At 43.7% G+C, this 111,877-nt stretch overlaps 1 protein-coding gene and 1 long non-coding RNA gene across 2 annotated transcripts; both read right to left on the bottom strand.

Moving 5' to 3' along the window:
- Positions 1 to 8,793: 8,793 nt before the first annotated feature.
- Positions 8,794 to 60,699, bottom strand: LANCL2 (LanC like 2). The gene is made up of 9 exons (XM_045006719.1): positions 60,192 to 60,699; positions 35,360 to 35,477; positions 31,967 to 32,174; positions 29,536 to 29,683; positions 26,850 to 26,996; positions 22,136 to 22,318; positions 18,141 to 18,317; positions 13,421 to 13,493; positions 8,794 to 9,062 (listed from the first exon to the last, which is right to left on the bottom strand). The coding sequence occupies exons 1-9, from the start codon at positions 60,408 to 60,410 to the stop codon at positions 8,947 to 8,949; spliced, it is 1,389 nt and encodes a 462-aa protein (XP_044862654.1). The 5' UTR covers positions 60,411 to 60,699; the 3' UTR covers positions 8,794 to 8,946.
- Positions 60,700 to 62,435: 1,736 nt separating this feature from the next.
- Positions 62,436 to 69,453, bottom strand: LOC123364459. The gene is made up of 3 exons (XR_006577114.1): positions 67,341 to 69,453; positions 66,566 to 66,664; positions 62,436 to 64,140 (listed from the first exon to the last, which is right to left on the bottom strand). It is a non-coding gene; the product is annotated as an uncharacterized LOC123364459 (long non-coding RNA).
- Between the last annotated feature and the right edge of the window lie 42,424 nt (positions 69,454 to 111,877).

Raw genomic sequence — 111,877 nt, 5'->3', positions numbered from 1 at the left:
GGAAAATGACATATGTAAGCATCTCCAGGGAACCAGTAATGAACAGCTTGTCGAAGGCACTGTCTGCTCTGAACTACATAAAAACTCATGCTCCTGTTTTGCACAGAACCTCCATTTCAGCCCCTTCGCTATCTCCCATGTTCCGTGATTGGAAGGAAAGAGGTTTTGGGCCCACTGAAGATGAGGCACAAAAACAATCACAATAAGGCATGCTCATTGTTAAGGGTCCTGACGTCTCATTATAAGCAGGAACATATGATGCGTTGGCTTTGTTTAATTTCTTGGGGTATCACAGTTTGGCAGGCGAATGCAGTTCACCAATATAAGTGACCTTGCTTCTAGCACCAAAGGAATAAAATTGTGTAACCCTAAAGTTCCCCACCGTGATCAGAGAGAGTAGGCAAAGCTCTACGTGGGTGGCTGAGGGTAAAGTGGTATTTAAGTGTGCTATTCTGCTTTGGCCTACACTCACTGTTTGCCAAACTGGATTGGTACGTAGTCTGTAAAGCCAGGTCATCCCCCAAACTCGAGAAGAGAAAGTACTTTAATCACAATACCTATCTGGGACAAACTTTCTTGGGCCTGTGCTGGATTCCTACTCCACCTTTGTCCTCAGCCCTTCTCATCCCCAACTGGACCCTGTGGCTCTCTACCCCACCCCACGTTCTGTTGCTCTTTGGCCCACACCCAACTTTCACCACCTGGAGCAGGGCCATTAATGGTCCTGTTGAAGCACACGCCCTGCACTAACATCCCCAACACTACAGCCAGGCCTTATGCAGCAGAGGAGTGGAGTAGGCTTTGGACCGCATTGCGTGAGCTTGCCCTATATGCTGTGTGCACATTAGGCCCACCGTCTTCAGGGCCCCGTAATAGGAGAAATAATTTTAGTCCTTGTTGCAATGACCTTCTTCCCCTTTCCCTCTCACAGGTAGACTGCAACTTAGGAGGTCAGCAAAAACGTACTGTGTGCGTGAGTGTGGAAGGCGGGGGAAATGGGTGCAAAAGCCTAGGCCAATTTTTCTATTTATCTGCCTGTTACCTAGAGCTGCATGGGGCCCAAACCTGAGACTGTGGAAAGGCACCTGTGGAAAGGCCTGCTCTGGTTGCCGGAGTGGAAATCGCATCCTCACTGTTGGTGTGGAAGAAAGAGGACTTGTACAGCTGCTGTGGAGATTCCTCCTTAGTGTTGCTCAAAGTTAGGGGGAAATCTTTGGGCCAACAGGCCCTCCCTCCCATCTTACTCACCAGAGCTCAGAGCTGTCAGCCAAGGGGACTTTACATTTTACTCCCTGATTCAGTCTTTAATACATGCACGCACACATAGTGAGACAGTACTAAAAAATAAAAATAAAATAGGCTTCCTCTTTTTTTTAACCTCTGCTAATTGGACTGAACTTTCTATGGTGGCTTTGGGAGGGGGAAGTTTAAGGATTAGCACTGAAACAATTGCTATTTGAAATTATTCTGCGGTGTACATAAATTATAGGCACTCTTCCAGCTCGAAGCAAAAATAAAAATGGTGCTTCTGTCACACCTTCTATCCAAAGTTCTCAAAGCACCTTGCATGTTAATTAGGGAAGGGCTATAGAGAGGGCAAGCAAGTTCATCAGAGGCAGGAGCTTCATAATGTTTTGCTTTTTCTGCTTGTGCCAACCAGCATCTTCACCCTTGGATGAGCAGTTAACATATTTTTGCCAAAGAAGAGAAGAGGAAAGCCCTTCAGGGCCCTGATGCTAATGGAATTATGAGCACTAACAGGCAGGAAAGCTCCTATGCCTACTAATGAGACTTGCCTAAGCTCAGCCTTCCCTCTTTCTCACTCACTTGCCTTCCTCTGATCTATTTCGATTGAATTATTGCTAATTTACATCAGTGCAAGTGAAAGAAAAATCAGAACAGGTGTTACTCTGGTCACTGCTTAGGATGGGGTGGCAGGAGCTCCTTAACGTAAGTTCTTGCCTGGGTCAAAAGGAAAAGAACCGTATGCTCAACTGCTTTGTAAAGTCAGTTTACCGCCTACCACAGGGACATATTACATACACACTCCATTCAACTGACCTGCACAGTACCCTGAGCCCTTGAAGACACGATTTTCTTATGTGGCAGGATGATACTGAGTTTACACACACTCGCCTTTTCACTCTCCCACCCGCTCTACCCCAAAGTCTAGAACAGGCATGACCAAATTTAATCGTAGTGTAATTCCACTGACTTCAGTCATCTTTTATTTGGGCTCCATTTGTCTTGTTAAGTAGTAGAGCTAATTTAATTTAATTAGAATAACTAATTAAATTCCTATTTAAGTTCATGTCAGGGAAAAGACAGCAATAGCAGAGCTGCAATTCCACCAGTAGCAGTCTAACCCACTCTACCATTTCATATCAGTTGGGGATCAGACAATGCAGTGAAAGGTGAATTTTCAAGCCCCACTACTTGTTATGCTATTGTGGAAAACAAACTTGGGAGGTGGAGCCATATCTTGTTCAGGAAGCAAATATGAAACACATAAGACCTGGTGGTGCTGTTTTAACTAGAACTGCCTTTACAGCGCATGGACTGCTGCGGTGGGGGCTGGCAAAAAGATCTTTAAAGTGTGTAGTGAGGCGGCCTGGCTCCCGACGGCCCCAGAGAGAGAGGAACCGGAACAGCCACCTCAGTGGGCGGAGCCACCACCACCTCCTGTTCCCGCCCCCCGGAAGTTAAGGGGCGGGACAGGAAGTATAAAAGCCCGGCCCCAGTGCTCAGTTGGAGCCCGGCGGCCGGAGAGGACAGACGCTCCTGACCGGGCTCCTCCTGGACCGAGCCTGGTACCCTGACGTGGACGGACCGAGCCTCCCTCAAGCCAGGTATCCTGACGTGGACCGACCAAGCCTCCCTTGAGCCAGGTACCCCGAGGTGGACTGGCCGAGCCTGCCCCGAGCCCGGTACCCCGAGGAGCTGCCCGAGCATCCCCCTGACCCGAGTCCGGAGGAGCAGCCCGACCTAGAGCGCCCTCAGCATGCCGAGGAGCCCATGGTGTGGGACCCCGCTGCCGAGCCCAGCGATGAGCAGGTACCCATGGAGGGGGAGATGGAGTGTAGCCCGGGGATAGCCGATCCCTGTCCGGCTGAGGGCACTGACGCACCCATGTCAGTGTGTTGCGGCCAGGATCCCCACTGACTGCAGCGGATCCATGCCGCTGCTAGGGCCCCGGGCTGGGACACAGTGGAGTGGGCGGGCCTGTGTCCCCCCCCTGCCACCCCACTCACGGGTGGCAGACTCCCCCTCCTACCAGCATTCAGGCAGAGAAGCCTGCACTTACCTGGGCTTCCTGAACTGTTGCTACAGCTCAGCTCCTGCTACAAGGACCTGAGCCTTGAACTATTGTTGGTTGCCCCGCCCTGACTAAGGGCCTGGGCTTCCTGAACTGCTGCTGTAGCTCAGCCCCTGCAACAAGGGCCTGAGCTCTGAGACTGTTGCTACTGCTCAGCTCCTGAGGCAAGGACCTGAACTCTGAAACTGTTACTACTGCTCAGCTTCCGAGGCAAGGACCGGAGCCCTAAACCTCGTACTAAGTTTGGTGCCCCGCCCTGAGCTAGGACTTGGGCTTACTGACTCTGTGATTGCTCAGTTCCGGCTGCAAGGACCGGAGCTTAGAACTGGTTTGCTGCCCCGCCCTGACTGAGGCCGGGGCTTATTGACTTTCTTGGTGCTCAGCCTGCAGGAAGGATCTGAGCCTAGAACTAGTGTTTGCTGCCCCGCCCTGACTGAGGGCTGGGGGCTCATTGCAGTAACCGTGTGCCTTCTGTTCAGCCCCTGCCTGAGGGGCCGAACCCCGAGACCTTCCGAACCCGGAGACTGATTTGGGCCGTGTAGTGAGGCGGCCTGGCTCCCGACGGCCCCTGAGAGGGCACCGCCCCAACACTGGACTATTACAAAGTGGTTTACTAATCTTGTTCTTGCAAACAGTCTATAAACTAAGGGCTGCGAACTTACACTGGCATAGCTACTGCTCTTAGGGATGTGAAGAATCCATAGCCCAAAAGACATAGCTATACTGATGGAACTGCTGGTGTAGACTGTGCTGACCTACCTCCTGCCTCTCAGGGAGGTTGATTTCTTACGTTGACAGGAGAGGTCCTCCTGCTGTAGCATTTCAAGTGTAGACGAGCCCAAATGGGTACATTTTCAAAACACTATATATGGATTTAACTGTGTGATTCCAATTATAAACAGTGGAATTTGTGCAGCTGAACCACCACATAATACACTGAAAAACCATCAATAGGCCTAGTGGTTATTTCTAGTCAGGGCTTCAGCTACAGTGGAAAAAAGACAACGCGTAGTCAACCGGCGGCTCTTCACACAACACAGCCAACCTGTGGAACTCTTTGCCACAGGATGTTGTGAAGGCCAAGACTACAACAGGGTTCAAAAAAGAAATAGATACATTCATGGAGGATAGGTCCATCACTGGCTATTAGCCAGGATGGGCAGCGATGGTGTCCCTAGTCTCTATTTGCCAGAGGCTGGGAGTGGGTGACAGGGGATGGATCATTTGATGATTACCTGTTCTGTTCATTCCCTCTGAAGCACCTGGCATTGGCCACTGTCAGAAGACAGGACACTGCGCTAGATGGACCTTTGGTCTGAGTCAGTATGGCCATTCTTATTTTGCGAGGCTTACATTAGATTATTTGCATACTGGCAAGGGACATATACTGCCCTTGATCCAAGCATGCAACTCTTATTGATGCCAACAAGAGTTGTTCTCAGCACCTGAGGCAGTATATGGAATATATTAATACCTGGCTCTTACATAGAGAGCACTGTTCATCAGTAAGCCTCAAAGCATTTTCTAAGGGAAATAAGTATCATCAGGGCCCTTGAGAACAATTATGGCAATTATTGCTCCACGCACATAAGCATGATTTTATACACTATTCTCAGATCAGGCGAGGATAAAAGGCATTTTGGATTAGACAGTTTTGTTAAAAAACAACAACAAGATTTTACAATTAATTGTTCCTTGAAGAACCTATCGACTTAACATATAGAACAAGGGGAGATGGAAAGTAGGTTAAGGCAAAACTGCTCTGGGATGATTTACAGTAGATAAAGTTTTATATTGCTTAGGACTCTAAACAGGCTCAGCAATGCTGAGACCTCCAATGTCATTATGGGGCAGGTTATGAAAGTAAGTCACAGCCTTGGGGATTTCCTATTCCATTCAAATTACAATTACAAACCCCTGGAGCAGATCATCTAACTGATTAGCTGGTATGGATAGTAAATCATTCCCATATACTGAACAGACTGTGCATGCAGGAGAGAGGCTTTTACAAGTTATCACCAGACAAATGGGCTTTTACTAATAACACTAATGAACAAAACCATCAGTACTTTTTTTCCCCCCCTCTCTACACAATGGCCTTCTCTGATTTTAACATCGCTGCTGTTTCTTTGCCACAAATGGATCATTAAACATGGACAAAGCAAACTAAAAAATGTAAAGACATTTTAAAGTGTTAGCTCTATGTGGTTTCTGGAAACCGAAGTCTAGAATTTGCTGTTTTAAAAAAATAAGCACCCCTACGCACTAGATGCCCATTCCTATTGGCCCACTGCATTCCATGGAGCTTGCATGAATGATGACAAGGGCCCATGATAAAAGATATGGGGGAGAAGAGGCAAGCCCAACATTCAGGAGTGTGTTTCCTACTTTCCCCAGCATGCTGCCAGTTTAGCTGGTGTGTGAGAAGATGAGGCCGCACAACATGCTGTCAACTTCACTCAGCAGCAGCAGGCCAACCACGCCACAGGCTGGCTACTCTCCTGTTTTTGAATGGGAGGTTCGACAATCAGCGGTTATTAAACAGCTCTAATGTGTATTTTTTATACTATCCAGTGATTATTTTGTTATAATGCACATTAGGCTCCATCCAGCCAAAGTTACCTCCCAAAACTGCCAGACCGTACGTTGTAGCCAATGAGGCTTGCAATCACAGAGTGAAAATCCCTTGTGGAACTCCTCATTATCTGTTCCACGCCACCCTCTTCGGAGGACGACGTTTGCTCCGCCGTCATAATGGGCGAGAGATGAAAGAACTAAGCAGCATGACCCACAAGAGGTGCAGGACTCATCAGGCAGCTTTGCATCCTGCATCCGCAGACCCATGATTCTGATGGGCTTCCACAGCAGGCTCCCTCCCTCCCTGGACATGGCCTCCCACGGTACATTTTGCAGACACTGTATCCCTTCCTCTGCTCTCCTATTTCCTCACTGCCCCCTGTTCCCCGTCTCTTCTCTACGCTCACTCTCATGCCCTTCTGCCCCTTCCCTTCCCTTCCCTTCCTTCTTCTCTCTGGAGCCTGCCTGGACCCCTCTTGTGCTCAAAACCTTTCCTCACGTTCCTCTCTACCCATACAGCCAGTCACATGAGCCTCCTGACACTTACAAAAGAACTGAATCAGGGGCAGAATCCCCCCAATGATTTGGCAACTGATGGCGTAATGGGCCCTACTGGTCGCTGTTCTGACATTTGCACAGGATGGAAAGCCAGTGTTTTTTAATTGTGAAGACAGTCCTAGGATCTTCTTGTGGGGTGCACAGATCGTTCGTATTTATGTCAGCATATGTCTGCAAGGCGTGTTGAGTCTCGACAAGATCACAGTCACACCACACTGATATGAAAGGTGAATTAAATTGTTACCGGGAAAGGTGGAGGTTGGGGAGAAGCTGGAGGAAAGAGAGAAAAAAAAATAATGACATATCTACAGCACCTTCTCTTTTGAAGGATTTCAATGCTCTCTAGAAACTAGGGGCCCAATTTTTTCCTCAGTGCTATGAGTTACCCCTGGGCTCACGAGGCCAGAACTGGGCTACATGTTAGCCCTAGGGTAGGCTGCACACATTGCATAGCAACGCTGCATGATAGCTTAGGGAGAGAAGTAGAGAATACGCCTTGTATCCAAATGAAACCGCGGGGGTGTGGGGAGGTACTGTTTAACGCAGGCAAACTGGGGTTATGCAAGTTGGGATTTGGTTGATCTACTTTAACTGCAGAAATCTTAATAAAACATAAAGGAACCTTCACTTCCAATACGGCCCTTTTTGCAGATGACGGCTCTTACATAATAAACATTTTAAAACACTAGAGTGTAGAACATCAGGTTTAGTTCTATTCCTCGGGAATCCTGATGCAACACCACTTCCTTCTGACCGAAACAGAAAAATATTATTAGATCCTCAACGGTACATGCAGTGGGGCTATGCTGATTTATACCTGCTGAAGAGCTGGTCCTATAAGACCGTTTGTCCTTTTATTGAAACTACTGGAGAGGGAGGTTGCACAACACAAATCTGCATTTTATTTTATTTTTTGCATGTATTTTAATTTTTTGCATAACAAGTTTCAACCGCAGGTCACTGTGATAGTTTAAGTTTTGTTTATTAATGCTTTTGTACCTCCCCAACTGGCTAACATTTACAGCTCCTATCATACCGGATGGGCTATTAGGCTCATTGAAATTCAGAACAAAGAGGAAATGAGTTGCTCTCCTCTCGTTTCAGAAGTGGTGCGCCTTCCTGAATTACCAATAACTAGACACTTCTATTCTTCCAGCCCTGGTCTCCCCACGTTTACTTATATGTTGTAAACTGTATGCTGTACAGATTCCTTCAGAGGATGTGCTTGTTATAACCAAAGAGCACTACCAGGAAATGTGTAACTGCTGTCACAGTTTCACACTTTGCTATTGCATGAAACTTTGAGAAATGCTGGTATGAGTAACACACTCATGGCATCTACTGGTATGTGTTTAAGGAACTAAGAAATACTTTGCTTTTGTTACTGCTGTAGGAAGGGGACTCCCAGCAGCTCTGTAGGGCAGGAAGACCTATAGTCTCAAAAATTATTAATGATTTTGAATGCCTCAAAATCTTAAAGGGGCTTCTCTTTCTGAAAGTGCTGAGCCCCTATGTCTGACAAATCAGGTCCCTTTAAGCCTTCCCAAACTGAAAACTGAGCCACCAAAAATCACTTAAAATTCAATTTCTTTAAACATAACTTCTAGAGCAGTGGTGGGCAACCTGTGGCCCACCAGGATAATCTGATTGCGGGCCACAACACATTTTGCAGATGTTGACCATCCGCAGGCACGGCCCTCCACAGCTCCCAGTGGCCGCAGTTCACCATTCTCGGTCAATGGGAGCTGCGGGAAGTGGAAGGGACGTTCTGGCTGCTGCTTCCCGCAGATCCCATTGGCTGGGAATGCTAAAACCCAGCCACTGGGAGCTCCGGGGGCCCGTGCCTGTGGACGGTCAACGTCAGCAAAATGTCCTGCAGCCCGCAATCAGATTACCCTGATGAGCCACAGGTTGCTCACCCCTGTTCTAGAGGATGGGGAGAAACATGTTTCTTATGAAGAAACAGAGAAGTACAGCATAGAAAAGCTTAATGTTTTGTTTGAAAATTATCAGCTCATTTAAGATATAACTATGTATTAACCTGGTCACTATACTACACTGGCCTCTCTCATTTGTCAGGTCAAGTGGAACCTTATCCACAGTCACACTGCAGAAATAGCGATCCTGCTGCTGTTACTCATGCACAAGAGGGACAAGAGTGGGATTCACACAAGAAAACAGCTTTTGGCTTACAACAAAAGACTCACATCTATGGACAACACCAAGAAACATGCAAACACTTGAAAGACCTGAAGAGAACAACTGCAAAAAAGACTTCAAAACTTAATCTCTCTTTTCCCACCACCGAAGGCATCACTTAAATAAAACCTGGGCATGGCTTGTGATTCATGCTTTAATGACTTGTGGTCCTTTGGAAAAAGAGGTGTGAAGAGGGATTTCCTTGTCCCTTGTTTAGGCTTTAAAGTTGGTTCAGTATCAGAGGCACTAGACAGTCTTGTCACTCTTGACATTGAGTTTCCATTGCAACAGATCTCTTAGCTGTCCTGTTCCACTTTGTTTTCTCTCCTTTGAGGTCCAAGTTCAAATGCTGGAAACTGGGAAGTCTCTGGTACCAATATGTCCGATAGGAAATGAATAGCTCCCGCCATGCCTGAAACATACAAACCGATTTCTTATTACAATAGCTTAAGAATTTAAAAACAAACAATCAGTCAGAATTCAAACCAGATATATCAGAACCCATTTTAAAACCTCCATCCAGCAATCTGCTCTGAGCAGGGGGGATCCTAATGTCCACATGGAGCCCCAAAGCCACTGGGAATTTGCAAGGGTGCAGGTTTTCACCTGTATGGATCCAATTGCAGGACTGAGGCCTTAAATTGTGCACGCTATGGGGCACTCTGGATCTGCAAAGAGTCTGGCACATTTTTGACACTACCTTAACCTATATCAATTATCCTAATTTAGATTGTGTCTATGATACCACACCTCACATGCTTCATGGTGCTATTCTATGACTATCATAATGATGTATTTTATGTAAGATGGGTCGTGTAAGGTGTCATTGGAAAAGTTATGATTTGCTGAATATGATTATCCTATTTGTATGCATGTATCGTTTTTGCATCTGAAGTTATAAATACTGACTATGTATATGTGCTTCAAATGTAGTTACACCTGGATAATGCCCACTAAACAAGATGCTTTCAGTCCAGATAGCTGGTTGGGAGGCCTATTCAGTAGGATGACCAGATGTCCCGATTTTATAGGGATAGTCCTGATTTTTGGGTCTTCTTTTTATATAGGCGCCTATTACCCCTCCCCCCCATCCCGATTTTTCACATTTGCTGTCTGGTCACCCTACTATTCAGGGCAATGAGGCATTAGGGAAAACAAAAGGCATTAGAAGAAACTTATCTCTCACCTGGTAAGCCTTCCTGAGAACACTCCAGACAGCCTGTAAGTAATGGCTGCTATGACTCTGCAAGAACATGTGACCAGGCCACATGATTCTGGACTCCATCTTGGGATGTCAGTATTTCTCCACAAACTGGTCTGGGAACCAAGTTTTAAAACAAAGGGTTCCTGCCATATGCAAAAGCTATATATGGCAGGGAGTGACCTCATCTGTGGTTCTTCCCTCCCCACACAAGAAGATTCCTGGAAACACCCAAGGAAAAAGACTGAACTCAGGGAAGTGCTGGACCCAGGCTAAAGGGATTTCTAGCCTGTGTATGAAGACCTGAGAAACCCAAGCTGTAAAGCTAATGCAGCTTGTGCCTTAAGAATCTACAAGTCTGCCTGTACCATCAGCTAAGGTGAGAATCTGCTATTCAGATCCAATCTATCTAGTATATTAAGCTTAAATTGCATTTTTGTTTATTTGCTAGGTAATCTGCTTTGATCGGTTTGCTATCACTTACAATCTATCTTTTGTAGTTAATACGTTTATTTGCTGTTTTAATCTAAACAGTGAGTTTGGAGTGAAGTGTGTGGGAACCTTAACTCAGAGGGGCTCTTGCATATTCCTCTCCACGTTGCGTGTGGGGGGGGTGGGGGGAACACTATGAGCTTATGCTGTACAGTTCCCTGTGCAGCGCGAGACGGTATCATTTTGGGATTATGCTCCAGAGGGGGTATGTGCCTGGGGAGCTGAGAGTTACCTTGTGGGTAGCCTTTCTACTGCTGGTACATGCAGTGGCTAGTCAGAGAGCCTGCATGCAACTGCAGTTGGTTGTGTCTCTACCTATGTGTATGCTGGTGGAAGTGTAAGACCGGGAGTGTGTCTGCAGTTTGTCGCAGCAGCACAGTGTGACAGGGAGCTCAGGCTGGTAGGTCAGAGGGCTCAGTGGTATCCCAGTTCCAGGTGGCACCCCAGGGGTAACCTGTCACAGTGTCTCCAGAGGAGCAATTTTGAATTGGGGGGGAAAAAAAAGGTCACCATTCTTTTCTGAACCCTGGTTTATCATAGTAAATGTCACCACTTCCATGCCACTGGATAAACAAGGTATTAATATATTTATTGTTATCAGGAAGATAGTGCCCAGAGGCCCTAATCAACCTCAAGGCCCAATTGTGCAAGGTCTCATACAAACACATGGTATTAATGCAAGTAACATTTGGATTCCATGAATGATGAAAGAATCTTAGCATTTTAGAGCTACTACTGCTACTCTACGAAGACATCGGTAATGTTTTCTAAATGGAGTTCTGCCATTATTGATGTATAGTATGTAATCTTGTTAAAGTTGCAGTTTAGCCACTTCTTAAAACAATTTTTAAATGACCACCTTAAAAACAAAAACTAAAAATTCTGACTTCAAACCCATTGTATTTGGATTTTTAAAAACTTGAAACTATTTCTTTACCTTTTCCAGAAATGAATTATATGGGTGAGGCTGCTGCAGAGTTCTAACAAGGAAGGACCTCAAAGAATGTAAGAGATGAGTCACTCGAAGTGTGCTACCGTGGATCAGAAAGCCTATGGCTGTCAGAGGAGTTTATACATAGGGAGTATATGCTTATTTATTGGCATAGCATCACCCTGTATCATCTTCACTTACTGTACAGTAGTTCTTTATTGAAGTATCTCCTAATGTGGAAGACACTCTATTATTGAATCTGAATGCCCAACGGGAAACAATATGGGCATGTACGTATTAAACAATTTTTAAAAAACACCCCCAAAAAGTCTATAGCTTTTCCCTCCCCCCCCCCTCCCCCCAAGAAAGAATCTGTCAGCATCTCCACGCAGGGTTCCAGCATCTACCACTAACAACCCAGTTACAGGCCCTGATTCATGACAGCACTTAAGTATGTGCTTAACTTTAAGTAATGGAACTTTAGCATATGCTTAAAGACATGCTTAAACGTTCCCCTGAATAGCAAAGTTTTCCTGATTCATAGTCTCGGATGCTCAATAAAAACGGATATAGTAAAAAATCTTCTCTTCCTACTAGGCCCAAGTATCACCCTACAACGTGCAAATGCAGCTCCTAGTGACTTTAGCAGAAAGAGAGCACACACGAGAGAGTGTGTGCGCACAAGAGAGGGGCAATTTGACTCAGACTTGAAAAAATTTGGACAGAGAGAGGAAAAAAAAGAAAAAGAAAAAAAGAAAGAAAACTTGGCAAAGTTCCTCCAAATTGTAACTTCCATTTTTTGTAGCTGCGGGTCACATTAACCCCTAGACAGCCCTGAGTGGCTTTCTTTCTGCATCACGCTCTCAGTGAGTTTCTAAGCTTTTATTCTACAAATAACTCCAAGGGTGACTTTGCTGCCACTACATATAAAGATACAGTCACGATTGCTGCAGAAAGCAGCAGTTAATTCAGGGCACCATATCAGAAATATGAACACTATAATCATATTCTTTACCCCAACTGCATTTGGAAGAGGTGCACATAACAGCTGCTGACACAAAAGCCCTTAGCTTGCATTGCTATTCTAAAAAACACCCCTATAAAATCCTCTGTAATTCCCCAAACTTGTGATAGGTGGTGCATTAGGTTCACTTTCAAAGAACAGCAAAGCTATTTTAAAGCCTTTTAAGGGCGAAGATCATTGTTCTGTTTTGAGTTTACAAAAGATAAGGATTTACAAGACAGCGTTAGAAAAATATAATCTCTACTTTTCTACTTGTTCATTGTAGAACAGTGGTTCTCAAACTAGGGACACCGCTTGTTTAGGGAAAGCCCCTGGCGGGCCAGGCCGGTTTGTTTATCTGCCGCGTCCGCAGGTTCAGCCAATCGCGGCTTCCACTGGTCGTGGTTCGCCGCTCCAGGCCAATGGGGGCTGCAGGAAGGGTGGCCAGCACATCCTTCAGCCCGTGCCGCTTCCCGGAGCCCCTTTGGCCTGGAGCGGTGAACCACGGCTAGTAGGAGCCGCGATTGGCTGAACCTGCAGACGTGGCAGCTAAACAAACTGGCCAGGCCCGCGAGGGGCTTTCCCTGAACAAGTGGCGGCCCTAGTTTGAGAACCACTGGTGTAGAATATTTAAGTGACACAGGAAGGCCTTTAATCAAAACACGGCGTTTCTTTTCTTTAGCTGTGTGGATGAATTTGGTTAATATTGGTGCTCAAGAAAGGACTAATAGACCTACGTCTGGTCCTAGGCAGACCTAATAGACAAATTTTCTTACAGGCCTTTGTCAAAGAAACAAACTACTAATCTGCAATGCTGTTGCAATTCCAGTCTGATGCTCACTCAGTAATTATGATTTATAGGATAGTTCTGTGATGCACAACTATCCAACTGCCCAGATTCATGCTTGCTTATGACCCAAGAAAATTCCAAAACACAGGAGAGATTATTGAATAAATCAGTGCCTTGCCCCCATCATATACCCAGTGGCACCAGTTTTATATTGAAAATTTGCAGAATGCAGCTTTTAAAAGGTTTTCCCCATAAAGGAAAACATAACAGCTTTTCTGACTTCCAGTCATGTGCCTTACCACAAGATTGTCCTTTTTCCTAATACAACCCAGCCTGCAGCAACAATACTTTACCTTCAAATAGAGAGTAGGGTCGGTCAGGAATACGACATCCATGTGCACCATACTCTAAACACCACTCTGCAAACTGTGGGAGAGAGGGAAAAAGAAGAAGGAAAACAGAGTGGCTTAAACATGTACGAATACAGATGCAAGCTTGGACAGCAGCACATAAAGACACCTTTTAATATATAGAAAATGCAATGAGGCTCAAGCAGAGAAACAAACTGGAATCATTATCCAAGATTAAATTGTCCTGCCTCAACTAGGCTAAGACTTCAGTTAGTTTTCAGGAAACTGGAAATGCAGATTAACTGAAATCCACTACATGGTGATACAGTTTAATTAGTGGGGCAGATTTTACTTACACTTTTCACTTAACATTTTTTTTGGGGGGGCGAGGGGGAGAAGAAAGAAGAGGAAAGAAAAATGCTGCAAGAATATATTTGTATGTCAATTTGAAGGGCAAGCAGAGAATGCACCATAATAGCAACAATTTCTCCCTCTCCCTGCTAATGTATCCTTGCGGTCATGAGTAATGCCCATTAATCACATTTCTGTGTCCTTACATTGCTCACACTTCAATTTAGAATATTTAATATTCAACAGCCATTACATTACTAACCTTATTTTGTCCACCCTGAGCATTATGGTAAATCGTTATAAATACAGTTGGATCATTCAGGTTGTCAATCTTTTGTTTTCAAGAACTTTCCATTTTCTGCCTCAACTGGGCAGAGGGCGCCATTGAAAACTGTATCCCATATGCCTGATTAACCATAGTTGGTACACTTTGTATAGGGAATGCTACAAGTATTGGGCTAACATTAATTGCATTTGGAAAGATTTTAGCAGCAACGACAGTTTAAAAGCTCCTTTATGGGCCTCTCAGAAGCAACATATGTGGATCTCACCTACTCCCCCTGGTCTCTCCATGTGCTTTGCTTTTCTAACATGTTTCAACTCTGAGTCCTCTATTACTGGAACAGTCCTGCAAAGCACCTATTTAAACAAAATTTCCCCTGTAATTTGAACAGGCTTATAGAGAATAGCATTTCCTTCTCAGCAGAGGTCACCATTGCTCCATTTGTACTAGAGTCTAGCTATAGCATATTTTTTTTGTCATTTGGTTCTGCTGCACCCAACGACAACGAGACCAGACCAAGAATCAATTAATCAGAAGCAAAAGGAAAGTCTCGCACCCCCCGCTTCCTCCCACATACTCCTGAAAAATACCTCCTTCATTTAGTGAGAAGAGGGTGATGCTTTTCAAAAAGAGACAAAGTACTAGTACTCATCTCAAATAATTGTTAGGCCCAATTCTGCCCTCAATTATGCACATGTGACTCCCACTAAAGTCTACAACTTACTTCCCCTGTAATGGAGAGCAGAACTGGACTTTTGTCTGCAAAAAGTGTTTCTAACCTTAATGACTTCTCGTGGCATCCATGAAAGGTAAAGTCTCATTATTATTCTGGGAACGGAAGCAGAGGTTAAGTGACTTGCTGAAAGCCTCTGAGGGGAATCGGTATCAGAGCTGGATTATAAGTCAAAAGTTCCTAGCTTCAAGTCAGGGGGCCGGGGGAAGAAGAGAGCAGGAAGAGAGAAAGCCAGGCAGGCATGTTCATCAAGAAAGCAGCTTAAGGTGCCATCTAGTTCCCACCCAGATGGACTTTCTGACTTCAAAAATTCCGTTTGTGTTAAAAATGCTTTTACCCTCACTGAGATTCTGTTTCAGGCTGCTAATTAGGTGACTGAAGGGGTGAAGGCACCATCTACCTCTGATCACTACTTAGTCTTTCCATTTTATATTGTTACAATTTTATTCAGCAGAAAAAAAATGTCAACAATCCCCAATACACAAGGCCCAGAAGATCAGAGGTACCTACAGCCACTGGCAGACAAGTTTATTCAACTAATGGGACAATCTGTTGCAAGCCCAACAAAAAACACATTAAATAGGTGTGTTATTTGAAAAGCCAGAAGATTGAAGCATTCAGGCAAGTGATCTCCCTCTGACTCAATAACTCTCAACCCCTGCTCTCTTCCAAGTCCCTCTTAACGGTGCATGAAAAAGCCAACAAGCAGCTGTGCCGTTACCAAAGATTCTTGGATGGATTCTCTATCTTCAGCCTCATGCTTTCAGCGTGATCAGATACTGTGGTGACAGGAGCCATACAATTATCTAGATCGATAGGTGTAAGTACCCAGTGTGACTGGACATCTTGTTGCATACTGCTGCATACAAGAGAGATTTTACAAACTGCCTTAGCACTTTTGAAAGTCTCTCCCTTAAATGTTAAAGACATTTAAAATGGTTAAAGATGTTAAATGCTTCAGAACCTTGGAGACTCCAGGACGCAAAGTGGCTGTAATATATTACCAGATATTACAATCCTTCTGTCCTCCCACAAAGGGCATATGACAAAACTTAAACCTGATTAGAAAAGGAGGAGGATGGTCCAGGGGTAAGGGCACGAGCCTGGGAGTGGAAGAACTTGGATTTGACATCTTATATGTACTTGGGCAAGTCATAGTCTCCCTGTGCCTCAGTTCCCCATCTGTAACATGGGATTAATAGCACTTCCTTAACTCACAGGGGTGTTGTGAGGATAAAGATAAATTAGAATTCAAAACGGTACAGAAAAGGGCAACAAAAATGATTAAGGGTATGGAACAATTTGCATATGAGGAGAGATTACAAAGACCGGGACTGTTCATCTTAAATCTATAAAATCATGAATGGTGAAGAGCAGTGGTTCTCAGCCAGGGCTACGTGTACCCCTGGGGATACTCGGAGGTCTTCCCAGGGGTACATCAATTCATCTAGATATTTTCCTAGTTTTATAACAGGCTACATAAAAAGCACTAGCAAAGTCAGTACAAACTAACATTTCATACAGACAATGACTTGTTTATACTGCTCTATATCCTATACACTGAAATGCAAGTACAATATTTATATTCAATTATATGGTAAAAATGAGAAAGTAAACAATTGTTCAGTAATCGTGTGCTGTGATACTTTTGTGTTTTTATGTCTGATTTTGTAAACAAGTAGATTTTAAGTGAGGTGAAGCTTGGGGGTAAGTAAGACAAATCAGATCCCTGAAAGAGGTACAGTAGTAGTAATCTGGAAAGGCTGAGGGCCACTGGTGTAGAGAAAGTGAATAAGGAAATGTTATTTACCCCTTTACATAAAACAAGAACCAGGGGTCACCCAATGAAATCAACAGGCAGCAGGTTTAAAACAAACATAAGGAAGTTCTTTACATAATGCACAATCAACCTGTGAAGCTCGTTGCCAGGGGATGTTGTGAAGGCCAAAACTATAACTGGGCTCAAAAAAGAATTGGATAAGTTTGAGGAGGATAGGGTCCACCAATGGCTATTAGCCTAGATGGTCAGGGATGCAACCCCACGCTCTGAGTGTCCCTAAGCCAGTGACTGCCAGAAATTGGGACTGGATGACAGGGGAATGGATTGCTCGTTAATTGCCCTGTTCTGTTCATTCCCTCTGAAGCATCAGGCTCTGGCCACTACTGGAAATCAGGATACTGGGCTAGATGGACCATTGATCTGACCCAATATGGCTGTTCTTATGTTCTTAAAAACACTGAAGGATGCAGGAGGTCAGACTAGATGATCATAATGGTCCCTTCTGACCTTAAAGTCGATGATTCTATGATTGTGAGGCACTCAGACATTATGGTGATGGAGGCCATATAAAGTACCTAAGATAGATTGTGTTAGATGTGGTCAAGACAGATTGACCTACAGACATTACACATGCTATGTGACTGCAAGTGATTTATACAATTGTTTAGATCTACATCTCTAATGCTACTCTCCTTCAAATCATGCTGCTTCCCTGGACGAATCCAGAGCTGGAAGACAGGAAGTCCTAAGGTCTGATACCAGCTAAGCCTCTGGCTTGCTGGGCACTACAGTAAATATCAGAGGATACAGGCAAACAGAGGGCCAACAAGTTTTAAAAAACTTTCGACTGTTCCACAGTGAAATTATCGGAAACCACACACAGCCTCTGTACAGATGGCCACTGCTGATTTGAAGACAGTTGGGAGACTTTCAAATTTCCTGCTGAAGTATTTTAAATAGTCTCAGACTATACAGAAAGGTCTACAATTGTCTAATTAACTTCAGGGAGTTAAGGCTCATAACACCCTGGTAAGATAAGAAAACACAGGCACAGAGCTCAGATGACTTTCCTAAGATCACAAAGGAAGCAATATGTCAGAGCAAGGATTAGCTCTCAAAGCAGTACTCAGACCATGGGGCTCTTGAGCCCAGCAAAAAGTAATCAACTCATTTTATATACATTAAAATCTAATCCATGTGATTCAGAGTTCTAGAACCCCAAGGTAACAACTAGTGTGAAAACCAATAAACCAAAGTATAATCATTACAGACCACTGAACAGTACATGCTAGATCAGATGTATCCCATAGCGAATATCACAAGGGAATACAAATAGCATATTTTTAATATCACAATAGAACATTGGTTAGCTACGTTTAGAGTAGGTATCATCTTTTCAGGTCACTCCTATTTCTGATTCTAAACACTCTCTACATTTTGAGAATTAAAAGTTACAGGTAGCACAGAAATATTATTCCTTTTTATTATATGAGGGTATGTGATGTTTGCAATTAATCACAGAGAAATTATTACATGATTGTTGCCAGCAGAGAAGAAGCAATGCAGTAAATCCCACCTTGCAAGCCCGGTAGAGATACTTTTTGTCCTCAGTTAGATGATAGAGAGATAAGAAGGAGTAGCCATTGCCAGCGGTCCCATGGCAGATTCCATACCCTTTCCTCAGCAAACCTCTCTGCCAGATGACATCACTGCAGTCCATGGCATCCTTCAAATATTTGTCCTCTTTAAAGGTCTATGTAATAAGAAAAACACTCAAATTCAACCAACCTACCCAGCAACAGAGAAAGGGAGTGGAGAATGGGACAAGTTTCATCCGTTCTCTAGCTATTTATAATCCATCCATCATGGCAATAATTTTGCTCTCTCTTATCAGACTGCTTCCCCTCCTGTGCAGGATAAAAGAAAATTAAGACGACTTTATGAATCTGAAAGCATGATCAAAAGAAAACACAAGATCATGGAACAACAAGGTTGGAAGGGACCTCAGGAGATCATCTAGTCCAACCCCTGCTCAAAGCAGAACCAGTCCCCAGATTTTTACCCCAGATTCCTAAATGGCCCCCCCTCAAGGATTGAACTCACAACCCTGGGCTTAGCAGGTTAATGCTCTAAACCACTGAGCTATCCCTCCCCCCAAATTTTGTGTGTGACTTCAGCTCTTTAGAGATTTCAGCTGTTAATGGGGGGCCCCCCCATACTGCTGCACTCAGAACCACTTGCCCAAAGTAGGATTAATGCTTAGACCTGCTAATCAGTGATTTCAGCTCTGCAGCATGTAACAAGACTTCTAAGCTCTGTTATTACACAATGGAGAGAGAAGGCAAAGCAGTGTTTACAGCCCTCAGAAGACACTCACACTACCAGGTACACATACCTGTCCCCCACTTCTCTCTCGGTATCAGTATCTTCAATTCTAGATTCTCTCTATAGTTCACATTTATCATCTCTCAAGAGTTCTCACTCTCCTTTTTTCACTACTCCCCCCTCCTCCAAGTTGTGACTGTGTTTGATTTAAACTTGAAATACAAAAGGGTTATTCTAATTAGGTTCATGTAACAGATGGGGGCACAAGGGGTTTCAGCCCCAGCCCTTCTGGTTGATGTCATGGTGACTTCTGGCCAAGGACAGGTCCTCCCTGTTTCTACACTGAAACAGTGTCAAAGAAATGCTTTACATTTCATATTACCCAGTATGGCATTTGCCTCTTTACCAGAAGCACAAGAAAGAACAGTATATTGCCTTGACTGAAGATCAATGTTCGTACTGCAGTGGCTCTGCGAGGCACTAGCCCCATTGTGCTTGGGACCATACAAGTATTCCTCCCAGCCTGACCTTCAGCTGTGTTTCAAACACCAAGAACCCACTCTTGCAGACTTTACTCACACCCAAAACTCCATCTGAAGTTATGTTATGTAGTCCATCAGGAAAGCAGGGAATGAAACAGATGGTTTTCACTGAGACACCAGAGACCTGTAGTCTTAAGCAGCCAGTTTCTGCTCCTTCTTTATCTGGTCTCACTCAGATCAGCAGCAAGACAAAAAAGGGATGGTTGACACACTTAGAGGTTTATAAAGCCTTGATCTATCAGTGGCAGTGGCTGTCATTAAGCAAGTGACTAGTACCATCAATACGAGTTGGGTTTTTGTTTTTTAATAGTTTCATGAGCTTTGTAAAATACGACCAACAAGGCAGAGAAAATATTTCACTATTTGAATAGCTTCTCTATTACCACACAAGGACAGTCCAGTTATATGACTTAACTTGAAGGCTGGATGATTGGTTCTAGTTTCCAAGGAGCTACTTTCCATTACCTAAATCCCTCTTACTTTACAGCATGGAGTACAATCTGTTGACTCTCTCTTCAATTACTTTTTATATTGCTCTTTAAAAAGGAGACTGAGAAGTAAAAAGAAGCTAATTATGTGATCTGAACATCTTAAAAGACAAGGTAGGGCCAAAGAAGTGTCTGCCAACCGAAAATGTTCCTGATCCTCTCAACTCCTCAAGATATACAGCATTTTGTATTGAGAAAACATCACATCGGGAAGGGAAAAATGGATTTCTGCAGTGTCCAATCACCCTTCCTCTCAGAGCACTCCACAGCACATGCTCCTGTGGCTTCTGTTGCATTCAGAAACACTTTAGGAGGTTTACAGTTCAAATTTCAGGTAGCAGGGCACATAATTATACAGATAACCATGAACGCTTTTCAGAGACCAAGCAGAGAACCTGCCAAGGCAGCTTGTCAAGAACAGGAATCAATTTGCATAAATTTAATTAAATTGCTTGCTTACTAATGTTCTGTGACTCAGAGCTCCGGAACCTGAAAACAACAGCAGAACCAGTGAGGATACATAGGAACAAAGAGACTAGGCTAGTGCTAAATTATTGTGATAGGATACAAATTATATTTGTCAGGCTATATAATTTTATAAAAATATGCTAATGAGTGAATATAATGTAACTGGAATATGCTTCATGCAAAAGGTCTCTTGTAAGGTATCATTATAAAGCTTATACTCTACGGAGTGTGATCATCCTATTTGTATAAATGTACCACTCTTGTATCTGAAACTAGAAATATGAAATATAACTCTGAGGGCCTATTGTAATTATGCAAAGTGTGGGCCATTAATGGTGGTTTGGAATCTTGATGGCTCCCATTAACCAGGACAATTGACTGCAGATGGCATGTCACCTGAACTGGAATCCATCTTTAACCTGGTGTCTTTCCACTGAGAAGGAGGGGGTGGGAACTCAGAGAGGGAGAAAAGGATTCCTGCCTTATGCAAAAGATATATAAAGGGGTGGAACAGAACAAAGAGGAGGGAGCCATCATGAAGAATCCCCTAGCTACCACCTGAGCTGAAAGAAGAGCTGTACCAGGGGAAAGAATTGTGCCCAGGCCTGGAAGGTGTCCAGTCTGAGAAAAAACAAACAAACAAACAAAAACTTACTGAAGCATCTTTGAGGGTGAGATTATCTGTATTCAGTTTGATTAGACATAGATTTGCGCATTTTATTTTATTTTGCTTGGTGACTTACTTTGTTCTGTCTGTTACTACTTGGAACCACTCAAATCCTACTTTCTGTATTTAATAAAATCACTTTTTACTAATTAACTCCGAGTGTGTATTAATACCTGGGGGAGCAAACAATTGTGCATCTCTATCAGTGTTATAGAGGGCAAACAATTTATGAGTTTACCCTGCATAAGCTTTATACAGGGTAAAACTGATTTATTTGGGTTTAGACCCCACTGGGAGTTGGGTATCTAGGTGTTAAAGACAAGCACGCTTCTGTTAGCTGCTTTCAGGTAAACCTGCAGCTTTGGGGCAAATAATTCAGACCCTGGGTCTTTGTTGGAGCAGACGGGAGTGTCTGGCTCAGCAAGACAGGGTGCTGGAGTCCTGAGCTGGCAGGGAAGACAGGGCTAGAAGTAGTCTTGGCACATCGGGTGGCAGCTCCCAAGAGGGTTTCTATGATCCAACCCATCACAGGATACACATTATATTTCATGGAATCATAGAACTTAAGGAGTCGGGAAGGAATTTTCCTCCAGGGTAGATTGGCAGTGGCCCTGGAGGTTTTTCGCCTTCCTCCGCAGCATGGGGCAGGGGTCGCTTGCTGGAGGATTATCTGCTACTTGAAGTCTTTAAATCAGGATTTGGGGACTTCAACATCTGAGTCAAGGGAGAGAATTATTTCAGGAGTGGGTGGGTCAGCTTTTGTGGCCTGCATCTTGCGGGAGGTCAGACTAGATGATCATAATGGTCCCTTCTGACCTTAAGTTCTATGATTCTATTTGTCAGGCATCTGGGATCTTTGTAATCTGACATCAGCAGTAAGTGCTACATCTTAATAATACTACAATCCTTAAAGTAAAAGATGGTTTAGAGATACTGATTTTTAAAATTAAAGACACCTTTAACATTCTGAATAAAGACTCAAAGATTACAGACCAAGATTTCAAAACTAGGAGCCTAAAGATCAAAAATTACTTCTGTAGACATACGGACGCGCGAGGATGTGTATAAGAGAAAGACTTACCTTATAAGCTTGCATTAGCATGTGGATGACTCCCGGGGAACCATGGCACCAGTGGACTAGTCTATCGGTTTCATTGCTTAATGATGATGGATAGTTCCCAGATCTGAACTTTTTATGACGTACATAGTCAATGCTCGGTTTCACCAGCTCTGTCAGGGTCTCCTGAGCCACATCTGAAACTGGCTAAGAACAAAATAATCACACATTAAAATGTAGTTCTTTACTCTGTCCATTCGATTTTGCGCACATAAACACTCATACGTAGAAAATTCCATGTACAAATCTCAAAGCTCTTTATAAGCATTTCATTAATTTACTCTCACAATACCCTTATGAAAAGCAGTATTATCTCCTTTCTAAAGATGGACAAATTGAGGCACGTTGGGTGACTTACATCAAGGGGACCCAGGATGACTGTGACAGAACTGGAATAGAACACAAGTTTCCAGACTCCTAGACCTCTATCAATGCCTTAACATCGAAAAAGAGCACTTAAGGAGGAAGGCGGTTTGGTTATTTATAACACACACTTGACGACAAAAGATATATAAGCCCAGTGTGGTTTTAAAACAATGGCCTAACTGCATGAAATACAAACCTGGCATGTTTCCCTGACGTGAGGTGTTCCTCATAAGGCAGCTATCAGAGTACTGTTGTGGCCAATGACCATCTTTCTAAATGTTTATGAAGGTAAAGTATTTTCATCATAAATAAAGCTTCCTAAACCTATGGACAGCTGAAGAAAGTAAACAAACTGAGTGGCAGGATCTAACACAGTCAGCCCAACAGCTGGTTGGGAAGAATCACATCCAGAAAACAGACATCAAGGACCAGATTTTCAATATTTATTTAGGTGCCTAGTGTTGCAGGTAAGTACTTTTGAAAATCCTAGTCGGTGCATTTGTGAATCTTTAGGCATCTAAATATCTTTGAAAAATCTGGCCCAAAGAATGCTGTTCTTCCCCTAGATACTCCCCATGACTTCACATTAATGTTAATAGGATTTACATTCTTGCCTTAGAGGAGAACATGCCCACTTCTAAGTGAAGTGCTGATACCAGTACCTTTATATTTAATTAGTAAGTACATTGTGGGGTTTGCAGGTGTTCCTAATTAACATCCATCTCCCCTCCCATCTACTTTATGGGATTTTTCACAATAAGGCTCTATTCTTTTCAAAGCCCACATGACCTCTGAAATTCTTGAAAGCCTTGGGAGTAGCAGGGACCACATCTGTCTTTTTAAATTATTGCCCACTGTGCTCAATTTTATTACAGTGCTTCTGCAGATCTGCGTTTAATAGGACAGCACCCCGCTGCAATCACACTCCTAGGGCCAAAGGAGAAGACTTTAAGCATCTACAGCTTTCAAATATGTTCACCTGGAAACTGCAATATCTATTTACTTTGTTTTTTTCTTATGTCAGACGAGGAATGTTTACTTTGCTGGCCTAGTTAGTTATAAGTACCAAAGTCAGCTACTGTGCTATCAGTGGGGGACATTATTGTTTCACCATTAATCATAGGTACTTACATAAATCCATCAGCTCTCCATAAAAGCACAGAAATGTAGGGCTGGAAGGGACCTCGAGAGGTCATCTAATCCAGCCCCCTGCACTAAGGCAGGATTAAATATCTCTAGACCAGCGGATCTCAACTCACGGTCTAATCAGCATACAGCTGTGGCCCATGTGATAGCCTCAGGGCTGTAACTTCGGTTGGATGGGAGGGGCACCTGCCCAAGGCACTGAGCTGGTGAGGTGGAGGGGGTGCAAATTCATGCTCAGTGGTGTCAGCCCCCTGCCCCCAGCAGGATCAGACCCAGTAGCATCAGTAGCAGGAGACCAGGGTGCTCAGTGCCCCCTCCCCCGCCCCACTCCACAGGATTGCAGGTCCGGTGACTCTGGCTGGAGCAGGCGCATTAGGACCACAATGGCAAGTGGGCAGGGCAGGCGGCACGGCTGAGCTACCTGCTGTGGAGTTAAGAGACAATGGGCATGGGGGGGGGGAAGGGTCAGGGGCTAGGGCTGCAGAAGGAGGTTGCAGCTGATGCTTAGGGAACTGGTGGCTAGGGGCAGTCCCTGGATGAGGGGCTAGATATTAAGGCACAGTCTCTAGGTGGGGAGCTAGGTGCATGGAAGGCAGTCCCTGGGTGTGGGGCTGGGTGCTGGAGAGGACAGTCCCTAGCGGGGCTATTCTGCCCCGAACAGGGCACCCTGTCTCTGCAGGGCAGGCATGTGTGCCAGCATAGCGCTGGGGGATCTAGATACTGGGGAGGCACTCCGCACCATGCAGGGCTCCCCATCTTTACAGGCAGGTTCTACAGCTGCGCTCTCCGGGTGCTCAGCCCAGCCACGCCACCAGCAGCAGCACAGAAGTGAGGGGGACAATACACATTATAGGATGGAAATAGTTGCAAAATGGGAAGTTGACCCCATGCTCCCAGTCACCCTGGCACAACTTGTTTCAGCCCCATCATGCATTGCCAAAGCTTCCCAAAAGACAGTGCATTGGATGGTGAAGAGTCGTACACTGGGATACCTACTCGTGGTGCACCGCACTCTGTATAGATACAGTGCGCTGACATAAGGAGACAAGCATGCACGCACACAACTGATGCGCTTACTGCGGCGGCTGTATGCCTACGTAAGTAAGTTGCTAGTGTAGACATGGCCTTAGACACAAAGCCTCAAGTTGTGCACAGGGGGAGTGTAACCATTGGACCACCTTTTGATTGCGCCAGCAGTGTGTAGTCCTTGTGTCGCCTCAGTGCAATTGTATTCCATCCTCATGCACGGATACACCTGCGGAGTGAGACTTTTTACACCTTTCTTTCCTTGCTTGTGCTCCCATTTAGGTCTGTGCAAAATCAAGTCCTTTAATTTAAGCTGACTTTTCTTTTAAAGTTAAGAGCCCGTGATAGGACACGTGTTTCTATAGAATGTTGTTTCACTCAGACCACAACAATGGCAGCAATGTAGTAACTGGGGAAAAATTACTATCCTTAGCACAGAAACAGCATGAACTAAAAAAGAACCAGCAGAGCCCCCTATGGTAGACACAACGTATGCTGACAGGAGTTTCTCTGTTGGCATAGTAACACCACCTCACCAAGCAACATTTGCTATTCCAACTGAAGCACTCTTCCGTTGGCACAGTTGTGTCTGTTCTGGGGGCTTCACTGGCATAGCAACGTTAGCTACAGGGCACTGTCTTTCCATGCCTCTGAACGACACAGCTATGCCAGCAGAACTTTGGCCAGAAATCATAAGCTTTCTGGGAGAGGGACTGTCTTTTTGTTCTGTTTTGTTCAAGACCAAGCAAAATGGGCCAGTACAAATAATAAATAGAGTAGTTATTAAAGACACAAACTTACTAATTAGCTAAGAACTGTTAGATGGAAGGAAAGAGTTTATTTAATGATGAGAGGAGGGGACTTGGCCTTGAGATTCCTGGCTCATATCTGCCCTGGCTCACTGCTACTTAACACTTCTGTGCCTTGGTTCATCCAGCTAGAAGTAGGTACAATAATACTTACTAACCTCACAATGGTGTTGCAAGGAAACTGTTTGTAAAGGGTTAGAGGATCCTCAGATCACAGGCAGTAAGTAGAAAGTAGGATTATAATTAAAGAAAGAAAAAACTCCTAAGTTCTTTGCCAAAAAGTTCTCTTAGTGTTGGGAAAAACCCACATATCTTGTTCCTTCTGCAGGAAGTGACTCAGCTCTGAGTGAGTCACAGTGTTTAATGGACAATGAAAAGGCATAAACCTAATAATGTACAAGTAAGTTTTGTGGTAATTGTCAAAAGCAGCAATCGTACAGAGGAAGAAATTACAATTCTGCCCAGATTTATGGTCAGAGTAGTTGCCACTTACAACCAGCAGTATTTGACAGAATTATTTCTGTTAATTAACCATCTGAAACAGCAAAGAAAGAGGAAAGGGTTGGAAAGAGTTGGTGATTTTCCTAAGGGAGGGGATGTCATCAGGAGGGTCAATGAGCAAATAAGAAACTTGATATTACCTGAGGCAGAACAAAGACTGCTAGCACCTTTGGAAAATAGAGCAAGGGGGATAAATTAGACTTTGCAGCCCAACAGCCACAATGCTGTACAATGACATTTGCTGAAATTATTTCCAGTTCTCATCACTAATACGAAGATGAGGCATGTTCTGCTTGTCTTCAAATGTCAGCTTCGCCTTTGAGAGTCACTGTGGGACCTGGGAGGGATGGCGTTTGAGGGGCAGGAAAGAGGGAAAGGACAGAGGACAGCAAGTTGGTTAAGGGCAACGGGAAGGGCAGTGTTGTGGGCAACAACCCAGGGGAGTGGGGAACCTCAGAATAAACCAGGCTAGAAATCAACAGGATGAAGGTGCTTGAGACAACGTAGTTTTCTGGAGTTGGGAGATGGTGGAAAATGTACTCAAAGTGGTTGTTGGTGTAAGCGAGATCAGGGAAAGGGGAACGGAGGCATTTCTGATGGCAAGCTCAATGCTGTGAATAGGAAAAACAGGTGAGAGAAATTATAACTGAAGATTAAGAGCCAAGAGCTAATTTGGAAGAGTGAGGGTCAAGAGGGACCTTTAACATGCACAATAAAGCCCTCAATAAGATTCAGACATTACTAAGTTTTAGGGACCATTATGTTAAGTGAATGAAACTAACTACTGTTTCATACAAAAGAACCTCACCTTGGAACACTAGTTTACCGACCTGCATTAGCATGTAATAGATCCCAGCCACACCGTGGGCTGCTCCAATGTACTGCTTCCTGTGCCATTGGTACAACAGAGGGCAGCGTTCAGTCTTGCGTTCCTCCTTTGAGAAGTTTTTACCCGACTCAATAATGGCATCTACCACCTAATGTTGAAAAACAACAACAACCACTTGCCATGAATATCGCTTTCATTTATTCAGAGAGGACTACTTTACAAAGAATTGTAAGACACAACACTAGAGAGAATGTATCAAAGAATATGAAGCAATATACAAGTCTACCTCTGCACTACAAAATATCCTAAGACTTTTAAGTGTCAGAAAAACTACAATTTTTCTGTACAAAAGAAAGCTCTAACCTTAATTTGCCCTCCCTCCATTGTGCGTGTGTATTATAATACAGTCTTTAATTACACAGTCACATACTATTTTTTCCAAAGGATCCCTGCCTCATTTGGTGCACAGGATAAATCTGCGTTGAGATCAACAGGGTTGTGTAAGGAAGGAGGCTGTTGTGTGTAGGTCACCTGCCTCATTTGTTGCAGAAGTTGGAAGGTGTGTAGTGAATGAGGCAGGGGATGCAGAAACAGAAAGAATGGGCTCAAGGTTAAGACAGTTGAATGCAGTCCTGAAGAATTGTCTTCTAACCCTTTTGAGTGCCTGACTTTGAGTGCCTGACTTTGAAACCTTAATGATGTTCTTTTAACATAGCTTTTGTGTGTGTAATTTCCTAGGGCTTTTTTTGTTTTTTAAATAAAACTGGGGGAAGGTGGAGAGGGGGGATTCCATCATACGGATACCCACATGGGTATTCATCAACAGGGTTGGAATCTTTAGAGCCAACACATAGACCTCTGCCACTTGAGCTAAGGGAGTAACTGATAGCAGCAGTAGGTGTGAGGGATAAGACTCTTTGCCAGTGGGTTTCAGACACATTTCCTGACAACAAAGGAATGGAGAGACTCAAGAATACTCAGTTCCATTCCAGACTTTGGAGGGGTATGTTCTGTAGTAGGCATAAACTTTTCTGGTAATTCCCCACCCCGACCCCAGCATGTCCCCTTCTGCTCAGTCCCCTCCAGCCAGCCCCACCTTGGCTCCTTATTCAGTTCCAGATTCTTCACCAGTGAGTCCCAGTTCTCCCCGCCTGTTTCCTTATCTGATCAGTCTCTCTCCCTCACTGTGGCCTCTAGTCCCCCCTGCCCGCTCCCATTGGGCTCTTCACCCAATCTCAGTGTCTCACCATCTCCACTCAGGTCATCGCCAACTAGTCCTAGTGCTCCCCACACCGCTCCCAGCCCCTCAGCACATGTCTCCCCTCCACCCTCCCGTTCTTTCCCACTGGTTCTCAGTCCCAGCTCCTCCCCCAATCTCAGTCTCTCTCACACATACTGACCCCCAAAGGTACAGCTTGGAAGAGTTATAAGCAACTGAAAACACAGTCTTACAATGGGAAGTATCAAGCAATCTTAATAAGCAGTGCTTTCAGCCCCACCCCTATAATTAAGGTTTTGTTTAAAAGTATAAAATTTTAAACGTTCAGTTATATACTTAAGTACTGCTTTTGCTGTAGAAGAATTCACAAATTCTATATCCTCTTTCCTTTCATTGCATCTAGCTTTACTACTGTTTACATGGATTACTAAAAGAAACAAGTTAGAGTGACAAGTGAAGTCCTTCATGGGTAAGAGCTAAACAGAGAGGACCTGTTTCTGACCTCATGTTGATATAAGTTAGAAGTAACTTTACTGAAGTTATAAGAGGGTAAATAAAAGCAGAATCAGGTCCCAAGTGTTTCTCCTCACTAAACTACCCCATGAATTCTATTTTGAAGGCTAGGTGGAAGTTTACTTAATATTTTCTTTCCTATATTTGAAGTGAAGAAACAGATATGATTCCACCTCAAAGACACCATAGTACCTGGCAATATAAAGTTTCCTACTGTAGTAAGATGAGGCCCTGAAACAAACTTTTGTGTCAGAGGCCCAGTCTGAGGCCTGAAGCCTGAACCAAAGTACTTCCAGGCATTGCTAAGCAAAAGCTGGGCTATGAGCCAGAGGCAGGCCTCACTCACAGAAGTTGGTGAGAAGAGGGTTGTTAGAAGCAGGTGCATCACCTATAAGTGCTAATAAGAGGAACTTGTGCCAAGATGGCACCTGGACAGCCCGATACAAGGACACTCCATAGACATAACAAGGAACAGGCAGGTGCATCTTAAAGACAGGGTCAAAGGACAGCATGATTGATAGATCTGTTTGTCTAAAACAACATGATCAAAGGGGGAGACAGCACCCTAATGAGCCAAGGGGCTGTACCTCAATACGTCTGTAGGGATGAGTAATCTGTCCTTTAACTGTATAAAAGTAGGTCCCGGAGTGCACATCTTTGTCTGGCCTAGGGGGCAGTGGAAAGTCCCACCACTGACTGAGCTGGTCCATTGCCAGGGTGCACATATTCGTGGTATGTCTTGTAGAGTCTACGGGAAACTATTACTGTGCTTCGTTTGACAATAAACTTGGCTTGGGTTCCTTTGTACCTTACTAGAGTCTGTGGTCTTTGGGGGTTCTCTCGGGGTCTGCTGTGTCAGCGATCTGCGCAGAACTGGGGCAGCACATGCACGCAGCCGACTGTTATCATTGAACAAGAGCAGAGCACCACACCGGTAGCTACTGACAACACCTACCTCTTTGATAACAGACTGAGGTACAGTGTCTGGACCAATTTCTGTATTCAAATAGAGCAAAGCATATAGGTAACCTGCTCTGCCATAAAGAAGCTCATCTGGAAGTTCAGAGTCTGTGCTTATGACTGTTCTTTGGAGCTGCAAAAGCCTGGGTCAAAAAACAAAAAGAAAAGAAAAGCTGTACCTTCTCATTAGAACATACTAGAGTTCTCCTTCTGTGTAAAGTATGCTACCCAATCCAATCAAGGGGTAATGAGAGCTTGCTAAAAATGTCTCACACATTTTGTTTTTGGCTCAGGGAATGTAATCAGAACAGACTTTCTCCTATGGCAATTTTTGATTACTTAATGATAATGCTTTGTGCAATCTGCAAATTTTTCATCTGCAAATCCCAAACTGAAGGTGGAGAAGTATTATATCCCCATTTCAGATGGGGAAACTGAGGCTCGGAACCATTAAGTGACCCGCCCAAGGTCACAACACAGGACAGTGGCAGGCTCAGAAACAGAACCCAAAATCTCCAGACTCTCAGCTTTGTGCTCAATCCACTAGCTCTCAGCTGCCCCTAAAATCATTTGCAGTTTACCGAGCTGCTGCACTTTAAAAAAGTTTCATATACTATGAAAACTTTCATTTCGACCACCGTTTTTCAGCAATGCATCTCAACACTCTTGACAAAGAATAATTCACCTTACAACACCCCATGGGAGGTAGGCAATTACTTGATGGCAAACAGACACAGAGTGCAACTTGCCAGAGGTCACACGGCAAATGAGTGGCAGAGGTCGGAATACAACCCAGGAGATTTCTCTGATTTGGGAATAAAATTTGCAGTTACCAGACAACTAGACCATCCTGGGCCTTTAACACTCTAAAATCCCAACTTCAATGTTACTGATGACGAAAATAATTTACAAAAGGATTGCTTAAAATTTCAAATAGCCAACAATGTGAAATTTCAATGTGGGCCAAAATGTGAAATTCTAATAAAAAAAGGTCTGTGGGAATTTTGCCTGAAAAAGAATCTCAGGATTTGGCCCATCATTTGGAAGTAAAAAAAAAAAAAATGTAGCATCGAATGCTTGACAAGGACTTGCTATTTTACTAAAGTGCTTTGTTTGACTTTAGGGATTTTTATGGGGCCAGATTGTGAAACCCTCAATCCACCCACAAAGAAGGTACAGCATGGGAAGGCAGCAGCAGCACAACATGCCTCAATCCTGAAATGGGAGAGGGAGGATCAGTTTCTGTGCCAGCTCAATCCTGTCTTCTCTGTAGAATTGCCCAGAAGGTGCCAGTTAGTTGAAACTGTGCGTGTGTATCTGTGTTTAATTTGAATATGACCATCTGTCCCCGGATTTAGAGCGAAACCTCAATTCACATATCAAAGGAGGTTGGTTGTTGGCTAACTATAGCTCGTGCTGGATCTGAACCTGTGATCTGAAAGGCTCTTGCTTTGGTCTCACTACTAACAATCAATTTTTTTTAAAAAAGGCTTTAATTATTAACACCCTTTGATACATCAATGATATCTCAGATTTAATACTCATATTAAACTGTTTTCTTTTTTTAAAATTGCAAATATTAAATTTGAGCATAAAAAGGTCTTCATATCACACCACTGCGTGACCAGCTACAAGAAAAAACTGAAGAGGAAAGGAACACAAAAATCACAAATAGTTGCACTATTCATACTATACCAATCACTTGGGTATCTGAGTGTATATATACACACACCCTTAAAAAAAAGGGCACAGACACCTAAAACTAATTACATTTTAATGTTTTCTCCTGAAGATAATTTTCAAGCAAAAACTAATTAGAAAATCTACTGCTCTTAATCTTATTTCACAGAGACTTTATTTTCATGCTTTGTGAAAACAATGTTACTACAATTGCATCCAGAAGGGTATCTGACAATAAGATTTACTCTAACATAAGAGCGGTCTGTTTTAAAAACAAACAAATGGATATGCATATCAAAGCGGCAGCAGAGATTAATCTCACTGGGATCCTGGATTAGAAACAGACTGATTAAACTTCTAAATATAAAACTGTACTGGAAATACGAACGTGGAGCCAGTCCTCAAGAGTTAATCTGCAAATTCTAGCACAGTAAGGTATACAGGGAGAATGCTAACAGGTGCAGTTGTGGTGCCAAATGGAAACTGCACAGCACACCGGTTCTTATAATCCCCAGTGGTATATCAAGGATTGGAAAGCCTCCAAAAAGGCTCTGGATCAAAATTTCCCAGGACATAGGTATAAAAGACAGACATCTGTTTGGTGGAAAGCAAGAGCACTTTTCCCAAGCCAGCGTTATTGAAATATGAAACCTCTGGCAATCACTTATTAAAATACTGGTCTTTGATCATATATAAAGGGATCCTGAGTAAATGTACAGTCTTTTCCACTATCACCAGACACTTACTTTGTGATGCACTCCTTAGACTCACTGTCAATCTTTAGTTTGTGGTACACTACTGCCCCTACTGCCAGGGGTCCAGCATCACCACAGAGAAAAGTAACCCTTCGTCCAGTCAGATTACGAAGAATTCTCTTCACATAATCCAGGGATCGCTGCAAGTACTTCTGGTCTCTTGTGACGCGGTATAGTTGTAGGTATAAAAGGGCTATGCCTAGAACAACCATTGACAAACAAAAACAGAACAAGAAGATATATCCTTTTCTTTCCACTTAAATGGCATTTTTCAATTACCTCTTTCTCCTTCCCTCTGAATCAGTGCCCCAGAATGTTAGAAGATACCTGTGCTGTTAACAAGATGTAAAATCAAGGCTCTGACCACTAGTATCTGTTACAGATCCCAGGGAAAGAGCAAAAGGCATCAAGCCCAGTGTCCTGATTATGTTTCAGTTTGGATAACTACAATGGCCTAATTTTATTTATTTATTTTTTAAAAGACTAGAACTCAATTAGGAGTCACCCAATTTCCAGAGAATGAATCATCAGCACTTTAGAAGAATTTAGGCTCACTATGCCTGTGTATACACAAATACAGTACACACATTATATAATAAAATGAATCTTTCACTGCATGTGTAATTTGTTTTAAAGAGAGCCCTCTGATGCACTCTTTGGCTGTTATGAAATGTCAAGTGTTCAGCTGTCAATGCTGTATAAGACTTACATATATTCCAGACAGACAATTTAAAAGAACTATCATTAAGGTGCTTTAAATGTAACTACAGCTTTTTCATCCTGCTACAAAGAAGTCTTCTACTGTAATAGCAACATGAAAGGTGTCGGACTGCACTGCTGTTTGAACTTAGAAAAAAAAACATTTATATGAGTTAAAAATATGACCACGCGTGAAATTCAGTGCAAGGCCCACTTAAACCCCATACAGAGGCTGCACTGGGAGAATAGTGGTGGAAGGCTGTACAGGGATGCCTGCACATCCCCTATCCACCAATGAAAGCTTCTCCATAACATCCCTGAATAAGCTGGCACAGAAGACCACAATGAGGGTGGGCTTCAGAGCCATATTTACACTGATTCAGTGGCCCCAGTACCTCATGCAGTTGGTGCAGAGGGCCTGTGGCTACTATCCCAGCCCAGGGGCTAGAATAGTAGCATCGGGGGGCACTGCACTGCGGCCCAGTGTTGTGGGGATTGATTGGATTTCTACAACCACTCTTCTCTTCACACACAGCCCAAATACTTGGGCTTTATGAAGAGGGAGTGGATTTTAAATTACAGGGCCCAGTTCTGCAAACCCTTACTTGTTTACTAGCCCTTACACTGGATTCACTGAGTTTACCTGAATAATTAAGTACAACTCACAGGAACAAGGGCGTGCAGGATCTGGCCCTAATATATTGCCAATTCTTACATGAGTTTCATGTTGATTGCATCTCTTTGTTATTATGCACCAACAACACACCCTATAGGTCACAAGATTTTAAACAAGCTTTTATGAAGTATATTCCCAGGTGCATTACTGTTTACCATTTATGCTATTTGTTTACTCTTGGCACTTGTCTCAGCTTGAGCAGAGAAACCAGAATGGTCATTTTCAGTGTTGGTGTCACTCTCTGGTTTTCATACACTGGCACAATGGTGAAAATGGTTAAGTTTGGGAAAACTCCTTTTCACTGTAGTATTTAAAAAAAAAAAAAAAAGTCATGGGAAACATTCCTTCTCAGATTAGATTTTGTAAAAGCTTTAAAAATAAAATAAATAAATAAATAAAATCTACATTTTGGGTTACCGCAGTTGACAAGCCCCTTCAGAATGGCAAAAATACCTTCCATTACATCGCATTACCTAACTATCTTGTCGTTCCAGCTAATGAGGAGTTTGTTTCTTTTATTCTATGACTCATTTCATTACACTTAAGTTGTTTAGTCAGAACACCTCTCTCGTCAATCACTGAATGTCAGAACACTGCTTTGCTAGATTTCTTTTAAAACATCAGTGTGAAAATTGCCTGCTTTCACTCAAGCAACACAAAATTACTCCCATTTTTAGACTTTAAAATAAACTCATACAAGCTGCCGCTTGTCTACAACTTCTCTACACATGCACCCACAGCACCATCTGTACAGAACATTCAGCTTCCCTCCTAGGGCCATCGGGAAGAAAGAAAAGTGAAATGCTGCACCTCCATGTCCAGAATTAAACCTGAATGTGGGCAAATCCTCTTTCAAAATGCTCTTTTCCCAATCCAACCTTTCATGTACCCACATGACATGAAGGTAACAGAATGACTCCTCACAGGAAAAACAGCAAACATGCTGTACTACAAGCATTACTGTCTGCAGATTGACCTGGGCAAGGCACAAAGAGTGATCCCACTGTAGAAAGAGCATAGCACTTACGGGTATGTCTACACAGCATTTTGGCATGAGCCTCCCAACTGGGATCGATGGACTTGGACTAGCAAGACTTGCGCTAGTGCTCTAAAACTAGCTGTGCAGACAACTCTTTGAAGTTGCAGCTCAGGCTGGAGCTGGGGCTCTGAAGTCTAGGGCGGGGTGTGAATTCAGAGCCTGAGCTCCAGCTTGAGCCGCAACTTCAAAGCTGTCTACATGGCAATTTTTAGAGCAATAGCACGAGCCCTGCTCCCACTCACTCCAAAACACCACGCACACATACCCTCAGAGGCCAAGACGGAGAAGTCTTCTGGCAAGTAGAAAAGCTAGATCCAGGTTAATTAGAACAATCACCCCTGATGACTGCATTCTTTGCCGTGAGGATCAGGCTGGCTAATTCGCATTTGGTCCTTACACTTGCACAGCACTTTTCATTTTCAAAGCAACTTCACAACATTCACTTATCAATCCCTGCGACACTCATGCAGTGATTTGTCCAGCTCCACACAGAAAAGTGTGGAAGTCAGAGCAAGAATTCCAGAGTCCTGGGTGCAAGAACATGCCGCTCTCACCCTCCGGGTTTTAGAGTTGTTTTGCCATCAGCCGAGTCATGAAACATAATTCAATTTAGTGGACCAAGGTGAAAATATTCTGTGTCAGTAAAACATTTTTAAAACAAAAAAAATGCTAACTCATCTTCGAAGATACACTCTGTTTGCACAGTCAGACTCTTCAAGTACAGAAACCAATTCTCTCTCTTAGGGCCGGATCCAATGACCATTACATTCAATGGGCATCCTTCCACTAACATGGACAGGCAAGGGACCCAGACCCTCCTAGGTTATGGCTTGCACAGATTTACCATAAGATTATGATGCAATTGCCATTTCTGTCAAAATACAAAACCCTCACACCAGAGCGGAAACCATCAGGGGCCCCAATAAGTCAGTTAACTGAAAGTGTTCTATTCAGATCCCAGACTTCTCACCTGTCCAGCCAGTATAGGCAGAGCAGTCGTGTGGGTCTGCTGTCTTTAGCCCCTCTTCCATTTGCTGCAGCAGGTCTCTGATTTTACTCTGGATCCGTCTTGTGAACTGAGAACTGATCTGAAACCAGGACAGAGAAATTTAAGGAGAGGGGAGTGAAAAAAATTCAAACTGACTGGGAAAAACCAAGCCCGAATTTTTCTAATGTTTTAGCCAGTTAGACTGTACACAGCACATAAGCAGTGGGTAGCTGGTCCTTAGTGTCCTCATGCAGTTTATAGGCCTTAGCCTAAGAGGAAAAACATTTTTATCTAGTCACGCTTGCATATGAATATTAAAATAAAGCTCTTTTAGCAGCCCTTCATGTAAACTTAAAGAATTATATGGATGCCGTGGTATTAATAGTATTTGTTTTTTAATAATAACCCTATGAACTTACATACTGCCTTTCATCTAAGGCCAGGTCTATAAACTTACATCAGTATAACTACATCGCTCTGGGGTGTGAAAAAGCCACACCCTTGAGCAACACTGTTATACCAACCTAACTCCTGGTGTAGACAGCGTTATGTCGACTGCAGGGCTTCTCCCATCAATATAGGTATTGCCTTTCGCAGAGGTAGATTAACTATGCCCAAAGGAGCAGCTCTGCCGTTGGCGTAGTAGCACCTTCGCTGAAGAGGTGCGGCTATGCCGCTACAACGTTTTAAGTGTAGACCCGCCCTGAGGATCTTAAAGCACTAAACAAACTTTACCTACCTCACAGGAGTAGTGTTAGAAGTATATTCAGTTTAAAAGTGGGTAAATAAAAGCAAACAGAGGTTAAGAGAATTGCCCCCCAGCACCCAAGAAGCCAGAGTGAACTCAAACATGAACAGAACCCAGAAGCCCCGATTACCAGGTCCCTGCTCTAATCATTAGGTAATACTGCCTTCATGGATTGAACTAGTGTGCCAGAAATGGTTGACTGGGAAAAATAAAGGTGCATAAGAGATGAGATGAGAGTGGAGAGTGGAGGCTTCAGTTAAATGATCTATTTTAATGAAATGCTGAAATAGCTCTGAAATTGTCCCCATTCCCATTCCTGTTAATAATAAAACACACACAACAATAATTAAAAAAACAAACAAACCCTCCTCTCCTGGTCTAAAATCCTGATTATTCCATAAAAGATAAATCAGTAGGAGATGCAATTCATGTTTCTCTTCACTCTTACCCTCACAAAATTTGATTTTATCTCTCATGTATGGGAGGTGTTGTTAAAAGCAACTTCAATAAAATATGAAAAGGCTGAAACAAACTAATAAAAGCAAAGAAGTTGTGTGAAAGCAGCCATGACAACTCAGCTTACACTAGCATGGCTAAGTGCAAGATCAATAGATAAGATTTTCAGTTTCTGGGAGTTTATTTTTAGGCAGACTGCAAATCATTAAATGTAATACAACTGCTCGGGTGAGTACAGCTACTCATGTATTCGCAGAACTAAATCGTGTGTGCACAATGCATGTAGAGTGGTAGTTTTCCTGTAAGGGGTATAGACTTCTGTAGGAATCACTGTGTAGTATGTTCATTACAATTGCTTTATCATAACATTTCAGGAATTTAGTCCACGTATTGGTTTTATTTTTGATTAGGGAAGCTACATACAGATGTGATGCAGTATAATCTGGGATACTGCATTGTCACCACCATTCACTCTGTCACTAATGGTACAGTATATGAGAAGACACACTATGGAATACTGCCACAGTTCATGGAATAATCAATTATCTATAATGTACTGCCCTATTGACCTCCACGGGGACTACTTCTGTAAGTAAAGTTATTCATAGTTTCCACATTCAAAAGGTGAATTCTAAGCATCCTATAAAAATGTACTTTTATAATACAATTCTTCTGGTGATTTCCACCCCCACATCGAAACATTAACCCCCTCCCACAAATGTTACAAATGTAAAGTACAATTATCCATTTTGGAGGGGGAGGGGGAATAGAAATTGGTAATCCTTCCAATTTTTGATTATGGACAATTTATTTCACTGACAAGTTTTTATTATGTTCTTACCAGACAATCTGGTAGATCAGTACTTGACTGCAATGGTTCAGATAGTATGTCACTCAAAAACATTTGAGAAGGGCTTTCATTTGAACTTCCCTAGAAGGAACAAAATATCTAATAGGCTTGGCTACACTTACAAATTTGCAGCGCTGCAGCAGGGTGTGAAAACACACCCTCTCCAGGGCTGCAAATTGCGGCGCTGCAAAGCGCCAGTGTGGTCAAAGCCCCAGCGCTGGGAGCGCAGCTCCCAGCGCTGTCTGTTATTCCCCACAGGGAGGTGGAGTACGGACAGCGCTGGGAGAGCTCTCTCCCAGCGCTGGCGCTTTGACTACACTTAGCGCTTCAAAGCGCTGCAGCGGCAGCGCTACCGCGGCAGCGCTTTGAAGTGTAAGTGTAGCCAAAGCCTATTATATAGTAGGTTAGTTTCTTCACTCCAGACTATCCTAGCAAATTAGGAGAGAGCTCTAAGAACATGAGAGCTAGTACAGCTTTCACAGTTACTAAAACCAGTAGACAGACACACGTTAGTAGCCTCCAGTATCTAGAATAGATACACAACTAATTCAGCTAGTTGTTAGCTCAGCTGGTTGTTTGTTAAAATGTTTAACCTTTTAAACAATTCTCAGTCTCCATATTGTATAGTTTTTTTCACTGGCAACTGAAATAAAACAGATAGTTGGAGGCTGTTAATATTAACATGTCCACCTGACGCCATTTGCGATTCTCCATTGCAACAGGAGATTAGTTCATTAAGACAACAGGTTTTTGCTCGACTATAATACATGAAAAATGAGGACTGGCGGAGGGCTTCAGTAAAATTAGTAAGAAAGAGGCTTGTGTGCAATCATGAAGTTAAGTACTCCAAATACACTACACTTAGTATCGCTGTTCACACTGTATCTGTACGTTCAGTTGATTTCAAGCATCCATTTTACAGATACAGAACAGATGACCTATGTATGACAGTTTATAGTGTACACATCTTTTCTTTTCTAGAGGACCCCAGTAATTTATTAGACATTCAGATGTACACCTCCAGAGTGAGGATTCAAATCCACCAGCCCAAGCTGGTAGTCACCCAAAGCTATTTGCAACTGACAGCTGTTCAATGATCTAGGTTTGGTGGTCACAGCCATTTCCCATTAGACAACAGTAGTGCAGCCCCAACACGAAGCGTGGGCAAGGATTAAAACCAACATTTTCACAATGATATATGGAGACTAAACTGTTCTCTCTCCCCTTGAGGTGGTTACTCCAAGGACCAAGGCATACTGGGGGAAGAGTGAGGAAAAGTGGTTCTGACGCAATGCGCTATAACTCTTCTGTGGAATAAACAGAGTGGAATGGAGGACTTCGGTCTCCAAGGCTACTAATCTACCGAATGTTAAATGGACATTAAATAAATAAAAATAAGAGAATTTAAATGGTCTTTAAATTACTGAGAACATTCCAGAGACAAGGTGGTGTGATGTAATATCTTTTATTGGTCCAACTTCTGTTGATGAAAAAGACAAGCTTTCAAGCTACACAGAGCTCCTTGTCTCTCTAATATCCTGGAACAAAATAACTTCAACAAAAATGAGAATATTCCAGTCATATTACCAAATCAGGCTGTCTTGCATGGCAGGTCCCTCCAACGGAGGGTTTAGAGGAGGGACTAGGAAGTCCGGACACCTGGGTTCTGTTCTGTACCCTCTCTCCTGGGTAAATAATTCAACCTCTTTATGCCTGAGTTTTCCCTGCTCTAAAATGAGGATGGGGGTTGCTCTGAACGTTTAAAAACTGAGCAGGTACATTATTTGTTTGATAATATTATAATTAAGTTTTAGGAACACATTTGTTTAAGAATTCTACTCCTTCAATCCCAAATCATTTATTTTGATGCATGTCACTGAATTTAAAACTAGCCTGATTTTCTGCAGAAAATTATTTTAAATTTGTTTAGAAACAATCTTGCTTAAAAATCTATTCTCTGTTTCACTCACCTGTCTCTAAAGACCCACCCAATGTGAAGAAATACCCAGAAGCTCCACTCCTGCAAGCTGATCCATGCAGTCTAGCCCTGTGGCCGCATTAAGCCCATTCACTTTTGCACTGATCTGGTTAATGAAAGATACTGGGATGGGCAAGTGTGGGGAAAGATGGATTTTATATACATTTAATTTATAAAATGTGAAAAAAAACAGATTCTCATGGCAGCTTTACAGCTGAGAATAACATGTACTATTTTGTATATAGCATGAGCAACATATTCATTTTTATGACAATTATTCCAGCTGGTGTTCATCCTTTCATGCTGGCTTCCTACCATGCCTATTTCTGGCAATGGAATGCACGGGGGGTGGGGGGAGAGAGAGAATCTGACTTCTAATAGCAAGGTATTAACTTTATTCCTGATTTCCACTGGAGTGTGCTGCACAAGGGGATGACAAATTCTCAGAGCAGAAATGGCTCTCTTCAGAAATACAGTTTTCTGTATTACTCCTCCTCTGCTGCTGGTGAAATAAACTCATGCTATCTTCCTAACTGCTACTCTGTTCTCTATATATAGAACAAACAATTCAAATCCATCATGACCAGCGATTTTTTTCTTTCAATTATGTGAGAATTGAAAAAGCTCTTTTCAGTCTGAAACAATAGAAGGCCAGGAAACATAAATACATAATTTTGCAGATTAAATGCTGCATAATGGATTCATAAACCTTACCAGTTTTCCATTGCTGGGTGGTGACCTGTGTGTGTGTGTGTATATATATATATAAAAATAACGTATAGTGTGCATTCACACAGGACCTAATCCAAACTCTCTGAAATCAATGTGAGTCTCGGGTTCATAGACAGTACACAGCATACAATTTAACTGAATTTTGGCATATATGCCAACCATAGCTTATATGTCTTTTCATGCCTACATGTTCCACACCTACTTGTGTTAGCCTGAAGACTTCAAAGTAAATCTAAGGTCAAGTTCAGCATCAAATCTTATTTAAAAAGTTATGGTACAGTCCTTTTTTAAACAAAAAGGGAGGTTATCAGTCACTACAATTATTTGTTCAGTTTCTTGTATTTGTAGAGCTAGAGTCTAAAAATGTCACAGGGCTTGGAAGAAAGAAAGTCTTCCTCTTGCTTAAAAAAAAAAAGAAAAAAAAGGCTGGATGTTATTTCATGGAATTCAAACTAAACAGCAGGAAACTCTTTGAAGGACAGGTAGGACTGGATCTCTCCTGTACTTTATGTACAATATTACTGGCAACTCATTCGTTTACTCCTGCACATTAATTTCAGCTTTTTTTTAATGTTATTAAAAAAAAACCCCGAACCATTGTAAATAATCTGGTATAACAGTGCAAGAGTAAGAGATCTAATCCAGCACTGTGTCACTTCTATGCCCAGCTATGCTATCTGAGATTGCAGTAATATAGATCAATACTTGCTGAATTACCCTCATATTGCAACCATAGCTGATTTTGCATTTGTGATTTTTATGTCAAGCCAGCTGCCTGACTGGACCGTGCAACAGTCAACTTCTCCTTTCCCTGAAACATCTTAGGTAATAAATACAACCGCTGGAAAGTCTTATGGTTTGAAGGAATACTGTCAATTTAAAACCCAGTAAATTTAAAAGAGCAAGTAAGTTAGATGGACAGTGTGGCACCTGAAGCTATCTTAGGTGCTCATTTGGCCCCATCACGATAGCATTTGAACACCTCAATCTTTGGTATATTTATCTTAACAATGCCCCTTTGTGGAAGTGAAGTACTATTTATATTTTTTTATATTTTACAGATGTCAAATGGAGGCAGAGAGAGACTAGGGGCAAGATTATTAAAAGATATTTAGGTGCACAGGTGCTTTTGAAAAATCCATTAGGCACTTATCTGCATTTTTAGGCACCTAATTCCCACTGAGAAATCAAGTGCCTAGGTGCTTCTGAAAACCCCACTAGGTGTCCATCTGTATCTTTAGGCACCTAAATAGCTTTGTTAACCTGGCCCTGAATGGACTTCCCCAAGATTACACAGGCACTCCGTGACAGAGCAGGGAAGAGTTGCCAGCTAGTTCTCTAACCACTGGACCATCCTTCCTTTGGATCATCAGCCCCTCAAGCTCTCTGCAGACTTTTGTGGTTTTACAATCACATTTAATCTCTTATGTTTTTCTCTCCCCTGATGATGTGTGACAAAAGTAAAACCTCACAAACCAAAGGAGAAACTTACTGACAATACGGGGAAAACAATGAAACTGACTATATACAAGGTCCTGTCAAGTGAACAAACAGAAAAATGTATTTCCTTCTCATCTCACTCAGTCATTTTACATAAAAAGATTTCAGTCAGAAGTATGATTTTTAAGTTGATGACTTCTTTTAAAACGGAGAATATCAAATCTGATTTTTAAATAGTTTCTCCAATTTTTAATCACTTTACATGTTCACAGTTGCAGGAAGTTATGGGCATTTAGGGCAATAATTATTTAGTAACATTGAGATTCAAAAAAATTAAAGCTTTATAACTGTTAAACACGAACTGTTTCAACAACACGTTAAAAACATATAAAGTAAATATCCTTAGCAAACTACAGTTCTCAAACAGCATTTCTCCTATTTTGCCTAACTGTGTATTTTTATTATTAATGGTGCAATTTTTTTAAAAATCGGTTTGAATGTCTACAATGAAATTGACGTTTACAAAAAAAAAGAAAAAAACTCTAATCTTTCCATGTCTAACAATACACTTGAGGAGCAGAGTGAGGGCTTGTCTACACACAGTTTAAGCACCTTGAAATATTTGTGTTTGAATAAACCTTTGGACTCTGCTTCTGGGCATGGAGAAGAGGTGAGCTGTGAGTGCAGCACTGTCTATGCTATGAAAGGGAGATATGTTTACCTAACATGTTTGCTAACGTGCTAATTAGCATAACACCACTTAGCAATGTTGTTGATCACAATCATAGCTGCCAAGAGGTTTTTAACTAGAGGAAAAGCCTCAGAAGCAGACCTACTTCATAGAATATCAGGGTTGGAAGGGACCTCAGGAGGTCATCATGTCCAACCCCCTGCTCAAAGCAGGACCAATCCCCAGACAGATTTTTGTCCTGATCCCTAAGTGGCCCCCTCAAGGCTTAAACTCACAACCCTGGGTTTAGCAGGCCAATGCTCAAACCACTGAGCTATCCCTCCCACCTTAAAGTAAAGTGGAATAGTTTCAACAGGCAAACTAGAGGGAGCTCCCGCTTCAAAGAGTAACAGCACTCATGGGACAGCCACACTACTCGGAACACAAGGTGGGATTTGAACCTGCTTCGCAAACACCCCAGGCACTCATGAAACGTTCAAGGAAGGGAGATAGGCTTTGCAGCGCCTCAGGGCTTGTGCCCTGCCTTATTCTGTCCTCCCTTCAGATGCTGAGAAGCCAGAGAGACTGGGCTGGGGTGACAAGCTGGAGTCCAAACTTGATGCCTGAATACTGGTGAAAAGCCTCGTCGGTGTCCAGAAGTTAGGGAATCTGGTTCCGTTCTAGATTCCCTCTCGGCCTGGGGCTGCTCCCTGCCTCCCATCCCCATGGCCTGCGTGGGGCCTCCCCCTGCCCCCCACCAGGCCTGGGACCACTTCCCTCAGAACCTCGGGCCGCTCCCTGCCCCCCACCCCCATGGCCCGCTTGGGGCCACTCTCTGCCCCCACCCCCGCTGGGCCTGGGGCCTCCCCCGCCGGGTGCACAGCCCAGTTGCGGCGGGGCGCTGGTGGCCCGGGCTGCAGCTGGGGGGTTGTAGCCAGAGCCCGGCCTGGGGCCAGGCCGCCGGGCTGAGCTAGGGCGAAGAGGCCCAGGACATGCGCGGCTTCAGCAGGTGCGTGTCTCTGACAATGGCGGAATGGTCATGCACGTCCCTTCCCTTCCTGCAGGCAGGGCACGTGGGGCTCACCCAGCCAGGCCACCTCCAAGGCAATCAATTTTGCCTATTTTGGGTTAAAATTCTCTTAACCCTTGGATGCAGGGGTAATGAAATGTTATCCTTATTGTATGATTAAAGGACAGCAGAACTGTAGTTAATATGCCCTAATCCATGGCATATTATATGTGAATGTAACCTTCATTTGCTAAGCATGGGACAGTGAGCAAAATTCAAGTGATGGACAGAGGGTGGGGTGGGAGGGTAGGTGTTTCTATCTGGGGATGAGGACCCTGTTTTAAAGGTCCTAACTGCCATTTGACCCTGCATCTCCAGTGTTTTCAGACAAAGCTAATTAAAACTCAATTGAGACTCCTTATTTCTTTGCACTAAAAGCTGAAAACACTAAGTGGTGGACCATTAGAGCGTGGAATTGCAGCTAAATGCAGTGTGATAAGAGATGCAACAGCAGAAAAGTCACTCCCCTACCTAGCAAATCCTAGAACTGTGATTACTTAGCTAAGTGGTCATGGTGCTGTAGGATCAGACTAGGACACAGCAGAGCAGTGGTGATGGTGGTGGCATCATTTGTCCCTCACCCAGTGAGTGGAGGTGAAGCCACATGAACGAACCTCTGGACACTCAGGCTTGACTGACCTCAGACAAGAAATTGTGAGTGGAGTGGGGTGTGGTGGAGGGAAAGGGGGAGTTAAACGGACCTTGGACTTTCATACTGCAAGTTGGGAAACTGCAGCAAAGAAACTGCTCAAGATATTGTGGGGTGTTTTACTTATTGCTTGCATACTTCTGAGTCACTGTTGCGATCTTTTTCCCAAATCAAGCTGAGTTCCCTCTCCCCTCGAAAGTCTTCTTTTGTTATGCACAAACTCAGTGCTTGCGAATGGGGGCATATTGCCATATTGGAGGTGCCCCATGCGTATTCAGTTTTCTGGGTGGGGCTGGAGCCATTCTGTTTTGTAATGCTAAAAGTAACCCCCAGACACTGAACCTGGCCTTTGTTGCTGCCAACATCACCTGGCAGAAGGGTTACACTAGCTAACACATTTGGTAAACACACCTCATTTTTCTCCTCTAGACAGGGCAATATATGCCACATTGCTGCCTTGGAAGGCAGGGAGCTCCTTCTTCTGAGCACAAGTAGCCTCAGCACCTGCAGAATCCAGCTAGGTGATGCATCTCTGATGAGTCACAGAAGTAGCAGGACTCAGAATTTAGCAAAATCCTTTTTTTTCCTGTTTTTTATTAACTTACTATTCATTTTTGCATCTTTGACTACAGCTGCTTTTCTGAAAAAAAAAAATATTTGGCATTGTCACCATACAGCAAATGAAGTTTAAGAGAGATCTAACAATCCTGCTGCAGCTCACTCCAATCCCTATGGAAACAAATGCCAGTTCTGCAAAAGCAGGTCCTTATTGAACGTTCTGAAACGCTGACCGCAGAACACCTTATCCTGTTTTCATTGATCTAACATTCATTTTCATGCAAGCAGCATAGTTAGAACTCATGTAAACATCAATGGCTGTGAGAAAAACAACTCCACGTGCTATTTTTAGAACAAGTTCTTACACTCATAAATCATCTTACCTTCGCAGGGGGTGGGGGGGAGTTAAAAATAAAACCAAGGACTCACAAAAGGAGGAGTGGATGCTTGGTAGCAAATTCAGTTTAAAGATAAAAGTTGTAGTCCAGGATTTTCAGAAGTGTCTAGCTGCTTTGGGTGTCTAACTCAAGATGCCTTAAAAGGACCTGATTTTCAGAGAGTGGGCGCTAAGCCATTTCTGTAAATCAGACCTCTAAAGTGCCTCAAGTTGGGGACCAAGTTGGGGACCAAGCAGCCACTCATTCACTTAAATTCTCAAGATTTTCAGAACTGTATAAAACACCAACAACGTCTAAAGAAAGTGCAAGAGTATGAAGAATAAATCTAAGGTATTTGGGTATCCAAAATTGCCACTTGCCTCATAGTATATTTTGGTTGGCATGTATTATTACAATAAAACCTAGATTATCCAAATACAGTAACTCCTCACTTAAAGTCGTCCCAGTTAACGTTAATTAGGGAACATGCTTGTTTAAAGCTGTGTAATGCTCCCTTCTAAAGTTGTTTGGCCGCCTGCTTTGTCTACTGCTTGCAGGAAGAGCAGCCCCTTGCAGCTAGCTGGTGGGGGCTTGGAACCAGGGTGGACCAGCAGCCCCCCTATCAACTCCCCGCTCCCCTAAGTTCCCTGTGCTGCAGCCGCCCAGCAGACTATCAATTGCCAGGCAGTTCAGCTGTCTCTCCCCCCACTGCCATGTGCTGCTCCTGCCCTCTGCCTTGGAGCTGCTCGCAGAGACTCCTGCTTGCTGTGTGCGGGGGAGGGAAGAAAGAGGGGGGCTAATGCCAGGGTGTCCCCCTCCCCCTGCTCCTGCACCCCACTTATCCCATCTTCCTTAGAGCAAGGGGGACACACCAGGGCTCAGGACAGAGGGAGCTTGCAGCAGCTGCGGTCTCAGCAAGCTGATCTAATTAACAAGGCAGTGTATTTAAAGGGGAAATACGCATATCTCCCTCCATTCCTGCTGCCTTGCAGAGTGAGAGAGTTAACCCTTGAGGGCTCAGCCAATTGCTAGTTCATCATTTAGCAGTAAGAGAAATATCCCACCCTCTGACTCCTCCACCTCAACCAAGCTTCACAATCATCATCACTGTGTACCAGTATTAAATTGTTTGTTTAAAACTTATTGTGTGTGTGTGTGTGAGAGAGAGAGAGAGAGAGTCTTTTGTCTGGTGAAAAAGATTTCCCTGGAACCTAACCCCTCATTTACATTAATTCTTATGGGGAAATTGGATTCGCTTAACATCGTTTCACTTAAAGTCGCATTTTTCAGGAACATAACTACAACGTTAAGTGAGGAATTACTGTACATTTACTCAAGCTTACAGATAATGTAGGGAATTATAAATTTAATCAATAGATGCTGGGTGACATAACCCCAAGTTTTTGAAAACAGAGGTTGAGCTAACTGGAGGTTACACCCTATTTTGAAACACCATGAACATATACATATACACACAGTATGCATAGAGCCAAAAAGTTATCTTACAGCCCAAAATATGTTGCATCTTAGAAGTCCATTTATTTTCACCACCAATATTTCACATAATTGAATTTGTTTAACCAACCAGTCAGAACAAGATTTTTCTGACTATCAGCTCTGTAAGTTTAAACTGGGAATCTGATGAAGAGCAGGTAGAAATCAAGCCATGCTCTGTCTTTAACAATTACTACCAGTAAACTTTCTGAAATCAAAACTTAGGGTTTCATTCAGGACAGGTGCAAGGGCTTGTCTTTAAGCACATGTGTAAGTCCCAAAAAGCGGACTTAAACCATGTGCTTAAGTATTGCATACATGTTTTCCTGAATTGGAAGCCTTAACTTGTGATTATGGACAGGGAAGAAAAGAGCACAACTGTTTTTCTAAGCCTGAGTGGGCTTTCTAGTCACATTTTTTTGTTTTTAGTTAACATTATCTGGAAGAGCCACAGGAAGCAAATACATGTTCTGCATTGCTTGACTATATTAAGCAGCACTGGGCTTGAATGTAGTATCATAGAACTGTTTAACCAGGCCAGTCCAGGAAATGGCCTTTTGTCCTGATTAAGCAATATTATTACAATCCCATCACACTACTGGACCATCCCATACAGAGTTAGGAAGACGCACACATGTACACTAGAGGCCTGAGCTTGCCTCCAGTGAAGTCAGTGGTAAGATTCCATTTAGCTTCAATGGGATTAAGATTGAGTCCTAGGAAAAGAAAGAGCCTGCTGCCCTAAAAGAGAGAGCTGTGAGATGTCCAATATGGTAACCCAGCAAGTATAGCTGACACTGAAGGAGTAAACAGCCCGGCAATAATGGTGATGCACTTCACAGACTTTTTGCATGTAGGACAGTCAAGGAAGGATTGAAAAACCATTTAAAGGAACAAATAGAACTAGCATGATACAGAGACACAGCCAAGGAACTAAACGCCCCTAAAAAATCACATGAAGATGTCCCCATTAAAACTTTGCATTCCCATTAAGCAGCAATCTTTGCAGTTAATCATCATTAAAGTCCTACTTAAAAGTCATCCTAATTAAGTACAGTGTCTAGTATATGGGTTGTCAGGACACATGCAACAATTTATTACGATATTTTTAAATCTAATGACATAGATCAGCTAAACCAACTCTTAGTTATAGAGTGTTTTTTTAAAAAGCAGCTACCGCATATGCTCACTAGTCATAACTTTTGTTCAACACTGTCACAATATTATTTAAACTTCATCATGGAATCATGAGGAGACTGAGCAGGGGCGGCTCCAGGCACCAGCGCAGCAAGCGCATGCCTCGGGCAGCAAGCTGCAGGGGGCGGCTGCCGGTCACCGTGAGGGCAGCAGTCAGGCTGCCTTCGGTGGCATGCTTGCGGGAGGTCCACCGGTCCCACGGCTTCGGCGGCAATTCGGTGGCGGGTACGCCGAAGGCGCGGGATTGGCGGACCTCCCGCAGGCATGCCGCTGAATCCGCGTTACCGGCGGACCTCCCACAGGCATGCCGCTGAAAGCCGCCTGACTGCCGTGCTTGAGGTGGCAAAATACATAGAAGCAGCAAAGAGTCCTGTGGCACCTTATAGACTAACAGACGTATTGGAGCATGAGCTTTCGTGGGTGAATACCCACTTCGCTGGATGCATTCACCCACAAAAACTCATGCTCCAATACGTCTGTTAGTCTATAAGGTGCCACATGACTCGTTGCTGCTTTTACAGATCCAGACTGACACGGCTACTTGATACATAAAATACATAGAGCCGCCCCTGGGACTGAGTCATGGTGATGACTCAAAGTTAAAAGCAGGGTACTCTTTCTTTATTGCAGGATGAAGCTGAGAACAAGAATGGATACCACCCAGCACTGGAACTCTGTCCTTAGGGTAGATCTACACTTCTGGTGGCATGCAGAGTACAGACAGTGCATGCCCAGCTAGCATGGCTATAAACAGCAGTGCAGAGAGCGAGGCACAACAAGTAGAATAGAGTGCCCTACACACCTGAATCTCAATGTATGAACCCTACATGGCTCTCTACACACCCAAGTAGTGCCTCCCCAGTCTACACAGCAATTTTTTGCAGTGTAGTGTCCCACTACCTCCCCAATGCGGCAGCTTTTTCACACTGCAGTGAAAGGCTTTGATAGGGGGAACTGCCAGAGTCTTTCCCTGTCACAAAGAAAGGCTCAGACAGGAGGTAGCAGGGAAAAGGTTCCAGACGTGGGGAAAGACTCAGGCAGTAGGGAGCTGCTGGAGCCTTTCCCCGCTGCCTCTCTTTGCCAGAGTCTTTCACTGCGGCATGTAGCTACGTTTACCCTACACACTGCTGCAAAGGTAGGCAAGTGCATCTTCAGAGACCTTAACACTAACATACAGGCAAAAAAGTCAATAGGTGAATCTAAGAATAGATACATTTATAGCTTTAAAAATGTAGAAACTTCAAGTTTAATTTCTAATACTTTTGTTGCTAAAGAGACAGTTAAGTGAAATGAATGAAAAGTAAATGAATGGAATACTGAATGTTGGTCCCAGACTATTAGACATTTCCCAGAACTGAAGAAGAGCCCGGTGTAAGCCTGAAAGCTTTTCTCTCTCTCTCTCTCTCACCAAAAGAAGTTGGTCCAATAAAACGTATTACCTCACCCACCTTGTCTCCGAAATATTACAGGCAGATTATTCCTGGGGGAATTCTGCGCATTTTATTTGTCAGACCACCACAATATAATCATGCTCCTGCTGACAGCCCCTGGCGGCCAGGGCTCCTGCTGACAGGGCTGACAGCAGGCAGGAATGCTTGGGGGAAGTCACAAATTCTGCAGGAAAAAATAAAATTCTGCAGGTAACATTGATTCTGCACAAATTCTGCATTGCACAGTGGCACAGAATTACAGCAGGAGTAGCAGATGCATTTTGCTATGAATTAGAGAAGACTCTTTGTTTGGACTCTATAGCCCTTTGGGTCACTTCCCCTGTACCCCTCGTAACTTCCAACAGGTTTCCACTTCCAATATTTTTGGATCCTTTGATAGCTGAACTAATATCTGTAAATTCCTTTGAATGTTAAGCCAGTCCTATGCAGGGTAGATTCATTTAAGTCAGCAAATAGGAAATCTTGATTTAAATAATCAGTTTTAATCTAGTTTTGCATATGTACCTTTTAGTTAACGAATGGTTACCAATAAATAAGAATCAACCTTTCAAGCATGTTGGTTTGCAATCAAATATAGCTATTACACACTAAATTTGGTATTTTTATTTGCTAACCAGGAGGCTATACACTATATCTATCTCTATTTGTTCAAGCAATTACATGGCTTAATCTGCATTCAAATTCTTAGTTTGTACATTTTTATTAGAAAATTTTGAATGATGTATTTCTTATTTACTAGAAGATTGATTTTATTTTTGTTTGGGCCAGGCTCTGTTTGGATGGAAATTCAAATTAACTTAAACATGCACAAAGCCCAGCATTTAATTTTTTTAAATTAATTAAATAAAACTACTATAAAAATACATGTGCTGGATACACAAGAAAAACAGTTTATCAAAACAAGTTTTGTATTTAAAACTAACAGATCTGTAATGAATAATAATTATTATTTTGTCTCTAATAATTATATGGCAGTGATTTGACAACCTGTTATTTAAAAACTAACTGGTTTACTAAACAAAGGAAGCATGAGCTACAATTAGGGTATGTCTACACTGCCCATGTTACAGCGCAACAATGCTGTGATGCGGGCAGTGTAGTTGCGCTTCATTGCCAGGAGAGAGCTCTCTTGGTGATAAAAATAACCACCCTGAATGAGGAGTGGTAGCTTTATCACCAAAAGTGCGGCTCCCGGTGACAAAGCACTGTCTATACTGGCGCTTTTCAGTTGTTTACATTTACAGGAGATACTGCTGAGAGCTTCTTATTTACGTCACCTGAACATGAGAACAGGGTTTTGCATGGCACTTTTGTAGCCTGCGTTGCAAGGTATTTACATGCCAGATATGCTAAACATTCATATGCCCCTTCATGCTTTGGCCACCATTCCAGAGGACATGCTTCCATGCTGATGACGCTCGTTAAAAAATAATGTGTTAATGTGTGACTGAACTCCTTGGGGGAGAATTGTATGTCTCCTGTTCTGTTTTACGAGCATTCTGCCATATATTTCATGTTAGAGCAGTCTCGGATGATGACCCAACACATGTTCGTTTTAAGAATACTTTCACAGCAGATTTGACAAAATGCAAAGAAGGTACCAATGTGAGATTTCTAAGGATAGGTACAGCACTCGACCCAAGGTTTAAGAATCTGAAGTGCCCTCCAATATCTGAAAGGGATGTGGTGTGGAGCATGCTTTCAGATGTCTTAAAAAAGCAACACTCCCATGCAGAAAACTACAGAACCCAAACCACCAAAAAAGAAAATCAGCCTTCTGCTGGTGGCATCTGACTCAGATGATGAAAATGAACATGCGTCGGTCTGCTCTGCTTTGGATCGTTACTGAGCAGAACCCCATATCAGCATGGATGCATGTCCTCTGGAATGGTGGTTGAAGCATGAAGGGACATATGAATCTTTAGCACATTTGGCACATATATCGAGGTAAAGGTGTATTTAACGGTGTCCTCAGGAGCCAAAAAATCTTACTGCATTATAGGTGAAACCGCATTATATTGAACTTGCTTTGATCGACAGGAGTGCGCAGCCCTGCCCCCCCGAACACTGCTTTACCATGTTATATCCGAATTCATGTTATATCGGGTCGCGTTATATCAAAGTAAAGGTGTATCTTGCAATGCTGGCTACAACAGTGCCATGCGAATGCCTGTTCTCACTTTCAGGCAACATAGTAAACAAGACGTGGGCAGCATTATCTTCTGCAAATTGTAACCAAACTTGTTTGTCTCAGCGATTGTCTGAAGTAGGATTGAGTGGACTTGTAGGTTCTAAAGTTTTAAATTGTTTTATTTTTGAATGCAATTATTTTTGTACATAATTCTACATTTGTAAGTTCAACTTTCATTATAAAGAGATTGCACTACAGTACTTGTATTAGGTGAATTGAAATACACTATTTCTTTTGTTTTTACAGTGCAAATATTTGTAATAAAAATAACTATAAAGTTAGCACTGTACAATTTATGTGTTGTAATTGAACTCAATATATTTAAAAATGTAGAAAACATCCAAAAAAATTTTAATAAATGGTATTAATAAATGCTTAACAGTGCAATTATTTTTAATTAATTTTAATTGCTTATTTAAATTGTATACGTAAAAGTTTTAGAAAAGTGATAAACTTAATCTATACGTGTATGGATTGTGGGGGTGGGGAGTTAATTATATAATTATACACACACACCCCTTAACTCCCCACCCCCACAATCCATACACGTATAGATTAAGTTTATCACTTTTCTAAAACTTTTACATATACAATTTAAATCCAAATCACTTCCAATGTAAAAAGAATACTTCAGCTATGTGAATGACTGACCTATACATCTATAAAAAGGAGTACTTGTGGCATCTTAGAAGCTAACAAATTTATTATTTGTTATTATTTATTATTTATTGTTTTATTATTATGAAAGCATAAGCTTTCATGGGCAACAGCCCACTTCATCGGATGCCCACAAAAGCTTATGCTCAAATAAATTTGTTAGTCTCTAAGGTGCCACAAGTACTCCTGTTCTTTTTGCAGACACAGACTAACACAGCTGCTACTCTGAAACCTATAAATCTGACATTTGAAAGGGTTAGCTGTTTAAGTGATTAAGTTAACCGGATAATTTGAAATAGCTTTGTTTTCACATCCCAAATTCAGAGTTCCAATGTGTATGTAACCCCCAAGGAGATTACCTAGATTCCTGGGGCTCTGTTTGCTGGCAGCTCAGGGATGAGGCACACTGTCCCTGGTAGAGAGGGGGAGCCAAGGCAAACTCAGAGTCTGCCTGGCAACCAATAGGGAGTGAGATGCCCCTCCCAGGGAGTTCAGGAAAGGGGAGAAGCCATTTTTGAGTCAATCTGGAGCCAGCCAGGGGAAGGGCAGGACTGGCTGTGTAGGGAGCTAGTAAGTCCCAGGCCTGCATGCAGGGTTTCCCCTGAGAACTGGCCTCTAGGGACCTGAAAGCAAGATCCCTCAGCTGGGCTTTTCCTTCTCCACTGATGTTTCCCAGTTTGTAGAGTTTTGCTGGGAAACTCCCTCAGCCAGGCTGAGTTAGCCCTCCAGCTCCCTAGGGGTAGGGTGACCAGACGTCCCGATTTTATCGGGACTGTCCCGATATTTGCTTGTTTGTCCCGCTTCCCGACCGATGTTCGGTCGGGACACTGGACAAACAAGCAATGTGGCCCTCCGCTCCGGCACACAGGAGCCTGGAGGGGCTCTCGCCCCCCCGCCCCGACTCCACTCCCTCCTTCCCCCATTGGATCCCTCCCCAAATCTCTGCTCTGGCCCCGCCCCCAGCCCCGCCCCCTCACTGCCCCATTGGATCCCTCCCCAAATCCCCGCCTTGGCCCCATCTCTTCCCCAAGCACGCAGCCTTCCTCCTCCCTCCCAGGTTTGCACACAGGCCATGGCCGGGGCCGGAAGCGCAGTGCGGAGGCTGCTCCAGACCTGCAGCCCGCGGGGCAGCGTGGTGGGGCCAGGGGCAGCGCAGAGCAGGCAGGGCCTGGGTGGGCAGGGGATGGAGACACACGTGGGGCGGACACACTCCTGCCAGGAGGTGCCGGGCCCAGCTGCCTGGTTCACCCCCTGCCCGGGTGGGTCCCCGAGCTCCCTGTGGCTGGGGTGGGGCTCCCTGGGCGAGTGTCCCAGGCGGGGCGGAGCGGAACAGCCCCTGCTGCAGGGCCAGACTGAGCGACGGAGCCCGGGAGCGGCTGGGCTGGGAGCTGCAGGAGGGGCCCGGAGTGTGGCTCGGCTGCAGAGCTTGGAGCCCAGGCTGGGCCCGGGAGCGAGGGGATGGGGGAGCTGGGCGTGTATTCAGGGTCGGAGCCGAGAGTTGGGTGGAGACGGGGCTGTGCCACTGCCGCCTGGCGGGGGGGGGAGCCTCCGGGCTTTTTTTTTTTTTGGCTCCGCCGCTGGCTTTTTTTTTTTTTTTTTTGCTCCCCCTCCCCTCGCATCCTGATATTTCAACTTTGTCATCTGGTCACCCTACCTAGGGGATACCCGTCACCACACGGTCAGCTCTGCTCTGCCTGCTAGTTCAGGGCTGCTGCTTGCTGTGTGTGTGTCTGGACTCTGGGCTAGGAGACTACAGTTTGGATTTTAGTACAGTTGTGTAATCTGCACCTTGAGCCCTGCACCCCTTTGTGGTGAGGGGAAATCCTGGGACCAAAGCAGCCCGATTCCTGCCTGAAGAGGATCCCTGCCAGCAGAGATCAGCCCCTCTGCAGTGACCGAGGAGTCCAGAGTCATCTCTGAACCCGAGGATCATTCATGGAGTTTGTGAGTGCACCATCTTTTAGTCAGTCAGCCAGGGAAATTGTTTTGGGGATCCCCTACTCTCTGAACTGTGTCCTTAAGCCAGGGAGCAAGGGTTTGGGGATTTTATAACCTGCGGCATATTAAACCTATGGAGGGATTTACCACCTTCTCCCACCTGTGAGTCCCTTGGGCTGTACTGAACCCTGTCAGCCACACTGCTAGACCACTGTGGAGAAGAATGTTGTGGTCAGAGGTCATCAAGGGCCTCAACAAAGTATGCACACCAATGGGACACTAACCTTACATTTGCTACATCAAGTCATGTGACTGGGGAGGTCACAGGTATTAGCAGCGTGGGCACCAGTGAACCTAACAATAGTGTTTTACCCTGTTATGTTATATTTGTCTCCTGTTTAATATAATTATTGTGTTACAATATATTGTGTGTGTTTGTGTTATTTCTTGGAAGTCTCCAACTATCTGGCAAGTAAGTGGGGATTACCCTGTGGATAGAATTTTCCTCCCAAGCTGCCCTGGTGACCCTGCCAGGAAGGAGCGAGGGGGATGGAGGCATCACCAAATAATTTTGTAGGAAAAAATAAAGAAGATACACCCTGCTGAGTGGGTGGCGGGATCCAGAAGAACTCAGACCTGTTCATCAACACCTGTAAGCATATTGGCATTAAAGAAGGTAACCGGGTGGAGAGGGGGCACTACCTGTAGATTTATAAAACTTAGGCTATGGCTACACTTGCACTTCAAAGCGCTGCCGCGGCAGCGCTTTGAAGCGCTAAGTGTAGTCAAAGCGCCAGCGCTGGGAGAGAGCTCTCCCAGTGCTGTCCATACTCCACCTCCCTGTGGAGAATAACGTACAGCGCTGGGAGCCGCGCTCCCAGCGCTGGGGCTTTGACCACACTGGCGCTTTGCAGCACAGCAATTTGCAGCGCTGGAGAGGGTGTGTTTTCACATCCTGCTGCAGCGCTGCAAATTTGCAAGTGTAGCCATGGCCAAAGTTTGTATACAGCAGTTAGCCCTGTCTCACATTTAACATGACCATTTGAAGAGCTGGCCCTTCTCCAAAGTGGATGAGTTTTATGTGGCTAACTTGACAACTTAAGAAATCAAATGGATTGCTTGATACTACAGTGATTTCTGTGGCAACTGAAGTACCCCGTATATTTGCAGCTGTCATTATGTGAGTCACATAGTTCTTACTCACCATTCCACTTGTGTTGTAGCAGATGGCGATCATGCAAAACATTGAGGTTTTCTTCATGTTTTGATTTTTACAAGCCTTAGACTGTAATCCTGCAAGTCACTCTATATAAACAGACCCTGAACCTGTGTAAAAGTGGGGTTCAAAGTGGGGTCTGTCTATGTTACAGGACAGAAGCCTATATCTACCTCCACCCTCAAAAGTAATGACATGAGGTCCCAGATATAATGCTGAGGCCATATGATACTCCAGGAGGGCCCAATAAAGTCAGAGATAGTTTTAGGATTTGGGGATGGAGAAACGAAATCACACACACACACCAGCAAAATCTCATGAGGAAAAGTATACTCACACAATCTTCTGACAAAACCAATTTACTAGTAAAAGACAGAAACAGTCAGAGTGGGGGGTGGGAAGCAGAGTAAATCCATTGACTTTAAAGCAGCTTAAATCCATTTAATGGGACTATAGAATCTGACTCAGTCTTTTTCCAAAGAAGGAAAATAACAGATTTTCTACTTTTAATTCTTCAAAAATAGAACACCTGCCTTGTAGAAAATAATAAGGTACACGGGTGACCCAAAATACTACAAATAAAGCTGCACAGTTAGCTATCAACTGCCTCACTTATGAACAGTGAATGCCATGTGTGACAGGATGAACATACACAGGCATTGCAATTTCGCATGCTCCATTTTAGTGAGACTAGCAAAATGAAACAAATTCCTAGGGCAAATCTAGAGCTAGGAATTCCTGAAGCATGAATCTGCAGTGGGAGAATTTCACTGAGTTAAGGATTCATAAAATTCTCAAATGAATCAGAATTTGAAATGTTCTGCGATACAGTTAATATTTTCTTCCCACATGCATTTTATAAATGTAGTTACTTAAAAGCAAAACAGACGCAAAAATCTTCCTTCACCACATTTTCCAAGTCCTGTTCTCACTTTTGTGATGCTCTCTGAATAAGCAGTTATGAATGCACACTTTCTCTAAAACCTGGACAGAATGTGTAGAATCTAAAGTAGGGTTGGTGTGAAAGGATGGATCTCCTACCCTGCAGATGATCCACTTAGGGAAAACTTTCCAAGTGTTTCTGTGTTAACACAATAAAGATATTTAGATAAACCAATTCCCTCTCCCCTTATTGAATATATTTAGTATGTGGTACTACTTGCAAAATTAATAAAATAAATTAGAATTTATAACCCTGGTTTTATGAAGATTTTTGATCTATACCTGTATTTACAAAAGTCTCTGGGGACATCCAGTTTTAATTCTAATATCAATAACATTACATCCCCAAGACACACTTTTCTTTTCTTTTCAAAGAAGAAATTATGCCTTTGAATATACACACACACAAAACCCACTCCCAATAGAGACTCAGAGACAGATCAGAATTTGGCCTTTAAGAATTTGGCCAGTTAAGGCACTGATCCTGCAAATCACTCTGTGCACACAGCCCTACAGTGGTACTCCATTTGGATGCAGGGATATGGGAGCAGTTTGCAGAATCGGGACCCAATTGATTTTGGTGCTAGTGATTAAAAAAAGATGACAGAGTGAAGAATGGAGAGTTCTATTTATCTACAAATACTGCATGTGCAGCTACAGTGCAAACTCCTTCTCAATAGATCTTCAATGTGTCTTAACCCTGACCTGAAGGGACTATTTCTAGAGAGGAGAGAGTACTCCAATCTGTGAGCCCATTCTCATTGCTGACAAGATGTCCAACACAGATGCCAATTAGCAGTTAATTGTTTTGGCAGGTGTTGTGATGCCAAAGGTTTCTTTTTTGCTTAAAGAAGGTGAATCCTAGTCACAAGAGCACTACCACTAGCCTATATTTAAAATAAAGCTACATTAAAGTGTCAAGATGATTATTTAATATCACAAATTCAGAGTAAGTCACCATGTTATCCTTTATTCACCCAAGCAGGTTTTGCATGGTTCTCAGAATGGCATGCAGTTACTCTTATCCTACATGAGCTGTTACCAGTGTTAAAATTCAGTAATTCGCAGTAAGGGCAGAGGTAGAGTCATTCAATGGTATTGAGAAGAAAATACTCAGTGGTTAGAGTGGGAGCCTGGGACTCCGAAGCCTGGGACTCCTTCAAAAGCTCAATTCTTTGCCCACTACAGACTTCCTGTGTGATCCTGGACAGTCATTCAGCTTTTCTGTTTCTTCTGTAAAAATGAGACTAGTACTTCCCTATCTCACTGGGTTGCTGGAGGGATTTAGACATAGACCGTGAGGTGCTCAGATACGAATGTGGTAGTGGCCATATCAGTACCTAGAGAGAGATCTCCTGATTAAACAGTTTGGCAAATTTGCATCATTTGATGTAATCACAAGGCAAGAGACTCATAGAATCAATTAAAAAATTACAAAAAGAAATTGTTCTTCATGTGTACATGGAAGTAGCCATAGATTGGTAAGAGGAAGGAATGGCTCAGCAATATCTAAAGAGTAAGTGTGAACTCCATCGAAGACAGAGAAATCCATCTTTTCTAAAAATAGCATAGACTGAGGGCTTGGCTACACTGTCAATGTGCGGCAAGCCAGGGACACTGCCACAGCACAGTGAAAGTCCCACTGCACCATAGCAATGCTCATAGAGGACACTACTGCACAGCAAGCTAGTGAGCTGTAGAGTCACATCGTGGCTTGCCGCATAGCAAGTCACTGTGTAAACAAACCCTGAGAATACTGTGGTGAAAACTGGGCATTTGGAAGGGAAGTGACCCAACAGAGGCTCTCTCTCTCCCCCCCCTCCATTCTCTGTATAACTTTATTAATGAAAGTTTGATCATTTCTGAGCTGTAACATATATAGTAAAAGCAGTTTTATCCGGCATGTTGGAGGAATGGAGGGTGCTGGCAAGTGAAAAATGCCGGTTAACCAAAAGGAAGAGACTTTGGGTGCAGGAAGGGTGTGGGGCTCGGGCTCTGGGAGGGAGTTTGGGTGTGAGAGGGGGCTCAGGGCAGTGGGTTGGGTGCCAGATCTGGGGGGCACTCACCTTGGGCGCCTCCCCACAAGCAGCGACCTGTCCCAGCTCATAGGCAGAGGCATGGCAGACAGCTCTGCACACTGCCTCCACCTGCAAGCGCTGCCCCCACAGCTCCCATTGGCTGTGTTTCCCAACCAATGGGAGCTGTGGAGCTAGCACTCGGGGTGGGGGCAGCGCACAGAGCCACCTGCTGCGTCTCCACCTAGGAGAAGCTGGGACAGGTTGGCGCTTGCGGGGAGCTGCCCAAGGTGAGCGCCCTCTGGATCCGGCACCCCACACTCCCTCCTGTGCCCCAACCTGCTACTCTGAGCCCCCTCCCGCACCTTAACTCCCTCCCAGAGCCCACGCTCCACACCCCCTCCTGTGCCACAACCCCCTAACGGCCCCACACCAACCTGACTATAAACCAGAATTTCAATGAAGATCAGAAATGCTGGTTTATAAAGCTTTCCGGATGGTGAAGTGCTGGATAAAACAGCTTCTACTGTGCATACATTGAGGGTTGCAGATAACGCTAGTGTTTCCAGTCTCACTGTGAGGCCTTGCCTTCACTGCCAATAAAAGCATGTTCCTACCTCGAGTTAAGAGCACACCTTTTTTTCTTCAGTGAAGACAAGAACCGAGTATTCTTATTTTTGTGGGTTTAAACTAGAATCCAAGGCCTTGTCTGACTAGGGGTGGTGTGTAGGGTACGTGAACCTACATGCCAGTGAAAAGCAGGCTGCATCCACACTGCGGTGTGTAGCTACACACGGCAGCGAAAGGCTCTGGCATGGTGGAGGAAATGGGGAAAGGCTCTGGCAGTGCCTTTTCCTGTGGTGGAGAAAAGAACCGGCAGCTCCCTGTGGCAGGGAAAACATCCAGCACTGGGGGAGGCAGCAGGACACTACACTGCTGAAAATAGCAGTGTAGATGGGGCGGACGCTGCTTGGCTGTGTAGAGTGCAGTGTAGGATATACCCTAAGGCTCTGATATACTTTTACTCATCTAAGCAGTGCTTAATTGTATACACTGCTATGTATATCTATGCTAGATGGGGTGCAGTGCAAGCACACTACATGCCCCTGTAAGCATAGACATAGCCTGAGGGGTCTGTGAGGGCGGGCAAAGCTCTGTAAAAGGCATGGTCAGAAACAAACAGGTCATTCATCCAGTTTGAACCTGAAAAAGTCTTCCTGTTGGGTGGTTTGTGCCCTGGCCAGTACTGAGACAAAAGCGAATGTGGTTTTATCCAGCACTGGACCGAGAGAGGGTACCATTTTGAAAAACGCACCACCCCGCCACCCCCAGTATGAGCTGCACACAAGGTCACATCAATGGAGGGGGGGGGGCGCAGAGCAACGTTCTCTTAAAAATGACATCCTCTGTGCAGTGTGATCTTGCATGCATATACGTGCGGGGTCACGCCAGCAGTATGGGCTCACACCATTTCTGAACCTATTGGAATGTCCGGTATTCGGGGGATGTGTGAATGGCCACCCTACTAGGAAATGGGGTGTCTCAGGCTAATGCAGATAAGGTGGGGTATAGGGGCCAGGGAGAGGGCCTGTGGGTTTGTAGGATGGCCTATGGCGGGGCTCTGAGCACTGGTGTAAAATACAGATCAATGCCAGTGTGCACGGTGCAGATGGGTGCAATGTGCTGTGTGGGGGCTGAGAGGAGTCGGTGCCATGAGAGTGTGGCAGAGCGGGTGGGAGGCATAATGGGGTAGAGTAAGGTGGAGGAGGGTGGCTGTGGGGAGTGCAGGGTACAGAATGGCACATGGGTGGCATGCAATGGAGCACCTAGTGCTGTGGGAGGAGGCCCTGGCAAGGCGGATGAGAGCCCCGGCTGGTGGGCGTGGCGTGTAGGGGGAAATGTTGGAACCACCCTAATCTCTGTCAATAACCACCCTGCTGCACCCCGTGTGGCCACGCGCCTTCCCTCCCTCCGGGCGCTGCCCCCAGCCCGGCCACCACGAGCAACAAGCAGCTCCTCCAGCAGAGCGCCCCGCTCGCCGCGCCCCTCCCGCGGCGGGGTGGGGGGAGGCTGAACGTTCCAGAGCCCGGCGGGGTTCTAGAACGCTGGAGGGCAGCCCGGGGCGTTCTCGAACGCTGGGAGGCGGCGGCCCCCGGGGCCCAGCGCGCGCGCGCTCGCTCGCTCACCTTCCCGTCCGGGCCGAAGGGGAGGGACTCAGTCTCTTCCCCGCCTGGGGAGGGCGCGGGGTCCCGCTGGGTCTCCGCGGCCTCGCTTGGGCTCGAGGAGGCTGCGGCGGCGGCTCCGTGGAGCTGGTAGTCCGGGTAGGGGTTGCTGAACGCCCGCTCCTCCATCTCCGCCTCGCCCCCCAGCTGCAGCTTCAGTCGCTTGGACATGCTCTCTCCCATGGCAGCCTGCCCCCGGCCCGCCCCCTGCTGCACGGCGAGCCGCCGGGGACACGCGCCCGCCCCGAGAGCAGCAACGCGCTCCCTGCTGCAGCGCCAGCACCACGCCAAGGGCTGGGGCAAAAGCTGACACTAGCGCCGGGGAAAACGCGCCCTGCCTTGATAACAGTGCGGTGGGGGGCACAGCTGGAAGGTATCAGGGTAGCTGTGCCCTTGCCCCCACTTCTGAGAGGCAGAAAATACCAACTTTAAAAATAAGGAAGCGGGCTGCCGCCTGCCACAGAACGGGGCTGGGAGAAGAGGCGCGCCACGCCCCGCTGAACATTAAGACATGATGGGCAGTTTCCTCCCCTTTTTGCACGAAACAGCACGATCGAGAGGAAGCAAGGGCAGACACAGTAAAAAAGCCGCCCGCCCATCAGTCGTTGCCCGGACAGATGGGCGCCTCTTCTGAGAGAGAGCCACTTTAAATCCACCGAGCCTTGATCGCACCTCCAAAAACCCCATCGGTGTTCTTCATCTTCTCCCCCTCTGCTCCCCAACCCGTTCGAAAAATAAATCAGGCTGTTGCTGCGAACAACACCCAAAGCTGCATATCTGAGCTCCTTCCTGCTGCCTCTGTCTCTCTGCAGTAGGGAGAAATTCTGTCCCAAATTATTTCACATAATAACCAGAACCACCGAGGGGAAAGAAAATCCAAAGTATAGGCAGTAAATGATCAATTCCTTCACCAGTGTCATCCGAACCCTCCAGCTTGCTGCAACCATCAGGAGAGAATGAGAAAAACCCTACAGAACTAATCCCTGACCCCGATAAATATGCACGTAAATGGTAAAGGCTCTACCCTTCCTTTGCTCAATGCATTGATATTCAGCTTTCATTCATAGCCCATCCACCAAAATGATGACAGCAGCAGCCTTTCTCCAATCCATAGTCACAAATCCACGCTTATCTAATCAATTTTATAAACATAACAACTCTTCCTGGGCGGAGGGGGATGAGGAAAAGCAGCCTTTAATCTTCTGCCCCCTCAGTTTGTAATTTCCTCCTTGCAGTTTATTCTTTCTGTGCTGTTGTGAAATTTGTGTCCCCCTTGCCTCGGATGAAGAAGGAATACATTTTGCATGACAAGATCAGGGGGGAGGGCTGCCTGCACACTCAACTATTTCTAACAGTCAATTGAGCGGCCAGCTTTCACCAGGCTGTCACACACCCAAACCAAAAAAGAAAAAAACACCTACAGCATCTACACATATGTGAAACAGTCACACATGTATGAACAGATGGTGGTGCTGGTATTTGCCTAATTCACTGTATGCTTCTTAGTTTAACAGTCTTGGCTGAGCATTTTTGCCTATCCCAATCTCCATTTTTTGTTCCTCTTGACTCACTGTTTAGTTTCACATATATGTTTCTTTTTTATAGACAGGCAGCAGCAGCAGCCCATAACAGGTTTCAGATAATATATTCTGGTTTGTTTATTTATTATATTCAAACCGTGTTACAGCTTTGTGTGGAAAAAGAGACTGCCTGCCAAATCCCAGTTGCTTAGTATTGGAAATGGAAAACAGATATCTTGGAGACAGTGTGTCAGCTTAACTGTATAAAATAGTGCAGATCAGCAAGATTCTGCTTGTGTGTGAATATATTTATGCACATATACAGATTCTATAACTTCAACACTTTTAAGTAATGATAGGGTTGCCTATTGTGAATAACTGATTGAATTTTGCAAATGAGCAATTAATGGTTTGACCCTGCAAGGTGAAGTGTGCCCTCAAATCCCACTGAAGTGCATGGAAGATTAGTGCACTCAGCACTTCTGAAGAGGAGTTCACCACCTCAGAGGTTTAACCGAAAAGCCCTGGTATACCAAAGCCCTGGTATACCTAAGCATGTGACTAAATCAGTACCTATTCAGGCAAGCACTTACATACATGCTTAAAATTAAGAGGTGTAAATGAATAAACAACAAAAATTAAGAGTGCATCACAAAATGTACTCTATATTTATTTTGACATTGTTGATTTTATAACACTTCATAATATACAAATATGAATTATTTATGTTGTGATAGTCCCAAGGGATCCCAATCATGGATCGGGGCCCCATTCTGGTGGGCATTGAACAAACACATTACAGAAAGACAGTCCTTGCCTTGGAGAGCTTACACTCTAAGTAAAGGTACTGTAGAATATCTTGTAAAAATGTGGACATCTAGATCTCATTGCAGCAGTCTCCTATTAAATATTTACTAATAAGTGGATAAACCACCAGTTTTGGTAGTAATTATGAAGTATGCAGTTTATCAAGGTTCTAGTCCATGACCCCAATCCTGCATAGACTTACTGCCTTCAATGGGAATATTCAGAGCGCAGAAAATTAAGAATGAATGTAAGTCTATTCCGGCTAGGGGTGCTAGTTTGTATGTATGTGTACACATACACATGCATGTGTAACACCAATAGACCCTGTTCATCTGCATACAGGACTGAACCTAGGACCTCTGAAGCTTAGGGTGGGAGCCTCTACTGCATGAGCTAAAAAGCTAGCTGGCTCTTAGGTAAGCATAGGTGCTGCAACTAGGGGATATGCCGCACCCCCTGGCTTGAAGTGGTTTCCATCATATACAGGTTCTCAGTGCCCCCACTATACAAATTGTTCTAGCATCCCTGTAACTAAGGCTGTAGCAGATTCATCAATCTCTAGCTAAGCTAGGTGCCACTAGAGGGGAACAGAGCACCACACCAAGCAGGCATAGGTTACACATGCACATACCTATGTATAGAAAGGTATGTTTGTGCACACAGCCATTATCTTGTGGTATAATATAGATTTTAGAAAACATTTTTCCCTTTATTTTTTAAGAATGGAATTTATGACAAAGTGGATTTCAAACATATTGTGTGTGTCATAAGAAAATAGCATCTGTTACCACATATGATCTCTGGAAAAGAAATAGCCATCAAAATCTGTAAGTTATACAATTGAATATCCTTATCTATATTCAGAGAACAAAATCTGGACCAAAGAACTAGTCTTGTTTACAGAAAGGCCTGTTTTTTCATTTATTTCGCAAGTGTTATATAAAAAAAGGTCTGAACTATTTCAAATCTTATCCTAATAGCTTGAGTAGGTTAAAACATCTTTTCACATGCACAGTGCCCTTGAAAATTTATTCAACACCTGCTAGTGTGGAAACCCATTTTTTAAAATCCAAATTTTCTTTTCATACAAAAAGTGATTTTTCTCACGCATCTTCTCTTGCCGTCGCTGTTGTATCTGTGCATTCTGGGACTTCTGAAGCACTTTTCCCATAATCCTCGCTGCTCTTGTTGGAAATAGGATTGGGGGTAATTCTTAAATCTGAGGCAGTACATTTGTACAGCTTCCATGCTTGCAACTTCCTGTCCACACTGGGGAGAAATCATTCTATAGTGCACCAGATCAGCCTCAGCTGAGCTAAAGACTTATTTTCTGCTATCAGCTGATACAACCAATGTTTGTAAAACACTTGGAACAACTGTTGGCAAGGTATTATAGACTAAAAATGTTGCAAGCGGAAGGTTTTCTTTGCATTCCAGTGGTTTCTTGCAGCATTTTTCATGTAATGTTGTCAGGGTCTGTGAGGAAATAGCAACTCTCTCCTTCCTCCGTTCTTTTGTACCCAGACAGCTGGATATACTTTGAAGGTTTTTAAAACATTCTTCAGTTGACAATTTTTCTTTTTACACTAATAGGAAAAGTAGACACAAAACATACTTGAATAGTCTCCCTTTGATGCCAGTGCACACAATTTCTGCAGCATTAATGGATGTTATGGATAAAGGGGGAGGGACAATATGGATCCCATTTTTTCCCTCATTGGACAGGGGAAGGGAGTTGTTCCCAAAACAAGCACCTGGGCTTTCCATGCATCTTGTCTCTTCTGTGTGTGTCTTTTAGATTGTAAGCTCTTCAGGGCATGGATGTCTTTATGTTTTATATAATGCATAACAAATAATAAATAGTGATAATGGGTCATTTCATGTCATTTTAAAAAAAATCAGACCCCCCCCCACTGTATTTTGCTTAGAAATTAGTTACATAACATAACTCAATAAAGAGTTCATCTTAAAAAAAGAAAAATTGATGGGATGATATGGGCTAATCATCTTCTGATCATTTTTGCCAAATGATTAATACATAAAGTCTTCACATGTCCTTCCTCTAGCCTTGCACCTGCTACTTTTGTTTTTGTCTTCCTTGCTGCATTGCCTGATCTAGCTTTTTAGGGAAAGTGCCATGTCCTTTCAAAATGTATAATAAAGTGTCTTGTTTGTTTTGGATAATGTATAAATAATAATAGTAAATTAATAAATCCGTAATGACACTACAGTTTCCCATATATTTTGCTTGTTGATCCCATCATGTTTAACATATGATCATAACTGACAGGGATGGAAAGGGCCTTTTGCGTCATACTGTTCACCCCACGGGCTAGTACACAATTGTGCTCAGTGTTAAACCCACGAGTGTTTCATCATATTGAAATCTGATGTGGTTTTTGTAATCAGTATGAACAATCATCAAGAGCCTCCCAAAGCACTGGCAGCAATGTTTCTGTTTTAATTATTCCTTCACTGGTAGTTTTCATTCTTGCTGCTCCATATTTTCTCCAGGTCTTTGTGTGACACCATCTGACATATACAAGCAACAAACCTCTCTGTGTTTTCTTCAGCAGGGACAGGATGATGGGTATGTGGGCATCAGCATCTAAAGTAAATTGCTTTGCAAATTCTGGGAAACTAAAGATGAGATTAATGTCTGCTCCTGCAGAACTCTAAATATAGCTTTGATGAGCTTCATTTGACAGCAGTTGGCAGTGGTCAGGGGGGTAGGGGTGGGGAGTTAGACCCCATCAAACCCCCTCCCCCTCAGTTTCAGAGTCACTGGCTTTAATTATGTTGACCCCCCGCCCCGACTTGTGAAGAGAAGTCTCCATTTTTATGATCTTTACCAGCTCAATGCAGTACTTCAAAGCAACATGGTTGCAGGAACAAATACCACTGCATGATTCAGGGATTATTCCTTCATGGATTGTATTCACTGAAGGACATGTGATTCATCAGTAGCTGGAATGCATGGGCGGTGGGTATAATAAACCTCCCCTAACCCAGGCCCTGGCCCCATCCTCTCCCCCAAGCTAGCAGGAGCTCAGCTCCAGCTGGAAGCCAGCAGGCAGCTGGGGCCAGCAGGCAACCTGGCATTGGGAGCAGCCGGCGGTCCAGGGCCGTTCAGCTGGGGCTCCTCCAGTCGCAAGCAGGAGGGGCTCTAGGGGCTCCGGCAGATGGGAGGGAGAGGGTGGAGAGGAGTGAGTGGGGGACGAGGCAGGGAGGGACCCTACTCATCTGGCACTACTCCTAGCTAGAATACCTATCTAATATTTCTCCACCTCATTGACTCTCCACCTGTACTGATACTTTAATTCATGTGAAAACATCTCTCTTTTCCCTTGTCTGAACTTCTACCTCTGATATCATCTAATATTTGAAAGAAATTTAGGGATACAGTTTGTCTGAAAGCCATCATACCAAAACAGGGCCTGAAGACAATGGGACTACTCACGGTTGTAAGCATCTGTGCTCTGTAGTAAGTATTTGAAGAATCAGGTCCTACATTTTCATTATATTGTACTTACAGACTTTGGACCAAATCCAGCCCTTTGTAAGTGGACTCAGCTTCAGTTGGTGTTGAATCCACTTATGCAAGAGTGAATCTGGCTCATATAATATACCATGTTGCATTTTCAGAAACAGCACACTTCTTTGGCTGCTATGAGTAATTGGTTTCTATTATTGTTCGATCTCGCTACTTGAGAGCTTGTATGTCTCACTATATGGCTTGTAAATCACTGTGATATTCAATCACCGTATAGATGCTTTTAATAACAATTCCATTTAACATGCTGTTGCTTGGGAACCTAGAATTTTTTTTCCACATCTTTCAACTTCTAAGAGAGAGCAGTGTCATCAAATGCTGTCACTGTATTGCTTTGTTTTGATGAGTGTACACTAATATGAAATGATAAGACTGAGCAGCAGTTGTTGAACTTCTGTCTATTTTTAAAGAATAAATGTTTGTCATAGTCACCCATTTCATCTCCTTTGTCATCTTACCCTTAATGTTTCTTGATTTCAGATCCAGAGGAATACAATTAATAATGCAGTCATCTGAAGATACCCTTAAATATTCTCCTGGTGTCTTGTTAATTGTAGCTATGTTGAAAATGAAACAATTAGTCAATGTTATTAAAAATGACCACTTGACAATCATTAGTTTAGCAATATATTTTTCAGGAGGGTTATTTCCAGCCACATCAAGTTTTGTAAGGAAGTTGAAAGTACAAATCAACTATTAGAAGATAAATATCACACTCTCAATGCCATATAGCTGGTGGAAAGGGCAGTCTTCTATATATTTATGCACATCTACTTACTGCACAATATTTAAAATAGGGGTTTTCAAACTTCATTGCCCCGCGATCCCCTTCTGACAACAAAAATTACTACATGACCCCAGGAGGGGGGACTGAAACCTGAGCCTGCCTGAGCCCCATCGCCTCGGGTGGGGGGGCCAAAGCCCGAGTGCAGGGGCGGCCAAAGCCAAAACCCAAGGGCTTCAGCCCCAGGCGGGGGCTTGTAACCTGAGCCCTGTTGCCCAGGGCTGAAGCCCTCGGGCTTCAGCTTTGTCCCCGGGCAGTGGAGCTCAGGCTTCAGCCCCAGACTTCAGTAAGTTTAAGCCAGCCCTGACGACCCCATTAAAATGGCCCACTGTGGGGTCCCGACCCACAGTTTGAGAACCACTGATCTAAAACTAGCTCAGGATTACAGCGGTGTTTTCTGTGTGTGAAGAATCTACCCGTGAGTAGGGCTTTCAAACTTCTGCTGTTACCTCATGGGTTTCATTTTTGTGTTTTCTCTTCCGTCTCTTGAAACTTCTTGCATATGCTCAACTTCCCTCAGGTGCCATGTGACCAGGATTCAACATCAAATTTGGTCTGCTGGTTGGATCATCAGCTCCCCCGGGCTGGGTACTGATGGGGAGTGCGACATGAATGCTGACCCATGCCCCCTATCCCTTGAATGAAATAATATTAATGTGGCTTAAGAACCAACCTCAACCACTGCCTTGAGTTAGGGATAGAAATAAAATCTGGGCCCGACAGTCATCAGAAATAATGGGCTTGATCCTGGGAGGTACAGAACATTCTTAACTCCCATATACTTTGATGGGAGTTGAGTGTCCTCTGCGTTTTGTAAGAGGTGCTCCTCACCTTACAGAATTGTGCCCAACATTCAGTCACTTTTTCTCACACAGGAAAAGAGTGTGGGATGAGACAGAAGAGTTTTTAATATGATAGACAAGCAAAATGTAAGCAGTCTTAAGCAAAGAAGTTTAACATTATTTGCAAGCAAAGGAAGCAGTAGGATGAGAGAGAGACAGAAAGAACACATTGTGAAGGAAAATGGGGACGATCAGTACTGGGAACAGTTGAGGAAGGATGAAAAGATGTGGGGGAGGGAAGGAACCAGTGGAGATCAAAGGGCCATCCTGTTCCTATTCAAGATGGTGAGAAAACTGTCACTGATTTCATTGATTCAAGATCAAGAAAGTCTATGAAAGAAATGCTTACCTCTCTTGATGAAGGTGAAAGTGCATAGCAGGGCCCTGCAGATAACAGGTTTGGCACTGAGGATGAAATAGACTGATAGGTCACATGTTTAATTAGAAATCTGTATCAGGAAAGGGACAACTTGCACTCTGCAAGTGGCTAAGGTAAACCAAAAGCTAAACCTCCTTGTACATCTGAATTGATTACTGCTATCATGGGGATTGCATGTATTTTGACTGAAAACAATAAATAAATTTTCTACCACATGTTATGGACTTGTCTCTGCAACATGCCGAGTGCCTCTTTCAATGGGAATTGCAGTTTCATGAATCTTGATGAGAAATGAGGTTGCTGCATCTTGCTGAGACACTTGGCAGGATCACACACCTAGTGTTTACACTGCTTACCTCATTTTACCTGGTATTTGTAACTCACAATAGAACCTCATTCATTCCCATGAATAGAAATGCATTGTACAGTAGCTTATTCTGAGAATTAATACATGCACATTTCATTCCTCACTAGTGGTCTGATGCTCTAGTCGTTATTCACATGAGAAGAGGCTGCATGACTAGGTGTTTAAAGCCAAATCTTCACAGAACCCAGCATGAGCAGCTGGTCTGGGCCCTGCAGAAAGACACAGGGGGAAAGTGGTGAGAGGAAAGACATCTTCCTTCCCAATCCTACCAGGAGCCACTCTGCAGAATATTCTTCAGCCTTATGGAAAAAGTATTCTTGCTTGCCCCTAACACAGCCCTAGTATGGGAGGAGGACCACAGGATCCATAGACGAAACACCAGTCTCCTGGCCTAATTATGCAAAGCCCCCACCTGTCCTTGCCCTGTGGGAGCCATGCAGTGGGAACATGCTCTACATCATCACCCCAAATCAGCCCTCTCCCTTCTGCGTAGGTTCTGCTGCCTAAGGATGGGAGGATATTTATGACAGCAGAAGTTGGGGTGGGATTTTTCTTTTAGTGATTGCAATTCATAATGACATTCTTAACGGCATGAATGATTTTTTGGATCTTCCCAAATCTTGTTTTCTGATTGCTTCTTATAATCCTTGTAATTACAGTTACATGTGCACATGGACACAGTCATATACCCCCACACTTTTACTTTTCCAGAAGAACAGTCATCCTGAATTAGAGGAGACAAGTTGGCAACTTGGATGGTCTTAGTGTGGACTGATCTCCATGGTGACATCTCCCTATTGCATTTTAAAAAAATCTAACCTTATTAAAGGGTCTGTATGTGTGGTGTTTATTCAGGGATGGAGAACAAACTTTAAAACCCACTTTAAATGCTGGCACTGGAACAACAAGCCAAGCTATTGTTGGTGACAGCTAATGCAGCGTGAAGTAGAAAAAAGATGTATATAAAAAACTTTCATTTTATAACTGGGAGGGAGATTTCTGTTTGAAGTGAATTCCCTGTTCAGATAGCTTCCTGATTGGTGTTTTATTCCTTTTTCCTGGTATTTGACTTGTACAAATACTTCAATCATTCTGAATTACGCTCCCAGGTCTGAACAATGAAGGAGAAAACATACAACAGAAATGTAAAAGCAGTGCTCTGCTGGAAGCCATTTAAACTATGTCAGTTTGACATAAAATAAAATATTAATAACAGATTTGAAATAGTTTTCCTAAACCATATAGGGTGAGACAATATCAGTATGAACAGGGTAGCTATGCATTATACACCTGGTTCTGCTGAAGGGCTAATACAGGCTCTGAGAACACATACTATAGTTCAAAAGTTTATACAATGGGACACTAACAACAAATATTCCTCTTATGTTAAAGAATTTGGGCCAAATCACTGCTATGGTAACTCCACTGATTTGGATTCCCTTATCTATGAAGTCAAGTCAATAACTCCCACATTAAAAGATCATTCATATTTATGCCATAGTTTCCACTAGGGGAAACCAGGTTCGCCCTCTACCATACGTTAAAAACTATAAATATACTAATATAAAACTGCTGTCTTTAGCAAATCAAATCCTGTTTTAGTTGTACCTGCAGAGGACAAATGGATCAGAATAACTTTTCTGTGTGTACTGCAATTCCATCTCCTTGGTATATCAGTGCTATCATCACTGCAAATTTCAGAAGTAATGTAAACCTTTATTAATGATAAGGGCCTGACCCAATTTCTAAGAAATTTTCCCATTGAAAACTGTATCCAGTGTGACTCAGATGTGTTAGCTTTCAACATTCATTCTTAACTTATTAACCAGGATGCAGATTATAAAGCTTTCCAAAGCTGCAGTGTACTTAGGGTTGCCAACTTCCTATTTTCAGAAAACTGAACACCCTTTCCCTGCCGCCTGCCCTGCCCCTTTCCCTGCTCACTGCATCCCCCACCCTCACTCACTCACTCACTCATTTTCACCAGCCTGGGGAAGGGGGTTAGGGTGCGGGGCAGGGGGTGGCAGTGAGGGCTCCAGCTATGTGTATGGGCTCTGGGGTGGGTCCAGAGGGGTTTGGGGTGCAGGAAAGGGCTCCAGGCTGAGGCAGGGATGTGGGAGAGGGGGTGAGGGACACCTGGCAACCCTAAGTGTACTCAATATTCTAGAATCTTGGGGCCTAGAGACACAGTTCTTCCATTGGATCACTAGGCCACTGCTCCCCTGACAAAAATAAGATCCGAGTATAATGAATACTCTTTGTTCTAATTCCTTGCACCATTCGCAAATGCTAATTTATGAGAATACTCTAGCTCCTCCAGATGAAGGATCCATGTAGAGGCAGCTGTTCCAGTGTTTTAGTCTGTATGTATGCAAATTCCAGTAGGGGCTTTGGAAGAGCAGAGAAGGATTTAATTGAATAGCCTGGTACCCACAGCAGAACTTTGAGGGGTGCTCAGCAAGCATATATGCAGCTACAGCAAATTACAGCACCCCACCTCAAATGTGCCAAGGATGGAGTCCAGCGCTGCCCTCTGCGGCACTGTGAATGCGAAAGCAATAAAGCCGAAATCCTTGTGGAAGGGAAGACCACATCATGGAAGAGGAAAGGAGTTGTGACGTGCTCTCTTTTTTCTGGGAGCCCACAGATTCCCTTTTGTGTAAACACTATGCACCCAGGGTTCTGCAGGTTTTAAGGGAGAGATGTAGGTGCCCAATAGGTGGATGGAGACTAGTAGTAGCTAATCACATGCACCTCTGTGCAACATTCTTTCCTTAAGAACTAGTGGATTTCCCAGAAGACAAAAGTAATTCCAGACAGGGTTGATTTGACAGAAGGATGCACTCCTCCAAAGGCAAGGAAATCTCACCCCACAATTCCTCCCATCTTCACCTTAATATTAGCAAAGAATCCTGTGGCACCTTATAGACTAACAGAGGTTTTGCAGCATGAGCTTTCGTGGGTGAATACCCACTTCGTCGGATGCAAGTAGTGGAAATTTCCAGGGGCAGGTATATATATGCAAGCAAGAAGCAAGCTAGAGATAACGAGGTTAGTTCAATCAGGGAGGATGAGGCCCTGTTCTAGTAGTAGAGATGTGAAAACCAAGGAGGAGAAACTGGTTCTGTAGTTGGCAAACCATTCACAGTCTTTGTTTAATCCTGAGCTGATGGTGTCAAATTTGCAGATGAACTGAAGCTCAGCAGTTTCTCTTTGAAGTCTGGTCCTGAAGGTTTTTTGCTGCAGGATGGCCACCTTAAGATCTGCTATTGTGTGGCCATGGTTTGGTTCCTGAGCTAGAGTTACTATGGTACGGTGTGCAGTTACTGGTGAGAATATGCTTCAGGTTGGCAGGTTGTCTGTGGAACCAGACATACTCTCACCAGTAACTGCACACCGCACCATAGTAACTCTAGCTCAGGAACCAAACCATGCAACAAGCCTCGATGCCAACTCTGCCCACATAGCTACATCAGCGACACCATCACAGGACCTAACCAGATCAGCCACCCCATCACCGGTTCATTCACCTGCACATCCACCAATGTAATATACGCCATCATATGCCAGCAATGCCCCTCTGCTATGTACGTCGGCCAAACTGGACAGTCTCTAAGGAAAAGGATAAATGGACACAAATCAGATATTGGGAATGGCAATATACAAAAACCTGTAGGAGAACACTTCAACCTCCCTGGCCTTTGCTGCTTTTACAGATCCAGACTAACACAGCTACCCCTCTGATACTTGACAGCTTAATATTAACATTTGGGGATATTTGTGAAAACTTTCAAATCTTTTTATTAATTGTAGTGGTAATTTTACATATACCATCACACTTTCTTTCTAGATAAGAACTATAATTGCAATGCAGTTTGTATTATGGGATGTTAGTGGGTAGCACATGCCAAAGAGGGCTAGGACTTTGAAAAGATTATAGTAATGATATAGTTGTACTGAAGGCAGAAGCCACGGAAATGGGGACTTCCAGAATGGTGTTCTTTTCATGGCAGTGAATGGCTGTGTTTGTGCAGAAGTGAATTTAGAAAGCAGCTATGGAGAATTATTTCACCAGGAAGAAATAGCTTTTGTAATGCATTTAATGGAAAATTCTGTTTTGTTACATAATATGAGAGTCACAAAGGAAACAAGATTTAACGATATAGTTCTTCCTTTATATACATACTATGAACATATTCGTTATTTCAGTGGTTCTCATGCTTATAAATTGTAGTTACTTTAAGGCTGATTAATCATTTTCATTAGAAGCCCTTGATTATAACTAGTCTTTAAAAAAAGAACAATTCCTAGCTACAATTTGGCACATGTAGTCTCACACTACTGGGGAAAATAGCTAAAATTATCTATTTAAAAATATAAAAATTACAGTCAAGGATATTTTTGGTTTTATTTTGCTCTCATGTACCATTTAAACAATCTGACTAAAAAGAAAAGATTCTGGATGAGCGATTACTGTCTAAAATGCTTTTAGTACTCTGAAAATAAGAAAAAAACTGGTGCCTGGGCATGTATTATAAAATTTTCATTAGGATTTTCAATACCTATAGCACATATCATTAATCCTGTACAAAGGCATATGATAGACCAGCACAGCTGCAAGTCAAAGCAGTTCCAACTTCTTGCATAAGTACTTCAACATGTTTTTAACATATTGCCACTGTTTTCAGTCAGTCATAACTTTCTGAAACTCTAGACTTCCAGGCTGAAATTTCCAAGTCTTCATCTTTGACCATTAGACCCCCCCCCCCTTTTTTTTTAAGGAAAGTATGAGCAGAAATAGTTCAGCATTTTCTGAATATGAGAAAAGTGGTAGAGAAAAATGTTTCCTATTTCCTATAAAAATTGTTTTTGCAACCTTTTTTTTCGCAACAGCTTTATAGCCAGACTGGCAGTGGAAGCTATTTAAAAATGTTTATTTGGAAATAGCCCTCAATATCTTTGTTTACAATAGGCTTTCCTAAAGCTTTAGGCAGTCAGACTCATCACTGCTAGCAATGGTGGGAGTGCTTGCATAGATTGGCCACAAGCATTTTTATCATTATGTTGTTCAAAGCTTAACTCTTCCAAAATGCTTGCCCAAAGACATAGGTTTCACAGTGTGCCTGGAAGATCAACAAATCCGGGTTATTTCAGCCTTCCTGTGGAAGTGAATTCTAAGGTTAACAGGCCCTCATGTCATTTGCCCTATGAATAATCACCTCTCTTTCAAACTAAGGGACTTCTACAATGAGGGTCTCTGCTAACCACAGCTGCATCACATAGGGGGAGAGGCCAGTCACTCAGGTTGTGAGGTCCCAAATCATTTCAGGCTTTATAGGTCAGAATCAACACATTAAAGCACACCTTGAAATTAACAGGTGTTGGTGTTGTGTACTCACATTGAGATACATTGCTTAACAAACAGGCTTCTGAATTCTGCACGAACTTCTGTTTGTGAGTTGATTAAAGATGTGCAGCCTTAACAACATTACCGAGAATTAAACTTAGCAAGGGGAGGAATCAGAAAAGCCTGGAGAAGGGGGAGATTGCTAAGTCTGGGGTTAGGGTGCAGAGTGTATCCGAAGCTGAGGTGACCATGTTTATTACTGTGGTCATAGGCATATGGAATAGCCAGTCAGAGCAGAAGAACTTATACAAATTGGGCCAGATTCTTGGTCCTTCATGTCCTATATGTCATGTCTATACTACTATATCTTCCAGCCCCTAGCATAGTTGGAAGACTTGTGTGGCCTCTACACTACCACTCTCCTGTTATCCCCAATAACTAAACTGTCCCTTGGGCCCCTGGGACAATGAGGCTACCCTAAATTGCATCAAGGGTCAAACCATAAAGGCACATTTGTTCCTATCTCTGGTCCATTGCTGATAGGGTTGCCAACTTTCTAATCGCACAAAACTGAACACCCTAGCCCCACCCCTTCCCTAAGACCCCACCCCTTCCCCACTACATTCCCCCTCCCTCTGTGGCTTGCTCTCCCCCATCCTCACTCACTTTCACTGGGCTGGGGCAGGGGGTTACGGTGCGGGCAGGGGCGGCTCCAGGCACCAGCACGCCAAGCACGTGCCTGGGGCGGCAAGCCACGGGGGGCGCTCTGTCGGTCGCCGCGAGGGTGGCAGGCAGGCTGCCTTTGGCAGCATGCCTGCGGAGGGTCCGCTGGTGCCGCGGCTTCGGCGGATGTCCTGCAGGCGTGCCACCGAATCCGCGGGACCGGGGACCTCCCGCAGGCAAGCCGCCGAAGGCAGCCTGCCTGCCGTGCTTGGGGCAGCAAAATACCTAGAGCCACCCCTGGGTGCGGGAGTGGGTAAAGGCTCTAACTGGGGATGCGGGCTCTGGGCTGGGGCCAGAAATGAGGGGTTCAGGGTCCAGGAGGGGGGCTCTGGCCTGGGGCAGAGAGTTGGGGTGCGGGAGGGGGTGAGGACTCTGGAGTGGGGTCAGAGATGAGGGGTTTGGGGTGAAGGAGGGGGCTCTAGGCTGGGGGGGTGGGGCTAAAGGATTTGGAGTGCCAGAGGGGGCTACAGGTGGAGGCAGGGGGGTTGGGTGTAGGAGGGGGCTCTGGGTTTTGGGGGGACTCAGGGCTGGGACAGGGGGCTGGGGCTCAAGGTTGGGGTGTGGGCTTACCTCTGGCAGCTCCCAGGCAGTGGCGCAGCGGGGCTAAGGCAGGCGCCCTGCCTGTCCTGGCACCAGGCTGCACCCTGGAAGCGGCCAGCAGGTGTGGCTCCAAGCCGTGGGGGCCAGAAGGCTCCATGCACTCAGGGCCGGCTCCAGGGTTTTTGCCGCCCCAAGCAGCGGGAAAAAAAAAAGAAGCCACGATTGTGATCTGCGGCAGCTCCACCGCGCCGCTTTCTTCTTCGGCAGCAGTTCGGCGGCAGGTCCTTCCCTCCAAGAGGGACCGAGGGACCCGCTGCCGAATTGCCGCCGGAGAGCCTGACGTGCCGCCCCTTCCCCTTGGCCATCCCAAGCACCTGCTTGCTGAGCTGGTGCCTGGAGCTGGCCCTGCGTGCACTGCTCTTGCCTGCAGGCACCGCCCCCCAGCTCCCACTGGTCATGGTTCCCAGCCAAGGTGAGTGCAGAGCTGGTGCTTGGGGCAGGGGCAGCACGTGGAGCCCCGTGTCCCCCTCACTTAGGAGCCGGACCTGCTGGCCACTTCTGGGACACAGCCTGATGCCAAGATAGGTATATCCCAATCTGCCTTCGACCCGCAGCACCACCAACCAGACCTTTAACAGCCCGGTGCTGACCAGAGCTGCCAGGGTCCCTTTTCGATCAGCCATTCCAGTCGAAAACCGGATGTCTGGCAACCCTAATTGCTGAGTACAGCTCAGCCGGAACCATGAATTGGGCCCTCAGTGCAGAACTGGATCCTGGGTGAGAGGGCTGAGAAAACAAACACATCTGAGTATAAAAACAACAGCTGCAACTTGTTTCCTGCTAATTCAGTAATAGCCATTTCCTGGGCTAATAAACTTCCTAACCTTCAGGCTCAGAGTTTACTTGCTATAAATACCTTGACCTTTTACTTCAGTGTTTATTCAGAACAGGATATAGTTATAACTTCATTGGATTTGTTGGATGAATATGACTCAGCACTCTCATTTTTCTGAGTAACACTAAAACTTTCAGCTTCCTGTAGGGACCTGATATTAGTTCCATGCAGAATCTTGATGGCTGATGGCAAAGCCATATAATGATAAGGTCTCTTGGCTTCAGTGAAACTCCTTCCGTTACTGAATAAAGCTGGGGTTTAACACTTGACAGGGGGAATCTACTCAAACATCTTGAAATTATGTTTTCCATCCAGACACGGTTGTTTTAAAGACTGTATTTCCTCTTGGATAACTTCTGAAGTAATGAAAGTGATCTTTGAATTATTCTGATTTTCTTCCAAGTTAATCTCCTGGCTACATCTGGAGACACTGTCCTGGGGCACCAAAGATTATAAACATCATTCTAGCCACAGTGAATGCACATGTGTGCGCATGCGCGCACACACACACACACACACACACACACACACACACGCACACACTCAGAGTCACAAGATTGCAGGTTGTTGTGGGGTTTTTTTAAGCCTCACCAGATGGAAGCTTTTAATACTAGCTTTGTTCTATAACAAATCCTCTCTATTAATGATACTGATGCAAAAATGTCATGACCTCCTGTACTCTCTTCTAGATCAACACAGCAGAATTCCATCCTCTTTGTATTTGATTTGTAATATCTTCACTGTCTAGTTTACAATCATCCAAGAATCCCATATGCTGTCTGGTGCGGTATGAAGTAAAGCCAGACCCTCAGTAACAGTGACCTTTAAGTCCTAAATGTCTCCACTTGAGTTATGTAGAGAGATAGAAACAGCCTTAGAATCATCATCTTTACCTTCTGATGCCTTGGGCTTTGCAGTGTTTTCTAAGACAATGGTTTACCTTTTACATACATTAGTGATTTAATAGCATGCTATTTTGCTTAGAAAAAATAACAGCAAAACTTGGCATCTGTAAAGGGACAGAAAATTGAGATATAAACCAAGATTTTTGTTTGTTTTTGTTGTTCAGTTTTGCATTGACTATATCAGATGATCTGATTTACCCTCTACAATAAAAGAGATGGTACACAGAGTTTACAATACATTGTACCCTTCTTCATTGTAAAAACGTGCACTGCCTTTGCCTAAATGTTTGGAGTACTTTCATAATGTATGATTAACAAATTCAGAGTTCCTACACAGGCCTTTAACCATCAATAAATATTTAACGAGAACAAAATTTTATAAGGATCTCTTCTGCTTTACGATCTATAACTTTGAGCATTTCAATAGAGGGAAAAAAATGAATGACAAAAATGTTGTATTCTGCAACACACAGTACTACCACTGTGTTTCCAATGAATGAAATGTCCTAGGATATTAAAAGCAGGTGCTACAGATTTCAATCCTAGATTTTCTAAGTGATGAGTGGGAATTTAGCGATACAATTTCAAATTGTTTTAAAACTTCATCATCTTCATTATGGTCCCAGTTCAGGAAAATATTTAGGCAAATGCTTAAAGCTATCCTTATTCAAAGAAGCGCTTAAGTATATGAAGTTAGTCATGAAATTAAGTATGTGCTTAACTGCTTTGTTGAATAAGGATGAACAGCCGAATCAGGGCCTACAGCAATTCTTCATAATGCCCAAACATGCTCACAAATATAGGCCCCAGTCCTACAATCAGATCCAAAGAGGCAGACCCTTCCACCTTTATGGAACTCTATGACAGATGCAAAGGTTTCTATGTGCAGACCCAATTGCAGAACTGGGACCATGGAATATATTTTTAGTTGAGATTCCTTTTGGAAATGGATGGGAAAACATTATCTGACGTGCAAGGTGGGTCTCTAATTACCAAACTTGTTTTAAATGATAGTTTCATTGAGGCTGCAGGAATATTTTGACAAGTCTAGAGGCACATGACAGTTTGCTAGTTTGGCCAATATGCTTAGTTGTTTGTTCTTAAAGTTTCTGTTTGCAAGAGTGATGGGACAAGGACTCAAATGCTCACCAGCAAGATCTGAATAGAGGTATAACAAAATCAAGCAGATATTTAGTAAATGCAAAGATGGCCAGCCTGTGCCCCAGTCACCTATTTTAGTGGAACCATTTTACATGATGGTTCATGCTAATGTCCTTTGCAGTGTTAGAGGGGGGAGGAGAGGGGAGAAAACTGTGTTAGTTAATATTGTGTCAATTCAGTTATATGTTAGTTTGTGTGATTTTAAGAACTGTGTAAAGGTTTTCTTGTGTAAATTATATGCTACAATATAGTTACTATTCCCCTGCAAGATCAAAGGGTCTGCTTGCATTATGGTGGGTCATCCTTGTAGTTTGCATATGGTGTTTCAATGGCACTAGACTAACTCCACACTGTCTCAGCAAAGAGACCGAATGGGCATAGAGGCATGACCTATCCTCTCATCCTAGATCAGAGCTGAGGCACATTGGATAGGCAAAGTTGTATCAGCCTATATAGTATATCGTATGTGATTATATTATATCCTATAAAGCCAGTGGGGGGAGCAGAAAGTGGATCATAAAGATCTATGAAAAAGTCAAGGAGGGGCAACTGCACCCCTTGCCCCATAGGAAATGATACTCTTGGCTTGTTTTGCCCCTGCTGAGGTTAGCATTTGCTCTGCAGACAGAAAACTTCATTTTCAAGTGCTGTGAATTCTATGCCTATCACAGCACAAAATTAGCTTTGACATATGAATGTTGATATTTGATCTCCCAATGAGCCATCTTTTTAGTGATATCAGTAAAGTTTGAAATAAATTGTAGGCGTTTCTGATCAAATACATTGCATTAAGCTTAGAGGGATTATTATTTCTCAACAATATCCAAGAGATACCCATAGCAACTAATCAGAGGTGGCTAATTGCTGCAGGTAGTTACGGTAAATGGCACATACCTCTCTTTCCTTCAAGCTCAGAGTCCTCTTCATCCTATTCTGATTTTACTAGCAAAAAGGAGCCTGTCAAAGACTCAATATTTCTGCATGTGATCTCCCAGTTTGTCAATGTTGGTTTTTACGCTAGAGAGCATTAAGTTAGCATTGCTAAAGTGACTTCACTTTGTCCTTTGTTCTAGTTGAAAAAGAAACATTTCTTTCTTTTCTGGCAGATCAAGTCTTGGAAATCCGTTGCCTCGGGTATTTTGAATCTTTTTTTTAATTTAACCTTCTTTGTCAGGATTTTTGCCAAGAGCCGAAGGGTGCAAAAGGATCACAAGCACGTCAGCTGGGAATAGACTTTGAGTTCAAAACCAGACTGAACTGATTATGTAGGTACAAGGGAGTTACACAAATTATTACATTTCACTTCAAGTCAGGAGTTGGCATCATTATAGGAGCAACCCTGACAGCTTATACTTAACAGAATTACTAGATATATGCTGTTTGCAGTTTTATATATACAGAATTTGTGTGGATTCTGCCTAATGTTTTCTAATGTCAGCAAATGAATGCCAGTACAGGTTAGTCAAGCTAATAGCAGGTACCTGATCAGAAAAGCTAGCTTACACACTGATCATTTCTTCACAGAGAGATGATCATATTTTAGATCAAGTCCCTATTCATGCAGGGCTCAATTGTGTCATTTGGGCACAGCCCATAGTAATGGAGGCAAGGGGCCACCCTACTCCCAGGGAGCACTGTGAAGCATTCAGCCTCCAGGAGGTTAAATGCCTTCTGTAGTTAATGGGCATTCAGAGATGCACACCTGCTACCTTGGCCTTTCGTGAGGTGAAGCTGTAGAGGTTTCCTTAACTCCCTTCTAAGCCCATTTTCACATGCTCGACGCCTGCCTGTCTATCTCACCCGTCATTGTGGTATTGGAGCTCCCTAGCCATAGTACCAGAATACCTGATTGTCTTATCATAAATGCCACTACATCACCACCCCTTGCACAACTTAAAAAGGTAAACTGCGGCGGGGGGGGCGCATTGAGAGGGGTGGAGTGTAGGAGGAACCAAGGAATTGGAACCTTGAGGCAATTGTTAGTGAGAGCTGGTGCCTGAGGCAGCTCAGAGAGCTGAGGCCTCAATGGTTTGAGGTATGGGTGAAACATCCCCTGGGGATGTCAGGACTGAAGTGTTGGGAGAGCAGGGGTTAAGGATGTTAAGGCAAATGGTAGGAATGTTTACAGAGTCAGAGCCACAGGTGGGTGGTATGGGGAGCTGGGGCCTGTCAGAGCATGAGGAAATAGTTTTGGGGGTCCTGCACAAAACATTTGGGATAACCCGATAATGCACTGACAGGCCAATAAAACCTTTATACTGCGGCAACCCACCATGGCTGCCCCCCAGGTGCCTGGTCCTTCAAAGGGGGGCACAGGGTCTAGGGAGATGAAATGCTCCTGTTACTCTTCCTCTCCTCCCTGGGGCATTCATGCAAAGGTGGTACAATCTAGCCTATAGAAATCTACTAAATAAGGACCCTTACATTCTCCCAGAAGACTATCCTGCATCTACCTTAGGAAGCTTTCCCAATTTAAAATGTTCAATAGCTTCTAATACTACTGTACCAGAAACATGCTAACTCACACTGTCACTTTGTATTTCAGGCAGTTCTGAAAGCTGCCATCTGCCCTTGCTTCTCCTCAGACCTCTACCACTTTGTGAGTATGTAACTCATCAGGGTTAGGGTACCCACACTGCAAAGCACTTAAGCATGCGGTTAAGTGCTTAGCTGAATTGGGGCCTGCTATTCCTATTTCTGCTCTTAGTTACACCAGTGCCACCCCACTCGAAATTCACTCAATGCCTCTAGACTCCAACAAACAAGTCATTTGTTCTGAGGGAGAAATTCATCCCTGTGCAGAGAACCCACCTACAGCATCACTGAAGCCTTATTTTGGGCTTTGCATTTGCAATGTACACTGGGCCTTCCCTAAACCCCTGCACACCTTATGAAACACCAGGAGCCCTTCCTCAGCTTTTAAGGCGTGGAGTCCTTTCCCCAGCCTGAGTATCCCTACTGTAAAATATTAAACTAGACTTTTCCTACCCAGCTAACTTTGTGTCCCATACTGGTACAATGGATTCTTCCTTAGGTGAACAGTTTATGAGCTCAATAAAAGTACCTACCATAATTGCCCAATATATGATTTTCAAAGGCTTAAAATTAGACTCAAAACCAATTTCCTTTGGAACAAAGGAAGACACTGCTCCTCAGAGAGGCCTGTTTCCATGCTGAATTATCAACTTTAGTTTCAGGGCTGTTCACAAAAAGGGATGAGTTTTTTTTATAACCAGAAGAGCGCATCCCACACTTTATAGCCCCATTTCTCACCAGGAAATCTTTGTGCTCCAAACAGATGAACCATTTTGGCTCAGACTTCCCAACATAATGCATTTTTGGCAGAGACCAAGAATGGAAAATTTAATTCAGAAAGCGGACAGTTCAGAAATGTATGAACAACAATGAGACACAGAAGGTAATTGTCAAGTAACCTCAACTATAACAGTCACTGTGGCTCTTGCTCTAATTAGTATTACTCGTCGAGAGATCGATATTTCAGACAACAGTAACCAGTGCAGAATTAAACTATTTGGGAAGTAGAATAAATCACAGCCTTCAGGCTGCAGACTGCCTCATTAAGGAAATAGACTAGCCAATTTCAATAGATAAAGTACAAAACCCTGTGGTGAGAACATAATTGTCAGAGTTATCAACAATTGCTGGAAGCAGATCCAGGGTTTAGTTATATTAGCCTCCCTGTCATCAAGCCTCACAATCACAATAACTGCCTCTCTCCTTGTGAGATACTGCCACAATAGAGATCAGTGGAAATGTTTGAGCTAGAACCTGGCTGGTACAAAAGGGCCCTCTCCATTAAGGCTTCTTGCCTTTGAAATTGACTCCCCCCATGCCCTGACACCATTGGTCTGACATAGCCTGTTTGCTGACATTCAGGGTTCACTGCAAGTCCCATCTTTTCTCCCTGGCTTTTAGGGAGGGGGAGCTTTGTAAGGGTCAGGGTTGGGGAAGACTGGATTTGGTGCTCATGAAAGGTGTTGGATTGGCAGCTCTGGAGATTGGAATCCTTCATCTATAGTTACAGCTCAGGCAGCAGCAGTAAAAGTTTCTGTGTGGTACACTGCCCTGGAAAATCTCCTCAACCCTGGTGTAAAGGGACCACTTCCGAAGATGAAAGGATAGATCAGTCTCCATACCAATTACAGTGGAGCCGCATCATACGCGCATTTAACTTACACAAATTCAACTATATACGCTCGGCAAATAGAAAGAAAAATAACAATTTAAATACAGTAGTGCGGGCGATTCCACTCACTATTCCACTCAATGAGCGTATGCCCCGGAGTGAGCGTGAGATGGGAGATGTGAATCTGCTGTTCCCTCAGTCGGTCTCAGTTCCTGTGTGCCTCTCATAGTGTGAGCATCTCGCCGTGCTGAGTGTGATTCTAGTGTTTAAAGATACATATTTTTCGTACAACATGGCCCCAAATGCAAGCCAACTACTTCATCTGGTGTTCAACTGAAGAAACAGCGATTTGTTCCAACGCTGGAGGAAAAACTGGCTGTGTTGGACTTACTGAGAGACGGTGTGTCGGTCTCCAACCTGGCGTGTAAATCTGACCGCAAAGAATCTAGCATCCCTGCCATCAAGTTTCAAGAGAGAAATTCGTCAAGCTGTGGCATCAAGTGCTCCAATAACTGCTAAGGTGATGAGCCAGGTGTGTGATAAGACTTTAGTGAAGACTGAAAAGTCATTAAACTTATGGCTGGAAGACATGAACTGTAAACATGTGTCTATCGATGGCAACACATTGCGAGAAAAGACTCTATGCCTTTACGTGCTGTTCAAACCTCCCACCAAAGAGGGACAGCCTTCTGATGAGAAGGAATTCAAAGCCAGTCAAGGTTGGCTTAACAGTTTTAGGAACCACTTCAACCTCAAAAATGTGCAAACTACTGGTGAAGCTGCATCTGCCAATGAAGAGGCAGCAAAAGCCTACCCCAAACAATTAAAGAAAATCATAGAAGAAAAGGGCTATCTTCCAGAATACGTTTTTAATGCTGACGAGACTGGGCTCTTCTGGAAAAAAATGCCCAATCACACTTACACTTCGAAATCAGAAAGACAAGCCTCTAAGAAAGACAAGCCTCAAAGCAGCTAAAGACCGTGTGATTGTGTTGTTTTGTGGCAACGCAGCTGGGCATTAATAAAGCCAGGCTTGCTCTATAGGGCTGCAAATCCCCGTGCCCTAAAAGGCAAATTTGCTGAAGTGTTCCAAGCAGTGAAACACTTGAATGATTTAATTTCTGATCCCTCCATGGAACGAAGCCTCAAAATCACATGTAGTATTACAGACGATTTGAGACCATATCAAGAAATGTTTGAGCAGCTCAAGAGACAACAGTGACAGTTGCTGATCACCATGTTTTTCAAGAAAAAACAACTAGCAGCAGATGAGCCTACGCAATCAACTTCTCAAGCTGAACCAGAGCCAACCACTTCATCTATGACTCACTCTCTGTCACCTCTGTCTCCTGGATCGACATCAAGCCCTGACGACCCCCCAATAGTGTTGTCAGGGGAAGAGGAAGACTAATCATTGGAGTGTGTTCAGTGCCCATCTTTATCGTTTCATCGTTCATCATACGGGCGCTGTACTGATCATCATCGTCATCATTCATCGTTGTCGTATCACCATTATCATCGTCATCGTAGACTAGCAAGAATATCCATGATGAATGGAGTGGTTAGGTTTACTGTTTTCCTTTTTTATTCTTTCATTCTTCTGTCTCTCTTTTATGTAATAAAAATACTGTAAAATTATATTTTGCATATGTACTCTTTATTATGTGCTGTACATTACTGTATACATTATACATTTATACATACAGTATTACTGTACAGGGTTGTATACACAAAACCATGTACAGTATACTGTACTTTATGGGCAATTTAAGGGATTTTCAAGGGTAATTTTGACTATATGTGATTTTTGCCTTACGCGCTGACTTTAGAACCTAACCCCTGTGTAAGATGCACCTCCCCTGTAAATCTTTGGTCTCTCTGGGTCATCTCTGTCCACTGGGAACTGGACTGAAATGACTAACTAGTTTCACACAGGTCAAACATTAGTCTTCAGCTGGTAACAACTTTCAGCAACTACTGATTCAAGGCACACTTATACCAGAGATCTTGAGGTTAAATACTAAACTATCTATCTACAACATACAATGGAATACATGTAGCCTGTAGTTGCATCTAGAAATACATTTCAAAGGTAGTTTGCTTATGAATCAAAGAATATTAGAAAAAAAACAACTCCTGCTAATTCTGAAAAATAAAGATTCACTTGTGGGAGGCAAGGGTAGATAAGCCTCTTAAAAGCTTAGTTTTGTAATCCACCAAGGTCAGTTTACCATGGTAACACAATTACCAACAGCATACAATCACATGGTATTCCTTTTAATTCCCAGCTGTTTACATTCACAAATCAAAATAAGAGAAATATATCCAGAGAGGGACTTTAAAATGCAACTGAATGAGTCTGGATGACTCATGGGATTGGTAGCAGGATATGAAACCATCTGAGAACTAAAACTCATTTTCACAAAAGTAAAACACTAAAAGAGGAAAGGTTCAAAAATCAAGGAGTGATTTAAAAAACAGATAAGCTCAGTCCTGATTGTGTCCTGACACAGGCAATGCAGGAAAGGTACTGGTATATTTCTTGTGCCCACATATGGCTGACTTAATAAAATGCTTGGCAATAAAAATCATCTCTTTAGAGAGCTGGACCTGAACTTTGCATTATTGAAATGTGGATCCAAATTTGGCAGTTCAAGTCCATCTGTATGGATTTGTAATGGAAATTAGTAGGCCATAACTTTTACTTACGAACAAGGGGAACATGCAGGCAAGAGTTTGTCAAAAAATTTCCGTTGAAACTGTTTATTGACAGAAAAGTAAGTTTTCAAGCTATACCACAGCCAAGAACTCCCATGATGCTCCCCAGTGGCTCCATAAGAGGGGAGATAGTGGTGCATTATCGGAGATGTAGTCCACTCAGGAAGCTTAACCAATAGAGGCACCTGAACTGCAACTCCCATAAGGTGTATCACAAAAGAAAATCTGGGGTTTTGGTGAACATTTTCATGTTTGATTTTTTGCTAAAAAATTGAAATTTTCCATGGAAATTTTTTTCTGACTTGCTCTAATACAAAACTATCAACTCAGAAATATCGGTAATAAAAATTGAGACACGTATGTTTCAGCTCATAGTATGGAAATGCAGATTGACTTGAGAACAATGGGTTGTCTTTCTTTTGTTGTTGTTATTGCAATCATGTATTCATTATGGCCACTTAATGCAAGTCTGCTATAGACATTCTCCTCATGTTTTAATCTGGCTGGCAAAATGTGAAATCACAAGCCGCCTAAAATTTCAATTCCACCTAATCTACCAGAGGCATATTATAGCAAGTGAAGTGAGGGAGAGTAAACAGGGCAATGAGAAAGATTTTGGGAACATCATAATTCTAGGCAACATTTGTTGCAGACACTTTCTGTTTGTGATAGGACATATGAGATGATCTTTCTTAGTACCACGCTCTGGGTGCTGTGTTAAATTAGATTCATGCGTGACGCTGGACTTAAAAAAAAATTTCTTTTTATATTTCAGCTGAGAATGTTGGATTTTTTATTGTATATCTTTTGTAGTTTTCTACTCTAGTGTATGTAGAAATCTATGTAATCTACTGTACTATATACAGTATATACTTTCTGCAATAATAGCTCTGCAATTTTGAAAGGTCAGTAAAAAACAAAACAAAAAAACAGTTGATCTACTGGTATATGGACTCAATCTTTCAAGACTATTGTGTGAAGTACACTGAGTATAGGAGTTAATATTTAGATAGTCCCAGAACCCCATGTGTAAACTAGTGATGCTGCATTGAGGATCTGTCTCACTCTATCTAATTATTAGCTCCTACACCGAACCTTTAAATCATACAAAAGTTTTCCTCGTTGTTATGGAAAACCTCTAACACAAGAAGGTTGACACAGAGCATTTTGGATGGTCTAATGGAACTGTGCTGATTTACACCAGCTGAGGATCTGGCCCCAAATGGCTGGTTCTAGAACCTGGAAAAAACTGCCACAGTAAGAAGGTCAGAAGGTGAGTGGGTACTCTCACGCTCTGTTTAAATTTTCCTGTGTTAAAAGTTTCCCTTAAAGATGAGGAAACCTTTTGTATGATTCAGAAACGTGATTATTATACTCACAGAGACAAAAGATATGAATGCAGCACTGCTTGAATTTGAGATGGAAGTCTCGGTGGATTCTGCTTGGAGATCAGCAATAATGAGGACTGAGGTCCCTCCACAGGAACTTTTCTCCTGTGCCAACACTTTCTTTCTTGTAAGGGAAGGTGAGAGGTGAAAATTCCATTGATGATAACTGCGCTAGCACTTTATTTTCTTATCTTGTCTTGAAATAGGCCTCATCTCTGTTTCTTTTTTGCAGCAAAGATCATGGTAACACTGCTTTGGTTCCAGCAACATCAGCAGCCCATTATATTTGAATAGAAGTTGCTCCCTATTTAAGGCTGTGTCTATGCTACAGACCTTACCACAGCACAGCTGTACCGCTGAAGCTGTGCCGCTATAAGGTCTCTCTATGCTAATGTGAGAGAGTTCTCAGTCAGCATAATTAATCCCCCCCAACAAGTGGCGGTAGCTATGTCAGCGGGAGAGCATCTCCCACACCAGCGCTTCTGTCGGTGAAACTTATGTCGTTCAGGGATGTGTTTTTTTCACATCCCTGGCCAACAAAAGTTTTACCGACAAAAGTGCTAGTGTATACATAGCCAAAGTCATCAAACAGGAAAGAAGCATTAATATATGTAAAAAGCTGGCTTCCTTCTGGAGGTGTTCGGTCTTGTCCACCAAGAAGGCCCATTGAAACCAAATGAGCCATTGTGAAACATCAAAGAACAAAGCTTTTGTTAACTGCATTTCTCCCCACTGCAATGGAGAGGAGATGTGGGCGTGAACTCATCCCATCAGCCTGAACTCTGGTGAGAAAGGAATAAAAAGCCCTAACAAGAAGAAACTATCTCTATGCTGCTTGGACTGAAGCCAAAAGACTGTGTCTTACCATGACTGGCCAGGCTACGGTGTGAAAGTTCTGTTTGTTTCTCCTTGATGAAACGCCCCCCCCTTGGTTCACTCTACTTCCCTGTAAGCTAACCATCCTCCCCTCCCCCCTTCGATCACTGCTTGCAGAGGCAATAAAGTCATTGTTGCTTCACATTCATGCATTCTTTATTAATTCATCACACAAATAGGGGGATAACTGCCAAGGTAGCCTGGAAGGGGTGGGGGAGGAGGGAAGCACTGGGTGGGGTGGGAGAGGAGGGAAGGACAAGGCCACACTGTACTTTAAAACTTATTGAATGCCAGCTTTCTGTTGCTTGGGCAGTCCCCCACCACATTCTTCGGCATCTTGGTGAGGAGGCTATGGAACTTGGGGAGGAGGGCAGTTGGTTACACAGGGGCTGTAGCAGTGGTCTGTGGTCAAGCTGCCTTTTCTGAACCTCAGCCATATGCCGGAGCATATCAGTTTGTTCCTCTAGTAGCCTCAGCATTGCCTCTTGCCTTCTGTCACCAAGCTGATGCCACCTATCATCTTCAGCCCGCCACCTGTCCTCGCGTTCATATTGTGCTTTTCTGGACTCTGACATTGTCTGCCTCCACGCATTCTGCTGGGCTCTTTCAGTGTGGGAGGACTGCATGAGCTCAGAGAACATTTCATCGCGAGTGCATTTTTTCCACCTTCTAAACTTCGCTAGCCTCTGGGAAGGAGAAGATAGTGTGAGCATTGAAACATTTGCAGCTGGTGGAGAGTGGTAGTTAAAAAGACACATTTTAGAGAACAATGGGTAGGATCTTTCATGGTAAACCTTGCTGTTAACATTACATAGCACATGTGCTTTTGGTACAAGGTCGCATTTTGTCTCTTATTGAGAGTATGCCAGTTTGGTGGGAGAGATCTTTCACGCAGGACTGGGCAACATAATTTGGCTCGCAGGCAGCCATGGTAAGACACAGTCTTTTGGCTTCTTTAACCTTCATAACATGTGGGAATGGTTTCAAACAGCAGCATCCTCATTTCCCATACCAAGCAGCCATTGGGTTGGCCATTTAAAATGGGTTGGCCATTTAAAAGGAGGAGGGGCTGTGGTTTTCGGGTTAACGTGCAGCACAAACCTAACTAAACCCCACCCCCACACACCCAATTCTCTGGGATGATCACTTCACCCCTCCCCACACCGCGTGGCTAACAGCAGGGAACATTTCTATTCAGCCACAGGCAAACAGTCCACAGGAACGGGCACTCTCAATGTCCCCTTAATAAAATCACCCTATTTCAACCAGGTGACCAGGAATGATATCACTCTCCTGAGGATAACACAGAGAGATAAAGAACAGATGCTGTTTGAATGCCAGCAAACACTGGGACCATACGCTGCCATGCTTTGTTATGCAATGATTCCAGACTACATGCTACTGGCCTGGCGTGGTAAAGTGTCCTACCATGGAGGATGGAATAAGGCTGCCCTTCCCAGAAACCTTTTGCAAAGGCTTTGGGAGTACATCCAGGAGAGCTTTATGGAGATGTCCCTGAAGGATTTCCACTCCATCCCCAGACACGTTAACAGACTTTTCCAGTAGCTGTACTAGCTGCGAATGCCAGGGCAAATTAATCATTAAATATGCTTGCTTTTAAACCATATATAATATTTACAAAGGTACACTCACCAGAGGTCCCTTCACCACCTGGCGGATCCAGAAGACAGCCTTGGGTGGGTTGCGGGGTACTGACTCCAGGTCCAGGGTGAGAAACAGTTCCTGGCTGTCAGGGAAAATGGTTTCTCCACTTCCTTGCTGTGCACTATCTTCAACCTCCTGCTCATCATCTTCCTCATCCCCAAAACCCACTTCCCTGTTGCATGCTACTCAATTGACGGAGTCAAAGCACAGGGTTGGGGTAGTGGTAGATGCACCTCCTAGAATGGCATACAGCTCATCATAGAAGCGGCATGTCTGGGGCTCTGACCCGGAGCAGCCGTTTGCCTATCTGGTTTTTTGGTAGGCTTGCCTCAGCTCCTTAAGTTTCACACTGCACTGCTGCGGGTCCCTGTTATAGCCTCTGTCCTTCATGCCCTTTGAGATTTTTTCAAATGTTTGGGCATTTTGTCTTTTGGAATGGAGTTCTGATAGCATGGATTCATCTCCCCATACAGCGATCAGATTTCGTACCTCCCGTTTGGTCCATGCTGGAGCTCTTTTGCGATTCTGGGACTCCATCATGGTCACCTCTGCTGATGAGATCTGCACACACCTGCAGATTGCCATGCTGGCCAAACAGGAAATGAGATTCAAAATAAAGTTCAGAATTAAGCTAGAACATTCCTTATAGATATTTACATGTATTAATATAGGTTATTGCATGTGTGTAATACTGGAAAATCCTAAGTCTCATAGAAAAAGATTCAAATTGATTACATCAATACAAATACATTTTGTGTGTATGTATATCTGCATGTGTGTGTATATTTGTATAGTTTAGGGGAGCTGCCTCAAGAAGAAAGACATGTCAATCACTGGGCCTGAGTTCTATTCTCAGTTCTATCACTGATCTGTTATGCTCCCTGGAGCAAGTCACTTCAGTTCTCTGCCTCAGTTTCCCCACCTGTAAAATGTGGATAATGATACTTCCTTGTAAAGCACTTTGAGATCTAAGACTGAAAATTGCTATGAGCAGTTGTCATAAATAGTTAGTAAAGGGTTAAAAATAGTACCTGGTAGGCACCTGACCTGAGGACCAATCAGGGAAGAGAATTTGAAATTTCTAGGAGGGAACTTTTTCCCTCTGATCCTGTGTGTTTTGTCTTTAGCCATCTGGAGTTACAAGAGTCCAGATGTTTTAATCAAGTCTACAAGTTTCCACCTTTCTGAACTAATTTCTTCTAGCCAAGATAGTGAGTATTAGAAAGATACTTTGTGTCATTATCTAATAATCCTATGTTTGCAATTCTGTGTGTTTGTTATTGATTATTCTTAATTCTGCTTGTACTGGTTGTACTGAGAAAGAGAGAGGATTCTCTCCAGAACTTAGCAAGGTTATACCCTATGAGTGTCCAGCTTGGACTCATAGAGATTCTGTATTTTCTTGTTTTTCTTTTAATAAATTCTTTCTATAAAGATTTGATTAAACCCCTTCTACTGTGGATAGGGGAAGGGGCTAAGACCCACTCTCTCAGTGGTGAGACAGCTTATCTCCGGGCAGAGAGGGGAGGGGGAAGAGAGAATTTCTCCTGGGTTTGATTCAAGCAGTTTGAATCAGGTATCTCTTTCCAGTGGCTAGCAGAGAGGGAGGGGGGAAGTGGGCTGCTTCCCTGTGTGTGGGAGATTCAAGGAGTTTGAATCAGGGTATCTCTCTCTCTGGAGCAGGCTGGAGAGAGGGAAGAGAGGGGAAAGGTTCCTCCTCTGTGAGTTGATCTGTGTTCCCCAGGGAGTGTCTTTGAAGGGAGACAGGGGGAAAACAGGGTGTCCCGGCCCACATATTGACCGCGGTGGTGGCAGCAAAGGGGACCTACCCTAGGATTTTGGGGTGGGGGAAGACATGCGGGTCCTCACTTTGAAACCCCCCAGTTTCAAGTGAGGGTAGACTCTGACAGCAGTAGTATTATTAAAACACTTCTATTGAGATGAGGCAATTAATCCTGTGCCAGAATAGAGTACTAACAAGCAAGCATTTATGTAATTACTGAAATTTTCAATGTATAGTGAAATAAGATGACCTTTGTTCCATCTTAGTTCTTGTTCTATTAATGTGTTCATTGATCTTGAGACTTTTTCCCCCCCGAGATTATATTTTTAAATAATATTGTTTTGCTACAAGTACTGCTTTCCAGTATAGAAATGCTGTCCTAGGTATACTTGTGTTTTTGCTATGCTGGTATAATGTTTCACAGCATTCACTCCTCTGTGAAAACAGAAAGTATGTGAGTTTATTTATTCAACTGTTCACTAGACCCAGGTCCATTTTACGTTGCACTGCAGTGTTTTATATGCTCAGGTTTGGGGCAAGATACAAACATCCTTCACAGCTGAGACTAATTTTAAATCCAACCAGCGTTTAAATATTAATTGTAGAGTAATATAGGTTTGGAGGGAAAGTGTCTGTACCACATAAATAATTCTCACTGCTTCTTCTGAAGTATATTATAAAATAGTACTGTATGTCAATTTCACGCTAACTTATCACAGTCTGTGGGGCTCAACTTTTTACATATTATTTATTCTTTCAATAGATAGTGTCGCTATCACATATCTCTATGTGAAATTACAATAAAAATGTAAAAACATGCTGTAACTTAGCCCAATTGACACAATGAGCCAGTTTTGTTGCTGCTGTATAAGGCCTGGTCTACACTACGTGTTTAAACCGAATTTAGCAGTGTTAAACTGATTTAACCCTGCACCCGTCCACACAATGAGGCCCTTTATATCGATATAAAAGGCTCTTTAAACCGATTTCTGTACTCCTCCCCGACGAGAGGAGTAGCGCTGAAATCGGTATTGCTATGTCGGATTAGGGTTAGTGTGGCTGCAAATCGACGGTATTGGCCTCTGGGCGGTATCCCACAGTGCACCATTGTGACCGCTCTGGAAAGCAATCTGAAGTCGGATGCACTGGCCAGGTAGACAGGAAAAGCCCCGCGAACTTTTGAATTTCATTTCCTGTTTGCCCAGCGTGGAGCTCTGATCAGCACGGGTGGCGATGCAGTCCCAAATCCAAAAAGAGCTCCAGCATGGACCGTACGGGAGATACTGGATCTGATCGCTGTATGGGGAGACGAGTCTGTTCTATCAGAGCTCCGTTACAGAAGACGAAATGCCAAAGCATTTGAAAAAATCTCCAGGCTATGATAGACAGAGGCCACAGCAGCGACTCAGCACAGAGCTGTGTGAGAAGCGTAACGGAAAGCCAAAGAATCAAATGGACACTCATGGAGGGAGGGAGGGGGTACTGAGGACTCCAGCTATCCCACAGTCCCCGCAGTCTCCAAAAAGCATTTGCATTCTTGGCTGAGCTCCAAATGCCTTAAGGGTCAAAAACATTTTCCCGGGTGTTTCAGGGTGTATGTCATCAATTTACACCCTTCCCCCCCCATCAAAGAAAAGGGAAAAAAATAGTTTCTCGCCTCTTTTCAATGTCACCGTATGTCTACTGGATGCTGCTGGTAGACGGGGTGCTGCAGCGCTGAACACCAGCATCCCCTTCCCGGTGGCAGACAGTACAATATGACTGCTATCCAGCGTCATCATCAGCCTGTGAGTGTTCCTGGCTGACCTCAGTGAGGTTGGCCGGGGGCGCCTGGGTAAAAATAGGAATGACTCCTGATCATTCCTGGCAGATGGTACAAAAGGATTGGTAACCGTCCTCATCATAGCATCATAGCAACTGAGCTCCATCAGCCCCCTTTCATGTCTAAAGAAAAGATTCTGTATTGCCTGGACTATCATAGCAGCAGGAGGCTAGTCTCCTCTCCCCCCTCCCCACCCTTTAATGTCCTGTCTGGACTATCATAGCAGCTGGAGGCTGCCTCCCCCTCATTTTATCTCACTAAAAGTCAGTGTTTCTTATTCCTGCATTTTTTATTACTTCATCACACAAATGGGGGGATAACTGCCATGGTAGCCCAGGAGGGTTGGGGGAGGAGGGAAGCAATGGGTGGGGTTGTTGAAGGGGCACCCCCTAGAATGGCATGCAGCTCATCATTTCTGCGGGATCTCTGGGGCTCTGACACGGAGTGGCTGTGCTCTCTGGTTCTCTAGTAGACTTGCCCCATATTCTAGGCAGGACTGACTCTATTTTTAGACAAAACATAAAGAAGGGAATGACCCAGGGAGTCATTCCCATTTTTGTCCATGCGCCCCTGGCCGACCTCAGCAAGGCCAGCCAGGAACACCCATGACAGCAGCAGATGGTACAAAAGGATTGATAACTGTCATTGCCAATTTCCAAATGCAAACAGGGCAAAATGACTGATAACCATCATCGCATCGCCAATTTACAATGGCAGACGGTGCAATAGGGATGGTAATCGTCTCTGCTACCTTGCAAAGGCAAATGAATGCTGCTGTGTAGCACTGCAGTACCGCCTCTGTCAGCAGCATCCAGTACACGTACGGTGACAGTGACAAAAGGCAAAACGGGCTCCATGGTTGCCATGCTATGGCGTCTGCCAGGGCAATCCAGGTGAAAAAGGGCGCAAAATGATTGTCTGCCATTGCTTTCACGGAGGAAGGATTGAGTGACGACATTTACCCAGAATCACCTGCGACACTGTTTTTGCCCCATCATGCATTAGGATCTCAACCCAGAATTCCAATGGGCGGGGGAGACTGCGGGAACTATGGGATAGCTACGGGATAGCTACCCACAGTGCAACACTCCAGAAATCGACGCTAGCCTCAGTACATGGACGCACACCACCGATTTAATGTGCTTAGTGTGGCCGCGTGCACTTGACTTTATACAGTCTGTTTTTAAAAAACGGTTTCTGTAAAATCGGAATAATCCCATAGTGTAGACATACCCTCAGTCAGCGTGGCTCCAATAGAACTACCCTGACTTATGCCAACTGAGGATGTGACACACTATCAATAATAACAACTCTCCTGCTTGGTGCAAGGGTAAACTATTTTGGGGAGGCCTAGCCTTGTGCTAGCCCTCTGTACAGGGATGAATTTCACACAGTAAGACTAGTGTTTACAGTTTGCAATGAACCGATATATTTATTTCCTGATGTCCTGATTTTTGTGTGGGGAAGAAAGCACTAATGTAATCCTGCAATTTAAAATCTGACACTTAGTTCTTAAATAAAATTCTCTGCATTGATATTAGCTGAATGTCCTTTCCAAAACCTCCTTTTGGAACAGGGCCTTTTAAATGGTTATTACTCAAACCCCACTAATGATAAACTCGTCCTATGCAGGAATCCACCACAAAGGGTTGTACCCCACTTAAGTCTCATTTAAGCATTATATTGAGGTTTTAAATTGTACATAAGTGGGGCATAGGTTTTGGGCTGGCCCTCTGCTCAAGGCTGAAAGACACTACATGAGTAATTGAATGCATGTCATTGCCAACAGAAAGCAGTGTCTCCTTTGATACAGGGCCATCAAAATGAAACCAAAGAGAAGTCAGTCAATATTTACCCTAACAAGTATAGAGGGCTAAGGCATATTTAAGCCTCTGTGCCTTCCCAATCTGCTCTGAAGATGGAGAAGCCACCAGCATAATGTAGGCAGCCCTGGAGATGTGCCAAAATTATAGGAACCTCCCTGGTCTGCCCAATGGAGTGCAGCAATACCCAGAATTGCCAAAGGGCTGCATTGCTGCCCTCGGCATGCCAAGGCTTGTGAAAATGTCCTTGAGAGGCAATCTTACCACTGTCTTCTGCAGTACCTGTGCCAGGGAATCCTCCCTTGGCTTTTAGAACCTCTTTATACCACTTGAGCTTTCGTGGGTGAATACCCACTTCTTCAGATGCAAGTGGTGGAAATTTCCAGGGGCAGGTTTATATATGCAAGCAAGAAGCAAGCTAGAGATAACGAGGTTAGTTCAATCAGGGAGGATGAGGCCCTGTTCTAGCAGTTGAGTGAAAACCAAAAGAGGAGAAACTGGTTCTGTAGTTGGCAAGCCATTCACAGTCTTTGTTTAATCCTGAGCTGATGGTGTCAAATTTGCAGATGAACTGGAGCTCAGCAGTTTCTCTTTGAAGTCTGGTCCTGAAGTTTTTTTGCTGCAGGACGGCCACCTTAAGATCTGCTATTGTGTGGCCAGGGAGGTTGAAGTGTTCTCCTACAGGTTTTTGTATATTGCCATTCCTAATATCTGATTTGTGTCCATTTATCCTTTTCCTTAGAGACTGTCCAGTTTGGCCGATGTACATAGCAGAGGGGCATTGCTGGCATATGATGGCATATATTACATTGGTGGACGTGCAGGTGAATGAACCGGTGATGGTGTGGCTGATCTGGTTAGGTCCTGTGATGGTGTCGCTGGTGTAGATATGTGGGCAGAGTTGGCATCGAGGTTTGTTGCATGGATTGGTTCCTGAGCTAGAGTTACATCATCCCTGATGATGCCACAGCACAACTGGTTGCTGAGCTCTGTGCCTTTATCCTCAGACACAACTATTTCAAATTTGATGACAATATATATCTCCAGATCAGTGGCACCGCTATGGGCACCCGCATGGCCCCACAATATGCCAATATTTTTATGGCTGACCTGGAACAACGCTTCCTCAGCTCCTGTCCACTCACGCCCCTTCTCTACCTACGCTACATTGATGACATCTTCATCATCTGGACCCATGGGAAGGAGACTCTGGAAAAATTCCACCACGATTTCAACAGCTTCCACCCCACCATCAACCTCAGCCTAGACCAATCTACACGGGAGGTCCACTTCCTAGACACTACGGTGCAAATAATTGATGGTCACATTAACACCACCCTATACCGAAAACCTACCGACCGCTATGCCTACCTTCATGCCTCCAGCTTCCATCCCAGGCACACCACAAGATCCATTGTCTACAGCCAAGCACTGAGGTACAACCGCATCTGCTCTAACCCCACAGACAGAGACCAACACCTACAAAATCTCCACCAAGCATTCTCAAAACTACAGTACCCGCACGAGGAAATAAGGAGACAGATCAACAGAGCCGGATGTATACCCAGAAGCCTCCTACTGCAAGACAAACCCAAGAAAGAAACCAACAGGACTCCACTGGCCATCACATACAGTCCCCAGCTAAAACCCCTCCAGCGCATCATCAGGGATCTACAACCCATCTTGGAGAATGATCCCACACTTTCACAGTCCTTGGGTGGCAGGCCAGTCCTCGCCCACAGACAACCTGCCAACCTGAAGCATATTCTCACCAGTAACTGCACCCTGCACCATAGTAACTCTAGCTCAGGAACCAATCCATGCAACAAACCTCGATGCCAACTCTGCCCACATATCTACACCAGCGACACCATCACAGGACCTAACCAGATCAGCCACACCATCACCGGTTCATTCACCTGCACGTCCACCAATGTAATATATGCCATCATATGCCAGCAATGCCCCTCTGCTATGTACATCGGCCAAACTGGACAGTCTCTAAGGAAAAGGATAAATGGACACAAATCAGATATTAGGAATGGCAATATACAAAAACCTGTAGGAGAACACTTCAACCTCCCTGGCCACACAATAGCAGATCTTAAGGTGGCCGTCCTGCAGCAAAAAAACTTCAGGACCAGACTTCAAAGAGAAACTGCTGAGCTCCAGTTCATCTGCAAATTTGACACCATCAGCTCAGGATTAAACAAAGACTGTGAATGGCTTGCCAACTACAGAACCAGTTTCTCCTCTCTTGGTTTTCACTCAACTGCTAGAACAGGGCCTCATCCTCCCTGATTGAACTAACCTCGTTATCTCTAGCTTGCTTCTTGCTTGCATATATAAACCTGCCCCTGGAAATTTCCACCACTTGCATCTGAAGAAGTGGGTATTCACCCACGAAAGCTCATGCTGCAAAACGTCTGTTAGTCTATAAGGTGCCACAGGATTCTTTTCGCCTTTTTTACAGATCCAGACTAACACGGCTATCCCTCTGATACTTTATACCACTTAGCACTTTTACGTGGTATAAAGGGTCTGGAACAGGAGGAGGCAGGGAAGGTTTGAGGATCTCTCTATCGGTTAATAAAACAGTAGATTTTGTCATGGAAATTGTTAAGATAAATCCAAAAAGCAGTTACATTTCTTTTACTGCTTCTGCACACTAAGCACTGTGCAGGCAGAAGCAGAATTGATAGGCATACAACATGGCATTTTGTGCCCTTCTCAATTCCAGAAGAGCCCCCTTACAATGCCTGGGTAGTCCAGATTGTCAGAGGTTTCCCAGCCCAACTATGCAAAAATTATGTTAGAAGCTGAACAGCAGGGAAGAGGCCTTATTATTCACCCAAAACATAGTAGGCAGGATATTGAAAAGTATCTGATGGACTTAGGCACTTGAGACTATGAATTTTAATGGGAGATGGGCACTGTTTCATTTTTCACTTGGTGGGTAATAACATGAAAGGACTCCACGCTTGAAAGCTAAACTGGCTCTTTATTAAAAGAACTATTCACAGAGCTGCTGAAACTAGCATGCTAGCCATGTGCACACAGACTGACTTCCTGGTGCCTTCTCCACACTCTTCCCTCCTGCAGCTTGTGTTCCTCCCTCCAGTTCCATGAAGGTTGCTACAGGCACCTAACTGCCTCAGGCACTATTCAGAATTGTTAGCCTTGTTAGCCAAGGTTATTCCTTCCCCCTCTCTCTCCTTGACAATCAAAAGAAAGGCCAAAAGACTGCCCACTCCATGTAGCCCCTTCAAAATTACCTCACACAGCTCCTGTCATCACCATGGTTCAGGAAACCCAACCTTGTGTAACAATGGCTCAGTAGGTAACTTAAGAAATAAAATACAAATCTTTTGAATTTTCAGAGTGTTGAGCAATAATGACTAAATTTCAGTGCAACTATTTAAAAAAAGAAAACAATGCAATCATTTATAAATATACCTTTAAGTGGAATTAATTTACAACTTACCTTTTAAAACAGAGATTGAAGACTGATGTGAGTTACTTCAGAAGGCGACTAGATGATGCAGGAGTGTATTCATGTGGGGCCACATCATGCTTCCCACAAACAGAAGGGCCCTTTCATACACAGACCAGGGGTTCATCTGCCTCCATGCTACCATTCCCCTTCCAAATGATTCTCCATATTGTAGTGGGAGGTTCATACTGGGGCAGTGGGTGGAGACTTGCCAGGGTGGGGTTTGGAGGTGTGAGTTGGATCGGGGGCAGGAGGATGCACATCCTCCTCTTTCTAGCACTACAGAAAGTGAATATAACATATAATACAGCTCCATCCTTTATTCGCTTTCCTGCTAGCCATCTATCATGGCTACCCATTGTCCTGACTTCCCATGAATCTATAGGGATCCACGCCAATCCTGGGGGACCTATCAGGTTTAGAGATAGGCCCCTCAATCTTTTCTGAGATTCCCTCTCTCACAGCTCCCACAGGTTTTTTGATGGGTAGGGAAGCTCTGGGCTTACTTTACTGCAACTACTGATACTGTCTGGCTCCATAGCTAGAGTTTTCTAGAATATAAAACTCTTGAAGAGTGTGGTAATTAGGGTGACCAGACAGCAAGTGCAAAAAATCAGGACGGGGGTGGGGGTAATAGGAGCCTATATAAGAAAAAGACCCAAAAATCAGGACTGTTCTTATAAAATCGGGACATCTGGTCACCCTAGTGGTAATGATGTTGCATTGTCTAGTTTACAGTGTTTGCACAATAGGGGCTTTTGGTAGGGGAGATCTAACAATGGCCCTGTAACCATTAGAGATCTCCTGTTTTGGAAGAGGGGAGATATGCTGTGGGAAAGCCACACTTCCCCGTGAGGATAGCAAATTGTTATTATAGGTCCAAATATTCCCCTCTACTGCGAAATCCCATGGTGGTAGTAGGGGGAATAATCCAAAAACTTCATGAAGAGATGCTTTCAGAGGCGCTCTGCCTGATGGTTTCCTTAAAGAGGAAGAGTTCATGGAACCCTATGGTGAGTGCATGTTACAGGTGCCTTTCTGTCCAGATCTACAGGGGATATGAATTGTTACAGTCTCCATCCAGAGAGTCTTGGCTCATAAACTCACACTGTAGCAGCTTTGGAGTTCCTGGTCCAATTCCTGTGTGTTGGCCAAGATCGTGGCTGTCACATGGGAGGGGTGCAACAAATCCCATGGATCGCAGTAAATCCTAGGTGATGGCCTCCTTCACTCTCTGGAAACTGTTCTTGGTTGCCCTTAGGAGCTATGCTGACACTGGCTACTTTGCTTGTAGTTATTCATTAGGTAGACCTATGGAAAACAGTTAGAACTGCATTTAGCATCACAAACCATCATATGGATTTCTGCTTGAAAATTTCCCCATCAGTGGCAACTGATTTCTAGCTTTGCCCCATCAGACCATTCCCAACGTTGCAGAGCCCTGATTGCACAAAGTCATTTAGAGGGGCTTTTGTATATTGCTGGGAAGGGGTGGGGAGCAGTGTGCGGCAAATCTGCTGATGCGCTGCGGTGCGCTGCCCCAATCTTCATCACACGTGCGTCTTTTCCTGTTTTCCGCTGTGTAAGAAGACAGTATCGATCCCCCATTTTAACATCCACTGCAGTAATTGTCACAAATAATACTTAAGTAACAATCCCTAGTTCCTTAGGGTGTTTTGCTCCCCTATGACAAATTTTGGTTCGGCGTTGCTGGTTATTTTATTATTGATGGATGTACCTCTAAAGTTCTGGTGTTTTAGTTCAGTTCAAGTTCCAGGTGTTGTGGGGTTTTTTTTAAACTAATTGGTGCAGGTCAGAGAACTTTCACTTCCTTCCATCAATCACCAGAGGTCAGAAGTTCATTTTTCTGCCTTCAGAAACCAACTATAATATATTATCCCCCACACATCTTCCATCATACAGTTCCTAAGACCCAAGCTTTTCTTTCTGTCCCTGAAGATCTTGTTCACATGATATCCTGTTTTAGAAGAGGGGAGATATGCTATAGGGAATTATCATACAAGATGACTGAATGACCTTGTAAACTGGAGTAACAGAAATGGGATGAAATTTAATAGTGCAGAGTGCATGCATTTAGGGACTAATAACAAGAATTTTTGCTGTAAGATGGGATGTATCAGCTGGAAGTGACAGAGGAGGAGTGTATTGTTGATCACAGGATGACTGAGTCATCAATCTGACGCAGCTGTGAAAAAGGCAAATGCAGTCCTCGGGCACATCAAGGGTGGTATTTCCAGTAGAGACAGGGAAGTGTTGGTATCATTATACAAGGCACTGGTGAGACCGCATCTGGAATACTGTGTGCAATTCTGGTCTCCCATGTTTAAGAAGGATGAATTCAAACTGGAACAGGTGCAGAGAAGGGCTACTAGTTTGAGCCAAGGAATGCAAAACCTACCTTATGAGAGGAGACTCAAAGAGCTTGACTTGTTTAGCCTAATCAAAAGAAGAAGGGGAGATATGATTGCTCTCTATAAATACATAAGAGGGCTAAATACCAGGGAGAGGCATTATTGAAGTTAAGCACCAATGTGGACACAAGAACAAATAGATATAAACTGGCCATCAAGAAGTTTAGGCTTGAAATTAGAGGAAGGTTTCTAAACCTCAGAGGAGTGAAGTTCTGGAACAGCCTGCCGAGGGGAGCAGTGGGGGCAAAAAAACCTAGCTGGCTTCAAGACTGAGCTTGATAAATTTATGGCGTATGCTGCGACTGCCTACAACGGCATGTAGCCAATCTGCAACTGCTAGTTGCAAATATCTCCAGGGGCTGGTGATGGGACACTAGATGGAGAGGGCTCTGAGTTATTACGGAAAATTATTTCGCAGGTGTCTGGTTGGGGTTCTTGCTCACATGCTTAGGATCTAACTGATTGCCATATTTGGGGTCGGGAAGGATTTCCCCCCCGGGTCAGATTGGCAGAGACCCAGAGAGTTTTTTCACCTTCCTCTGCAGCATGGGTCACTTGCAGCTTTAAACTAGTGAACATTGTGGATTCTTTGTAACTTAGTCTTTAAATCATGATTTGAGGACTTCAGTAACTCAGCCAGAGGGGTCTATTATAGGAGTGGGTGGGTGAGGTTCTGGGGCCTGCAATGTGCAGGAGGTCAGACTAGATGATCATGCTGGCCCCTTCTGACCTTAAAGTCTATGTATCTATATCTCATCCTGACAACTGTAATCTCCTCTTCTTTTGCCTCTCTGACACCCATCCACCCTCTCCCACCCTCCAGTCATCACAAAATGTAGTTAATATGCTCGTTTTCCTTGGTTGTCAACGAAGGAAGAATTTTTCAATGGTTAAAGCACTACTTTCTCTGTGCCTCTCTTCTCCAGCTGTAAAATGTGGACAATATTGCCCTATCTCACAGGGCTGTGGTTGAGATAAATCCATTCAAGATTATAGAGTATTCAGATACATTAGTAATGGGGTCCAAAGAAGTACCTAAGATATTGAATGTGTCCCCTCCACTTTTGAATACTTCCCCGGAGTCCCTGTTTCCCACTGTAACAAATTTAATTGAAATTCAAAGGGAAAGCCTAGGGCTGAGCACAATCAGTTAGCACACTTTAAAGGTCTTAATACCCTCTACATTGGGTGCTATAAGGTGTTTTAAAACACATTCGCTAAAACTTATAAACTCCTATCACCACCTTTTCCCTAGTAGATAGGAATTAGAGTTATAGGTCTAATCTAGCCTCCACTGATGTGAATGGGAGTCTTTCCATTGATTCCAGTGGACATTAGTTCAAACCCTAATATACCAGGCACAGAGGATTCTAATGCAGTTAGCATTCTGACAAAGATATTATAAAGATGTAATTGGGATAATTGTTGCCTACAATGCCTATTATATGTTCAAGTTTTATTCGATTATGTGTGGATCCTGGTTTCTCTGAGCAAAATGGCTGGTTTCTGCTTTCTTCTCCCTTCTCATGCTAATTTCTAATGCTCCTTTGAACTTAACTGTCAAATAACTGTCAAGATGCAAGTTCTCTTTCCTTACATCTTGAAGAGAATAATGTTCCTTTTCACAGTAAAGACCCTCTTCTCCTAGGGGGTTTCTCAGATGTCTTTCCCCTTGCAGTGTTAGAACAAAAATCTCTCTCCTCTTTTCAGTCATAGTCTTAAATAAATAATGACCACATTTTCACCATAATTCCAGTATAGCAATATGTCTATGAAAACATAATCCCAATTATACATATAAAATGATGGGGTCTAAATTAGCTGTTAGCACTCAAGAAAGAGATCTTGGAGTCATTGTGGGTAGTTCTCTGAAAATATCCACTCAATGTGCAGCAGCAGTCAAGAAAAGATGGGATCGTTAAGAAAGGGATAGAAAATAAGACAGAAAATGTCATATTGCCTCTATATAAATCCATGGTATGCCTACATATTGAATACTGCATGCAGATCTGGTCACCCCATCTCAAAAAAATATATTTGAATTGGAAAAGGTTCAGAAGATTAGGGGTATGGAATGGCTGCCATATGAAGAGAAATTAATAAGACTGAGACTCTTCAGCTTGGAAAAAACATGACTAAGGGGGTATATGATAGAGGTCTATAAAGTCACGACTGGTGTGGAGAAAGTAAATAAGGAAGTGTCATTTACTCCTTCTCATAAAACAAGAACTAGGGACCACCAAATGAAATTAATAGGCAGCAGGTTTAAAGCAAACAAAAGGAAGTATTTTTTCACACAACGCATAGTCAACCTGTGGAACTCCTTGCCAGAGGATGTTATGAAGGCCAAGACTATAACAGGGTTCAAAAAAGAATTAGATAAGTTCATGGAGTATAGGTCCATCAATGGCTATTAGCCAGGATGGGCAGGGATGGTGTCCCTAGCTGGGAATGGGCAACAGGGGATAGATCACTTGATGATTATCCGTTCTGCTCAATCCCTCTGGGCACCTGGCATTGGTCACTGTCGGAAGACAGGATACTGGGCTAGATGGACCTTTGGTCTGACCCAGGATGGCCACTCTTAAATTTTTATATAAAATTTGATTTCTGGAGAGACGGTATTCCTTTATCACCCCAATAGTTTTCCATTTCGGTGTGTGCACAAATCAAGAGTTAGTATTAAATCTATGTTCTAACTCATACCGAAAAGACCTTGAACCACATTTCAAAAGACATTTCATGCTGTAACTAGGCCCAGTGCGGAGAGCCAGCACAAGACCTGTGTGCTGCTTACATTATTACAGTGGGCAACTAATCTGTCATCATTTTGATGCTGCTGTCTGGTATTGGAGTACTACAATAGTCCTTTAGTATGTCTGAATAAAAAGATGGGTCTTTCTCAAAGAATCTCTGTACATGAAGAGGTAGATGAATAAAATTTCCAGGCCCCAATTCAACTAAGCACGTATCTAATTTTAAGCTTGTGTGAGTAGTCCCATTGAAGTCAATAGGAAAAATGTCAAAAGTGCTTAAGTGACTTTCAGTTGAACTTAGGCTCCTCAATCACTTATCATAGTATTATTATTTATCTTATGGTAGTATCCAGGAGTCCCAGCCTTGGATCAAGACCCTATTGTGCTAGGTGCTGTACAAACGCAGAACAAAAAGACAGTCTCTACCCCAAAGAACCTACAGTCTAAGTACTTAGACATTTTTCAAAATTTTGCCCAATGGAACTACTCACATGTGCTTAAAGTTAGGCATGTGCTTAAGTACCTTTTTTGTTGGTAACAAAACATGAAACACTCAAAATCTTAGCACATCTGTATCATAATAATCGCCAAACAGTTTTGAGGGGAAAAGTAATGTTTCATAGGCAAACAGTGGGGAAAACAAACTAATATGCATTGTTTGCAATAGAAGACAACTTGTGTCTTTTATACAAGCTGTCATTAATGAAAAATAACTTCTGTTTTTAGTGGTACCATGATCCTGATATGGATCTTTCTTCTGTGAAAAAAGAAAAGACAGACCTGATTATTTGCTAAAAAAATCCCAAACATCCAGCAGGTTAAAAATATAAAACAAAATGTATGTGTAGGAAAATGCAAACACTTTGAGGCTATTAAACTTTCATGACTTTTGATTGTGTTTGGGAGACAAAGTGGAAATCTATTGAAATTGTTTGCTTAGCTTTAAGATTTTGCAACATAATCAGACATAGTATATATTCTTATATTTTAACATTTTTTGCTACAACACTCACAACTATATTTTAATATTTAATAAAGACATTAATAAGTTTATCCAAATCCCCCAAAAATTAATTATGACATTTTGTGAATATTACCTTTGCATTAATGTTGAGGTTTTCCCCCTCGAGTTTTTTTTCTTTGAACAAAAAGCCTTTGAGTATTAAAAGAAAAGCCTTTCTTTGCAAGTGCATTGTTTGTTGAGGCAGAAATATATGTTCAAATATTTATAACTGAGGCCTTTTTGAGCTTTGCAACATATTAATTAGTATTATGATGACTATAACCCACCTATGATATTAGGTGGTACTCCTTATAGCAAAAAGGTATTTCATAGAGTTATGAATATCAAATTGGCTTTTGTGGCAACAAAATAAAAAATTAGTCACGTGACACACAACACAGGACAACGTACATGACAAACTTACAGTTGAAGACAAATGGTACCAGAATTGTACATTACTATACAAGATAAGGCAGTAAGGCCATGCATTTTTGAAAATGAAAAGATAAAGCACAGGGTTAAACATTTAGTTAGGCAAGATATTACATTTTTGTTTAAAACTTTTAATACGACTTGATTAAAAATTTCTGTTAGGTTATTTGCCCACGTTGTTGTGCTAATTTAATGCAGTTTCCATTACTTTATGTTACCTTTACATTTAAGGATATTACAGTAAGGGAACAAGGAAAACCCATATTAATGGTTAGGATTAGAAGCAGAGTTAACATTTCCGTTGCTTGGCAACCATATCTTCAAGAAAATTAAAAGTACCATTAGCTATTGCATTCCTGAAAGGTTAAAATAATTAATTTACCAGATTTATTTAAAGTAAAGTTACCACCTCGAGCATTTTGATGAGTTCTATGGGTTTTTTTTCTGTTTCTCCGTTTCTTCCTGTGACAGGGGTTTATGTAACAACTGTAACATCTAACTTTTAAAACAAAGAGAGGGCAGAAGTGGGGAGAAAGCAGTGTAGGATGGGAAAGAGAGATGAGCCAAGAGAGATTAATTAACTCTGTGAGTTCATTTTAAAGTCCGAGGCGCAGCAGCGACTTGAGCAAACTGACAGAGGACATAAAGGAAAAACTTGACTTGTATGGAAAATATTTGTAAAAGAAGGTTATATTATTAGCTCTGAGAATGGGACCAGGATTTACGCCTTTGTATCTGTATTAACGTAGTCAAAGGTTCTATTTTGAACATACTAATTATATATATTTTTTCCTCCAAGAGAGGGCACTATTAGCCTTTCTATCAGAGTTCTCTAAAAACTTTCCTACAAACACATAAATCTAAAATACTTTTTAAAGCTGTGTTGTCACTAGGTACTGTACTATATGTATTGCACACATATTAGACCATATAAAGAATTCTCTAGGTTGCCCAGCCCTTCTTGATGAATCACTTGGCTGGATCTTACTAATTGCTACTCCTCTTCCATTCAGGCGCTGCCTGCAGGAGATCTGTTTGTCTGAAAGATGTTGTCAATCACACTGGTAAGAACTTTTCCTGGTTACATCCTCTGGATTCAACTTACTTGATTCCACTGGGTATTTTTGGTCTCCAAGATCAATGTGGGATGTCACATACCACAGTACATCCACAGGGGCATGAGAGAACTCTGAATTCCACTGCCTTTGACAGTTACATTATTAAAATCCATAGGGCAAGATCTCCGCCTCGTATAAACTGGTGTAGCTCCAAAGAAGTCAACGGGACCAGGCCAGTTGGCAGCTTATTCAGTACTTTAAGTGTAGTTTATGCATGTACATGGTGGTATTTTAGTTCAAGCATCATTTATTTTTAAATGTTAGCTGTGAAACAAGAATGAAAGTCACCCATACAATCGTCAGCACCCATCTAAGTGTGCCAGAGATAAACAAGTCCATTCTTACTGTTGTGAAACTTGAATGCACATATCACTGTCAAAATTACTCCAAAATTACTGTATAAAAATAATATTGTATGGTCTGCTTACTATATTAAGCAAACGTAGGAGGACTGCAACTTATGAGACTGATTCATCACTGCATCCGAGTTCAGATTGCTGTCCAGAGCGGTCAGTGGTGCACTGTGGGATACCGCCCGGAGGCCAATACTGTTGATTTGCGGCCACACTAACCCTAATCCGATATGGTAATAGCGCTACTCCTCTCATTAGGGAGGAGTACAGAAACCGGTTTAAAGAGCCCTTTATATCGATATAAAGGGCCTCTTAGTGTGGACGGGTGTGGCGTTAAATCGGTTTAACGCTCCTAAAACCGGTTTAAACGCATAGTGTAGACCAGGCCTCAATGATGTTACACTTAGTGTTACCATAGCACCTAGGAACGCTAGTCATAGACACTTACATGAATTATATAAGTACACCAGCATTAAACTAGAGTAACACAGTGGGGAATTGGGGCTTAAAGGCTGTCAGGAATTACAGGTTACCGTGTATTCACAAACTGTTTTTAAAGCCTTTATTTGACTTGTAAGTAACTAGCCAGGCAAGGCGTGTTAGTCTTATTTTTGTTTTCTCAACCTGTAAATGTTTCTTTTTGCTGGAAGGATTTTTACCTCTGTTTGCTGTAACTTTGAACCTGAGGCTAGAGGGGGTTTCCTCTGGGCTATATGAATCTAAGTACCCTGTAAAGCATTTTCCATCCTGATTTTACAGAGATAATTTTTACCTTTTCTTCCTTTAATTAAAAGCTTTCTTTTTTAAGAACCGGATTGATTTTTCCTTGTTTTAAGATCCAAGGGGATTGGGTCTGAACTCACCAGGGATTGGTGGGGCAGAGATGGTTAATTTCTCCTTGTTTTAAGATCCAAGGGGTTTGGCTCTGTGTTCCCCAGGGAAGGTTTTGGGGGGACAGAAAGTGTGCCAGACACTGATTTCTGGCTGGTGGCAGCGTTACCAGATCTAAGCTAGTAATTAAGCTTAGAAGTGTTCATGCAGGTCCTCACATTTGTACTTTAAAGTTCAAAGTGGGGGAGGAAACCTTGACAGGGCCACTTAGGGTTTGGGGCAAAAATCAGTACTTGGTCCTGCTAGTGAAGGCAGGATGACCTTTCAAAGTCCCTTCCAGTTCTAGGAGATTGGAGATATACCTATTATAAATAATCCCATTTAAAAATTAGTTTTAAAACACAGAGCTTTCTGCACTGAGCCTCTCCAGCACCCCAAACACCTTATCCCCAGTCCCAGTCAGAGCCCTTACCTCCCCAACTCCTACTCTCACCCCCAGCCCTGAGCCCCTCCTACACCCCAAACCTCTCATTCCCAGCCCCAGAGCCCTCACCCCTACTCTCACCCTGAGCCCCTCCCACACGCCAAACCCCTCACCTGCAGCCACAACCCACAGCCCTCATCCCTGCACCCCATCCCTAAGCACCCCTCACATCCCCAAACTCCCTCCCAGAGCCTGCACCCCAATCCCGTCTCAGCCTAAGGCCTGCACCCCAGACCTCCTCCCTCACCCAAACTCCCTCCCAGAGCCTTGGGCGGGTGGGGGGGTGGAGTTTGGGCAGGGGCAGGTTCTGGGCACCACCAACAGTTCTACAAACCTGCCACCTCTGATCCTGCCCTGCCAGCCTGAACTCCCAGCATTCTCAGGACACTTGCTAATCCCTAGTGGCCACTGCTGATATCCAGCACCTCCCTCCGCTCTTAACCTGTGAGTCCCACTCTGGATTGGAACTGGACTGGAACCAAAGACCATCTTGGAAGCAACATTACCAGCCCAAGCAGTCAAAAATCATGAGTTGACTCCCCAAAATCACAGGCTCTACCGCCGCCGCTTCATCCATTCTTCGGTGGCAATTCGGCGGCAGGCCCTTCCCTCTGAGGGGGACGGACAGACCCACCGCCGAATTGCTGTCAAAGAGCTGCCCCTGGGGGAGAGCGCAATTTTATATTATTGCCTCGGGGGCAAAAATACCTAATTACGGCTCTGGGCTGCAGACAGTTAATGAGCCCAGACTCTGGTTCAGAGCTGGGTGGGAAACAAAATCACTCAGCCTGGGCCTGCAACCAAAGTCAGTTAACTCAGGCTTTCCTTCAGCTAGCCTGAGGGAGGGGGAGACTTGGGTGGCGGGGGGACGCAGACCCTCCCACTCCACTGCGTCCCAGCCCAGGGCCCTAAGGATGGCAGAGGGGTCTGCCACGCGTCAGCGGGAATCCAAGCTGCAACACGCTGACTCACCCTCTGCCAGCCTTGCAGCCAGACAGGAGTCTACTCCCCCATGGCCACTTCCATACTCCCCCTCCAAAGGCACCTACTGGTCCGATGATGTAAGGTGATCGGTGAGGGCCTCCGTTGCCAGCAGCAGCTCTTCCGGGGTTGGGCCAGCTGGTGGTGCAGGTCAGCCATCTGTCTCCTGTGGGGCCGGGTCATCCAGAAGTCAGGGTGGTCTGGGCCAGTCGTCTGCACTCTGAGGGCCTGTGGCCACCTCCCAGGACGAGAGCTCAGGGGAAGCACCCATCCCCTCCAGTGGCTGGGCCCCCACTGAGCTTCCAGGTCCCGCCTTTATACTTCCAGCCCTGCCCCTTGGCTTCTGGGGGCAGAGATAGGGGGTAAGGCTCCGTCCACATGTGGGTGGAGCCATCCTCTTACTCTGTGTCTGGGGAGGGCCAGCCCGCTTCACTACATGGGTCCACGGCATCAGTCCTGCACCTGTATCTTTATGGGTGGGTTTCAGTGGACTCCCTTCATATTGCCCCACTGAAGCCCACCCTCACACAGCGCTGGACTGGGGCAGGGGAGCCTTACTTTGTAACTCAGCTCAATCATTAGGGCCTGATCCTGCAGCTGCAGGATTGGGCCTTTGATTTGTACTGGAGCAGTGTAACTGATCAATTTCATACTTCATTTTTCCCCCAAACATTTATTTGAACAGATTTTCCTCTGCACGGTTTTAAAACCAAACCAAACACACCCTTGCTTGTCAAGGAATGTTATGTACACCATGGGTTTTAAACTTGTTTTGTGAACAGGTTGATGCATTTGGCAACTGTTGACCAATATGGGCTGAATCCCACAAGGTGCTGAGCACTTTGGTCCTAATCCAGCAAAGCATTTAAGCCTATAGTTAAGCATGTGCATAAGTGCTGATATTCAGCCCCTTGCAGGATTGAATCCTCAATGAGCAGAATGCCCTGCCACTGTAATCTCAGCAAGGCAAGAACCCCCCGCTCTGGTTGATGACATTATAAAAACCATGAACAAACTAGCTCCAATTCAGCAGCCTCGGCTGGCGCTACCACCACACTAGAATATTAATGGCCTGACCCATCTAGCTGACCCAGACATTTCATTCCAGCAGGGTTTTCAATGCCAAAAAAGTGTCACTGAAGGCTCTCTCTCTGGCATGACATGCCATTACCCTCTTTCATCACTGCATTATGATTTTTGTTGGCCTGTGACACGACAGAGATGGCTCGAGTGCAAAGCACGTGGCATACAGAACTGCATGGAGAGACGTTTCCTTTCATGAATTACAATGAGCAATTGTTGAATTATCTAGTGTATAGTCGTATATTCCTACACAAATACATGGCCAAGTCCCTACCTCATTACCAGTCTCATCTCACAATTTTGGAACCACAGCTGAAAGCCTTTCCGCATATAGAATTGCATATGTATTTTCCATAAGGCCCTTGTGATGGGGATGGTTAGGTTCATTCCTGAGTTGGCAAGAAAGGTTAGGAAGATTTATAGTTACTTGCCCTAATTGTGAAGTTACAGAGAATCACCTGTGAGGAATTAATAACTTCCATAATATGCCAGGAAATAGAGAACAATGCAAAGGGAAGCTTAGGGAACATGCATTAAGATCCAAATATTGAGACAAATAGCCCCTAAATTGTATGTACTTATGTATATTTTGTTGGAAAGATTTAAGTCCTTATCACAAGCATGTACCTAACTGGCCACCATTACATCTATGCAGTTGCTAACAAGGCTAATGTAATTGTACAGTTGGCTAAAAGGAGAGATGGTTCAGACCCAAATTCCTGACAAGGACACCCTCAAATTTTGGTACCATCAAGATCAGAAGAGCCAAATTTTATAACGTAGGTCAGTCAATAATGAAACTGTACACGTCTGATGTTTATAAATAATCATACACATGCTATTTGTCAACTCATTGCAGGTTCTTGCCCAAAGTGGGCTACACAGAAATTTCCCTGATGAATACTTCTCTTTCATTAGGGGGTTGGTGTGATTTGTGAGTGAGACAGATGTATCCAATTAGCCCCTTACATTAAAACAACCCCATATAATGCCACTTCTAATAACACAGCCCCAAGATATAAATTCAGGTAGAGCTTTAAGCCAATAAGATTTCATCGCATACTTTCAACACTTAGATGACAAAGAGAAGAATGCAATGTTAGGGGAGTGCCTCAGAAAGTCACAGACCCAGTGGAGACCTGAGAGCACACAAAAAATTAGGAAATGGCAATGAGGATTTTATACCCCACTTTTATGTAAATTATTGGATACCCAGCCATATCTGACCAGGTTCCATGACCAAAACAAGATTGCTACTTCCTATCATCCATATGTGGCATTCCAGGTCTCCATAAGCACACCTATACTGATTAATATTAATAACCTACATCACTTATGTCTTATATTTTATTGCAGTCTAACTGCTTAGTTACCAGCTTGCTAAAGCCATCCCCGGAGAATCCTGCAGTGCACTGTATCCTTTGTGGTCTCTCATTTGTGACTCAGACTGAAAGTGCAGAATTTATGATCTAGAGTTAGCTTTTTGGGCCTGCAATCCTTTTAGCTAAAACCAGCCTTTAGCATGACTACCTCCTCAAGCCTTACACTAATATAATAGGCCTTTAATCATAGCAAAGCCTAATAACCCAATCATAGGAATTGCCTACTTGCCCCCTTGTGTTTCAGCTTAAGAAGCACTACACACCTATCGGTATTATATGCCAGTGGTGTCGTTCGACTTAAAGCAAGATTAAAATAATACATGAGGCAAAGTCACAGCTCAACAATAGCTTGGGCCCAAAGTTGGAACAGGCTATGGAGATCACGTAGGGTGACCTAGTGCTGGATCAGCCTCTATGCTATCGGCCATTGTTTTATCAGGTCTGCTTTGAATTCTGCAGTGTGTTCCCTCAGTGGCCTCCCTTGGCAAATTCATATTTTTCTAACAGAATAATTAACTTTTAGAAACATTTTCCTATAAGCTAACTTCAATTTTCCCTTGTTTTGTTTCAATCATTACTCTGGGCACATACTTGGGGCAGCTAGCTCCTCCCTCTTCTCCCCCTCCCCATCCCCCATGGTTATGCTCTATTTTTAGCACGTTACCTTGATTAGCGCTAGCACAAGTATGACTCCTTGAGCTGGGAATTACACACCCCAATCAAAGTGTGGACATACCCTCTGTGGCCATAACCAAACCCTCTCCTTTTATCTTTCTACTCTCAAGTATTTGTACCTCAGTCATATACCCCTTTGCCACCTTTACATATTAACTTCCTTTGCCCTGTCTTCATAAATCAGATCCTCTAATCTCTTTATCCACTTTCAATGAAGGGAGTGCTAGTGTCACTCTTTATTGACGTTGACACTGATGTTGCTATCACTGAGGTCAGTGGAAACCTATGGGTGCTCAGCACCTTTGAGTATCAGGCCTTTAACTTAGTTGCACTATTATGGATTTAGGACCCTAACTTTAGGCTTCTGTTTTTGGAGATCTTGGCTGTGGGTTGTATTCCCAGCTTTCCTACGGTCTTTCTGTTGGATTTCGGGCAAATCATAAAACTTCTCCGTGCCTGGGTTTTCCCACTTGTCAAATAGGGATAATAATTCTATTTCCTGCCTTATAGGGAAGTTGTGAGCCTAAATTAGTATTTAGAGAGACAAAGTGGGTGAGTTAATATCTTTTGTTGGACCAACTT

The sequence above is a fragment of the Mauremys mutica genome, chromosome 2 (assembly GCF_020497125.1).
Source record: "Mauremys mutica isolate MM-2020 ecotype Southern chromosome 2, ASM2049712v1, whole genome shotgun sequence".
NCBI classification, from domain to species: domain Eukaryota; kingdom Metazoa; phylum Chordata; order Testudines; family Geoemydidae; genus Mauremys; species Mauremys mutica.
Note: the sequence above shows the minus strand (reverse complement) of the source record. Positions and strands in the feature narration are given on the sequence as shown.

Excerpts from the sequence above, each read along its gene's own strand:
- LANCL2 (XM_045006719.1), bottom strand. The coding sequence starts at position 60,410 with ATGGGAGAGAGCATGTCCAAGCGACTGAAGCTGCAGCTGGGGGGCGAG. Across the intron at positions 35,478-60,191 it reads CCTTCGGCCCGGACGGGAAG|ATCAGTTCTCAGTTCACAAG; the intron begins GTGAGCGAGCGA and ends TCCTGGTTTCAG. Across the intron at positions 18,318-22,135 it reads TGCTAATGCAAGCTTATAAG|ACCTTTAAAGAGGACAAATA; the intron begins GTAAGTCTTTCT and ends CTTATTACATAG.